Consider the following 144,179-nt stretch of genomic DNA (forward strand, 5'->3'; position numbering starts at 1 on the left):
TTATCCCCTTATTTAGAAACCCAAAGCTAGTCTTCTGGGCTCTTATGGCTTCTCTTTGCGTTAAGACAACTATGTGACATAAAATAAAAGTAAAAAAAATGTAGTAAAGTGCAAGATCTTTAAAAACGCATACAAATTTCACCATTTAGGTTGGTTTTGTGTTTGATGAGGGGTGAATTTGCAATTAATCTACATGAATGTAAAGTTCACTTACCATTTTCTACTGACATCATTTCTTACTCAGTCTTGTCTTTGGCCACTTATGGCTCATTTGGGAATGAGTGCCCAGCTGCGCGTCTCTTCTACACGTGCTATAAATGGTTACATGGCTTCTAGGCTGGGGCTGACTCATATCTGGCTGACCAGGAACAAGGGCTCAGGTGACTACATGGCTTCTGGAGAAGAGATGGCTTATGTCCAGCCAGGCTGGCTCACCGGCGTGAGAAAGCGTGAGCTGCCTGCACAAATCCAGGTGATGCCTGGATGAAATGAAAACCCACATCCACGAGCAACAGACAAGAGCCTGTGACCTGTCCCTGACAATTAGCAACACACAGCGGGTCCACATTACTCTTCTGGACTATGGGACTGTGATCCATATATGACTTCTTTATCCGATGGTGCAATAACTTCAGACTGGAAGTTAATCTACCCAGCCCAAAAAGAAATGACTAATATCTCAATAATGATATTCTCATGAATAGCAAGAGATTCAAGAAGTAATCTTGGCATCACCCAGGAGTGAAGCCCGTATCTGCTGGACTCTGCTCCACACATCTCAGTGAAAAGTATCACATTCGGAAACGTGGAAATCGCCTTCTGCTGATGTATCTTCTGCTACAATTTCATGCAAGAAGTGCATCAAACTTTTCAGGAAAACAAGAATAACCTGCTCAGAGGAACTAACCATGCCTCTTTCTCAGTTAGTTGTGTCATTGTTATTTAGAAGAGGTATATAATGGTTTCCAAGAACAAAGGGAACGCCTTTTTTTCTCCTTTAATACAGCTCCCAGGACAAATCAGTGTGTTGTAGGATGCATTTATGAAATGCAGGATCCTAGGATAAAAACCTGTCTATAACTGGCAGAAATCGTCTGGATTTCAATGGGCTGGTTGTTGGCCAAGGGATTATTTCTTTGTTATAGGTTAAATAAACCCCTTTGATACAGACTCATATTTGATTCAGAACACAAATTATATGGATCCTAAGATGCTATCTTAAGGAATTACTACTGAGAGGAGAATCATTAAAAAAAATGTATTTCTGCTCTTTCCCAAAATATGTAAAGAAATGAAAGACAACCAGAGAAATAATCCCTTAAAAAACGCCCAAAAGGTACAAATATTTCTAAGCATCTATTTCTTATAGTACTTGGATTAACCACACATTTAATCTACCTCTTTATGGACCTTCATATCCACACACAATGGTACCATGAGTGACAATTATCGTAAACTACTTCAGAGTAGCATAAATGGAAATCACACGGCAGGTTCATTGCCAGTACAAACATCAAATGACAGTTAGATAAGTTTCTTTGTCACTCACTGTGCTTCATGTTTCATGAGGATTACTCAGACACCAGCATCTACTGAATAAATAGGCATAGGCATACAGGCACAGAGAGCCTGTCTGCACTACACAAAAGCACTACCTATCAGTAAAACTGACAACTAAAAAATGCCCAGGCATTTGCTGAAAGACTTTTCCATGCCTATATGTAGCTCTTAAGACATCATCTTCAGATAACATTTCTTACCACACTTCTATAGTATCTACCCTAATGGTTCTAGAACAGTATCTTCTGTCAATGGAAGCTGGCTTTTTTTTTTTTCTTTTTTTTTTTTTTCTTTTTCTTTTTTCTTTTTCTTTTTCTGCAGGTGTATGTAAAACAGCACATTCTCACAGGACTTTAATGGCATTTTGCATACTCTTCTTTAATTCCAATGAAGTCAGTGCTAAAAATGCACACAACAGGTTATAATCGGATTCATGACCTTGAATGTTACTGGAAATCCCTTCCAAAAATAATGTCCAACACCAACTGTGTGCAGGTGTAGTGATGGCATGGAGAATTGGCTACTCAACCTGAAGCCTTATTGGGTATGCTTACCTTACTGTGCTGCCAATGTGGGGCTGGCCAGAAAACACTAAGAAATAACAAGATTTTTATTTTAATGCCAATTTTGATATTGATAATACTTTTATGCCTCAAAAGATTTTCAACATTGGCTGAATAAGCTCAGGCATATGAGTGCATGATCATCAGACTTCCATGTGTAGTAATGCAATGCAGGATTCAGGCAGTCTGAGGAACCAGTTCTCTAATGAAGTCTTTCAGACCTTTTTCTGATTGAAAACAGCAATTTGATTTCTAGGTGTACAACGCTGAGAAATGTTCACACATCCAAGAGTGAAATGGTTATGGACAGTGGGAAAAACCTTCTGTTGGGAAAACAGTGATGCCTGAGAGAAAAGGGTGAAGTTAAACTATCTGCTCTCACTATGAAACACGGGTGTCCTAGCAACTGGCATGCTCTGGGCATACAGTGACTGCTACAGCAGCTCTCAGCTTCTTGTTCAGCTCCTCACTTCCATAGCTTACAAATTCCTCCTGTATGGGAAGAGGGGTCTCCATTCTCACTCTGTTTACCCTACCAGAACAGCTACTGCTTTATAACCAAAGAGCACACAGTTATCCTGCAAGTTTGTTCCAGCAATTATACAAGTGTCTTTCAGAGCCAGATTCTCATGGAAGCATTGCAGACCTGAAATCCCCTCTATCCCTGGAGCTGAGCTGCCATGGCAGCAGTTATCCTGCTGCTTGAATAACGACCAGCCCAGCAGATGCAAGGCAGTGGGAGCTGTGAGCTGTCTCCTTCCCAAGGGGAAGAAAATTACTTCCAATACCTTCCAAGATAAATGTGTTGATAGGGGCAAGCAGACAAAGACAGCGTCCTCCAGGAAAGAAATAGGTCAGTTATTTTAACAGTGCATGAGTGCCATTATAGAACAGCAGCCTTAGCCACACACAGTTATACCTCCAGTCTGCAATCATGCCATCTTTGGAATTATATGCTCGCAGTGCACAGGGCTTTCAAACCTTACTCCTTACTCCCTGCCTGCCCTCAGTGGGGCAGCACTCCGCTGTTGCTGCCTGAGCTTTGCAGAGCACATCAGTGTGCTCTTACAGCTCCCAGTAGGGGTTTTTCCTTTTCATTCCATGGATTACACTGCAATGCCCATGTATGTGCAGAAGAAAAAAACAAACAAACAAAAAACAACAGAGTAATACACTAGAACATAGATCAGACTCTTGGTCTTTCTTTGTTTCTTGCTTTAAAATGTAAACCACTGAATCTGAGTATTCTGTATATTGTAAGTGGCCACGTACACTGCACAGACCCATCTCAATCCTGCACACCCTCTCGTAGGTCATACTGCCTTACTCTGCTCACCTGGTAAAGAATCACTTGCGTCACACAAAAGGCTGCCTTGAGCACTGTCATCAGAAACAGAAAGCATTTTGTGCTTCTCCTGGGGCAGGCTATACTGCAGAGTCAGCTTTGCTTCTTGGGACACTGGCTCCATTTGAGCTCAGAATTTGGGTCACAGATTTGCTTTTGCAGAACTGCTGCTCTTTTCAGCAGAGGACATTGTAAGTATGCACCAATCCTCCCCTTGCGTACACACATACACAGAAACAAATGTTAAGAGGTCCGTAGCACTACGGTTAATATAGGTGAGGATTCTGGAGCAACAAAGGATTTTAAATATAGTTCTTTGCTCCCAATGAGAGAAAAGCTTGCACCAAAGTGCGCTAAGAAGCAAGAGATGTTGCAAGTGTATGCTAAAGATCCAATGCTGCTTCTGAATGCAATTCTTTAACTAGGACTTAATATCTTAGAATAAGACATGAGGAACAGACATTGTAATTCCTAGTTTTCTTGCTTTTGCTCAATAGTATTTCACTTTTTTTTCATAATATCTCACAATATTAATATTTCAATAGTTTTTAATGTGTATTTCTTACTGTTTTCTCTACCATTGTGTTCTCTCAAGTCCTTACTCTTGGACTTACTCAAGCCAGCTACTGTTATATACAAACACATGTAATAGGAACACAGTAACAACAAGGGGATGAGTGAAAAGCAAACAGCAAGGAAAACAGGCAGGAAAGCATGATGACAGCATCAGAAAAACAGACGAGACAAAATGTGCTGAGCCTTCTGTTACACAGCTGCGAGCATTACAATGTCATTGTGAGCACAATACGAATACAGAACAATGCTGAAACAGGTCACAGATATATACTGAAATTTCATGAACTCTAACTGCAAAGGAAGCCTTGAAGAAGCAAACACTGATTATCTGAAATAATTTCTTAACACCTGTTCCAGTTCTCCCATTTTTTGATCATCCAGGAAACATGAACACTGCATAGCTTTCTCTCCCCCTATTGTTATTATGATTATATATTTTGTTCTAGCTTTGGACATTCTCCTCTCCTCTCAGGATTTCAGTAAAAGAATGTTGCATTTTCACTCCTTCCCAGGCTTCTTTGGACATTCACACTTTCAGCAATAATGAAGAATTTTCATGTAGGTTTCCTGCAGTTCCACTACATTTAAACTATTTTTTCATACCTAGTATAAGGATTTTATGAGCAAAATGAACTGCCTCAGCTCTGTACAGCAGCTGAGTATTTCTTCCAACAATGACTATCTGTAGCTGTGAAGGTCTTTACACTTCAAGTAATGGAAAAAGATAGCTTGTAAAGCATATATCCACCTCAGCAAGTAGGCTGCCATTTTATAACTATATTTTCTGTATGAAATACTACGCATAAGCAAATTAGCCTTTTACTTCTGGCATCGAAGGCAAACTCATCATGGTAACAGCATCTGAAAGCCATTGGTACTGTTGGTAGTATTGCTGCATTAGAAAAAAATGCTGTGTTCACATATCAGTTGTATCATCTCTTTGCATGCTGCACTGGTATCAGAGAAAACAGCAAATCCCCAGACAGAAATCCCCGGACAGGCCTTGCCTGTGAATAGAGTGAAAATCTGCATCAGTCACATATTGGCCAGCAAACACAGTCCCTTCAGCGCTAGCACTGGGGTTTCAGCAGTCTGAAGAGCTTTGCAAGATGTAATAAATCATCACTGACATCCTGCTGATGGCCGTTGTAGTCCTGTGATGCAGAGGATCAAACCACTGGTAACTCCCTGGCTCTGCTGAAATCACAACATGTTAGTCCACTTCAATGAAGAGACATGCAAGATCTTCCCTTCCTGCAACTCATGCACTCAGCAAATGCTTTCCACTCAGCAGCATCAGGAGATCAACAGATAAATCCCATACCATGATGTGTGGGAGGTGGTGCCTCCCCAAAGTCAGAATTAGCATTCCCCTTTAGAAGATTATAGCTTAAAGAAATGAGCACTCCGTATATTTGTGTGTTCTATGACAGAGAGAAAGAAGTCTGAGGACGTGTACCATAGGCATTAGAGAAAGAGTAGCTTTCACCCTCTCAGTGCATGTGCAGCATCTCCAGTGCTGAGTGGCGAGGTTGCTCTGCAGCCAGCGAAGAACACCTCGGCACAGCTCCATGTGTGAGCGCACTGCTTTGCAGCAATCAGTCTTTACTCCAAGTTCCTCTCTTTCTATCATTTTCTTTCTTTCTCTCTTTTAAAACTGAAGGGTAGGAGGCTTACAGTTTTTTCCATCATGGCTTTTTTTTTTTTTTTTTTTTTTGCTTTTTTTTTTTTTTTTCCATTTCATTTTGATATATATATACTGAATAAATAAACATCTATAACTTTGTTTCTCAAGAATCAGCACTTTCCACTAGATGGAGACAGGACACTGGATCACTTTGTCCTCCAGGAGGACGCTGACAATCAGGAACACGAAATAAAGCCCAAACATGAGAAAGCCCAGGAACTTGTTCATCCTCCACTTGCAGAAAGCGATGGAGAGGATGACAAAGAGCAGCATGATGAAGAGGAGGACGATCGCACAGAACAGACCATTGCTGCTGACAGTCACCGGAGAAAAGTTGTTAATCACAGCATACAGGAGCCATGGGAGAGGAAGGCTGTAAAAAGAAAAAAAATAATAATATGAAAAAAAATAGAGAAATTGGAAAAACAGCAGAGATCTAGAAAAGGGAAAGTTTCTGGAGGTACTTCAAAATTCAACCAGAAGCTTCATAAAATGAGGCATGAAATTTTCTAATGTGTGCATATATCTGATTTAACAACATGCTTGTGGCAGCACGGGATTCAGGCTCTCCACTCTCCTTCCACCATGACATTGGTGGATGGTATTTCCCCTAGCTGACAGAAATCATTGAACATGTGCCTGTGAGCAGGGAGACTCTTTTGTTTGCTTAGGACTTCGCACCATCTGCACAAGAATGTACTTCCAGTGCCTTTTCAAGAGCCCACCAGCAAAAGGGTGACTCACCTGATGTGTCCTTCCCGTAAAGAACCAGCACTCCACAAAGCATTACCCAAAAAATTCATCCCTTCAAAGTCATGAAGTCATTTACTATAAAACCTGCACAAAAATGTGAACTTCTACTGAACCTTAGCTTAATTTCTATTTCTGTGTTTACTGTCATTACATTTCTCATCTTTGATGCCACAGAATGAGGCAAACATCCCTCAGGAAGATGTCAAGCTGAAATAAATATTTAAGCCCCCGATCAGAGCTTAGAAGGCTTAGGATGCATGAAGAGAGCTGTCAGAAGCTCACAACATTCAAGCTTTGAATAAGCAGCTCAAGAGATAATAATTCTCTACAGCCTCAATGCTAACTAAACCAAACTGCAGCTACACTGTGCCATTTTATTTGTTCAGGGGCTAAGTCTACCAGACTGTGCTAGAGGACAACAACACTTCTGCTGCTAGGGAGACTAAAATATATATCACAGAAATAAAGTACTGCCAAAGAGAAAAGTTCTGCCATGCACCCTACACGCTCTAGATTGAAAGACTCCGTAATGCATAAGGTTTTCGAAAGTCTTGCAGGTCTGTTGCTAAAATATTCAAACCCTTCCTAAAAATTTCAAACCCCTCCTGCTTCTGGATTAAGAGAAAAAAAAGATGGCCCATTTTTTATGCAGCGTCCAAAGGTACTGCATTAGCTAAGAAATAGAGTAAAAAAGCTGTTTCCTTAAACTTTGGGATCTCATTTAGTACCAGCGCAGCTGCTGGTACATTTTTAGCAGCTCACACTTGTACTGTTCTTCTGACTGGACTCTAACTACAAAGAGGCATGCTCTTGTGCAAAAAACAGCTGAAGGTAGAAAAACAGAGCATGGACATGATTCTCAATGCCTCTACCTGTGCTGAAGATGGGAAGGAATAAAGACAGTTCTGTTTTTACATCTCATGCACAATTTTGAAATACCTAGGCACAAATTATAACATGGGATGGACCAGGACTAGCTTGATTTCAGTGGATCAAACAGGACCTTGAATCCCAACTGCATGCCTTACATCCCTTCCCTAGGGCTGCTGTGAAACAGTAAACAGAGCATTTCCACAGAATTCTACATTGCTTCACATTGTTAGACCTATACAAAAACACCTGTGCGTTAAAGAGAAATTTTGCAACTGCTTTTAACTTGGAATTTGTCAGATATATTAAAAAATCACAAAAATAAAATAACAATAAAAAATAAAGAACAACAGCTCATGAAAGCTACACAAGACACTGATGTCTACTTGTTTTTAACAATGCACTGAATACTGTAAAGGCAATGAATTATTTGTTGATCAGTGGTTATAAAGAAAGCCCTAGTAAAGTTCAATGCATAATAGCTCAAGAGAATGACCTGACAAAAGCATAAACATATTCAAAAATTTCTTCTTGGAACAAAGCCTTTGAATTACTTCAAGTGCAATTTACCTGCCCAGGAGGTTCTGCAATGAGTAAAAGAGTAAATCAGGCAACAAGTCTGTAGCAAGCCCATCATTCAAATGTCTATAGACTTCTGAACACATAAAATTGTAACATCCATTGCTTATTTTCATCACTTTCTTTTTCAAACTTTTTCAAATCAAAAGCAGAAAACTGTTCTTGGCAACGCCTTCACAAATCTAAGGCAACAATGCTAAGAACAAAAAAGTTTTTAAAACACAGCTTTCTTGCTATAGGACTTACCCCACTGTGATGTCAAATATGTTGCTTCCAACAGAACTGGATACAGCCATGTCCCCCAGACCTTTGCGTGCTACAATAACACTGGTAATAAGGTCAGGAATGGATGTGCCAGCAGCTAAAATAGTCAAGCCCATGATTTCTTCACTAATACCAATGGTTTCTCCAACCTAAAAAGGTTTGAGCAAAAACAGAAAAAAAAAACACACATGAGTTGCAGTCCTGTGGTGGAGACATGTTTTCTGCTATAAAGTTGCTTAATAAGGAATATTATCCTGGAGTTTCCTGATTGTCTTGGAGAATACAATCAGGATTGGAGAATTACTGTTTTCACAGAAAATCAGTAGGCATTGACAAGTAGCTGCTGATGTTACCAGAGTGATCAAATCCTGTGGTCAGGACAATCACAGCTCTCTCAACTATTTTCCATTTACTGAGTACTGTTTTACTTCATCCACTGTTGCAGCTCCTGAAACAGAGGATTTCTCAGCATGAGAGACACAATGGACTCTGATTCTGAATGGTTTCTCAGAGCGCAGAACACAATGCAGAACCTGTATTTTGCACAAGCATCACCCTCTTACCTGATGTGCCCACCAGACCATCAAGTAAGAAAAGAATGCAATCCAACTGATTGAACCAAAAAACGTGATAGGAAAAAATTTTCTTGACCTCTGCAAAAGAAACAAAGACAAACAGTGAACACCTATGTTGAAGGCTGTTTTGCTGAATTCTTATTTATTCTCTAACTGACCTCTTACTTTTTCTGATCACCTGTTCTATCTTTTCTGATCAGCATCATATCATCAAGATGAAAGTTAAGAGTGTTAAGAAACGATTTTCCTCACTGCTGTGTGTTTACCCGTGTCTCATTCTTGTACTGGCTTCTGCTATAAAGTAGTCTATGACAAGATTCATCTCTGAACAACAGCTTTCATAACAAATGGCAGGTTTTCTCTTGTCTATTTCTATCATGTGCTGTTACACTACAACTTGCCAGTGCTGAGCTGAATGGAGATTTAGAATCTGAATTTATTAGTAACTTCACGCCTATTGGGAAAGAATGTTTTCAAGCATACAAGTACGCGTACATTTCATTCACATATTAACAGCTTTCTGCAACATCACTTGCAGTCACTGTAACAGATGTTGTCATATGGTAGTTAGAAAAATACATATCCAAAATTTATTGGGATATTAACACTTCTTGGGAAAACAGCCCATTTTTTCAATTAGAACAGAAAATACATTAAGAATACATTTGCAGCGCTTAGCTTTGTGGAGAAGTTTGTTGTAAAACATTATAAAACGCTCCCCCTGAGGTCCCTCATTGAATTCCAAGATCTGTATCACACCAGAGAAACCTTATTTTCATTTTCTGTGTTTCCTTTGCTAATATCAAGCTTTGAATAAATAGTATAATTGCAGCCAACTAATAGGCTATATTCAGATTAATGATTTATTTTGGTTTTTGTTCTTTCCAGTCTTTTGCATCATTCATTTCCCACTGGCTTGCTAGATTTATGTAATGAAAAGTGATAACTACTATAAGAAGTAAACGTGACTGTAGTTAAAAATATCATTGTATAAATCAAATTACTGTTTAAAATGAAATCTACACCGTGAATAAATGCTACCAATCTTGAAAGAAACCAACTCTTTACGGACATTCACCAGCTGAAGAAAGATCTTTACTACAGAAGACCTCTGACGTGCTGTTAGCAGAGTGCTACAGATTTACCTCAATAACTAGGGACTGCCAGACAAGGCCAATTATACCAACCTGACCACCTGTATGAGCTGCTTTTAGACCTATGCAACCTCCTCCCATTTTGCTCTCATTCCACTTCCTGCTGTGCATATGGGCCTTTATGGAAGTGCACCTTGCCTGCAGCTCTCTGCACTGCGAGATGTTCCCCTGCAGCACCACCAGGCCCTGATGCGCCCTATGGGCTCTTCCTGGCTGTTCTGGGAACAGACAGGACTGAAAAATTTTCCGTCAACACAACTTCTGCAGGGAAAATGTGCTGTGAATCTCTGGCAGCTCAACTCTCTCCAACTGTGACAAAGCAAGGGATGCAATACACACCCAATGACAAAGGACAAGTAAGACATCTAGATCAGCTTTACAGCAGGTGCTCTTATGGGCTGTACTGTAGAGAACACTTCCTCACTCTCTGTAGTACTTCTCATAAAGCTAAGTGTCCTCCTTAAAAGTGGGCTGCAAACACTGATTGGCACATCCAAAACAATCCTGTAATTGAATATTCACAGCAACATTAATGATGAAAATTTAACAATGCTTCCCAGAAACATGCAGAAATGCATAAACAAGAAACTGAACTTCAGCTAGAGTAAGAAAATCATTCCAGCAAACTGTTCTAAATGAACTGTTTAAATACAGGGATAAATAACCACAACAGCACCTGAAAACTTATTTTTAATACATATTTCCCTATTGTCACAAGCACCTTTTCTAATCCAAATAGCTTTGGTTGACCTGCTTCTTAACTCTTTATGGAGCAAACAGAGTGACTTTTTTGAAACAGAATTCTGAACTTCTATTAATTTAGAAAATCTGGAAATGAACTAAATTCCAATGTTTAAACTGACTCAGAAATCATATGCCCTTTTGATTCTAAAAATCAAATTTTTAAATGCACTGGGAGACTAAGAACCTTGGTCTGAGATTTATATTTAAAGGAAAAAGAGGATGGCCGAAAAGCAGCAATCTGACACCAGAAAAAGAAGAATCAAGTCCAGAAGGGATAAATAAATCTAAACAGCATTTTCATTTTTTAAATTTAAAGGCTAGTAGATCTTTTTTCAGCACTGCTAGCAGTTAAGTCTTTCAACTTGCAACATTTTTTTATCTTCCATGTAAAAATGGGAATTTTTTTGCAGTACATGTGGTGAATGAGTAGGCAACCTTCTTGCAGCTGGTCACAAAATCTAAACAAGAGAACATCATAGCAGGGGAAATTCAGTGATCAATATACAGCACTCCAGAAATAAGCACACACACTGGCTTATGCAAATCCAATACAGCAATAGCTGTACTGGCCAGTAATAGCTACTGGCCTAATGAGAGTATGGGATTATATATACCAAGCTCTTGCAAAATAACTGGGCATTGCAAGAATCACATGTCTGCATAACATGGAAAACTGGTTGCCTAAAGATTATCAGCCACTAACTTTGCAGCCTGTGTATTCCCAGTCTCAATCTTCCCCCAGTAAAATTAACTGATGGGCAGATGTTCCAGATTATGAGCATTTTGATAGACTTAGCAGTTTCATTACCTACTTTAAAAAGATGGATGTTTGAACTCAAAAGGGACAAAATTTGAAACCTGTGCATCCTTTAAGTAATGAAAACAAGGATGGATGCCATAAATGCTACTACATGATTTGCATACAGAGGAAGTTTTTAAAAAGAAGAAATAAGAGTGCAACCTTCCTTTTTTTTTTTTTTTTTTTTTTTTTTTAATGATAGATTTTTCTTCCAGAGTAAAGTAACAACCAAGCTTGTTTTGTAACTACTGACAGTGTTCTTTTGAGATATATCTCTTTACAATATACAGGGCTGCTAATTCCAAGTATTTTCCTAAAAGAATTAGTCAGAGAAAACAGAGAGGAACACTTTTATCCACTTTTTTCTGGTAGCATTGTGATGGTTGCCTTACAAAGAGAGAGAATCCTGTTTATTACCAATTGGTTTTGTTGTGGTCATGGTAACAGAAAAAGGAGAAGAGCCATGGTTGATTCAGTTTATATGCTATTTTCTTTTAACAAAAGAGAAAGAACTTCATAGCTTTGCTGTAAATTGGTTGGTTTGGTACTTTTCCTGTCTATTAGTAACCTAAAGGACATTTTTCTTGTTATACTTCTGTATTGAATTCATGTTAGTCTCTGAAAAACAGGTTCTGAAAACAAGTGGAATGATGAAAGAATGATAAAAAGTGAAGATTTTTCATTTAAGAGTTTGATCCTAAAAGACAGTGAGTCCTTAGTAATTTGCAAAGTATCTGTCTTCATTTTAGACTACATTATTACTGATATCTTTACTTTAACCTGAATGAACTATGTGTTTACCTCACACATAAATTTATCCGTATTCAAGCTTTGATTTTCCTTCCATACTTGACAGTGCTTAAATCTGATTACTCAGAACCTGTTCCTGTAACTGGATCTGTATAGGAACATCTTGTCCTTGTCCCCTTGGTAACAGTACATCTCTGTGTGGCAACGAGAGTTCATGTAAACTCTTGGCTGGTGATGGGAATTTGCAGAGATGAACCATATGGGTCAAGTGACAGGAGAACTGGACTACTGATAGCCTGTAACAGAATCATAGAATCACAGAATGGCTTGGGGTGGAAGGGACCTCAAGGATCCCACAGGCATTCTAACCTCCAGATCTGGCACTAGATAAGGTTGCTCAGGGCTCCATCCAACCTGGCCTTGAACATCTCCAGGGACGGAGCACCCACTCACAGAATCACAGAATCACAGAATGGCCAGGGTTGGAAGGGACCTCGAGGATCATGAATCTCCAACCTCTCTGCCACATGGGGGGCAGACTGCTGGGCAGACTGTTCCAGCACCTCACCACTCACTCTGTAAAGAACTTTCCTCCTGGCAGTCCCCCTGAAAGTTGATTTCCCTCCCATTTATAATCCTCTTTTAAATACTGAAAGGCTGCAATAAGGTTTCCTCACATCCTTCTCCAGGCTGAACAAGCCAAACTCCCTCATCTTGTTTTCATAAAGGAGGTGCTTCCAGACCTCTGATCATCTTCATGGCTCTCCTCTGGACCCTCTCCAACATCTCCACATCTTTCTTGTATTGGGAGCCCCAGATCTGGACACAGATCTGTGGGTCCAGATGGGGCCTCACGAGGCCAGAGCAGAGAGGGACAATCACCTTCCTGCCCCTGCTGGACACCCCACTTCTGGTACAGCCCAGGATACCATTGGTTTTCTGAACTGCAAGAGCACACTGCTGGCTCATGAAGGGGTAGCTAGCTCAGTATGAATATAACAAATGAGATGCTGTTCAATATCCACCACTGGACCAGTGGGTCACCTTGGTCACGTCATCATCCTTTCAATGTTTTGATAGCTCTAACTGTACAGGCACTACACATACATTTAAGCAGGTCAGTTGAGGAGTTAGTTGAACTATTACATAATCCACTCTAGGTATATATATAAATCTGCACATCTGCATGACAGAGCATAACAGGGCAGTGAGGATTTTGCAGACTTCATAACAGGAGTTCTTGGAAAATGAAACAATTTTTCTACAGATTCTGGATCTTAAGGAGAAAAGTACAGCTTGATCTAATACTAGTAAATCAATCAACCCTTCTTCACCAAGTGGAGATAAAATATATTTTAACAAAGAAACTCTACGAGGAAAGAACTCATTTTTGAAAAGTGGACACCCACAGAGGATGTGCAAGGCTCCATATGGTCTCTCAAAGCAGTGTTTAGCAGACTAGTGCTCATTTTGTACAACCACATGCTAATTTGAGCATTCTGATGTAGAATTTGGATTTCTGACTAAAATAACCACACTTGCAAATTGAGCCCATGACAGTAGACCTACCTACAAAATCTATTTAAATATTGTTTTAGTGTTTTAACTTTGCCCCACAGGTTTCATGAAAACTTGTTTTCTGATGCACATGCTGAGCTGTGAAATTGCGTTTCCTTTTTCTTAGGAAGGGAGGAGAGGGGATGGCACACAGGCATCTGTGAGAATATTTTAGAGACAAACACTCTAATGAAGCATCCTTGTAAAGTTAGACAGCTGGGCACAGAGAGTTTATGCAACCATCTGGTTAATTCTTTGACAGTAATGTGCAAAGAATGCAGCTTTTTACTGAAGTAGCCTGCTACCTCTTTTGCTATTACAACATGTAATTACAATCCACATTTGTCTTGCTTCTGTATAAAAGCCTGCACTTTTCATTGAATTAATTTTTAAAATGTTGTTGCTCATTGGCATAGCTGGCATATAAACTGTACTTAATTTTTATGTTACAGGAGGTTATTTTAGTTGCGGAATGTCTGCTCTGCCGTGAGCAGTACGAGTGTGAATACTCACACATTACACACAAGTTGCACAAAAGTTCATAAGACATTTGCTTTCCAAAACTATTGTTGTAACAACTATCCTGATTTGTACTGTATAGAATAATAAATATGTCTACGTGTTCAAAGGGAAGAAACAAAATTCAAATAAAAGGTGGACATAAGGAAAGAAAGAAACAATCTAGAAATTCATGTAGTATGTTTTTCTGTTACCAAACAAAAGTACTTTGCCAGAGTTATTTGAAAACTTGAAGAAAATAAAGCTTGAAGGCTGGAAGGGAAAACGTCGCTTTGTATCCTTTGAGAAACCTTTATCTAAAAACAAATCAGACGTCCTCTTTTAGCTTTTTTTCTTGTACTGAATTGAAGTATTCGAGTGTGTGGGATGGGAAATATGATAAGGAAGAAAAAAGAATCCAGGGTGTTGATTTATAACCTTTTATGCTGTGTATCGTTCTCTTGCAGCGCTTTAAAATCTATTTTTGATCCAGAAAGGAAGGGAGATTAAATCACTACAAAAAGACTTTTCCATCTATTTTTTTTCCTTTTCTTCTACTTTCTATGAGTCTTGGTATTATATGGATAGGAGAATGTAAGAGTGGTAAGACTTGTCAACTCGTAATTTTAAGTCTATTTCTATTAGGAAGCAGTCTCACATGACTTTAAGTCAGGTTGGGGATAAAACTAATAAGTGTTTTAAACATGGAAAGACTTTGGATCTTGTTCTAGATCGAAAATTAAAAGATGAGTAGAACACAGAGGTCTAGCATACATTTAGGAGAAATGCATATTTTGATATGAGAACTACAGAACTAAAATCTTTCCAGTCTCACTCTTTAGGACACTGAAGATAGACAGAATTCCTCAGTACTGATGTAATCTTCAGCAGAGATCTAGAAATGCATACGTGAAGGCCCTGAAGAAATTTTCAGAGTTTTCATTCTTTTTCATAAAATATCAATGATAAGAATAGCAATTTTTATGGAGCTATTACCAACCAATTGCCCATAAGCACTGATACGTAGATCTGAAGATTAATGATGTTGCCTCCTCAAAGAAATGTATAATAAACCATCATTTTTATTAAAAACAAACAAACAAACAAACAAACAAACATGTCCTCACTTTCTTTCCTGAGTCCAGTTTCTTTCTGGAGACATTCACGCATTCAGCTTGAGAACCCCCAGCTATGCAGTACGCCCCAACTTGTAACAGCAGGTACTCACAGGATTTCTGACATCCGGCAGGGAAACCCACAAAGGGAAAACAATAGGCAGTACAAGAAGGTAGGTGAGCTGCTTGCGTGGGGTGTCAGGCCAGGCCAGGCTGAGTGGCTGGTCCTCATCCTCTTCATTCTGTACAAAAAAATGCAGGGCGCAGAATATGTAAATAGCTAAATGAGGCTAAGGACTGCTTAAAGAGAGTCTATAGGATTGCACAGTATTTCAGTAAGAACCCATGGGAGCTGAAAACATCAAATCAGCACTACTCTTAACAACATCAGGTAGGACATAGTAGTTTTGGCCAGACTATATGGTACCCTCCAGAATAGGCTGCCCAAGGATGTCAAATTGTGGCTCAGCTGAAAGTGAAGCTGGTCCCTTGGGATCCATGCAGTACTGTTGCACCTTCTCCCTGAAAGGGATTTTACTCTTCCTGTGCCTCTGAAACACCTCTGTGATCCCACAGGATTCCCCTGGGATGTGGGCTTGTCTAACCAAGGATTAAAACTGGTCTGCACAGTCCCAAGCCTGGCCACATAGATTGATATATACATTAATATATGTGTCGTGGTATACAATCACAGATATACAAATAAATGCAAAGATATATGCATTATAAGCATGCAAATTAACTATATATATGTGCATATATATATATATATATATGCATATATATTGCTTTTTAAGCTCCTATGAGCTCTTTCCCTAGTGTGCCTCTGCCAACAAAATAGAATCCTTTAGACTGCCACAGAAAGGAAGCAAAGAAAGAATGATTGAGCCTTTTGGGTTTATGAAGAAAAATTATCTTTCAGCTCTTATCAGAGGTAGACAAAATCTCCAGAATTGCACATGGATCTGTATTATTCCACAGAACAAGGCAGGAGGAAAAAAAATGGCCTAAACGGTTCTTTCAGACAGGCGCGCAGGTCCTGCTTAGACTGTGGAAACATTTTCTAAGAGTGTTCCATGACAACTAAAGAAGCCCGAAAAAGAGTAGCTTGAGGAATGAGCAAGAAGTTAAGAGATGTGCACACCTACAAGACTATAATCTTACTGGAGTCACAGAGCCATAATGGCTGGCTTCCATGGCTGGAGTGTCGTAAATTATTCAACAACTAACTGCTGAATACTCTTCAGCTCCTCAGTCGTTTTTTCATAGAGCAGTATGACTCTGTGAAAGACCTGACACCGACAGACTGAGGTAAGCTCCTGTTTTTCTCTTGACACATCAACGGACTGCAGCTACTTTGTAGATTATGTACTGATATCAACAGAAGACTGTTTTGTTAACACCTACATTTTGTGAAACTTGATTTATGTGATTGTAAGACAACAGTAAAGTGACTAGGTCATAATTGCTATTGTCATCAAAGGATTAGAAAAAAACATGCAGACAAAATGTATGATGGTCCACATGGCACTAAAATGGCTCCTGAGCAGCTTAAGAGGCTAGCCTTTGCCTCCAGCTGTTAGCTTTTTACCAAAGCCAGCAGATGACTTTTACCTCACAGCCATAACTTACTGAATTCCGACCTCTGGAGGACTGTGTTAGTGCAAGAGTTTATGGGTTTACTACTCCATAAATTAAGCCATTCTTTTTCCATCCTGGTACATGCTGCTGAGATGGGAAAATCAAACTGAGCTAGATGCTCAGCATTAAATTTGATGACTGAAGTAAAATTTTGGCTTAAAAGGACCAACAAAGTGTTGCCTAGGTAACCTTTTCTGAGTGGCATGTATATAATGCAGTGAGCCGACTCAGCAGGAATAAAGCTCCATAACCAATTGCTTTACAAAAGAGTACTGAATGACAAAATACTTTCTGAATCGTTGTATTTATAAATTAGCCATGATTAACAAGTATATTTAATCATAACAGTATCTTTACACTAGTTGGAGTTTGCACACAAGTCTGCACAATGTTCATGCAATGGTACTTCAGCACTTGTCCCACACAATGTTAATACAAATGACAGTCACAAAGCAGCACAAAGAATTATGTCTGGAGGTCTGTCAGATGTGTCCTAGGAAACCTTGCTCCATCTGTTTATGACCTTTCACTTCCAGGTTGTACTCTTCCATTTTCCCAACACAACTCAAAATCTAAGTCCAAATTCAAACTCAGAGTGGAGGAGGGCAAAAACATTTTCCCTGTTACTGTAACTGCAAGACACGTTACTGGTGTTAGAGACTGCATCTCCACTTCCTATTCCATAAAGCAGAGTCAACAATTCACAGAATCATAGAATCACAGAATTGATCAGGTTGGAAAAGATCTTAAAGATCATCAAGTCCAACCACAGCCTAACCATACTACCCTAACTCTAACAATCCTTCGCTAAATCACACAACCCTCCACTAAATTTGGTTTTCAAATGCTGACCTTCCAAAAATCAGTGGAATTATGTCAAACACAGATGAAAATATAGCTTGTATGGACTTCAAAACAATGCTGAGCCATCCACTGAAGCTGAAGAAATGTAAGAGAAATAATTTTCACAGCTACAAAGCTGTGCAAATGTGGATGTCTCTGGACTACGCAGCAGTGATACAGAATGACTTAGAATGGATTTATGGTAGAGATTGCTTGCACTATCTGTGGATTCAGTCTATCGATAATATATATGAATATACTGAATATGCATAGACACAGTTTGTAGGAACTAATACTGAAACCACATTTTTATCACTTTTAGATATATGAGAAAAACTCAACACTTAGAATATTATGTACAATTTCCTTCTTCGATGCTAAGAAGACAAACATAATGATAATATGATATACATGGTGGAATCCAGCTATCTACATAATGGATATGCTGTCATTTTGGATGCCTTCTAGCATTCCACTTTACCTCCAGATGCTCAGTCAGAAGCTTAGAATATTCTGCTAGTTTACAACGTACCTGACACTGCTTTGCAAGAATCTCTATTTCTCCAGGCCAGCTCAGGTGGTGTTAGCCATTTCTATGTAGGCAAACAAACCCTATCCTAAAACTCACTCCTTTGGTATTAATACTGCAGCTAAATAGGTTTAAAGATACTGCAGTGACTATATGGGAAAATTGCATTAGTTGACCTTATGAACTCCGAAATTATTCAACTGGGTAGACAAAGTTTCATTTTAACTGAAATGTAACTGCTGTCACAAAAAAAACACAGATCATATTATAGTGAACTAAAACCTGAAGCACAATGAACAATCACAGTTCTCCCACTTTTCCAAGTTCATTCTGGTATCTGTAAGGATGGTCTGGAATATGCAAACAAACATGCAGTTTTACCCTTACATTTAAATATATGAATTTATTTGCATTACAAATTACAAGAATTCTAAGTGTTCTAGGTAGTCATTAAACATATTAATTCTTGCAGAAACAACTGACAATAGTTTCAGTTTCTCTTCATCAGTATGATCACCTGAAACCCTTTCTCCAAGCTACACTTAATGGTTGATCTCTGGTAGATAGTATGTGCTGTGGAGGAAACAGAAGATAAAGTAATGCAACATTTCTGTTTTTTTGATGATATGTAACAGCAACTGGACTGGGAGGACAGAAATCGCCAAGAGCCCATCGTGGTCAGCACCTTGCTTCTGGCAATAGCCACACATGGGCACTCAAAGAAGAAGTACTGGATTGTGTGGTATATCATCATCTTCGTCACTTCGTCACGTACACAATTCTGTGCTTAATATTATATGCATACTCATGCCTAGATGGGATGGATATGGTACCCTAGTAAGGATTAATCAGTAATTACCAAATTAATTATCTAATGGGCAAACACTCCCCTTGCATATCCTACTATGGTTAGTGGAGCACATCTGTAAATAACAAAAAAATAAAGTTCTGATTCCCTGTTTTGAAGAAATGAAGCAAGAAGTGTGATTCTGTTAAATGTTATCTTTCAATACCTGTAACAAACATTCTTTTAACATTTCCTTCTAAATGAACACAGACATACTCATAATCTTATTCTTGCTGCTTCAGTTTTAATTCTAACTCATAATAAACAGTGAAAAAGGCACCAAATCTCCTGAGCTTCCATCTTTCACACTTTCTTCAACCAACAATATAATCTAAAACTTGTTTGTAATCCCACAGATGAAATCTTATAGGTTCACTCGGGACTGATCTAATGACTTCTGCCAATCCCCCCAAAAATCTTTCCAAAGATAGGAAGATACAATGTTTCACTTTAAATAAGCAACACAAACATATGGAGACCTTTCACCAATAGCTATTTTGTTTGTAAACAACAGCTTGTAACCAGCCTCCAACTGCTGAAGTCACAGTGTAAGGCACTGCTTCCTGCAAACATCAGAAAGTTGCTTTCTTGGATGCTCACACTCAAAATTAATCATCTTACTAAAAATAGTTGCTTATCTGGAACAACACTAAACTGCATTTTCATACATATTTTTAACTGGTTGTAGTAAAACATGGAAAACGAGTAAAACGAACCACCTCAAACTTATCTGAAATCCTAAATCTGCTGCTGTTTATCAGTTAGCCCATATCTTACAAAAGATAGAGCATTTGATTTACAGACACAATATTCTGGGGGTTAGTTTGTTAAACCAACTCAGCTGAAGAGCTTAGCCATGAATTCTCCTGGTTGTACATTTACTGCACATTTTGATATCTGATATCATTAAAACAAATAGCATCAGGAATGCAGCAGAAAGGAGACAAAGATTTCAACTTCCTTGGGCACGAATAGGTGCAGTACCACCCAAACAAATGCAATTTATGTATTTGCCTGATAGTGATGTATTGTTGAACTACACTTTTTCTTGAGAGTGAGGAGTTCTGTACAATCAAACTCCTTACAGTTAGCAAATCAATAAACAATTATGTAGTCTCAAAATGTCTCAGGTGCAGTACTGACTTTCAGTACTGAACCTGATTTTTTTTTTTTTTTTTTTTTTTTAGAATAGAAATTCTCATATGCATTTATTTCACCAGAAAGGCAGAGGATAAAGGTTACTGGAGCCCTACTGTGAATTCTGCAACAGCCTCATGTCTCTACTTCAAGCTTGCAGCATTTTATTTGGATTGTGCATTTATTTTCTATTACATCTTGTTTGGAAAAACATATGAAAGAAAGTAAGATTCTAAGGTGGTATGGTCGCATGCAATTTCTAATGAGTAGGTAAATCAAAAAACAATGGCTTTCATTTCACATTCTAGAGGAAAATTCAAGAAGAGAGTAAAATACGCTCTTAAAATATGCTCAGCTTTTAAAATATGTTTAGAATATATGGACTGACATCCTAGTGCAGTCAATTTTTATTAATCATTTCTGCACCGTGAACTGATGGAAAATAACCACACTTCAAGAGAAGCCTGTGGGAATGAACAAGGCACAAGTAGGTATTTGCTCCAGATTCTGTTATTGCAGCCTTTGCCCTCTCGGGCTCTGGTCCAGATAGCTTAAAGCATAATTCCCAGAGCTTATATGCAGTCTTCTATGCCCAGGTAACTACTGAAACTCTTTGGGAAAATGGAAAAGAAATAGACTATAACAGTCAAAAGCCAGCCCACCAGCTGAAGTAACAGTTATAATGCTATGGAGACACAGTTGAAGAATAAGCTTTTGTGTTGCTCCATTTTCCACTGCCCTAGTTTTCAGATAAGTCAAAATGGCATATAGCAGAAAAAAAAAAAAAAAAAAGTGGAATATGCAACTACGTAGGCTTAGGAAATTAAAGAACAATCCATTTTGATGGCAGTGTAATGCAATGTTACAAAGAGTTTTATTGGCAAACAAGATGCTGGCATTTATTTTAGTCTGAATGCAGAAAAGAATTTCTGCACTAGAAAAACATATTTTTAATGATGATAAAAATGCCAGGCATGCTGGAATATATCACTGTCTTCCAGCAAATGCTGCTCTCATCTTCTTTACCATCTCAGCTAAAAGGAAATGCTTAATATAGCCCAAGAACGATAGCCTATGACAGAGAAGGCAACGCCACTTGGATTCAAATCATCTTAATTTGATGAGGTGTCCATGTTAGGGGAGACTTGCCTCCTTCAGGGACTTTGTCCTGAAATACACCACACTGTGCTGCTGCTCTTTGATGGGGAAAGCAAAACATACCTTACCATCCAGTTTCTCAGGTAAGTGTCATGGTTGGCATGTAAACATTTTCCAGTGGAGTTACCATGGAAACGGGTAAAAGTGTGCATAAATGTATGTGTGTGTGCGTGTGTGTGTATGCACGTGGGTGGGAGGAAGAGGTGTTATCTCCAGTCAGGGAGCTATTTTTAGGAAAGCCACTGGCTAAAACAACTATGATTGAGCACACTTAATCAAATGCTTGTTAAGAAGGTGACAGTGGGTGGAGAGGAGGCAATTGGACTTCTCATTAGGATCACTTCTCTGAAGGACACCCCATAAAACATTTAACGAGACACTGCCAGTTGTCCTTTTAGTCTTCTTTCATTTCATCACACACACTCAGTACTGCTCTATGAAGTTTCATATAACAGAGTTTTCTCCTTTGTGGCAACTGATAAAGGTTAAAAGGAGGAGTGCAGCAAGTAGAAAAAAATCCCCAAGGAAGATGGAATATCCAGCAGGAGGAAAGGCAATTTCTGGCAGCAAATGAAGCAGGAATGTATTGCAGATTTTACGATGGAAGGAGGTATTGTTCCCTGATGGGCTGGGAAAGAGACCACAAACTTCTGTCCCTCCTGCCCCCTGGTGTGATCCTGGTTTTATCAAAGTATAGGAGATCGGCTGTTGCTTTCAATGGGAGTGATATTTCATGAGTATTGTTGTCTGGACAAATGATTAAATTCCTGCAGACATTTTCTGAAAAGCCATTCTAAATTCCTGAAAGAAGCTGCAAAATAGAGTTCTCCTTGTTGAGCAAAAGCTTATGCTAGCAAGACCAGAAATGAATTTCCTGGAATCAGTGGATTTGGGCTGTGTTCGTTTGCAGAGAGAAAAAGGATGATAACCATAACAGAACTTGACAGTAGGGGATAAATCATTAGAACCCTATATAAACCTTTTAGATCCCTCAGTACGAACATGTTTCAGGAATACTCAATGACATACTGTGTGGAAACACCCATAGCCTAAGCCCACAGTTTTCAGGACAGTACTTTTTCCCCAGACACATATTTGCAGACTGGTTCTTCTAGAAGGACAGCATATCTAATCTCTTTAGTTCTAAATGAACATCTCTGGAACATAGAGTTACTAATGTTTTCAGTGATTCAGAAGTCTATCTAAACAAACAAACACTTATGAACCATGTATTTGGGTATACACAAAAAGCAGACTGCAGAGAAGTAAATCTTATATTGCATTTCCAAATTCTGAAACCACAGAATTTCTTTTGCTTCAAAAAATTCATGCCATCAGAATTAATTGTACTACCAAACCAGAAGAAAATGACATTCTCAGGGTAAAATGGTGAATGTTTGTACAAAAAGATCAAAATTCAAGAGTATTTGTTAGTCAAGACTGAGCTGTAATAAGCTAGTTCTTGAGGAAGACAGAAAATAAACTATTGTCAGGGTCTAGCCGGCACACTATCCCATGCCTTCAGTATTATTTCCCTGATAAAAGGTGCTTTCAGCATTAATACCATTGTCTTTGAAGATATGCCACTTCCTAGGGTTACGCAGCGTCTGCATAAAGTTTGGAAAAGGTAGAAAAAAGTCCCAGCAGTGTAATGACCCATTTCCCCTCCTTTAATTCTAATCTTCATCAAATAACAAGGTCTTTTGAATGCTGCTTTGTGTGATTCCGTTGTTGTCTATAACTCTATAACTCTATAACCAGTACTAATCCTTTTAGACTCTATGAGGTCAATATACTAAATAGAAAGAAAGGGAAGAGTATCGAGTTTGTACTTCTCTTTTTTTTTTTTCCTACCTGCTTCCTGAATTGATGAACACCTATAAAAGCAGCCAGAGGATGAAATGTATGAGGAACATTCAGACTTCACATTTCACCAAGCTTTGGTTGAATGTTCTTCCTCTACAGGAAGCACACTTCCTTTAGATGTCAGTGGAAGTAGATGAGGATCTTGTTTTTCTTTGCTTTGTGTCTCCTGACCTTTACTTTTGTATTGTCTTTTTTTTTTCTTTTTCTTTTCTCTCTCCCTTTCTGTTCTTAAACTGCTTGCTTAAGATCCACTGCATTTTATTAACTTCAAGTATCTCAATGATTCATAAGTGGTTCATAAGTTTGTTTAGACAGACTTCTGAATCACTGAAAACATTAGTAACGCCACGTTCCAGAGTTGTTCATTTAGAAATAAAGAAATTAGATATACTGTTCATCAAGAAAAAGCAAGTGTTAGCTTCAGGGTGAAGCCACATTCCTGGTGTACCAGGAAACTGTGCACAAAAACCTAAGCAATGAATTGAGGAAAGCTCCCTGTACAGGAGGGATTAGCCAGGGAGCCTCTCAGTGAAGCAGGGACCTATGTATCACAGAGATCAATATTTGTTTGTTACACACATAGCATGAATGAGTAGACTATTTTTATTACAGCTTTTTCAGAATTCCATTGCATATACTCAAATTACAAAATAAGTTCCAACATATCAGTTAGAGAAGCAGACTGAGACAGAAGCAACTGTCAGGTTATCACTGGAAGAGGACAAAATTAGAAAGGCCACTTGGGAGGGATCCAGCATGAGCCATCTCAGAATGTTATTAGGAGACTGCTATTTTCTTCTGAAATAGCAGATACTTTAAATCCTTTCTTTCAGATTGATGGAGCTAAAAATGCAGAATCATTCCTCCATCAGTTACAAGCTTCACCACTTGCTCCATCTTGTCATTTTAACAGTGGTAAACAATGTATCCCACCTCTGATACAGCACAGTACATTTTCAGAGCAACCTAATACTTACTTGCTGAAATTAACAAAAAAATTCAAAAGCCTCCCTCATCAAAATTTTAAAATGTCTAAATGGAGATGGGAGGAAAAGGAAGAAAGCATTGCTGAGTAATGTACTCCTACAATAATTTTCCCTCCTTATCCTGAAGTTGTTTGAGATTGAAAACTTTATCTTGAAGGACGAGGCTGCCTGACCTTGCTGATTTCTGAACAAGCTCAGGAACCACTTCATTACAATGCCAAACGATAGCATAAGGACACTGCTGTGAAATATGATTGCTTAAGATTACTCTTCCTTCTTTGTTTTCACTGAGCGGTTTCAGTACAAAAAATGTGGCAGAGCAAGATCAATTTCCTTGGTAAGCTACTGAGCACTCTCAGAGTCTATCAGAGTTACCGTACATCGCACAAACTATTTTTCCAAACAGGTTACACCAGGCTATGCTATCCTTTACTGGCATTTGTGAACAGAACTTGGAAAACCACACTGCTTTAGATTTTATTATGTATTTTGCTGAAGTTAAATGACCTAGTTTACCCTAAAATGATGAGTATTAATGAGGAATATAAGTGGACTGCTGAGATTCTTTATGCCACAGATTTTACCCAACTCTTTTACTTATGAGTAATGTTCTATTAGGATAATACGGATCTTTTAAGAGGTATGTCAGTCTGTACAGCTTATATCAACAAAAATGTAATTTAATGTTCTACTAAGTTCTCCTATCTATGGCAGACTCATTATCATTACTCAATTACTCAGGAAATAAAAAACCATCCATCTCTATGGACAGATCCTGGTTCTCCATTTCTATTCTCAAAGACCAAAATTATCTTCAAACAGTACAGAATTAAAAAGCCTTCTCGCCTGATGCAGTGCACTAACCCATGTTGTTGGTCATAACCATCATGTCATTACTCCACCTCTAGCTTTGTAAAGAAAACACTTTTCCCAAAGACTCATTCTTTTTTTTCAGTCTTGCAGACAGAGGCACAAAGGTGGACACCATGGATGTGGATAACATAATCCAGATATATTTATGTTCCAGTTAAATTATACCATTTGTAAAGGATAACAGTGTTTAGAAAGTAGCCAACAGAAATAAACAAACACTGTTATTTGGACATCATTTTTCTTTTTTCTTTTTTTTTCCCTATGGCTTGCAGAACCTTTCTAGGAAAGAATTTTATCCACAGTGATATTCTAGCCATGAACAAGGCAGAACGAATTTGGACAAAATTTTTGTCAAACATAAAGCAAGTGAAAACAGCTAAAATATTGAATCCTAAGCCTTGCACGATCCAAAACAAAACAGAGGCCTTGCATTTTTTGCAAGATTTTTCTGTTTGTAAATGCAAGACAGTTCACTTCATTAGTATTATGGGGAAGATCATACTATGGCATAAACCTCTTTTCAGCACCTTTAAAGCAACTTTCTTATGTCAGTACATATAAACAAAATCATTATACCAAATTCTATGTCACAGACTATTTTTAACAAGACTTTCTTTCTCTGTGTAGGTTTGGCTGGTTCAGTCTAAAAGCAGTGTTCAAGTTTAGCAAAATCAATTCACCACTTTTTTCTACTTGTTTGCCTACTTGGGTTGTAGGTCAGACTAGTGACATTTTAAAAAATTAAGTCATTATGAAAGACCATGGGAAGGCCTATTTTGTCAGTCAGCTACACCTGAAAATTACAGCTGACTTCAGAGAGAAACCAGCTCATTCATATAGCCATTTCAGTCACAGTGTGAGTTACACAGAATTGCAAAGTTACTTATAAATTTACATGCTAAAAGAACTCAATTTAAATGTTTCATTTCTTCCTACCTAGATTTTAACCATATACAAGAAGAGTCACAGAAACACTACGATACCATATTAAAACTTAATTTTGTATGCCTCAAGATAACAGAAGGCAGAGTGGAAAAGTTGGCACACTTGCATTCAGCTCCTAGTTTTCACCTACTTTTTAACTATCCTATGAAGCACAGTGTGACAAGCTCCCTTCGTAAGAGAACAGGTTCTGTGCAATATCATGATAATCAGACAAGCGATTTCCACTCGCTATGATGTGAACATGCTATCTGATGAGCACAAACACATTTCCTAAAAGAATACATTTTAAACTACTATCTTATCTGACATGGAAGGGCACTGGGCACAAGAGATACGTGTGCAAACAGACTTCAGTTCTTACATATAGCAAACCACAATGTAATATATTGTGTTCGGTAATAAATGAAGGTTGTATTTATCGTAGACTTCCTATTTGCAACTTTTTGCTCCTCAGAGGCATCTTTTCAGTGAAAAGCAGAATCAAGCATGCAATATATTTACTGATATAAAAACAAAAATCAGAATTAAAAAAGCACCAACCTCCTCATCAACATTATGGGCAATTCCATTCTGCACTGGTCCTGAATCGCTTGGTGGTGTTACTGCAACTTCCACTTTTGCACCTTTCTCTGTGGTATTATCCATAAATAAGAGCAAGAAAACAACACAGTATTAAAAACCAAATCTATTAGTGAAACTGCAGTCACGTATTTAGTCTGTTGAAATCATCAAATACTGACGGTGGACAAACCTTAAAAAGAGAGAGACCAAAATCCTGGCTTTTGTTTGACCACATTTTGAATCAATTTCTTATAAGTAGCAAACTTGCATTTGAAGAAGCCATCGTAGTGGGAACTGTGTTTTAGAAAAATGTACATTCTTTGCAATACTGCACGCTCCTTATGCTAAACTGAGCATAACATTTCAGGTAAACTACAATATATAATGTTCTACACATTGAAGAATGCAAATGAGGGGCTGCATTCAAGAAGAAATAACTTCTGTAACACACTAACCTCTGCAGTTTCGAAAGTTACTTCCAAACTGTAATAAAGTTCCTTCTTCTTCAAAAATACAGGATAAGAATGAATGGATGACCTTTAAAACAGAATCCTATTGCCCTTGTGCAAAACTGTAAAAGGGACTAAAGGAATAAAACTGGGCCTTCAGTTTCTGACAGAACATTTATTCAAATTTTTTCTGACTTAGTCTATCTTGGAATTCTCCAAACAGCTATCACCGCTTTCGGTATGTGCCAGATGAAAATGTCAATGGCCAAAAATCCCTTGGACAATTTGAAGTAATGGGGAATAGCAATAAGAAATGTCTTATACAAGTTCATCGTGCATTATGGTACGCTCCTATGAACGTAAGTAAATACAGCTGTCAAGTTACATTACTGCTACCCAGAGATTCCTCTAAATTAAAAATCCGAGATCACAGCCAAAGCTGAGTGCCAAGACTGTCTTTAATTATTTCAGTATTTCTTAACCCCACACTCAGCATTATGGTTTATCAACTGTGTCCCATTCAGTTGCTTGACTGAGGAAGTAAATTTTGTCTAAACATAGCACGAGGTCAGGAAAAGTATCATTTGAGAAAATGATTCAGTTTTTATCAGACACATTTGCATATGGTTTTCTAATGCAGAGAATGTGCCATGGTAGACAAAGGATAATATGGATTTCCTTTTGGTATAGGAACTTTTGAAGTAAAAGACAAATTCTTGCCCTCAGTGAAAAGCCACTGTGAGCTAATTCCGTACAATTAATACAGATGGGCTTAAATGACTTTCAACAACTAGTAGATTCACAAATAAAATCTTAAATAGGAAGGTTGTTTCTCTTCGAGGCAGGGGGTGTACTACATAGAACACATATAATCCTAGAGCAGTGGTTCTTGTTCTACAGAGACTATACCCATCACTCTGTAACGTAGAAGCTACTTGTGTGAAATTTCTGACAGGTTTCACTTACTCTCTAGAAAACTTTTAGAGCTCCATAAAATGAGAACTGGTGAACACTGTTTCCTCTGGATAGGTAAAATATGCATGTATGGCTGGATTCAGTACATGGAACAACAGGGCAAAGCACCACTAAGAAACGAGCTGGTAATGCTATAAATCACCTGAGACTACCTCAGTTATCTGTTTGGATTGTGGGGATGGTGTTTATTTTGCAGAACTGATTAACAAAACTTTTCCTTTAACAACACTGCACTGGGGCTGAGCTAACTGTAATTGTGTTGCTGTCCTTTACTTGTGCAAGTGGTTCTGTAACGCAGACATGGAGAAACCACAGAGCTTAGTCATACTGGTCAATACTCTCTTTAGACCTATGGGTTGAACAAGCAGATTAAAGAGAACAACAACAGCAGCAATAACTCAATAAACTCACTGAATTTTGACAGGTAAGTTTTGCATCTTTATTTCTGCCAGTTCCTCACTTGTCCAAAATCAGTACTGCATTTATCTCTTCAGTCCTCCTAGGAGGCTTTCTACCTGCAAATCAGACCTTCTCATCTTGCACTTAACTCCTGTACTATCTTCGGATTTCATTCTCTTTTCTATAGGGAATCAGAATATGTTTAGCAAGACAGTAAAAACGAAGCAATAGAGGAATTAACCTCTAAGGATTTACAAGCAAAATGAAACAGTGAAAAACAGTCTCAAGAACACACAACAGATCTGCATGGCTGCACTCACCATGATTAGCAGCTCCATTCTGCCTTTCACTGTCTTCTACCTGGCACTTCTTTTTGGCGATCTTATGCAGAATTGAGGCCCTCTCCTTGAATTTTCCTAAAAGAAAGCATTATTATTATTCAGATGCAGATATTTTGAGAGGCAAAGTTTGTTTGCCATAGCTTAGGATCCAAAAATCACTGCTAACAATCCATTTCCATCCCTCCCCAAAAGCAAACGCTATTAAACACTATCTGATGTTCTTACTAATGCTTTTTTGTTTGTTTGTTGTTTTTTTTCTTCCCGTTTTGCGAACTCTGCAAGAAGTAGAACAAAAAATGGAATCCAACGTTTCTTCTGAAGCAGTCAGTAAAGTTCCACCTAAAAAACTACTGGTGTAGGATCTGAGGCTAAAGAGAAGATGAATACAGATGAATATGGATATTACGAACAAATACACACAGTTTCAGGTCTCAGCTAGTAGCACAGTAACACAGAATTTATGATGAACCCATACACCACATTACTGTGGGTGTGGTCAATCTTGTCACTTTGCACTCAGTATGCCCCCATAAATTCTACTGATACTTCAGATAGGAATGATGAAATCTTCAGAACAAATTATTTCCATGCCAGCTTCTCAAAGGAAAACTTCCATCTCACCATGTTGTCTACCATGAGGTTAACTATACAGCTGCCTTCAGGGCAACTCATCTCCTCCTAAGAGAAAGTCCCAAGTCCTATTGCTCTTCATTGATCAGTGTTTCCAAATGATACATTCATACTAGGCAATGTCAAAGTAGGCAAACTTAAGCAAAACAAATTCACTCCTTCCTCCACTTTAGTTGATCTGTCTATGTAAGAGCTCTTTGGATAGCTTATCATAGCACATGTGTTGTAGACAGATGCTGTATGCCCTTCTCTATTGCATCCTCATTGGTTTTGCTTTATAGGACTTCTTTTCTCTTTTTTAAAGTATAAGTTGTTGACTAAAGTATATAGCATTATTAGATAGAGGTCTTGCAGTTTTTAGCTATTCATCGCCAGTTTAAAATTCCACTGAAAATAGTTGAAACACTGAAAATCAATACTAAAAGTTGAAAACACTAAAATCAACAAAAAACAATGAAATAAAAAAGACAGCAGGCTTAAGGTCAAAATATATTTCAGTAGAATCACATAATTGATTAGCAATGCAAAATACTACTGGTCATGGATGAACACAGGTAGCTGGATAACAGAAACAGATCACTGTTTCCAGGTTAAAATAAAAGACATACAAGAAACAATCATTGGTTAAGAAAGAAATCCTCTCTTCCCTTCTCACAAATCAAAGATTATCAGAAACTACACCATCACAAGAAATAGGTTCAAATGCATGTATTAAAGCCTTTATATGTGCAGAAACTTATGCACAGTACATAGGGACTAGCAGTTACCATTCACTTGGAAGTGGAATTCTCACATCAACAACAAATCACTTGGAAAGAATTAAAACATCACCAAGTCCTAACAAGCAGTATTATCCTTCCAGCAGCCCCTATCTTTTCATTAGCATATCATGCTCAGTGTAGGTAAATAAACAGCGGGAGGAAACGATTAAAAGACATAAAATCAAGTACCGAAAGCTCCTGAACTGAAGCTTCATTGCTGTAAAAAAAGTACCACCAGTCTGTCTGAAGACAGAGCAAAGTAAAAGAACACAGGCCTATGACTCCCCTTTCCATTTGCCTTCCTTTTTTGTCTATAAGTTTCAAACAAACCAAATCAGACCTTGTTCAGCAAAGGGGAAGGACAGACCCACATGGACAAAGAACCACTCCAGGAAATTTCAGAAAGCCCCACAAATTTTGACTTAGGCACAGACCTTCCATGTCTTTTTTCTCTCAACTCCTGGCGTCATTAAAATAACCCACAGGAATTCAATGCTATCATTATTGTTCTAGGAGAAGCTAGAAGTGTGTATTTCCTATATGCTGTAGGTTTTTATACCCAAGCATAGTTTTCACAGCAATTGGTTTCACGAGTGTTTAGATTGATGAAAATATTTGACAGCACAGACCTGAAATAGGATATTTGTTCCAGAAAATACCTATTTAATCTAGATTTGCTGAACTCTGACAAATGCTGCAGTTCATTTTAGTTTAGAAAGAATAGCTCTGAAAGAACAAGAGATCAAGGCCAGATGATTAGCAAAGAAGGTAGCTTAAAACTAAATTGTTTATATTTGAATATATGCAAACAAATCAGTATTGTGTAGTACATACACCTTGATCTGCATGAGTAACTCCAGCTGGCATCAGAAGGAAGAGATTTTCTTGCTGATCATGAATATATTAAAAAAATGCAATCCTTGGACTACAATCTAAATTACAGACTACAGATTCCTTGCATGAGAAGCCTCTGATTTTACAGAAAAGTAATTTATCTTCAGAAATTCACTTGTCTAAAAATTTAAGACTTTACAATTTGTCTACTTCTCAGTCTCAGATCAAACACAATCTACTACATCTATGCACAACCAGCACCACAGCTAAGCTTTCATGTATCAGAAGACACCAAATCTGTGGCTGCTGAGCAGTCAGAACTGTGCATTCCAGTCCTGCTGGTGCCTGGTTGTGGAACACATCTGAGGGGTGGCAATTGATCAGTTGTGGAAATTCATCTCATGTGATTTCAGCTTGAACTGTAAATTGCTGCAGAAGTGCCACCTGAAAATAAATGTAGTTTTGTCAAGTCCTAGGCTGTTGGTTGAGGTTACTTGACAGCACAGGACTACTGCAAGGGTTTTTTCCCATCCGGTATGGTCTATCACTTCTTTAAGTTGGGCAATTGATTAATCGGCAATTAATATAAATTTCTGACCAAACAGAAGCAAATAAAATGGAGATCAGTTTCAGAAACATGGAGCCCAGAGGCCCTCTGGCTGTATCTTCTATTGCCACCTGTCACTTTTGCCTACAAAAATAGATGTGCCTGTGCTTCTCCACCAGAGGACGAAAAATCTGCTGCCTCTCTCCACTCAGGGCTTGGAGGTCCCGGGGTAAGGTTGTATGACATTAGAAAAAACTAGAAATCTGCAACTGGTTTTACATGTTTCTGTGGCTAACTTATTGCAGAAGATGTATAAAAACCTAATTCAAGGAAAAAAAAAAAAAGAAAATAAAGCGTGAAAGGGATGATGAAAATAAGTGTGATGTGGAGTGTGTAGGGATTATACTTCTGAATATTCAAATAGAGAACTGAAAATATAACGCACGTTGATCTAATTGCAGCTTCTAAGGTATTCTGTTCATTATTGCTTTATGAAAGATATGAAAATGATGGTGACAGTTGTGTTTAAGCTAAATTGTACCATAGGCTCTTGTCAGTGTTAATACTTCTTCAGACAAAGAGCTTCCTTCCTTCTTTTTGTTACTGGAAGATTTTTGCTACTGGATTTTAGCTACTGCTACAGCATGCTCTTTGATTGTTTATTCATGAGGAGGGCTTTCTGAGGTGACATTGAATATTAATAGCATTACTTCAGTGTAGGCACAGTAATAATAAGTACATATATTATACATAGCATACTTGCAAGGATATTTTCCCACAAGTAGCTATATTTAACTAACATAATAGGATTTATAAAAAACCGAAGACAACTTATGCAGAAATTGCTTTTGAAATGGCAGGTTTAATACTACGGAATAAAATATTAGAACTTTAACATATCCAACTCTGAGGCTAGAACAAGAAATGACATTCACAGCTTGACTGGAGATGAGACATACTGCAAAAGCTTTATTTCTGGTAGCCCTATCTTAATTGCTTCTGCTGACTACTCATTTCAGGCACTTTAGGGTCCTTCAGAAGTGTTCTTACACAACACAGAGACTGATGTTTGCCAGGTAAAATCTCCTGTCAAGAATTATCTCTTATATTGGAACCAACCCTGTGAATCAGACAGTGAATCTGTGCAATTAAGGGTGGTGCTACTGGGCTGCCCTACAAGTTGATGGTCATGCCTGCTCCAGAAGAAACCAGCATCTGTCAATGATAGAAGGAACCATCTTTCATAGATGGCCCCAGAATAATATGGACTTATTTGAGCAGCAGCAGTACACACAGAAAATGAGAAGCAGTCAAAATTTACCAATCGTGACCAAGAGTAAGTCTGTAATGAAGGCTTTCTATAAACCTTTTTAATATCAAGATCAACCTAAACTATAATCTAAACTTGAATATGACCGTGTTTATAAATACAGAGAAAATAAGCTCTTCACCTTTTATGTTCAGCATTAAAAATAAGTAGGGATAGTTAGTTAACCTTTCAATAGATCTCAACCTTATTTCTCTCCTCAGATAGGCCACTAACTACTTATCTGAGCATTCACAACATCTGCCAGGCATCCCAGTCAAAGAGTTGGACAACAGCCTCGATCTTATAGAACTCAGGACTCAGGCCTGGAAAATTTTGAATTACAGAAATGCTGATGAATTCGGACTGAAAATGTGGGAGAAACTAAGGAACTGCACTCCTGAATAAATATAGTAAACTGTAATGCTTTTTATTAGCCGAAGAACTCCCCCAGATTTCAGTGAGCCCTGATTTAGACCCTAATTACTTCCTTCCTGTATTGTTAGAATCAGAATTTTAAGTTGAATACCTTCTGCATTGCAATTAAGCATGCAATTAATTTTACACAAATACTCATGCCTAGTTTTTAGAATTCATTCATTACTTTTGAGTAATACAGTAAACTGAAGTCAGTACATAATTTTTCTCAAGCCGAGAGGTTTAGCCAAGTGATTTCAATATCCATAAACAATCTTCCTGAATGCACTGTAAAATATTACAAAATGAGCATTTATAATTCATACTATACTGCAATACGTAACTTATCAGTGTGGTTTTGCATGTACATTCTTTTTCAGCTGTATTTCCTTATCTGAAAGTAGCAAAACTGAAAAGTTGAAAATAAAAACCAGAAAAAAAGAACCAAAGCTTATTGCACTGTCAATGAGGTCATGCAAAAAGGAATCATTCAAAAATGGAGAAACTGAAAACAGAACAAAGAAAAATGAAATAAAAAGTAAACACTGAAAAGCCTTCGAAAGAAGCTGATACAAACAATTCTAAAGTATTTCTTACCTTCTTCAGTCATTGTGTCATAATATTTTAGGTTTCCATATGATCCAAGCTCTACAACATCACAGTAAAAGACACAAAGATAAGGAACCAGCAGACAGTCAAGAAATGTACATGTTTTTGCATGTGCTTCATATCAACAGTGATTAATGAGAAAAATTCTGCAGGACAGTGACACATAGATTACAGAAATGGAAGTGCCTTTCCACCCCCCTGAAATTTCACTTTTAGGTGAATGAAATGAAATTTCCATTTTAGAAGAGCAACTTGTGAGAGCGTGTTAGAAGAAGCGCAGAAATCTACAATTCAACCTAGTCAAGGTGATTACCAACTTGTCCCTATATCATTATTGTCCCTACGTATTATATTATTGTCCCTATACTATGTTATTGTCCCTATATATTACCAAGGTGTCCCTATATTTGGGAATACATAATAATCCTTGACAGGACTAGATCAGCAGGATCTTTGAAAACTAAACTATTTAACAGGTCTCAGGCCGTACACACAAATACTTACGTGTCCAAAACATACAAAAAACATAATGTCAGAAATTGTGTGTAATACCATCTCACACACACTGTTCTGACTTGATGGCTTGTTACAAAGGGGTTGCTTAACTTGACCACTCTTGTCATTCGTGAAGTCAGAAAAGATGTATTTACTCACTTTACTGGGGGTTATGAGACTTAAATTCATTAAACCATTAACTCGATCTTAATAGAATGAATTATTATACACTCTCAGGGCAGAGCAAAAGCAATGCAGAGAGCTCTAGATCTTTAGGGCTGTGTTTATTTTTCTGTGTGATACAGTCTTTTTTTTTTTTTTTTAATTACAGATTTTGCTTTACACCTCATTTCTGAGTGAAAATGTCATTTTTTTCTTTAAGTTTTGCATACATATAAATTCAACAGTTAGTATTGGTGTCAACTTTCTGCAAAAAGGACAGGAATAATAAGCACAAGGAAGAATTTTTAAGCAATCTGTTGAGGAATTTATGGATGATTTCGGTTGCTAATTTCATGAAAAATTTTACAATTTAGATTCTGAACATCCAACCTTTTGATAGAGTGTAATCATACAAAATGGATACTAAACAGCTCAATAGTGAAGTTTTCTTTGGAAACGCTCCCTCTTCATGTTTATGAAACTGCTTAAGAAATTAACTACAAAATGCTGGCCATTTATTTTGCTTTTAGCTGATGCACCTCACGATCTCTCAGTATTTTTCCACATAAGTGAATTCACTGGAGGTCTGGCCATTACTTCTTAACTGTAAAATAACGTGATGATGCATAAGGCTGATACTTTGAAAGACCCTAATTTTTAATCTATTCTTGGATACCTAAATTTTCCAAAAAAACATTTAACTCAGTGCAAAGACAAAAGCTGTGTAACTGGATAATACAGTGCTACATTTTAAAATGAACCGTGATTTATTATAAGGATTGCTTCATGGACATACTTTAATAAAACCAATTACAAATATTGGCACACTCCTGCTTGTACAATGCTGTCTGTTATCTGCACATAAGTATGACCACTGAATTTACTTTAAGTCTTTGTTAAGGGAAAAAAAATGTCATTAAATAAATAATTTAATATACTGTTTTATAATAGTATACAATACATACATTGCTTTGTAACACTGTTCTTATTCTTGAAACATATTCTTTGTAACTACAATTACATAAAGGAATCGATTCTCCAATCGTCTTGATTTTAGCCCTAAAGATTTGAGTTCTTTACCCTGGGAGAGGTCCCAATATCTTCAATATGGACTTTCCTGCACAGAGCATTTGGGACCACGTGTCCCAAATCGAGGCTCCATGTCCACTGACTGCAGGGACAGCACTTCTGTTTAAATTTATTTTCATTGATCTTTGCCCTGTCATGTCTGTGATCAGGCTTGCTAAGACCTTGGGTAAGGTGTCTGCTGGGGAAGAATGAGAGTGGAAGACAGATGCCAAAAGGAGCCTAAGAGTAATCAGAGAAATGGGAGTACATGCAGGAAACAACACTGCCAGAGAGAGAGTGCAGAAACTCATGGAGAAATGAAAAGTAAGAATGCAGATGACGAAGAACAAAGTTGAGAAGAAAGTTGTACCATGGTAACAAACTGAAGAACAAACAGAAAGATAATGCGAGGCCTCTGATTTCATGGCTGAAGCAGAAGAGGTTTCAGACAATGGTGACAATAACAGTGATTTGTGCTACACTTTCAGAAGGAATAAAAGCAGCAGCAGAAGGGCAGGGCACCTGACACACTTGCAATCTAGTTTAGATCAGTCTGATTCCCATCTGAATTGAGAAATACAAGGCAAATAAGAAAATAAAACAGAGACTCTGACATTACAAAACCAAAGAAAAGGAATAGAGAGGCATGAGTACATGATGCTGACAATAATTACATTCCAGGCAATACTCAACACAACAAGGATTAAACTAGGCTAATTCTTGCAGTTATGAAAATTATTTCCAGGAAAAATCTAATCTTGCTGGTGAGATTATGCTCTTTAGAGCTTTTTAGTCCTGTGTGCAGAAAAGAACATTGTATATGATCAACGGTCCACTGACTGCAATGCACACAGTAATGATGCTGCAAACTGTAGCTGCATATTTGCATGAATTATTTTCTGGATTTCAAGATTGCTTGAAATCCACAAAGTCAGTGCTGCTTAACAACACCAGACATCTGCCTTTACAAGTCAGCCTCTAACGTATCAGCTACTGCTATAAAGCAAGTTTTGCTGCTGTAATAAGATTCTGTTCAGTATGGCTGTAAGTAAGCTCAAACTCAATTGAAGTACTTAAAAAATACTGGAAGTGGGAAAGTTTTCTGCGTTTAAAGTAAACTTATTTTAAATGGTCCTGAAAATCTGAAATGCCAAGATAAAAAGTGCTTGAAAAGATATAAAATAAATCCAACATTACTACAATTGGAGAAGTCCAGCTTCATGAACATGCTATGTGGTTCCCATAGGGAAAGCACAGCAGAAAGACTGGCTGCCAGCCAGTACAAGCATTCTGTATAAAACGAAATGGTGCATGCTGCATAAAACGAAAAGGATGCAGGGATGCAGATTAACAACTGATTCTCAACATTGACAGAATCAATGAATTAATTCATTCCTTTCTGCATATTTTTACACTGGGAGAAAACAGGGGGCTTCTAGTAATCCTGTTTGACATTCCTGTGTCAACGCTTACTATGACAACACTTACCTTATTACCTATTGTTCCCTATTGCATATAGTACAACTACTACTAAGTGGTTCTACTGTAGTTGCCACACAGTACCAAAGTAAACAGAAGAATATTGTTACTCAGTGGTAGCACACTGATTGCAATTCCAAACAATATATCTAATTATTTTCAATGCTCATAAGTACCATCTGTGGTGAAATACTTATTTCTGCTACTGTAGTGCAGTGCTGCGGGCTGCCATGGAAGGAAAACCAGAGTTCCAGAACTCTTTGATCTCCTGCCACAAAAATTCTCAGATATTGCAGGTGTCCCTAGTTACATCTGAAATTAGCCCCGCCTAGAGATTCTAAGAATACTCAGAGAACACACAGCTACTCTAAAGATAGCAACCTATAGGTGTGTGCCTCTTCATGAAAAACATGAATTCAGATTCTCAGAACAAAGTAATGCATTGTGAGTTTCTTAACCAAGCATAAGACTTGCACTTCCCATAAAAATACACATTTGCATAAAGATTCATTTCACACATCTTCAAGGTAATTACAATGATTCAAAATTGACATTTCTTTTATTCTAAGCAGAAGTGCTAAGGGGAAAGCACTGATGATAATCCTCTCAATGTTTAGTGCAGTTTCACTGTTGTATCTCAAAACATAAAGGCATCAAGGCTTAATACTTAATCGACATCAGTGGCAACTTTGTCTGACAGGGAACTGTTAGGCTTCAGGAACAAACACATGAAAAGCACAGATCTTTTCAGTTGTTTCAAACACAAACTCATAAATTCAATAGGCTGAATACAAAAGATAGTGTGAGAAGTGAAATGAGAGAGTAAGGGCTCAAAGCTGATGACATCAAGAACGAGCTTGTGGCCAAGAACTGCAACTTAAAAACAGGCAAATGATTATCTAAAATATTGTAAACACAAAGCCTAACCAAGTATTGGAGGCAGAAGTACATTTTTGTACAAGAGTTGCACATCTGTCTCTGAAGATGAGCCAGCAAGTTCATGAGAGCCCACCTGAGGATGTAACAAGGACTTCACTTTGGTCATCCACCCTCACCCTCATTCTTCTGTGTTCTACTGTGTACAAGTGGGCATATGGAAAAGGGAAATTGTATATGAACTGAATATGCCACTAGTTGGACCAGGCCAGATTTTCATCCTATGTACTCAAAATATACTCATTAGGATAAATGGGTGATGTCTGCACCAAAAAAAAAAAAAAAAACCAACAACAAAAAAACATCAATATTTACTCATCTCTTTCACTGAGACAAATCTCATGTGGGATTGTCTTCTCTTTCTGAGTGGGACAGAATGAGCAAGAAAGAAAACCACAGAACCAGCGTCCCAGCAAGAGAGACTACAGAGGATTCACAACTAGTGACTACTGCTCCCTGCACTCTCAGCACTGCAGGCTCTGAATACTACAGACTGACGGGCTTCATGGACTATAAGCAGATGGTTTTTGTTTAATTTCATGTTTAGAAGCAATTTTAAGGTTGTATTTTTTGCCTGCTTTACTGTTTTTTATGAAGTCTTCAACATTTATCATGATGATTTTTTCCTTAGTTACATTCTGGATGGCTTTTTGTGAACAGCCATCTTAGAAATTTTCTTTTGGAAGGATAGTTAAGCCTTTCTTAAACCCTTTAAACCTCTCTAATAAGACTTCTGATTTGTGCTTACTGTTGCCACGTTTTACAGCATCTTCTTTTATTACATACTTTTTTTCAAAGAAAGCTGAGGAGTTAGGCCAGAGGTCTAAGAGAAATTCATGTTATTATATCAAGAAGGAGGTTGTCTTTTCCTGACCTTTTCTATTGCTTTTCCTAGCTGTCATGGACCTGAAAATTCAATCTAGGAAATTCAATTAGATAACCAGAGCCAGCTCTAAACATAAAAAGGCCACTTCTGAAGTTTTGCTAAATACATTGCAATGGCTATGCAATCTAAATTTAAATCAATATCTCATTTTTTTCATCAGTGATATTGGACTAGGAACAAAGGAGTCCTGATACCAGAAGCATGTAAAGTATCTAGCCGAGATTAATGTTACATGCTTATAAAGACAATTTAAGGTAAAATACAACAATCCACCAATTACATGCTATCACACATTGCGATTTTTGAAAAGGAAGATTTCCTTTAAAAAAAACTACTTTAACTGAATCTCAATTTTAATTTGACTCCAATCTTCTATGTACTACATAAACCTCTTAGCTTCCTTACTGGCTACTTTATCTTCTATATAGGATAGACTGGAACTGCTCTAGGTGTTAGCATGTATTGCCACTAGAGAAAGCAGATGTTATAAATGGTTAAAAAAAATTTCCTACTGCGTCCAGATAATCTAAACTATGCCATTTATAATTCAGTGCTATAGCCTACATTTTCATTTGTAGACTTTCAAGCTGGAAGTTCTTGCAAAAAGAGGGCATGCCGTTGAGATGGTGTAATGTTAAATATAAATGGATCTCTTCTGGATCTGAGTAATACAGTAAATAATAATAATTGCACACATTTTAGAATTATATCTAATAGTTGTTTTATTAACACTCCTAAGCAAATAAATATTTTAAATGAAGATGATAAGGCAAAATCTTATGTTGATACCTCCAGTTGATATTCGGTTTCTTGAGTAGTAGACATCATACTGCGTATTAACAAAATAATGTAACACTGTCTCTAGCCTCTATAAAGAAATGTGATCAACCTTCATCTTGTCTTCTGATTACAAGTTTCTATTCCTGTTTTTTCTCCTTACGTGTCCTTACCTTGTTTTTCACTGTAGGTGATTTTGTCCTGAAAATAATCTTGTTAGAGATGTCTGGTTTTATTACAATTAGTTTACTGCAATTGTATGTAATTGCAATGTGAGTAGAAACATAAATAAAAATGTATACAATCTTATCAGTAGAGCTCTGGGCAGCTCAGAAGCATGGCCAAAAGCAAAATCAGTCTGTTACTTTGCTCCATTTAAAATGAAGGCTGAAATCCCAGAGCTCTTAACACACCACACTATCCAGCAGATCTTATGGTGCCAGAAGGAAGTTTGTCAGAGGACCAAAGGAGTTTTAACTGACAAAAGTTAAAACGAGAAAATATTTTTGAAGAGGTGATCAGTGGCTTCTAATTAACATTTAAAAGTAACAGAAAGTTATTTCAATGACTATTGTGTGTCAGAACGTGCTTCTGATCCTTTTAGGTGAGGGTTTGTTTTTTTTTTTAATTTAAGAAAGGCATCAAGTGGCTTGTTCCTGATGGCTTCGTTTCCTTTCCAATCTTCTTTCATTCATGTGTTGCCTTTGTGGCATCTGCCAACAAACTCAATGAAGACAGGTGCCATACCTTCTGGAGAACATAGTAACGATCTAAGGACAACCAGTACACTGACAGAGCTGCCCCTGCCTGGGCCAAATATAACTGCCCAATATTTCCTTTGAAAGAATTTTTTAATATAATATTGATTCAAATGCACTTCTCAAATGCAGACATGAAGACTTGCTCATGAAGACTAATAATATTGGAAGTTTTGCCACTGATTCTAAAGGTGAGAGGGTTTTACCTCTTTTCTTTGAGACATGGCATTGTGGTGTGCTGGACACATTTGACTCCAGCTGCAGTGAATTGCTCTTCTGGTTTTCACGTTTTCAGATGAGGAGAATAATGCATGGGCAGTGTACACTCCTCTCACAGTCTCGTTAAAAAATCCAGATCTTTTTTTGTTGTTGTTGTTGAGGATGTAGTAATCTACCATAAGCTAACTGAAGTAAAGGAAAACTTCCACCTTCCCACTAAAGAGAAATTCCCTTTTAACTACTATTACACCCTGATCTATATAGGCTTATAAATGAATACAAATTCATGTTCTTTGTTGTTAATATTTTTAACAAGAAAATTTAGATTCAGGAAGAAACTTAAAATGAAGCTAATGCTATTAAGCATGGAATTGCATAGACAGGACAGCTGTACCCTGCCCGGGGATAATGCCTGCACTTAAATATTCATGCCTTCTTTTCACGCTCTGTAGGGACTCCCATGAAGAATATGCTTTCTGAAGAACAGAGCCTCACTGGAAAACACCATGGGATGTGAGACAAGAATTTCGCTTGCAGCAAGCAGCTTGAGTGGGTTCTAGTTAAAAGAATAAAACATGACATATAGAAATAAGTTGTTGAGAAATCTAGCATTTACCACAAAACAAGGGATATATTTCAAATCAAAAATAAATTATAAGAAGGCACCAGAAAACTTCCATTATTCAGACTTTGTTACCTACATGGAAGAATACGGATTTTAAATGTGACCTATGCTTCTTATGTCAGAAATTCAGGACGTTTAATACCTTTACCAGTGTGGGAATGGTAAATTAATAAAAGTAGGGAAAAGAGAGCTATCAGAAAGGAAAGACATTTTCATCTAAAGTAAAATCTTGTGATTTCCTAGGGGAAACAGCTACTTTCAACATTCTGACAAGGGATTAACAAGGCTATCTAATATACCATATATAGCACCTTTGTTTATTGACATAGACCTGCCCTTAGCTATCCATAATTCATGATTTCAGCTTTACCTATGTGGTTACTTGCACTGGCAGTATGGGGAGTTTTACCTACAGCTTTTGTTATCAGTTTGGTGATGGAAATATCTGTAAAAATACTAATCTCGTCTACATTTACCATGTAACCTCATCATGTACCTAAATTTCTATGGTCTCTGTCATAGCTGAAAAGTAAAGAAAAAGGAAAGAAGGCCTCACTAGGGAGAGATGTTTCTCATCACTAATGGCTGTGCCAAGAACCATACCACTGAAAGCCAAGCTAGCAATGTGCTAGCAACAAAGAAGACTAATATTATGCTGGGCTGCATTTGTTTGAGAACCACAGAAGGATGAGGGAAGGACCTTTCCCCTCCACTCAGCACTGGTGAGGCGCATCTGTGCATAGGGTCCCAAGCTGGGTTCCCCAATGCAGAAGGGTGACTAGAGTGAGTCCACTAATTGTCTGCAGAGATGATGAAGTACTTTGATGCTTATCCTGGAGGTGGCAAGGCTCAGAGATCTTATCCATAAACCTAAGTACCAGGTGGGAGGGAAAGAATGGAGCAGGAGAGTCTTCTTGGAAGAACCCACTGACAGAGAAAGAGTGAACTGGCACAAAATAAACATGAGAAAATTCCATTTGAACACAAGATTTGGTGGTGGTCAAACACTGCAATATGTAACCCAGAATGAATGTGGGGTATCCATCTGTGCAGACAGTCCTTTACAGGACTCAGTCCTGGGCAATCCTATCTAAGCAGAGTAGTGGTGAATTAAAGAACTTCCCTCCAATCAAAATGAAATCTAAAAAAAGATTTTTTGAAAGATATCTGCACAAAGGGCATTGGTATCTGCCTGTGTAAGATATTAAACTCTACTCCGAAGGTGAGCTTCATTGCCCTATACATTGTTTTCCTTTTTTCAAATCAGACTGAGGTTCCACAAGATGAGATAAACTCAACTCGAACTAAGTACTATCAATTTGTGTGTGAGCCTGGCTGAGAGCCCCCATCTTCTTTGGCAGAAATCCCTTGCAAACACTTCACTCTTCAGCAGAAGGGGAAGCCAGAAAGCTCATGTTTTTCTGCTCAGAAGGCTGTTTTTCTATGGCATGCTATAGGAAGCAAGAACTTTTCCAAGCTGGGTGAGAACAAGTGTGCAGGAAGGATACTGAGCTCCTTTTGAAGCCCACAGCTATGACTAAAGAACACTCAAGAACGATGAAGGATCTAAACTAGAGAATCATACATAGTAATTTTTGTTAATTTTGCCCATATTTGCACTTTTTTTTAATGTTATCTAAAATGCTGTTGAGGTTAGAAGCCACAAAAGAATAATTCTTTCATTTTTGCCATAGTGCTGAGAAATGCACTGCAATCCTGCAACATTTACATGCTAGACCTGAGGAGACTGGAAGTACTCAGGTAACTTCAAAAAGTTGAGAAGAGCCCACAAGCAGGTGGAAAATGTGCTGCCTGGCCTTTTTTCTTCTGAAGACATAACAAATAAACAGCTTTAGCTATTAAAGTGACATACCCAGTTGGGTACCAAGAACAATGGAAGAACTACAGCACAAGGTTTTTGCAAAAGGAGACAAATCTGGAATTCTACTGGGTGATAGTCAAGTGAAAAGCTACCCAACCTTTGACAACCTGTGACATTTTCCATCACGTCTCAGAAAAGAACACAGATAACAGCAGCAAATTAAGCAAAATAGCTTAAGGTGAAAGGAAAAGCTGAGAAATTATTAAGACCACTATTTAGGAACACAACAGGATATAGAGCGTAATTAGTAATAATTCACTACTGCATCAAAAATTCTGATAATTGTTTTCTTTATTTTCCTGAGAAGCATGAATTCAGGTTGCTGCTTTTCCTTTGTCAGAGCAGAAAGTGACAGTAGACTGTTTTTCTGCATTCACTGACAGAATTGACAGAAATGTCAGATTTATGTAACAGAAGGTTACTTCCCTCACCAGAAACTTGCATCATATTTATGTTTAAAAAAGCAAAGCATATAAGACAAACAAGAACTTTTCTGCAGAAGTACATCCTGTAGTTTTCCATTTTGGAATTATGTGTAAAGAAAGGAATAGGAGAGAATTGCCAAAGTTATGTATCTATGACTGGGGACTGAGCTATGGCAGAGATTTATATCACACTCATTTTCATACAGAGAATGTAATTTGCATATGAGTTATATCCTTGTCACACAATAGCAAGGGAGTCAGTATCTAGCTAAATCCTCCCTTGCCAAGGAAGACATTTTGTTGGTCTGTGGCAGCCTATCAGAGGACTGAAAAGTGGCATGGTAAGCTTGTCACTTGCTAACTCAGTGCAAGAAAAGCAACATAGCCTCAGGCTGCAGCTGCTTTCTGAATCCCCACTTCACCAGCTGTACCCTCCCTTTTTAACAGACCACCTATAGCAGCTTCCAAGGTCCTGAAGGTATAGGTCTTTAAAGCAACAGCAATAAGAACCAGTGGTTCCACAAATGCAGAGAGATCCCAGTCTTCCCTCTAACCTTTCTGTGTTGAGCAAGTTGTGTAAGATACAGACTGTAGGGAAATGTAGGGAGATAGTAGGCTTTCTATTCATAGTAGAATAACATTGTAGACACTTCACAGAAAAATCATAGAATCATAGAATGGTTTGGGTTGGAAGGGACCATAAAAACCCTCAGTCTCAACCCCACTGCTGTGGGCAGAGCTGCCACCCATCAGATCAGGCTACCCACAGCACCATCCAACCTGGTCTTGAATGTCTTCATGAATGAGACACACACAGCTTCTCTGGGCAGCCTTTGCCAGTGCCTCACTACTCTCTGAATAAAAGATTCCCTCCTAATATCAAACTTAAATCTCCCCTCTTTTAATTTAATCCACAAGAATCCCAAAGTTCTCTGTAGGGCTACTCTCAATGAGTTCTTCCCCAAAACTGCACACAAGTCCATGATTTTCCCAACACAAGTGCAGCACCTTGCACTTGGCCTTCTTGAACCTCATTCGCTTCATGTGGGCCCAAATCTCAAGTTTGTCAAGGCTCCTTTGGATGGCATCCTTTCCTTTTGTCATATCAAATGCACTGCTTAGCTTGGTATCATCTTTCTGACCATGCACTCTTCTATCTAAGTCATTGATAAATATGTTGAAGAGCACTGGTCCCAAGACTAATCCCTTGGGGCGCTGCTCTGCACCTTGACATAGAGCCACTGACCATAAAATACTTCCCAGGATTTTCCTCCATGCAAAACTAAAGCTGTCTCCCAATTAAAAAAAAAAAAAAAAAAAAAAAAAAAAAAAAGTTGTTAGTAAATCCTACCCGTACATAACCCAAGAAACCAATCATAACCCATCTCAATACCAAGACTCAGACAGAGGTACCTCCACAAATGATAAAGGAATGTTGTGGTTTATGTTTGAGGTGCTTGGATTTTGGATTGGGGTTTGATCACAACAGCTGATCTGATGATGCAGTCCTTATTCAAATGAGTAATGCTGTTAAGAACAGTCCAGGTTGCTACTGGGTGAATAAACGACTGCCAGAGCAGCACTTAAGCAGAAACAAATTTGGCACAGGATTTCCTGGGGATTATTGACTGGCTGGGAGTAGATGATAGCCTGATGCAAAGGCAATCATTAATCTTAATCTCCAGGAAATGATCTCTACCAAGGTCATTATACCTTTAACAAGACAAAAGCAAACAGAAATGAATATCATATGGATATTTATATTTGTAATGAACAATGAGGTTTAAAGCTGATATATAGCTAACGAATAACCTACACATGCACCTGTTAAAGAACCTGATCTTTATCTTCTTAGAAGCTTTAAACTGAGACCAAGGAGAAGCCTCTCTTGTCTTAGGTTGTTATATCTGCAGCATGTCTGCACATCTGCCTGAATGCAATGTTCCAAACATCCAGTGACTCCCACTGATCTCAGATCTTATTCATCTGTTAGAGCTGGGCTGAATAATTTGCAACTCTCTGCTCTCCAAGTTTTAATATTGTCTTCAACAAGACATGCACAGGTCATGGTAAAAGCACACTTGATGGAAACAGGGTGAAAAACAAGTCCACAAGTGTAGAATTTTATATCCTGATCACTGTTCATCTGTATCTTATAGAAAGTAAAAACTTCTTAAACTCATTTATCTATCTTTTAATATTCTCCAGCTTACAACCATTTTCCAGAGGCTCTCTGTTAAAGCAGAATTTGGTTGTGAATATACAAATGAATTACTCAGAAGTAAAGAGCATGAATTGGTTTTCTATATTACATCACATGATAATGTAAAAATAACACTGTGTAGGCCAAGCTGACCTTAAATAATCATGTCATCTGTTTATACATCCTATAACACGCTACCACTAAGAGGGCTTAGATGGTACTTCTGCTCTGTCAGCCTTAGCAAGCCCATAGAAGCCAAAATGACAAAGCATTTTCTCCTTGTAGTTATTAAAGAGAAAGTAACAATTTTATTAATGACTGAAAGGAAAGCTGGATATTCCAGCAGCATGGTGACAAGAAGTTTTAGCTCTGATGGCAACATTACACCTAGAGGTTGTGAAGGGTGAAACATGTTGGTGACAGACTTCACAAAAGCTTTTCTGGAGACTAAATATCTGGTTTGTTTGGCTGGATCTGCTGAAGTGCTGCCAGTGTCCACTTGGAAAGTGCTTCTATTAAAGGAAACAGCAGGACAGAAGGAATGCAATTACTGAGGAATCCATCCTAATGGAAAAGAGTGAAAGGAAGCAGGTGCAGATGAGAGAAAATAGTATGAGGAAAATAAGAGAAAAAAGAAAGGAAGCAAATGGTAGCAAAATGGAGAAAGAGAAAGCAAGGAAGAAGAAGGGAGTAATAATGAATGACAGAAGAAATGAGACAGGAAGGATGATAGGAGAATGCCCAAATGCTGTGATTGCTGGTGTGCTCACATATGTGCTTTGATTTAGAACTTTAATACTTTCTTCCTCTAAGAATGGCATTTCAAAACATTTTCATATACTTCTCTTTGCTTCAGATCCAAAACAGGTATTTCATCCACCAACTTAGTCAAGGCCTTATACAGTGGTCTCCCTCATTTCATTCATCATGCAGTCAGTACTGACATTTGGGACTGCCCAGACCCAGGAACAGAACCTTTCACTTGATCTTGTTGAATGTCATGAAGTTTGCATAGGCCCACCTACGAAGCCTGTCAAGGCCCCTCTGTATCACATCCCTTCCTTCTATTGTATCAACAGCACCAGCCAGCTTGGTGTCATCTGCAAGCTTGCTGAGTGTGTACTCAATCCCTCTGTCTATATCAGTAATGAAAATATTAGAGAGCACCAGGCCCACGATGGACCCTTGAAGACATTACTTGTCACCTGCACCTTGAATCATTGACAGCAACTCTTCAGACACAGCCAATTCCTTATCCACTGAATAGTCCATCCATCAAATTCAAAGTCTCTCCTATTCAGAGATAAGAATGCTGTGTGGAACCATATTAAAAGCTTTGGATGAGTCAAAGTAGATAACATCAGTTACTCTTTACTTGACCACAAGTACTGTCACTCTGTTGTAGAACACCAGCCAGTTGGTCAGGCATGATTTGCTCTTCATGAAGACCTATTGGCTGTCCATAATCATTCCCTGACTTCTATCACCTTGACACAGTTTCTTGGAGGATCTCCGCCATGATCTTAATGAGCATAGAGGTGAGCTGAAACCTGACTGCATGTCTTCCAAACCACCTGCAAAACTAAACATTTTGAAAGCCAGGCCTCCCCACAAAAGAAGTGGTGCCTTAGAAAGCATTAATGAACATAAGGTCTGGCAGAATACAACAGTTAATATATCTGGACATATAGGTAAAAAAAATAAAACCAAAGCTGCAAATGCAAAAGTGTTTACTGAATTGCACACTGGGCTTTCATTAACTCAAATTTAATTTTGTGTACTGGGTGAATATTTGAAAGTTTAGTTCCTTTGATGTCAATACCACATCCAATGTCTGCACCGCGTTTTCCATGTTTCCATACTTCTTGGACATTTTCTGATAATTGTACATAACAACACCATATTTACTGCAAATGTTTTTATTATTTTGTTTTATTTTGTAAATTCAAACTCATCATGTCAGTTTTAGTGAAAGATACAGGTTTCATATCAGTGCCTAGTACTCATATAAGGACCACCAACTTTACATTCTGACTTTTGAAGAACGTCAGCTCTAAGACAAATTTCAGAGTTTGGACACACGTTAAAAAAAAAAAAAAAAAGCTATTGTGAGCAAGCAAACCACGACTATATTTTTTTCTGTAAGTCAAATTTATCCTTTGCAGTCATTTCTATCAATCCATATTGATCTCAAAAGTTTTACTGACACAATGAGTAGTTGCACAGAGTTACCTGATATACTTAATTACAGTAATTGGTTTTCAAAAAACTCAGGACAGATTTCATGTTTTGAAAACCTTTTTTCCTGTGCTGTCCCAAACAGGGAAGACTGTACAGTGCGTGGTACAGTGCTGCTAGAGGGGAAAAGCACTGGAATAAAATCTGAATGCTAAACAACCTATGTTTAGGGGAACAACCTTAAACAGTGAAGAAATACATATTAGGTGAGAACTGATTTTAATTGTGGAACCTTTGTTAAGCCCAAATTGAACTCCAGTAAGCATTTCCAGTTTTCAGCCTAGGTCCTCAATCTGTCTCTGCTAAAAGGTTCTTCCCAGCCCACTTCTGTTCTATCTTTTGGAAATGATTTGATGATTTCTGTTCATCGTTTCTGTCACCACTTAGCGCTACTTAACATATCTGGCATATCTTCAACCCAGAAGCATTGCTTTCAGGGAAAAGAGGAGTGAGAGGGACTGTCAGAATTTTTTTTCTTTTGCATGTTCTGAGTGGATGTCTGTTCTCCTAGCAGAAGACAAAGCTCGACTAACAGATGGGTAAAGAAGAGATTTGAAAGGAAAGTTTGCAGCAGTAAGAAAACCAACTCACCTGCTACAGTGATGGAAATAAAGGAAGCTAAATGTTTATCTACAATAAATTACATAGTCCTTTTCCAGCATTTATGAGAACAGAGCATAGTCTGTTGATGGCTCCGCTCTAACACGCAACAGGCTTTGGCAGCAAACAGCACAAACCAAAGCAAAAACATTTTCTTGTGGCAATGGATCATAATCAGAGTGAAAATAATGGTGTAGAGAATGCACGAGCTAAAATTGCCCTTGTATTGACAATATGAACATCAACTTCATCTGTTGGAGAGGGAAATGGAAAAGTATATTTGCCTTGTCCTGACATGAAAAGCAGCTTAAAAAGCTGTATGTAATGTTAAAATGAGAAACATAAATGGAACCTAAATGAAAGAAAATGCTGTATGTACTTCATGATTGGCAGCATTCGGAATTTATAACTGTCAGTAACATGCCTATTTAGCACCTCATACAATTTTTGCAATTGCTATTTCTCAAGACAGTTGTTACTCCAGGAAGAAGTGTTATAGACACATATACACATACACATCTAATGTACGTCTGGCCTTGAATTTATTTGGAAGTCTACCGAAAGTGCAGATTCAAATCACCCCAAAACTGCAAAGCAATTATAGTTTTCCTGACACCTTCTGATACCAAAGCAATCATGGTTTCCCTGCTAGCTTCTCACAGATCAAAAATTACACCAAACTTGGACAAACCAAGCAAATTGATAACATGTGTGTTACATTGAGGGATGTTTGGCTCATTTTCTTTAATCTCACTGTTAATCTACCCAAAGTCAGACCAGTAGAGACTCATCCCTTTCTATAATTCCAGGACACATTACTCATTGGTTTGGCCTTTTTCTCTTTTTTATTATTTTTATTTAATTTTAACCTGATATAATAAGATCAAGACTGGGAAAAAAACAAAAGCAAACAAAAAACTCTACAGAAGTACAAGATGATTGAAGTTTTGTGACTTTCAAGTTGCTGCTGAAAACAGAGGTGTAAGAAAGCAGTAATCATGATAGGTATCAATCAAGAGATCAGTTTTAGTTACCACTGCAATGAACAAATTTCCTAAGTTGCAAGTTTTGGTGGAAGTAAGCATATCTTGCCATTCGAATACAAAACAGAAAATTTACACACATTCAGAAAATATGGGTGAAAAGAAAAAAAAAAAAAAGAAAAAAAAAAAAGTGGAAAATAGCTTAACAAGGAGAAAAAAAGAAAATTAATAGGCATACCTTCTGCCAGTGGGTCAAGTGTGTGAATCATGAGCTGGAAGATGCTGTTCCTCATCAGACTGTTGTGGAGAGATGCAGAGCTTCCTCCCCGCTGGAGCCGTGGCTTGGTCTAAGTTGAGAAATAAGGGACAGAAGTTATGTTTTGTTTGAAGTTATGTTTCATATAGAAGTTGGCCTGAAACACTACAAATTAATCTCACATCTTGCCATATAGTGAAACATTTTCCAACATTATGTGCAGCATATTATATTAGACCACACACTCTATTAAACATTGTTATATATATAGCCAATTTATCTGGAGGAGACAGTTCATCAAATAAATTGTTAATCTCACAAGGCTTAGGAAAAGAGAGGTGAAAAAAAATCCTTCCCTGTGAAAATTCTTCAAACATTAAGAAAATCATTGCCTTACAATGTCATCCGCAGGAATTAATAATTTACTTCTCTGCAGAACCTTGTGGTCAAGTCTCAAAAGTAAATTTTAATTTTAAATGCCTCTAGTGCATTGCAAATACACAGTCTTGATACCATTTTTTTGAGAGTAACATCCTGAAGTTCAGTCAAAAGTATGTCTCACTTTGGTTCAGTTCAGTAAATAATGATTACATAAACAGATTGTTAGAGTGGTAAGGCAGTGAATGCACCACACAGCCTATATTCAAGCATCTTTTGCATAATTTTAAGGAACTTATAAACATATAGGTTCTTTTCCCCAAGGTTCTTTTCCCCAAGCCATTGTCTTATACCAAAAATGATGCATTTAGCATACCATGTTGACTAAGACTGCTTTGTGGAGAGCAGTTTTCTCGTTCAGATAAAGACAATAATCAGAACCAATGGACTGCTGGATTAGAAAGTCCGGGAACCCAATTACAGGAAGAAAAAAACTCAAACTTGACTAAAATAAGGCATTGTTTGTTTTGAATTAAAAGCAGAATATGTGCATTAATCTTTGGTATCCTACAAATTCTAAATGCAAAATGATAGAAAATGAACACGGGAATTCAGTTTTATCACAGGAAATTAAATATTTAAATTTTACATTTGCATAGGAGGGGAGAAAGAAAGCCCAATGATACACACAAATGCTGATGTGTGCCAAAATAAAGAAATGTTTGCCTTACCACTCTCTTGAGAAATAAATGCTCATGCAACTACTAATTGCTGCCTACCGTCAGTGTTTGGTCATCCTTGTCGCCAGAAGTAGGTGACTGCATGAATGGGAGAAAGCACAGAAAGAAGTGTCAGATGGAGCATGCATAAAGTGGAAAGGCAGTACAACAGCACAGGTGTCTGATTATCTACACTCTGTTGTGGTAGGGTTTTTTGAATTAAAGCATCCTAACTGCCAGGTAAATCACAGTCAATTCACAGTGCAGTGCTGCAGGAGTCTTTCATTCTTGCCAGCTGCTTGTTTAGGAGCTGCCACAGTTTCAAGGCTGGCACACAGCAGCTGTGCTGCCAATGATGGTGCTCATTTCATACAAAATACACAGGGAGGCAAACTCCCAGTGTACCAACCACTATGAGAGAGTGAGGAATAAAAAACTAAATGTGGTAAGACACTTGAAGCTGACCAAGGAACTGTTCAATAAAACCTAGAGAAGGAATAGCATTACACTGGTGTTTTGCAGGAAGGGATTGCATGAGGAAGTGAAGACTTGATCTCTAACTCCCTGCAAATGGCCATTTATGCTAAGCTGGCAGCAACAGTTAAGGGGAGACAAGATAGCAAACAGTGCTCTACCATGAAGGCAAAGGAGACAGTGGCTGATTTTAAAGGCAGCGAATGCTGCTAGGTAAATGCTGTATCCCGGTGATGATTTGTGATTCCTACATCTCATCCCTCAGATAATAGTAGCAAAACACAGACATACTTGTATTAAAAACACGTAGATCTGATTTGCAGGCCTGAGTTTTGGTTGCACCTTTAATGAAATTAACACTTGCATTTAATGGGGACCCAGAACTTTTTTCACCAAGTTAACTTTCAGCAATGTACTGTGATAAAGCAATGAATTAAGGAACTCCAGTTGTTAAGTACTAACTAAAAAAGGACATAATGCCAAATCCAGCTGTCTCACAATCATCCCTATCTGATCATAGCTCCTTCCCCAGAAGCTGACATGTAAGTCATTTCCTCCATACCAAGATTCATGGTTGGTGCATCACAGAGAAAACAAATTATGTTGCAACAGTTCTGCGTTACACTTCCCTGTGCAGTGAAACTCTCTTTTTGACACATATAAATTTTAACTGGCAGAACATGCCTTCTGAGTTAGTGAATTAACCCTGAAGGTTGGTGGAAGACAAGCAATTATGTGCAAACACTGAAAACAGAACAGGTCTCTTCTGCTCCATAATGAGGGAAAGAATAACTGAACCCTTTGTGTCAAAAACATTTCACCAGCTGTCAATATTAACTTGTACACAATGAACCACAGAAAAGGGATCTCTGTTCTGATAAAGGAGCTATCTGTCACCTCTGAAATTAGACTGCCTTTCTCTGAGAAATAGTGAGAAAAAAAAGATATGTTTTATGCATCTACTGATGACAATCATCAGGGAAAAAACTTTTAATGGAGTGGAAAGAAAAGGAAAGAAGAAGTGCAAAATCTGCGCTCTAAAATGTCAACAAAAGAATTAAGGCACGATTTTTTGACATAATGCATATATGTATTTTGAAAAATACACATACTCCTTCAGAAATAAATTGATATGTGTTGCTTGGTTAAACTTTGAGGGACCTCTATGGGAGGAAAACATATTCTTGCAGTGAAATTCACAAAAGCAAAAATATTTGGACACAGGAAATTTTGGAGATGACAGTGGAGGTGCTGGCACAGCCCAGAGAAGCTGTGGGTGCCCCATACCCAGAGACACTAAAAGCCAGGTTGTATGGGGGTCCTGGGCAGCCTGAGATGGTGGGGTTCAGCCCTGCCCATGGCAGGGGGATGGTACTGGGTAGTCTTTAAGGTGCCTTCCAATCCAAGCCATTCTGTAATTCTACAGAGTTTGTTTCTTAATTGTAATAGTGAAAGATACAAGAATATTATGTATTATCATGCATTTCAGGTTATGCCTGAAAAGGGCTGAAGAGTGCCACTTTCTTTAAGGCCAACAGACATTGAGAATGGTCTCAAAAATCTTACAGATTTTTGATAGAATATAGATAGATAGATAGATAGATAGATAGATAGATAGATAGATAGAATAGACTAAGCTTGAGATGAAGGCACTCCTGAAGAAAAGCAGTGAATTTACAAGGAACACAGTCACTTACTTGAAATGGAACTGGCTGAAGCTGCATAAGTGTATAAAATCTAAATGCTAACTTGTAACACATAATTTAATTTGTATAAGACAATTATGTTATAAAGAGAAAGAATAACAAATTACTTTTTGCCTATCTGTTAAGGATATAAACTAAAAGTGAAAAATATATCTGAAACAATTTAATTCGCTCTCACAGTACATAGCGGGTTACAATACCGTGAAACAAATCTTTTAAATTGTTTTTTTTCCACATGATTAGTAATGTAATTGTATTTGAGCTTAACTTGCCAGTCAAGTTACACCCTGGAAGAAATGTTCAAGACTAAAATAAAAACAGCTTTAAGGCAGAAATTTCTCCACATTTTTAAAAATGAAATGTAAATAATGCTTGAAATTTCAGTAGCACTAAGTGCTTGCCTTGTTTGGATTATCTCCTGGATTAGTAAAAACAACTTAAAATAGTGTTAACTATTTCATTAAGCGGTGAAAAATTAATTTGTGGTGTGTTTACATGAATTTTTGATGACATTCTTTCTCTACTAGGAGGAAGCAAATGAAATTGTTTTCACATTGATAACAGTGAATTTTGCATTTACAAAATCAGTGCTATGTAATTTGGATATCAGACACTGCATGACTAATTATTTTAAAGCATCATTTTTCTTTTGCAGAAATATGTATCAGACATTTTATTCAACTTTTTCATTTAAGGTCACACTGAAAAAGCTGGTCCAAGGTTGAATTTCTTAACCTTTTATTTTCTTATTCCGAAAGTGAAAAATATATGTTTTTAATATATTGGATCATATCTCTTTAAAGACACATCTTCAGTGGAGGTAAGTTTGCTCTTAAATCTTGGCATCTACTGCACTTAGGATAAGGAAGCAATGGAAATTGAATGTCATCTGTCCATTATGTGTTTTCCTGATCAGATTAGTAGCAGAAAAATTCTGCAAAAAAATTTCTGCAAAATTGTCCATTTATTATAGCTATGTAAAATGAAAACAATTTATTTTAGCATGGCTTTTTTTGGAAAAGTATTTGAGGCACAACTCTGTGCCATGCTTGTATGAGAATTATAGAAAGATTAACCATGAGACAGTTTAGTATTTTCTCAGAGAATTTACCAAAACACTTGTGGGTTCTCCTATATGCCATAGCAGCACATAAGATTTTGCCCATCCTCCTATTTAAGACATCACTGATTCCTCATTCCACCTGTGCTAACAGGCTTAAAACATTTTATCTCAGAAAGAACACACACGCAAAGAAACCTGCTAAGAAAAAATGATCTTTGGTTTCTTTTCACATACCTCTTTTTCTCATTGATACAGGTCTATCAGAGATTAACCCGGCATCTTCTTTGCCAATGTCTTTATCTTCTGACCTCTAAACAGTTAAATACTATTGCTCAAAAGTGCTACAAATATATTCAATGCACTACAACATTCAACAGTATTAGATATGACAATGCTCAGTACAGACACCATATTTGATCACTGTTCAAATAACTGTTGAATAACTGTTGGAATGACAATACATCATCACACAACGGTGAAAAAAAAAAAGAAATTGGCTCAGATTTAATTAATAATAGGTTACATTTCTGCAGAAATATAGGATAACATCCTTCCCACAGCTAGAGAGAATGTAGCTCTAATTGAGATCCCATCTCAGCATTGAAGTCCATGTAATTCTTCACAGTCTTCTTAACAGCTGCAAGCATAAGGAAGACATTTTTGCTTTTCTTCTAACAAGGTCATTTCTTTTCCATGAGTTGTATGATGATCTCCAATTTACGAAAGAAAGAGCTCGTTACACTTAAACAAGGTACTTCTCCCTGAAAATTTTCAGGGCCAATGTTTTAAAAAATGGTAAAGAACATCTATATCTCTTGTAAGACAAATGCAACTCTAGAAATATTACCTAAGGGTTAAGAGGATGATTATATTACAGGATCTATCAGACGGTTCTGTCTGATCTTGGAAAGTGTTCAATGTTTGGCAATGGTCTGGGAATTCATGTTATTGAAAAACAGGTCCCTAATTCTGCAAGAGATGATGCTTTATTATGTGGCAATTGTCCTCCCACTTTCCTTTAAAATAAAGGGCTACTGAACACTCTTGCTAATAAAAAATGGCTAGTGACTTCTAACTATATTAGACTGCATGACCGGGTATTGCAAAATCTGAGAAATGACTACTTGCAGCTTTAGGGGTTCCTGCACTCCTTAAATAGTCGCCATTTCACAGGTCCAATAGTCTGAGACAGTTAGCAAACCCTGCTCCTACTATGGGAAAGCATGCATTTGACTTCAGCTCCACCAGCATCAGAAAACTGTCAAACAACAGCAGGTAAACATAAACAGATTTCAGTACCCAACTACGGTGTGGGTTGACATCTCTTTCCTGTTTGTTAAATATTTTCTCACAATAATAATTAAAAAAGCTATTTCTATTTATTTATCTATTAATTTTAATCAGCTTTTACGGGAATAGTGAAAGTCCATGACACTCAGTGGCTGCCAAACACAATATAGTTTCTCTTATTACTGTAGAATATGGGTTCAAATAGAGTTTGGTAAAATGACTCAACCATGTACTACAGTGAAGGACATCTGCTAATCTCTCTTACATCTGTTTTCAAAAGCAGTATCTGAACTCTGCGATTTTGTACGTATCAGTGAGGCACTGCTTGACAGTCCTAAAAAAAATCACAGGTAGTAGCTTTCTTTGTGTGAACAGGGCTCTCTAATCTTTGCAAGACACTTTTAAGGTTTATGGATGTCTCTAGTTTTATTTGCTAGGCTGAACTGCAAAGAAATTAAATGCATTTCAAAGGTAGACACTGAAGTCAATCTAGTTGACTTAACAGGGCCTGGATCCTTTTTAAATATCTGTATCTACAGAGTGCTATCAATGTACCTGAAACAGAGACGTTATACATTTATTGGTAAATATGTTAAGATAGGTTAATGCATTAAGTAGAATCCAGAGAAATAAACTCAGATAGATTAAACCTAATGAGCTTTTTGAAGGAAAACAAAATAACGAAGAAAGTTATAATTTTATCTAGTTGTCTTACTAAGTAAATCTTTGAGTTTTATTCAATTAGAATCTCTTAGTCCTCCTTCCTATGTAAATCCCAACACAATTTGATGTTATAACCTTTGTCTTGGAACAGAGTGCCCAGAGAGGTAGTGGATTCTCTGTCCTTGGAGAAATTCAAGGTCAGGTTGGGCAGGACTCTGAGCAACCTGACTGAGCTGTAGGTGTCCATCCCTGTTCATTGCAGGGGAGTTGGAATAGATGGCTATTAAGGGTCCCCTTCAACTCAAACGAGTCTATGATTCTATGGTTCTACTCAATAGGTAGGATTTATTTGGTTAGCAGGAAACTGAAAACTGCAACTACCAGTAGTCTAAGTAACCTTAAACCAAAATTCTTCTAGACATCCATAGAAATAAACAGACATCATGATTCGTGGAAGCTCTGTAAGGCATTGCAATGGTGCCAGTACAGCTTACTCACTAAAGGTGATACATCTCCTTACCCCACTCTTTTTCTCTCTTATGTAGAAAGGTTGTGAGTGACTAAAAGTGCATATTTCCATATTTAATTATGGTAAACTGACGACGGAGATTTTAGCTTACATAGTACTGCTTAGTAGATCATTACCTGAATGCAGCCTGTGACTCAAACTGTATAAATAACCTCAGATCTTATTTAAACAAAGTACACTGTAGAAAAAAAATTTTCACTATGCCTGACTTCCTCCTTTTACCATTTTATTTCCAAAACCAAAAGAATTGCATATTGTTGAGTAAGATAAGTATGATTCACAAGAATCATATCAAAAATTAAATTGAGGTTGTAAGCTTGCTGTTTTCCTTTTAATTAAAATGAAACATTTATTAACTTGTGCTTGAACTGTAACAGAAATTGAGCTGGAGCATCAAACTGAAATACCTGGACACTTTTACAACTGCTTTTATACGAACAAGTATTGTGAAAGGCATAGCTCTGAGCAAACCAGAATAGTTGTCTTTATTCAGTTGCCTTTTTTTATGCCATTCTTTCTGTTCATACAATTGCATAATGTGCCTGTATATAGTGAATTCTCATACATGTTCAGAAGAGTTGCTCCTTAGCTGATTCACCACAAATGATGGGTTAAGCAACCAGCTGTAAAATTACATATTAGTGCTAGGCCAGCTGATTTTAATCCAGATTTTTACGTGTAGTATTATGTGAAGAAACATATCCTCTTATATGTATATACGTATATGACTCTTATGGTCAGCCAGCAGGATCAATCACGTGTTATGTGCCAGAAAGTCAGAATCTGCCCTATGTCTCTTACCTTCTCTGAACTTACTTAAAAGCAGGTACCTCTGGCTTAGGATGGCAATGTAATAGCTCAAGATTAAAGTCTTGATGAGTTTTTAATCATCTTAGTGTCAGAAGTAATCATGCAGGTTTAAGTTGTCCTCTTATCCTCGTTTCAAGATTTGGCAATGAAGTCACCTTTTCCTATTTTTATTTTTTTTTTTAATTATATAAATTACTACGATAGTTCTGTAACTTCAGGGGAGACAAAATAATCTTCTGGAAAAAGAAACAAAAATAACATAAGGTACCCACAGCTGCCACTGGGCACTCATGCATGCAAAACATTTGTTCACAAGTGACAGTTTAAGTAAATGAACATGGCTTTATATAGCAAGCTTTAAAATACCTGAACTTAAAATTCTTAATATGCTAGGATTTCATTAATAATATTATATGGAAGCATTAGTGAATGTTCTGAGATTAAATTCACAAAACTCATAGAACGCTGGAATCCACAGAATAAACTGCAGGTTTTGGCCGAGGAGATGGGAGGGTTTTCAGCCAAACTCCAACCATGGTATAAAAGCTACCGACTGCTTTTCATTCCTTACAATTCAATCAAACTTGCATGGCTTAGCAAGAAGACAGCAGAAAAACATTTCCTAGGGCTCCTGATTACCCAAATATACAAAGGATATGCTACAGACTGTGGGTGTTTTAGAGTTTGCTCTAAAAATAGACACAATAATTCTCAGAGAGGAAAGTGTCTGACAGACTTCAGTGCATGTTGCTGCTATGATGATTTGCAGCAACCAAACAAATCTCACTGCTGTGAGTGGGCAATGCAGAGGGCTCACCACAAGGATGGCAGGGCTGCAACTTCACTGCCTCTCCTACTGACACCCTGGAGACCCTGCAGGAATGAGAACCCAGCCTGCAGAAGGAAAATGCTGAGTCAGTACATCCTCAGCTTCCCTGGTCGTGCCCCCTTCCCGCCAGCTTTGCTCACTTCTCTGTTTTATTTCACAGCCACCATGACCCCTCAGGGGACTCTTCGTCACTAGGATCTCAGCCGAATATATTATCAGCTGGCAGGAGTGCAAGCCATATCCAGCTTTCAGAGCAGTGACTGCAGGAGGAATGTACCCAAATGTGAGATGGGCAAATAAAAAGATGAGGGATACTGAGTAAGCCAGCTGAGCTGTTTGCTGTACTGCTAGGAAGGGACAGAGAGCAGAAGGCAAAGCGCTGGCACTTCAGAAGAAAAAAAGGAAAAGTTCGTGCTGTTTTCTGTGGGACTGCCTGTTCCATGAAACATTAATGACATTTTTCAAGTATCATACAGCACACATTTTAAAAAAGAGAGAGCATAGAGGAAGAAAAGCAGCTGGGAAGATCCTTAAGATATCAACTTTTCAAATGAAAGGGCTTCCAAAAGTAAAATTCTCATTCAGTAGGAGCACATCACCAGTTCTGATCTGCATGACCCTGGATATCAGTCTTACATGAGACTAACGGGCAAAATCCAACAGATGGTTTTGCTTCTGCTCCTCCATTTCCCCATCTGTAAATTAGAGACAGCAACAATGTTGGTAAGGACCTTGTTCTGATGAAAAGGTCTGACTGCTTTAGGGGCAGCTTGCTAGGAAGGATGCCCTCTCTTCATCGGTTTGCTGTGCTTTTTATCCCTGCCTTCAGGTTTTGCCTCTTCTGCCGAGCACAATATGTTCCATGTAATATGCCACAAAGCATCACTTTTCTGACAGCAGCATCTACAATAGATGTACGTAAAACATCAAAATGTACCTCTTCAAATGCTATATTACCTAACAAGCACCTTTTATTTTTGCACTATTTGGTTCGAAAGTTTGGAGATTACAGGCTGAAGGTTCTATACAACAATCGATGCAATCAAAGCACATAAAATATTTGTACTTTTTATGTCCAATAGGATGATTCTTCAACATTGTAAGAGGAAAGCAGATGAAATAAAGTTTATTTAATTCACTCACTAGTTGAAGTTTATTACACTTTCTCAGTTTTGAAACAGGAAACTAGGTGTTAAATTTGAGACATAATGAAAAACTGCAGACAGTAAAACTTTAATTTTGCATCTTTGACTCAGCAGTATTTCAGGCTCCCTGTCTTTAATTGATATTGAATGCATTCTGCCTCCAAATTTGTCCTTCAGAAAATCATTTTCATGTACTTTCACCACTGTCTACTAAGTGTTTTCTATCACATGAAACATGCTAATGCCATCCAAGGATTTCTCTTGTACTTGGGGAAGGTCTAAGAAACGGTAAGGAGAAAGATTTTGACAGGAAATAGAAATTTTACCCAATAGTTTGAAGGTAAGACATCACCACTGCACCATTGGCAAGTCTGACAAAACCGTGGACAGAAATGCAAATCTAAAATTCCTAATATGACCTACAGCTAAAAATTCACACAAGTTCATGTTTTCTTCACACTAAATGAAGAAAAATGGAAGACATCAACTTCTGTCTTATCTGGATTCCTTCTACCTTCTAACTACATTTTCTAAAGTGCTTCTGCTTTGCATTAAAATGAAATCAGGAATATCTGTGTAAACTTGGCTTCTGGAGACTATAGACATGCTATGGAAAATGAGCAGCACGCACAAGCCAACTTACTTACAACTTCTTTGGAAGTGAAACTGAGGCAGAAAATAACTGAATACACTGTTTCTAAATTCAGGGCTACAATGTTAAAAAAAAAAAAAAAACATTTTGTCTGGTAGCGTTTTGCACACCTCAGTTGGGAATTTGTGTGTAGAGTGATGCAGCAAAGGACAGAAAGCAAATCTCTTTGTGCTCATCTTCCCTCATCAATCTGCTACACCACACTGCTTGTTACACTATTGATTTGTCTCTGCAGCTATGAAGCAGATACCTGCAGGCAACCCACTGACACAAAACCAAGGAGCAGAGGGTCTGTTGGTCTCCTCTGTTAACTAAAACTTTTGGTTCTCCCAAACCAAAATTTCTAAAATTTAAGGTAGCCCTGCAGCTCTGAGCACAGCTCCTGTTGTGAATTTAGGAATACCATAAGTCTTTAGAGGAGTTAGGGAAGACTGAATCACGGCAAGGAACAGCAGGAGAGCATAGGTATAAGAAGGCTCCTGAGGAGGTTTGTGATGAAGTAGTGAGGGTGATACCCATGCAGTTAGCAGACCCATTCAGGCTGAGACTTGTCTTCCACTTTTCTTTCCCACTTTCAGAATCAAGACAAAAGCATTTCTTTACCTCTAAGCTGCTAGGTGAGCTTCATTGCAAATCATGCAATTTCTCAGAGACTTTTGTTTTGGACACTATCCAAACTTACAGTCTACAAGGTGTTCCAATTAGAGAAGCTCCAGACAACCTATCCATCTTTTATGTAATCCAATCCTATCACTCACAGTCTTAGAATCTGTTTTCTCTAGGCACTGCAGGAATCTGTGTGCTTTCTCCCAGCTGTAAGCCTCCTTTTAGTCAGCAGTTGCTCCACAAACACTCAGTCTCTGATTTTTTTCTCTCTTTTTTTTTTTTTTGACTTTCCAGAACCTGTCCTTTGTCATCTCCTGGATTTTTTGCTGCCTGTTGTCCTCCTGTCTCTTCAGGAAGTGCAACACTCAGCACCCATGGAAACCTGGACCACCATACACACCTTTCCTCCTGGGGCTGGAAAACCCTTTTATCTGAGAGAGACATTCCTATTGTTTCAGCTATCTGCCTCCAGAATAAGAACAACCATGTTTATCCGAATTTACCAATGAGAAGGTTGTTACACTCCACCAATTTCCACCCTGTCTAAGTCTGCACAGGCTGTTTTCAGAATAAGAAATGGAAGGATTAAAGAAACCTTTAACATAAAAAAAGCCCTTGCACTAAGTGCAGTCACCACAGAGAAGAAGAACTGGACTTGTGAAATTTTCTGGGAGTGAATTACATTAAAATAAAAATGAATGCTTTTGTTTCCTCCATAGAAGTATGCAAACTATTTACCAATTATTTTAATACCTCCTTCCAGATACTGTGACTAGGTTTCAGGTTGGCATGTATTTGGCTTTAATGACATCCCAATGTAAATCTCTGTTTCCAAGTAATGCTGTCCCAATATACAATAATCTTGTTTGTTCCAAGATTAAAGGATACATCTCTAATACAATCAAATTAACCATATAATGGAAACTGTAAGATAAGTAGTAAGAAATCATTATATTCTATGTAGCTGTAATTAGTCTGGAAGTAATCCATAAAATGATTTTTTATTTTAAAGGAAATTCCACTGCCATGGATTTACACATTTCTCTTTCTACATGACTGCAATCATTCTGCCAGCATGTAAAAACTCCAATAAGCAATGAACCCACGCCCAAGAGAACAAATTCACTTGAACTTTGGGAAATCACAGTTTTTGTCAAGCTGAACTGTCAGGAACATAGCTCCTTCATGTTGGAGGCTGTGAGGAATCAAATCAGGATTTGATGAAAAGCAACCACTTTTTTATACGGTGTTTCTGTATGTGATGTTTTATGCTAACTTTTGTGCAAGGAAGGAAGTCAGGAAGGCAGGAAGGCAGGAAGGAAGGAAGGGAGGAAGGGAGGAAGGGAGGAAAGAAGGGAGGAAGGGAGGAAGGGAGGGAAGAAGGGAGGAAGGAAGGAAGGGAGGAAGGAAGGGAGGAAGGGAGGCAGGAAGGCAGGCAGGAAGGGAGGCAGGAAGGGAGGAAGGGAGGGAGGGAGGGAGGAAGGGAGGCAGGAAGGCAGGCAGGAAGGGAAGAAGGGAGGGAGGGAGGGAGGGAGAAAGGGAGGGAGGGAGGGAGGGAGGGAGGGAGGAAGGAAGGAAGGAAGGAAGGAAGGAAGGAAGGAAGGAAGGAAGGAAGGAAGGAAGGAAGGAAGGAAGGAAGGAAGGAAGGAAGGAAGGAAGGAAGGAAGTTAAATCAAGATCTTAAAACAAATGAAAACATAACAAAGGGAACATTGGTATGGAAAATGTCAAACAAATCTGTCTCCAAGTCTGATTTCACACACCATGGGGTTAGATTAAAATAAAGGAAATAAGAGGAGGATACAGTTGAGACTGCAGTAGAAGAGGTGATATTTATTCCATAGCACTTTTAAGTGAGGTGTCAGTCAGAACTAGTTACACATAAAGCAAAATACAGTGAAAAATGTGCTCTACTAGATAGATGAACACTTTCTACCCTCAGGGGCCTAGCAACAGATCATGCTGCATTTGCATCTGGAAGAATGCTAAAGCACTAGCTATCGTATGCTACTAAATAAAAACTCTCTGGATGTTACTGACTGCTGATTAAACTGTTGTTTTATTTACATTCATCTTTACAAGGTGCTCCTATTTCACATCTTCTCCCAGACCTTCACAAGGTCTTTGTCAGTCACACGGGCCGGCTCTCTCCACCCTGCTGGTTGTTAAGAATTTGCTGGCTCATCCTGGAGCCTGAGCCAGCAGGTAACAGATGGAAAAACTTTGAGACCTTGACATAATTTAAAGTCACATACCCCATCTGTGCAGTACTGCAACAACCAGAGCTGAGCAAATAGAAGACTCTAGATCTAGCTGCTTTCTCTGATGAGCCAGATCAGACTAACGTGTGGGCCAGAAGTCAACCACATTATCAAGTTCAACTGCTAGAATATTTTTGGAAAAATTAACTTCTAGAGTTGGTATTTATGATAGCCAACTCTGACAGAAATAACACACACAAAAAATGAATACACAATGAAAATGGCTTTCATAGTGGTATGGTGGCCTATGGTGAGCTGTCTCTCTGATTTTCCCAGCAAAGTAATGCCCAGCCATTTCATCACCCACACACAATGCCAGGCAGGCACACTGGGGCTCAGCCACTCTCTGCACTCCTGGCCTCTGCCGCTGCCATCAAAGGCAAATAGAGACAGTGTTATAAACCAGTCCCTGAGTTCATTACTGGAAGGCAAAGAAGGAACTGTAACACGATGCTAACCCTTCATGTCTCACTTCAGGCTGAAAGCTTGTTCGGGTTGGTGACAAACATGAGCTGCTCCAATCTGCTGAATTAATAGTGCCATCTGTGAAACAAGGACTGTAGAATCAATCTGGGTGACAGCAGATTTCAGTGCATTAACAAAATTTACAGCCACGTCGTCAATGCCTAGCGTCCTCCTGGGCACAGCCACAGAAAAGCAACATACAGATTTGTGTGGATTTGTCAGAAGTATTGCAAAGCCTTTGGAAAAAATGCTCTCCAGGCTCTACATGTCTGTAGGAGAATCCCGTATATCAATTTTCAAAAGGAATAAGGTTACATAACATGACTGTCCAAGTCTTATTTACAATTATGTTAATATGTAAAAGGATCATCCTCTAGTTTAGACCACTGAGAATGACCTGAAATGTTGGATGAGAACAAGTCAAGAGTCAAAAGAAAACTAAAATAATACAAAAATGCTCCATAGGAAGCACAGAATGTACACATTTCTGCAAGCAGAGGGAAAACAAGTGTCCTATCCACGGAGGCAGATGTGCGTTTTTTATATATCCTGCTATTAAATAAGGACATGCTCTGCTGACAGCCAGAAAATTCTATCTTAAGAAGTTTTTACTTTCTGCTCAAGAATAAATGGACACAGCTGTACATTGAATTCTAATCATTATTTTTGGGGGGGAAGTCAACAAACTTTTACGTTATAGCTATTTGAAACATGGGATGGAAATCTTCCAGAAAAATGTTGACATGTTGGCTTAATCTTTCCAACCATGACTAAGCAGGGTGGGTGAATTAATCCTGGCATTTACAACTACTTTTTTTTTGTCTGAAAATGCTAGTGATGGTGAAATAATTGTGGAGCAAGCTAACTATGCCTTCCTCAACTATGAAAAAATAGCCAAGAAATGGACCATCATAGCTCTCCATTAAGAAAGTGCTGTGAAAAAGCTAATGAACAGAAATACATTGCACCCTCTGTATCTAAACACAGCACAATAAATCAATAGCACAAACAGCCATAAGTAGTAATGTCCCAAACAAAAAAAGCCCACTCACTTGCACTGCAAGAGGAAACCTGCCATTCTGCCAAAATTAGCTGGGTTATATACAGGGTTGTAAAAGATTCTGATGTGTCAATTTGGATTCCACTTACATACAATTTATTTAGACAGAAATATTTATTATTAACACTACCCTATGATTTTACTATAATAATACACTGCTTGCTACTGAATTGAAATAGAATATTTTAAAGCCTTTGCAACATCTTTTTATTATCAATTTTCATTTAATTCATCCTACTGGAAATTGCTGTACAGCTTTGTTTAATTATTCCAGGCATTTTATTTCCCATAATCTTAACATCCAAACAGAAAGGAGGAATTAGCCTTGTCTCTGCTTTATTTTATGCCATCTAGAAACTCAAAGCCCATAGTGATATGTGTGTGCCCACCTTCTATAGAAAAATATATTCACTTTTTCTTAAATCATATGTTATCTTCTTATACATGATCACAGAATCACAGAATCCCAAGAATTGGAATGGACCTTTAAGGGTCATCTACTTGAGCTTCCATGAAATGAACAGGGCATACACAGCTACATCAGGTTGCCCAGGGCCTGATCCAGCCTCAGCTTGAAAGTCTCCAGGTATGGGACATCAACCACATCTCTAGGCAAGCTGTTCCAGTGCTTCACAATATCATTATACAGCATATTCTTTTACATCATATCTAATGTGTTTTGTATTGCCTCTTGGAAGAAAATTCTCCCCTAATCATCTGTCTTCCTGCTAGTATCAGCAACAATTTTCAGGACTGTTTTTTTAAAAAAAGAAACCAAAACAACAAAGGCAGTCGGTACCAGACCAACTTTATAGCTGCTGCTTCTTACATTCCTCTCAGTGAAAGCTTTAAGAAGCAGGTGACTCACTTTTGTGAGGAATTCTGAACAACAACAGAGAACTTTTCCTACGCCTTTAAAAAATCTTTTCTAGCTAATTACAGTTTCAGGACCTTAAGCAGAAATGATCCTACTCCACCTATTTAATGACAGAGGTTTCAAAGTCCTCTGCAGAAAGGATTCAATGCAGCTTGCTTTCAGTCTTGTCTTCAACATTCTCAAAAAAAGGACTGTCTGATTTTCTATTCTTTTTTTTTTCTTCTCAGTATTTTCTGAATTAGAATTTCTCTTTTGGTTTGGTGTGGTTGTTTACTTTCTTTTGATAATGTCTACTAGCATATTCACTTTTTGTCTTGAGTTTTTCTCCAGAACTGCCTATAAGGGCTATAAGCATTGTAAAGGAGTTAAGGACTAAAAGTTACATACTTGCAATGTGAGAAACAATCCTTGCAATGGTGAGAAACATCTGACAGAATTTTTAATATTAAATGGAAAATTCAATGCAAATTTCACATATTCACAGAGATCAACTGAAGTATTAAAAAGAAAAAAACAACATGCCCCGATAGTAATTAATTCATTTACTGCAGATTAAACAGATTCATTTTTGATTAAATGTCATGGAGAGATGCAATTATGATTCTTGCCTGTTCAATCCAAATGTACACATTTGTTCTACTCAAGCGAGAAAAGTTTGCAGCAATATTCAGTAATATTCCCTTCACTGGACTACACAACTGAGGGCAAGAAACATCAGGAGGAGAAGTCTGTGGAAATATCCAAATGACAGCTATTTGTCAGTGTTAAAACAAATCAACAAACAAAAAACACAACAAAGCTTTTCAACTGGAGAGTTCTAGACCTAAGGAATCATCAAGTTGTGTATTTTTTTCGTAAGTAACTCTTCATTACATCTTTTCAAATAACTCCACTGATGGTTGGTTTCAGGGAACAGCTATAGTAGTTCTAATCAGAAATGCAGATAAAAGGCAAATCTCCCATCAGCATTAATTTTCAACAATGGATGAGGAGATATAAAGACACATAATGATCAGCTCAAGGAGCTCAGCTCCTCAGGTCAAGGAGACTTAGTCTAACATGGTAAAGGTCATCACCAAGGGGCAAAACAAACAGCCAGGATAGAAGACATTGTGTTACCCAAAGACATCTTCATCCAGAAATTCAGAGGAGAGAGGCAGACCAGTTTGATCTCTGGGAAAGCCATAGCAAACTACTAAGAGGTTGCCTAGTCGTGGATTCATGACCACTCTTGAGTGTTTTTATCATTTCCAATTTAGCTGAACAGCCCAACACCTGAGAACGAACTCCTGAGCTGTACCTGCTCTAAGTGCAAGGACTACTTTTTATCTTCAATGCTATCCATGATCAAGGATTTTAAATATAGAGATTTGATTAACATCTAGCACAAACAATCCACCTGCATTTTGATTAGCTACAGCATGAATGCAGTAGGACAAATATCCTTGGGAAGAGACTGAATGGAGTGGGACATGATAGTTTTATAGAGTATTTGGCTCCCCTTGCAAATTTCTTGCACTTTCCAGTTCTCTGTAGTGTTTTTGCAAGTCCAAGATGGTGATCATGCAGATCCTTAATGTTCAACAGCATAAAATCAGGCAATTCATTGAGGGTCTCGTGGAAGTAAGAGTTTTTGGGACTGAGCTCATGATTTCTAAAAGCAAATACATTGGGATTTTGTAAGCTCAAAAAGGCTTGTGAAACTAATAATCCTTAAAGCTTATTAAGCTATTAAGGTAACCAAATAAAGCATCTGCATTTTGATCTGTCTCCGGTTTAAATACTCAGCACGCAGCTTTCTTGGTGATACAAAGAAGAAAGAAGAAATCACTCTCCATAAGGCAATTTTCTGTATTTCAGTTTCAGTTAGGAAAGGGTATAAATCCCATGACCTTCTTCCACTTTTTCAAGATCTTTTACCAGTGCTATGCTTTCAGTGTCTTAAAAGTCTTCTACATCTTCTACGTTCAAATGATTTCTCATTACTTAAGAAAAATTATAAAATGCATAGGCTCTTACAACCTGCATATATTTTTACTTATTTGCAAAGCCATACATGCAGCAAAATCTATCAGGGCAGGGCTTACTTCTTAGGTTGTCACATTACTCCCAAGGTCAGTACAGTTTCATTTATTGCTTGTTATTATTGGATAATGGTTAATATTGGGTAGGTGATCTCCACAAGCACTTGTTTGTTTTTCAATTTTATCACTTTTACTTGGAATCTGCTGCTCTGTTAGTAACAAGTAAGTTTGTGATCTAAAAAATCTTGAAATAACTGTAACGAAATGTGAGTAAAAAATTAATAGATCACAGAGTCACAGAATGGTTGAGGTAGAAAGGAACCTCTGGGTCCATCTGCTCCAATCCCATTGCTTAAGCAGGACACCCAGAGCAGGCCACCCAGGCCCAGGTGCAAGCAGCTTTTGGAGATCTCCATGGAAGAGACTCCATAGTCTCACTGGGCAGCCTGTATCAGTGCTCTGTCACCTGCACAGCACAGAAGTGTTTCCTGGTGCTCAGACAGCATCTCCTGCGTTTGGTCACTGCGCACCACTGGAAATAGCACGGATCTATCCTCTCCGCACCCTCCTTTCAGGTATTTATTCCTGATCAGATCTCTCATGAGACTGCTCCAGGCTGAGCAGCCCCAGCTCTCCCAGACTTGCCTCAGAAGAGAGGTGCTCCAGTACCTTGAGAATCTTTCCAGACCTTCATTTGTAATGCAAGGCCCAAAACTGGACAGAGCATGCCAGGTGTAGCTGCACCAATGCTGAGTAGAGGGTAGGGATCACCTCTCTTAACCTTCTGCTCATACTTGGCCTAATGTATCCAAGAATACTGTTAGCCTTCTTAGGCAGCAAGGGCACACTGCTGATTTGCAGCCAACATAGTGTCCACCAGGATTCCCAGGTGCTTTTCTGCAAGGCTGCTTTCCAGCTGAGTGGCCTCCAGCACATACTGGTGCTGGATTGTTTCTCCCCAGGTGTAGGCCTTTGCACTTCCAATTCATTGATGAGGCAACAGCATTTGCCACTTCATCTAATGCCAGCTGGAGAAATACACTTAGTGTTTACCACATCCAAAAATGTACTACTCCAGAGCTGCAGAGATGTTACCTTCATGTCTTCCTGGTAAATGTGGTTTAACTAAAGCCAATCAATCACAACATAATGTATGATTTCTCCCTTAACTGCAAAGGTAGACATGGCGCTGCAACAGTAAAGTCAACCTGAAAAGAGGATATCTTCTGCCTGAGGCCAATACAAGGACACAGCTCATCTACACTAATGCTAATTTTATTATTTTTCAACTTTTTTTTTTTCTACATGCCTGGTGATATTTAATTACCACACATATCAAATGAATATATGTGTAAGGACATCTTGTATAATAAGACTGAAAAGTTTATTTGGAGGATGAATTGAGAGGACAGAAATATTGCCTTCACCGTGTTGACTATTTCTACTCTCTCAGTATAGTGCTCATCATGACAGTAACTGGATACTGTTAAAAATGACCAAGTGTGGCAAGTTTTTATTTCTAAGAATATATAAGTATTTGTTAGGGGTATATTTAGGAGCTTTCCACATTTTTTTCCCACTTTATTCAGACATACATCTTCCAAATTCAATCCCAATAACACAAAATTACTAATAAGATTTTTACAGTGTAAGCTAAAAAAATGTATCCTTATCCCAACACCAAGCCCTAGCTTTGTTCATTTAGATGGCTTGCTGAAGGAAAGATTATAACATGAAATGAAAGTAATTTCATTTACTCTAAGTTTCATACTAATAACTGTGCAATTACTTTACAAAGGGTTTTTCAAAAAGTAAAAGTAGACTGAAAACCACTAGGCCTATGTAAGGCTATGTAGGCTATGTAAGTGTTTAAAACAACAACTGACTTTAATGCCTATAATTCTCTCTGTCCATCAAAGAAAATCAGTTTACCATTGAAATATCTCTGGCTGAGAGGCAGCTACAATTCACTGCAAAACCACACAGTAATTTTAGACAGGGAGAGGCCAAGTAAAAACTTGGGAAAACTGGGTGATAGGGGCTATGTGGTCTGCATTAAATATTTACTTAACAATGTATTATTTTTCTTCATTTATTTTAGTAGTGTTGCTGCATACCTGCTGTATTGGACAGGTCAAGTATATCCTGTCATACTTATCTCACAGCACTCTTCATCCAGAATCTTTTTCTGAGTAATATCTAAAAGCAGCTCCTTCTTCAGATATTTTATTATTAGATGACTTTTTGTTTAAATCCCAGACAGACTAAGCCATATCTCAGTGACAGACCAACACTTCCTCACTGTGATTAGAGAAGTTTCTTTCTTTCCTTGCTCTGCACTGCCTCCTCACAGCTTTACCATCCCAATATATGTCCAAAGGCAGGGGTTACATCTCTCCTGGGGAATTTTTATTCTTACATCTTATCCTGGGGAATCTCTGAGAAATTATTTTCTCCTATTCCATGTGTTTGTATCACAAAACAATTATACAAGACAGCAGGTTAGACTATGTATTAAAAATTTGGTTAGGCTCTTGTACTGCAGACGACTATAAATCACTGAAGCGAGCACAAGAGCAGTGCACTGGGTAACTAGCACTGAAAAGGAATAGCAGCAAAAAGACTGTCCCTCCAGTCCTGGGAAGGATACAGAGAAACACTGATGAAATTTTACTTCCATCTCTTCAGAATTTGCAGTATCAGACAAGTCAGTCAATAAATTCTAAATCATTTTGCATAAATATTTTTGCTTCAAGCAGTACAAAATTAGCTGCAGACATAAGTTGTATTAAATGGAAAATTGTGAGGCTACCCAAATCACCCTTATGAAAAGTGTTTTACAGCTTAGAGCAGCTGTGCTATCACTGTGCAAACGGAAAAGATAAGCAGGATCTGATATTTGATCAGACTAATTTCTGACATCTCATTCTTCTCTATGAGCATCTGAAATACAGCTGTGACAACTTTCCCCGGGAGAAGAGAGGGAACAAGACCTTGATAGTGTTTCCACTACAAGAACAAGCATTTGATTCATCCCTGGACACTTCCTGCTTGCACCACAGTACCTTTCTGGGTATGCTGTCAATTTTCTCTTAAAAGCCTCAAAATCTTCCTTTAGTGGAAGACTATCTGTTACAGACTCACAGATCTAGATCTCTACCATGACGGAATACAGGTAGCCTAATCCTAGCTCAACTGTAAGAAAGGTCCCCTCAATAAATCTACATATTTGTTTCATGTTTTTCAGGTTTATTTAGATGTCTGAAAATTGGACACTCAGATGAATTCCACCTCAGAAATACAGCTCCAGATTTCCTATGTGATTGTCAGGAATACAGTTTGCCTCAGTACTCCGTATCCTACTAAAATTTTCTTTAGCAAGGGTTTACTTACTTGCCAATGTATATATTTTGTTCAAAACTGTTTCTGAGTGAAGGCTCAGTTCCAGATTTATAACACGGGGGGGTCAAAGCAAAGCCTTACGGAGACTGCAAGGTGCACAGCAAGAAGCAGTTCCTACCAGTTCATACATTTGCAAGCAGCAGTTCCTACCAGTTCATACATCTGCTCATACAAACAGTTCTACAGGACGAAATCTTTGACATTCTCAGTGTCCATTTTCTTTCAGCCAGTTAGGTGATCTGAGTGATGAGCTAAAGGGAGGAGCTAAAGATTACACAATACCAAAGAAGGAAGATAAATTCCTGAGTCCACTTTTCCTTTTTCCTGATAGAAAAGGGAACTATATGCTTTATAATAACGCTGAATTTTTGGTTTAAACACCAATATAGACCACACTTCTCCTCTCGACTTTGATCATCGAAGAGGTTGTCAGAGACTTCATTTATAAAGTTAAGGATAGGAAATAATCTTGCAAGCTCTGAAATCTCCCATCTTTAGATTTGGAAGTAGACACTTAATGTGGAATTTGCAGACTAACTAATTCTTTAAAAAAAATTATAAAAGATTAAAGGTACAATTATATTGTTATGTGTACTAACGCTTACATTTCTATATAATGATTTAATCAGAAGAAGCTGATCTAACTCCTTCTTTATTTTCCAGTAAGGCAAGTTAAATATTGTTTTGAAGATTCTAGTCCCTTCAAGGATAACAGCGACTTAAAGTAGGAGAATCTTGTCTTTATTGAGAGCTTTATTGTTTATCAAGACAGATAAGTTTTGGATGACCCTGGCAGCCCCAGCAGAGATTGAGAAAGAAAGAGTGCAGATGCTTGCAAGCAATTCTTATGAAATATCCAGCAAAAGCCAGTAAAATATTAAGGTTGAGGAAGTAATGCTAATGTGGCTTGAAGCTAAGAACAAATCCACTTTCTGCAGATTCTGCTTTTTTGTTTCTGCCTATGTTTGCTCTGCTATAGTTGCTGAAAACTGCAGGGTCTATTCTGAAATTGAAAATCTGAATTGTATCTTTCATCCCACTAAAATGTGTGTGCTTAAGAATCTTCATGAAGCAGGTCCTTAGCCCTGTGCATTCTGATTAGCCACACAAAATACAAAAGAGTAAGAGCAACATGCCAGGACTTAAATTTACATTTTCTATGATCTTCTCCCTTCCAAGAAAGTACATTTACAACAAGCCTCACAGTTTTAAAATCCTACAAATAAGCACTATTTCCTCCAACCAAAAAGTTTGGACTTTCGAGGTTAAGATATACTCCTGGTTTTCTCTTTGATGTATTGCATCTCTGTTCATTTCTCCATCTGCAAAAGTAAGATAATGATGCAGACTTTCTGTAAAGTTCTTTGACAGTCACACATGGGAAATTCAAAGAATGAACTAAATATATGGCTCAATCATGCAATACCTTCAGTATTCCCTTGTCAACTGATATTTCTATTTCCCTCTGTTTCTAGTTAAACCCCATGCATTTTGGGCAGTATTTTTGGTCAGTGATGAAAACAAACACTTGAAGAGCTACTTTTTCTAGCAGATGCTCAGAATGCTTTTTATTGTAGAAATGCACACATGAATTCAAACGTAGGATTCAAAGTACATCTTAGTCTGACCCTAATGCCCAAATAATAGAAATATCCATCTACCAATTGCAGCAGGTGCCCACACCTAGAGTTGATATTGCTCTGTAACCTTTTGAGAGTCCTGTGGAAAAGCACAAGCCTGCCTTTGGCTGCGTACTTGCGAGTGCTGTCTCAGTCATCTTGTAATGAAACAAAAATTAATTCCAAATTAAATCTTGCCAATAAAGTATAACAATGAGTTCTGAATTTTAATAGCTTAGGAGGACTGATTAGCATTTTATAAGTTTGTATATTTAGATTTAGCATAAGTCTCACATCAATTCCTTTAAAATTCTTGATCTTAGTTGCTTATGCTATTAATAGTTATCAGTGAAATTACACCAGAGTAAATATCCTGGCTTAGCTCATCTACCACAATTATTGGAACTGTGTAGCATCCTCTGATTTCCTCTGATTGCTCTTATTTAAGGTACCTTGCGTCACTGTAATAATAACACAACACAAAAGCAGTTTTGTGTGGACCCATCTTTTTTCAGAGGATGAGGTTTGCAGTAGGAATGTGAATGCTGCATTGACCTTGGCACAGAGGGCATAAATTAGCAGTAAATTTATGGCCCAACCATTAAAAGAGCAGGTTCTACTGATTTCAGTCAAAGATCAGCTCTGCTATTCCTTAAGTTAAATACTTCCCCTAGATCTGATATTGTTCAGATCTTTTTATGATTATTAAACATTTAAAATGCATGTACATTGCCAAAGATACTTTTTGCTCTACAGAAAATGGGTATACTGACAGATGTATATGTAGTGCATCTTCTGATTGTGGTGCTCAGATTGATTTATTCATACAAGGAGGCTCAAAAATACGGTTCCAGAAAAAAATGAAACCTGAATGTAGGCACTCCTCAATTTTTTTTTTATTCCTATCAAATCAAAAGGGAAGGATTCACTCAAAAAAGCCATTTTTTTGTCATTTTTGTGTAGCCTACTCACCCACTGTTTTTTTCTCCTTGCTTTCAGTCCCACTTGGTGGAATTTTAATTGATGCAATGGTTTCCATATTCAAATGAGAAATAATGGGGACTGAGGGTCATTGATTTTTTTTTTAATTGTTTTGTTTCTGTATATATTGTCTGCTTTCTCCTCAACTAGTAAAAAGCTGGGTGGTTTCCAGCCTTTTCACCTGTCTCCTACCATCTGGTGATTTGCTGAATGTAATAAAAAACACTGAGGCTTAAATACTACAGTTAGCAATAGCGGTCATTTAACTGAGGAGCTCTTTGTACAAACGAGGCACTGGAAATCAGCCCATGTCCTTCTCTGCATGTGTCATAGTATAGCTCTTACTGTGCAGATAAGGCAGCCAGCCTGACAACACTGACTGCAGTCTGTTCTCATTTGATGAAAACAGTGCAGATGTTCCCCACTGGACATGAAAAGGTCAAAGAAAGAATTTCAACTTTAAAAAGGCATACTCAAGTATTCATATTTTTTACTTTATTTATTTTGTGACATAAAGAAAAAGGGAATGAATGAGTTAACAGATGGATTAAGATTTTGTTTTGTTTCTTTTTTCCTTCTCATTTTTAAAGTTCCTGAAGTATTTCACAGGATCTAATTTACAACCTCATATAAAATGCCTGTGAATTAATATATAAGAAATATACATTACCAACAGCAGAAGACAATGAAAAAAATATGCCATTCTTTGCAAGTCATCTGCCTTTATTCACTTACTGGGACAGAAATCTGTAAATCAGAGCATATTGTCCCTTTTTCACTTCCTAAGCATTTTTACTTCCTTCCCTTCAGTACTGATCAAGATAAACATGATGGCTGTTCAAATCTGTGAACTCAATATTGTTTTGCTAATACGTGATTCAAATTTAAGAAGATAGCAGAATTCTTTACCATGATTTCTGGCGAGTTTCTGATCAGTGGATGAATTTCCTTGCTTTTACCATCTTATTCTTAAAACAAGGACATCCATCAATCCTCAGAGGTTGCCTTTCCTACAGTAACAGTGAATATCACCAAAACTACATTGTTCTGTACGTAATATAGCATGTGCATTTTGAATGCTTATCTGCAACTTTGACTGTATACAGGAGGGCATTTTATAAAGACATTCTATTACCTCCATGACATTGGAATTTGACAAAGCCTAGAGAATCAAATTTCAGTAAGCAACAGTTTTCCACAGCTTCTTCTGGCAGCAAAGAGCTTATCAGTAAGAAATGCTGGAAAAAGTGAAAGGTCATATTCTGTCACAGGAGGAGGACGAGTCATCTACATGTTTTCATTATGGAAAAGCTAAATGCCAGGATATAAAAAGTTTTTCCAATAGAGATTGGCACCTATTTGAAAAGGTACTGAAGAAAGCTCACCTGCAAGATGAACAGCTCTAGTCCTATGTCAGAAGGAAATACGGGTTCTGACTATCACACTGCAGGGAAGGACACACAGATAAAGAGGAGACAAGAGGAGATTGTAAGCCTGATTCCTCTGTATGTGAATCCTTGCAGCCCAGAAGGCCAACAGTATTTTGGGCTGCGTCAAAAAAAGGGTGTACAGCAGGTCCCACCTGGAGTTCTGTGTCAAGGCCTGGAGCACCCAGCACAAGAAAGATGTGGAACTGATGGAGCAGTCCAGAGAAGGGCCATTAAGGTGATCAAAGGGCTGGAACACCTCTGTTATGAAGAAAGGCTGAGGGGAGTGGCCTTGTCTCACCTGGAGAAGAGAAATGTCTGGAGAGACCTCATTGTGGAGTACTTGAAAAAAGCTCATAAACAGGAAGGGAACTGACTTTTTACGTGGTATAGTAGTGATATTACAAAGGGGAATGGTTTAAAACTAAAAAAGGGGAAATTTAGAATAGAGGTTAGGAGGAAATTCTTTACTCAGAAGGCGCTGAGGCACTGTCACAGGCTGCCCAGAGAGGCCGTGGTGCCCCATCCCTGAAGGTGTTCAAGGCCAGGTTGGATGGAACTGGGCAGCCTGAGCTGGTGGGCGTCACCCTTGCCCATGGCAGGGGGATGGGAGTGGGTGGTCTTTAGGGTGCCTTCCAATCTAAGCCATTATATGATTCTATACAGAAAAGAAACGGCAAGAGATGCATATTCAAAATGTATGGGTGGAATACACACAGAACAAACTGATACAAGCTGTTCTCAGAAACGATTAGACTAGAAATGGAAAAGGTTTCCATATGCGGAAATGCTGGAATTCTGAGAACTGAGCACTTCAGTCTGCCTTCTTCTTGGATCTTGAAAAGTGTGTATGAAAGATGACAGAATGTCATTATCTCCGATTATAAACAAGACACAATAGCCCAGCCCAGCACAACATTGTCATATTTTGCTCTGAGTATTTGCAGCATATCCAGATGAAAATCTCGAATAAGATTCTAATTTTAGTGGGATTCTTAGAAGAGATTCATCCATTCAGTGACTATATAAAAGGAAACAAATTCTCCTTTATTATAAAATGGAAAGTTCAAAACAGTCCCAAGAAAATACTTCATAATGAAGGTGAATTTGTTTTTATTTACTCAGTCATTTTATTTTAATAAGCAATATGTACTTTTTTTTTTTTTTTTCTGACTTGGCTTCCAGTCAGCATAATTCAGTAGTGATTCAGCACTTCAGCAGTTGCTGATAAACTTCTACAGAGTCATGGCAGGACAAGTTCTCAGCTCTGTTCCCCCCTTAGAATGTGGGAGTGTATTCATCACAGAAATTAAATATCTGGGCCGAATGGTTCCCCCGGAACTCTGAGCAGAAAGGATGCTCTGAAGTTTTTTATAGTCATCTACAAGTGTCAATGCTGAATCACAAAAAATGAAGAAATTTTTGTACTTCAGTGATATATGTATGTCACCCTGTGAAATCTGTTTATTTTCAGGATTGAATAGCAAGCAGATTCATACTGTTTTGTTCTTTCTGTACACTAAGTCCAAATTTCAAAACAAGCACTTCTGCCTGATATAGGCTTTGACCACTGTCAGAACTATTACAAGTGAACTAGAGTAGCACATGGAGTGATAATCACAGAGAATTAAAGTTATACTCCATTTTATAACTACACTAAAATCTTGTTCATTCTTCTAGTTCCTAGATTAGATATTTTATCCATAAACCACTGATGACAAAAGCAATTTCATAGGACTCATCAGGGAACTATTTTTAAATCACCAGTTACCTTTGGAACCCTCCCATCCTAGCAATTGCGAAAGGCTATCTTTATTGTGCTATGATTGCACTTAAAATTGAGGACAATATACATATTCCGAGATACAAAAGTATTAATTCCCTTGGAAATCACATGGCCAATAAAGTCCAAGATGTAAATGTAATACTATATTTAATTTATCAGAAACTATAATCGTTACAGTATTTAGCCATATTAATAAAATATTAAAGACTCGCATGAGAAATTAAAGGAGAAATCTGCTTTACTATAAAATGATAGTTTGATGGCATAGTACTGAATTATCGTATTCATATAATAAACTTACTCCATACTCTTCACAAAATAAGCTGATGTGGCAGCACTAAAAGTTACGTGACAGGAAACAAGAACAAACGTTGCTCTAAGGCTTGTTTTTAATGCCAAGTTATTCAATTTGTATTTCCTAACAGAATTTACTTTGTGTAATACCGAACTGGATGCAAAATGAATATGCTGATGTAGAATAATACCTTCAAATGCAAATTAAAACTAAAACATTTGATTAAAATAACAGGAGAGGACGCTGCCTTGAATATGCATTTGTACAAGGACATTTTTGTAATAGCCTCTGGAGTTGGATGTAGCACTCCTGTCCCACTCCTCTCCCACAGATTAACACGTGCAAGCACATGAGTGCAAACGCACGTGTACCACGTCCACACGTGCACACACAGCTGTCATAGAATCACAGAATCATAGAATCACAAGGTTGGAAAGGATCTACAAGATCATCTAGTCCAACCGTCCTCCCATCACCAATGCTACCACAAGCACTACACCATACCTTGTAGCTCCTCATCCAGACGCCTCTTGAACACTGCCAGGGACGGCGACTCCACCACCTCCCTGGGCAGCCATTCCAGTACCTGACTACCCCCTGAGAGAAGAAGTTCTTCCTCATGTCTAACCTAAACCTCCTCTGGTACAAATTGTGGTCATTTCCCCAGGTCCTGTTTGTTGCCTGGGAGAAGAGGCCAAATCCCTTCTCACCACAGCCTCCCTTCAGGAAGTTGTAGAGTGCAATGAGGTCTCCCCTGAGCCTCCTCTTCTCCAGACTGAACAATCCCAGCTCCCTCAGCCGCTCCTCATAAGACTTGTGCTCCAGACCCCTCACCAGTTTTGTTGCCCTTCTCTGGACACGCTCCAGGACCTCAATGTTTTTCTTGTAGTGAGGAGCCCAAAACTGAACACAGTACTCAAGGTGCGGCCTCACCAGTGCTGAGTAGAGGGGGATGATCACCTCCCTACTCCTGCTGGCCACACTATTTCTAATGCAGGCCAGGATGCTGTTGGCCCTCTTGGCCACCTGGGCACACTGTCGGCTCATGTTCAGCCAAGCATCAACCAACACCCCCAGGTCCCTTTCCTCTTCACAGTCATCCAGCCACTCAGCCTCAAGCTTATAACATGCATGGTGTTATTGTTCAGGAGCCAGCACTTGGCCTTGTGGAACCTCATCCCATTCACCTCAGTTCAGAGATCCAGCTCATCCAGATCCCTCAGAAGGGCTTCCCTACCCTCCTAAGAGGCACCACCTCCTAACTTGGTGTCATCTGCAAACTTCCTGAGGTTGCACTCAATCCCCCTCATCTAAGTCATCAATAATGATATTAAACAAGATGGGCCCCAGTACCAATCCCTGGGGGACAGTGAAGTGATGTTTAAACCTTTGAAAGTTAAAGCAGCTGCAGTTTTGTGAAGAATTGAGTATGTAATAATAAATCACAGAATATTCTCTTCACCATTGGCCAAATTATCTTTTCTCCTGTTTTCCCCATTCCTCTTCTGCAGAAGCTGTTCTCTTAGGTCTCGTCTCTCAGAGAAAAAAATTAGGGGTGAAGTTTTACCAGGAAAACCTTTAAGACTAAAACTTCATTTTTTTTTTTTTTTTTTTTTTCTCTCCTTTCTCTCTTCCTTTCAGAAGGGAGGAAGAGCTCAGCCCCTGCAGCTCAGTCATTATGTGATGCAAGGCTCCGCTCTGTAGTGCTGTCTGTCTCTTTTCTTCCAGTTTTTGTGTCTGTTTTTCAAATGAAGGGGGCTACTTGCTAGAGAAATATCTTTTTGTGGATGCTGGAATCCAGTCATTTGTTCATCATATTCCAATGGAGTCATTCCAATATATTATTAATTCTTTTTTATCCTTTGTCTGAAAATTACATTAAGCAAGAATAGGAGCTTAATCTCTCAGAATTTGCAGTCTTGGGAGAGAAGCATAGTGAATTTACTTTTTACATTATTTCTGCCTTGAAATCCTGATTTCACATTTTTTGAGTTTAGATACAACTACATTCCAGTATTGTACAATGGCAGCTTTCTGATCATGTTTGCCCTGCTGCTTTCCATGGACCCACCATGGAAGCAGGCAAACAGCCATTCTGCTGACTCAATCCCATCTGTAACGACCTCCTAATATGGTTATTCTGCAGAAACCACAAGAACGTTTCATCACTGGAACAAATTGTTCATTAGCGTTACTTCACAAAAGGGATATAACATGCACTAATGAAATCTCTTGCATACTGATGAATCTGAATGTAGGAAAGCATGAACTGAGTTAAAATATGATCATTTTGAAGATCTAACTGCACAGACTCGGCTTAATCACATAGGAAATCATCTCCTCTTCTACAGCACCAGGATTTTCCTGTAAAGCCCAAGGCTTCAAATAATCCTCAGCACGAATGCCTGAGTGCTAAAAAAGACATACAATGTGAGCAGAAAGTGAACAGATCCTTTTATGTGGATCTTCAAAAATTATTTCAGCTTGTTGGCAAAAACAAGAGAAAGCAAATCAGTGCATCAGGAGAGCTGCCAACAATGCACTCTGCAATGAATGGCAGCTCACTATGTCCACTGGGTGCTCGGTGGTCCCAAAGAGAGCTCCATCACAAGGGGATGCACCCTGTCAGGCAGTCCTGTCTTTCCCTGTGGAATGGTACTCTTCCTTTGACAAATGGCCCTGTGCAGCAGCTTGTTTTACTAGGAATACTCAGCAACTTAAAAATGAGGGAATAAATCATTTCAAAATGTACTCTGGTCACTTGACAATTGCAGCATAGTGTTAATTATTTATGGTAACATCTCAGAAAGCATTAACTGTATATAGGAGACATTATAAACAATAATGGCTTAGGAAGCCTGGCTACAGAAATCTTCTGTTAACTCTTTCCTGGGAAGAGGGGAGACTCATCCAGTGTTTTGGGTAGATTTGCAATGTGTGGATTATTGCAGGTCTGCTGTATTCTCACTTTGAAATCACATTATCAATTTTAATTCTTTTTAAACTAATTCCTCTGGTAAACAATTAATTTAGGGAAAAAAAAAAAAAAAAAAAAAATCATAAATTCATTTTCAAAAATCAAATAGCTTACCCAGTATGAGCAGCTGACTCATTTAGAATCAATTTTCTGTTATGACATAAAAAAGCTTCATTAAGAATGCAGTTAAAAAAGAAGTCAAACCCTAATCAGCTGTATTGTTGCAGCATGTTGTCTAGTATAATAGACTGTAATCTTATTAATAGAAGAATATTTTATGGAAAGCGTTTCAATAGCAGGACTAAATTCATTACTGGAAAAAAATCTACCAGACACAATAGAAGTAAATTGGAAGATCATATGAAGTATTCTCTGTGACTTATGGCAAAGTGTTTTACCTCAAATAAACTGTTTGATCTAACATCTAGAATATTCTGTAGATAAAAAATATGTACAGGCAAAATATCATTAGATAACTGAAAACTTTTCATTTGCAGAGTTCAGGAAAGACAGGTGGTACTTAAAAGACCCAGGAAGTAAAATAAAAATCATAAAAATACATACATGTTAAAAATAAATGCAATACAAGCCCAGCTTTTTCTTGCCTTACAATAAATTCTGCTTGAACTTGTCCATGAATTACTCATAAATACATTTATTGCTAATTCTTTTCATAATTTGAGAAATCTTCAGTTAAAAAAGTACTCCACTAGTGATACAAGAGCTTTTGGAGTTAAGTATGTCAGCCTGCTCTTTTCTTAGTACTGGAATATTAATCTTACCTATCCTGTGCTGAATTGCTAGCAGCTGTGTGGCAGAAAATACCATTGTGAACTATTTGAGGCATGATTCAACCAATTTATTGCATTTAATGAGGAATTTAAAAAAATAAATAAAAAATGGTTCATTTGGCTCCTCTTCTGCCTATTTATTAGCTACAGAAAGTCCCATCACAAAACTAACTTCTGTTTTTACATCTTCCCTGCAGTCACATAGTTGTTAGCAAGACAGCATTTGCACAGCAAGAAAGCTGTATTCTAACATACATTGAGCAAAAACATAGCAGAGACTACAGGTACTTGGGGAGAGCTCCAACAAAGGCCATAGAATGCATGTTAGATACCTGAACCTGGAGCAAATTCTAAACAAGGCCCATAGCTTCCCATTCAGTGCATCACTGCCTCTAAAAGGGGTCCTGCTCATTCCAGGATCTCAAGAGTTTGAGCCTACAGGCTGATGGTCCCAATGCTCTCCTGGCAGCCAAGTGAAACAACTTTGATCTGTCTGTCTGGACTGAAATTAAATCCCCAATTTGCCTGTTGAGGACACAGAATTGTAAAGGTGTTATAGAATGATTCAGGCTGAGAATAGGTCTAGGGAGGCCTCTAGACCAAGCCATGCTTGGTCACGGTCATGAGCCTATGGTACTCCGGCAATGTTGCTGGATCTTGAAAATTTCTGAGGTGCTTTATTTTGTGAGTTCTCCTGCGTTGTGTGTGTTGTCTAACTGATAAGACACTCCTTTAAGGACATGCTTCAGGTCCTATGTCACAGGGTGGCTAATTTTCTGCATTGTGTCTATGCATATGCACTAACAGCTCAGTCATGAACACTACCAAGACAGCAGCTACAAATTTGTGCAGAACCACAGTTCAATAACACTACTACTAGCTACTTCCAAGATTAACAAACACTTTTACTTTAACAAACACTGCCAAATTCTAGACTTAGGCACCTAAGCTCCACTCAGTGAAATGCAGCCATTTCTACCTAATTAACTCTCTTCACAACAGACTCTATTATTCAAACATTCATGCTTGTCTAGAGCTACATACTAAATATGACCAGAAAGATCAACTTATAAAGGAATCATGTTCTTGTTGATTTACAACTCAGAGTATCTGATGGCTAAAACCACTGTGGGATCCAAGTGAGATACTAATAATTTCAACTGTAATGGAGCAATGTAATAATTTAGAACTTCACTGTTTCTATTGAGAGGCTTGATAGCAATTCAATAGTTGATTGACTTTGTAAAAAAATCATCCTTGCAAAACACAGGCTTTCATCTAAAACAAAAGAACTCTTCCTCTTGGGGCAACAATTCCATTCCAAGTTATAATGATACAATGCCATCACTGCGAGCATTAAGACACCTGGAAACGTGGCTTCAAGTTGTGTAACCAAGCCCCACTCAGCTAAATGGGTGTAACACAGTTTACGTAACAGCACTGCTGAATGTTAAGTCTGTGTGAGAACACAGTCACTGCTTCAAGTGGAAGAAAAGATAATACTAAACCAAGTATTGATGTTTCCCTCTGATGGCTGAAAGAAGTGGTGTTTCTACAGGAAATTCTTTGAAAGGCATCATAGTCCTGAATTACTAAGACTAAGTGATCTGCTCAGAACTGAGCACTTCATGAAATGTGATTTTCTCTCCCTTCACAGTGCTGAACTGTTTTCTAAACAAGCAGGTACCTGATAGATATGTAGATAGATACTTGTGGTTAATATAACAACACAGCCCTAAATTTCCAGCTGGCATGCATACACTGCAAGCAATGATGAGGCTTTCTAAAATTTTAATGCAACAGAAGAAGCATTATCAATGGTGGCTAGCATCCTTATTTATCCACTATGCATCAAGTTTCTTAATTTTTTCAATGGAATAAGATAATATTACATCTGAGAACTCATTAAAATATTGGTGGCTGGGCTGAATCCCCAGCCTGTGAGCAAAGGCACTGTGGAAGAACTACCCTCCATTCAGTAAAATTTTAAAGATAAGTATCTTCGAATCAGGAATAGGTTTATTCCATTTTTTCCTTACTTCAAAGGATTCATAGAATACAACAACATCCAGCGCTATTCTTGAGTTCAGAGGTTCCAGTTCCCTTGTCTAGCCTTCCTTCTCAAAAAACACTCAGCCTTCGTGATGTGCTTTACAGAACAACTTCTATGAAAACTAACCTTCTAAATTCCCACACAATAACTGGCATTCTGAGAAATCTTTTAATAAGCAATGGAAGTCAAGCTTCATTTAATATCTTGTTTATGACAGAATATGACTCTGAGGAAGTTCATGCACTCCCACCCTGGCTGTTTATACACTCTTGATTTCAGGATTCAAATACATTCTCTTTGGAATTTTTTTAAATTTTTTTTTATCTTTTCTATTAACCTTGAAAAATAAAGTTGGACTTGCTCCTTTTACACTTTCCTTCACACTGAGCCTTAGCTATCATATACAAGTCTTAGTAGCTTACAATAAGAACAAGAAAAGATTAAAGTTTAGGAGGGACTGTGAGTGATAGGGTCATACATGGAAGGTTTTGCAGTATTGCTTTGAATTTCTCTGTTTTCTTATCACTTCTCAGCATGCACCATGAAACACCTCTCTCTGCCTTCAGGACAGAAGGATTACCTGCCACTTGAAGAATCATCAGATAGTCAGTGGAGTTTATAAGAGCCTTCTTCACAGATTCTTTGAATGCTTTCATGAAAGAAGAAGTAAACTCCTAAAACAGCAATATTTAGTTCTTGTCAAGAACGCATTTCTCCTAAATATTTTCAATCACATGTTACTTAGACATTGCTCACCGAAGAAGCTCATTGAAGAAGCATTCTTCTACAGCAGAAATGACTCCATCTAACAACCCAACGCTACCTATCAGTGTGAAGCAACCTGCCTTTGAGTGTACAATCCAGCAAAGCAGAAAGGATTGGTCTTAGAAACATCAAGCAGGCTTAGTTGCAAAGTGCCCTTTCTCCGCAGTCTGTAGTATAACAGTGTATGGTAGAAAAGCTCTCTGTGTTTCCCTGCTGTTGTTGAATAAGAACCCCACAACATCCTAACTAGTCCCACTATACTTTAAGCAGAGTGCCTAGTAATTGCTCTTCAGTGAGGACTTCCACACAGATCAATCTCCTGACAAGAAAAAATGAAATCTCAGCACATTTAAATTAGCAACTACTTTAAAACTTCCCCTTGATTACACAAAGCAAACAATACTTCTCTGCCCCAGCAGCTCCTGCAGATCCTTAACACAACTACAGCACATTGTACGTTGCTGCGACAGACATGAGCTAACTACAGCTTCCTCTGCCCCCTGTGCTATTTCCTAAAGGTGAGAGAGCATGCTGTGACTCCTAAGGAAGTTTTAGTGTTGCTGTATCTTAAGAAGATTTATCATAAATACTTCCATGTTTAGCACATGGGCATAAAACAGGAAGTAGAAAAAGCAACAAGTAGAAAAAGAAATAAGTAAACTGTAGTGTGTCCATTCTAGTCAAGCCCACAGTAGCCACTGCCTGTTTCTGCCTATTTCTATGCAACCCACTGAAAACTGTAATCAACTCTTCTGTTTGGCAATAGCAATTCACCTTGTTTAACTCTTTGGCAAACTATTCCTATTTTTTTTAAGGATTTAAAATATTTTTCTATCAGTTCATTGTAGATAGAAAACTGCAGTACTACATTGTCCGCCAACTCTTTTCTACTTCCTCTCCTTCCTCTTTTGATCATTTACAGTACATTTGGCAGTCACTCATTACAGTTTAGTTGTTCTAATCTCTTCTGCTCCTGATGTGGTGGTGTGCTTTCTGTTGGAGAATGGAGGAAGTAGCAACTGAAGTGCTTGTTAGTCTGAAAGTTGGATACTGAAGATATTCACCAGTTCCTTAGAATAGTGGGAATTCAGCCTGTTCTAAGGCTTCATAGAATCATAGAACGGCTTTGGTTGAAAAGGACCACAATGATCACATAGTTTCAACCCCCCTGCTATGCGCAGGGTCACCAACCACCAGACCAGGCTGCCCAGAGCCACATCCAGACTGGCCTTGAATGCCTCCAGGGATGGGGCATCCACAACCTCCTTGGGCAACCTGTTCCAGTGTGTCACCACCCTCTGTGTAAAAACTTCCTTGTAATATCTAATCTAAATCTTGCCTGTCTCAGTTTAAGACCATGCCCCCTTGTCCTATCACTGTCCACCCATGTAAACATGGTTCCCCCTCCTGTATATACGCTCCCTTCAAGTACTGGAAGGCCACTATAAGGTCTCCCTGGAGCCTTCTCTTTTCCAAGCTAAACAACGTTCATAGCAATATCTTCCTTACTTGCCATACAGGGTAGAAAATTACATTTTACCTTTCCAAACTATTTGCTAACTAAAGGCTTACAGACATAGGTCAATCTCATATTAGTAAATTATAATTCTTCTGAGGACTATTTGTACTGCCACATGCAATGAGTCTCAATGGAACAGTGAACAAACTAAAAAATGTGGGTTGCTGCACAGGGAATTAGTGGAGTCACCATTACTGGAGGTATATACATCTAGAGATGTAGATATGATATGAACAGAAAAAGTTTAGTGATGGAGTCAAGAGGCTGTGTTGGTTGTTGGACCTGACAATAATCAAGAAGATATTTTCCAAACTCAATGGCTCTATGACTCTAAAAGCTCTTCATGTTTATAAACTAAGTCATACATAGCCTAATAATTGAAAGGAAAGCATTTGATGCTGAGGCTGCTGATTACTTTGCATTAGCCAATTCCTGGTGAATTCATTCTGAAATTAGCAGAAATTGATTAAGAGCTCATTCTTTACAGGAGCTAAAGCTTTTCAAAGACCTCAGATCATTTCACAAAGAGGGGCTGCATTTGCCCACGTGCAGCAATTTGCCTCTGATCTAATTCTACAGTTTTTTCCTGCACATAATAGGGAAAAAAAGCATTTCCAGGGTGCAAAGCAGAATTTTTGATCTTAGACATCCACAGTAAATTTACCCATTTCTCTCCTTGGACTATAGAATCTGATGACAATACTCATAGTGTAGGGATCTTAATTCAGAAAAATCTCACATCATTCTAAGTGCAAGCATGCTGATGTGACTTTTCAAGAATTTATTGACTACCTCCCATACATTCCATAAATTAAAATGTTACTGTAATAGTAAGCAAATGCAAGGGGTGTTGTTCTTGTTGTTTTTATTTTTTTTTCCATTCTGAGAGGAAAAAAAATAAAAACCTATGAGCTACGCAAGATATGTTGAGGAAGAAAGAGTTGACAAAGGTGATAATAAATGTGTTTTCATTTCATAAGAAAAAAAATGTGCCAGAAAAAAAGCTTTTTTACTAGTAATTCCAGAAAAATAATAATAAAAAAAAAAAATAGAGGAGGCAACTGGATTTTAAGGCTGTTGAGAGTTCTTTGAAAATTCAAGTTATCCATGAGACGTCACTCCTGTGGTAAACATATCCATTTGTATACTCCTACTTCATACTTCAAAGATTGCTCTTTTAACACTTTTGACTGTGGTGACACTTTTAACACTTGTCTGTAGTGACAAGTTAGTGTCATCAGGTCATTATGGCAATGCAAAACAATTAAAAATATATATATCATTTTGATTTTCTTTATGTTGTGCCTGAACAGAAGCTCAGCAGAGATTGGTGTGTTTCTGTTTAAGAATCCAGAGCAGGAAGAACAATTGGTAGAAGTAATTCCTGGAATCTTAACACATCACTCTTCCATCTGTTTTCTTCTACAGCTGACCAAGTAACATGGTACATTCCTACAAGCAACACAACCTGTTTGCATTGGGTATAAATATCTCTCAAGTGGTTTAAAGTTTTTCTCATAAAATCTTCATTTGCTCATGTTTCATCAGAATAATTGATTTACTGTATGCTTATGTGTAAGTAAAAATGTTGTATAGTTTGCTTTTCACGATGTAATCAAGAAGCTTCGTAGAAATAAAGCCACAGTAAAAACAATATGCCAAATCTACACAAGCCTACTGCAAAAATCAAGTTCTTCATATTAAAACAGGTGACTGAGTAAAGCTGTCTGTTTCTGCTGGCAGATTAAAAGCTCTTATTGCGATGTACTTGTCCTGCTAACTAATACATACTAAAACTCCTCAAAAGACTTTCCATTTATGCCAGCAGCCTTTAAAAAATGAGTCTATAATTAAGAAAGAAAAATGTCAGAAATATTGTTGGGTTTTAAACACAATCATGTATCAAATAAAAGTAGCTTTTGTCCTTATTAACCTTGTTTCTTTATAATCCCAAGGACATTTAATATCAGGTTCGTGCACCGAAAGAAATCAGAGATTAAAGGATTTCTATAATGTATGCAACCTCTCCAGAACTGGGCATTAGTGCTGCTTAAGAACACATTGCTTACTGCTATCTTGGACAAAATATTTTCTGGCAGCTCTGCATTACTGACAGTCTCTCCAGCAAGAGGAAGACACAAGCTCTCTCGAGGAGTCTGATCTGTTTCATGAAAAAGTGATACATTTTAAGTATTTTCAACAAACTTCATCTACTTTGTGGCCCATTAAGGAAAGCACCCTATTCCACACTCACTCTAATTTTATGTGTACCAGAAGGAGATTTTGTTCCCCTCTGGTTTATACCATGCTGTTCATGGAAATCAGCAAATTAGTTCTTTATCTACTCTCCATATGGCCTTTTTATGTGTTTTCTCTTAAGTATTATAAATAGGCAGCTGGGACTCCAGAAGTCCAACATTAAAGCATCTCTACGTGTAATTCTCTTAAACCTAGTGCTGTAAAAAGTAAGCTTTTTCTTTGTGAACAGTTGTTTAAGCTGAAATGCATAAGAAATTTAATCTGCAAATTCCAAAACATTCTTCTGAGACAAAAACATTGATAACATGTAATATACAGAAAAAAGTACTCATTAGGATCATAGAATGGCTTGGTTGGAAGGGACCTTAGAGACCATCCAGTTCCAACCCCCTGCCAGGGCAGGGCTTCCCTCCACTAGCTCAGGCTGCCCAGCCTAGCTTTGAACACCTACAGGGATGGAACACCCACAGGTGCTCTGAGCAGCCTGTGCCAGTGCCTCACTGCCCTCTGAGTAAACAATTTCATCCTAACATTTAAGCCAAATCTTCTCTCTTTTAGTTTAAAGCCATTCATCCTTGTCCTGTCGCTATCTGCCCTTGTAAAGAGTTGGTTTCCCTCTGTCTATAAACTCCCCTTAAGTACTAAAAAGAAGAAAGAAGGAAAAGAAGAAAGGCAGAAGAGCAGTTAAAAACTGTACTCTGAGGTAACCAACATGAAATTTGCCATCTTGCCTGAGGAACTCTTTGTGTGACTCTGCTTAATTTTATTTTGTGCTTCCTTTTCATTTGATGAGTGAAAAAAATGTGGCAGTTTTTTAACAAGCCCTACTAAACAGGCACAGGACAGTTGGGTTCTCAGCCCACAGAAAATTCATAATATGATAGTCACCAATAGTGACTTAATATAATGAGTGTTATCAGTCTCAGGAAAGAGGCTTAATTCCTGAATTCATTAACAGGAAAAAAAAAAAAAAAAAAGAAAGAAAGAAAGAAAAAAAAAGCAGCAGCAAAAGCAGCAGCAAGTGCATAGATTGAAATACAACACATTCCTAAGCTTTTTTATTTTTTTTTTAATGCGAGGATGGTCAGACAGTGGAACAGTATGGAGTCCTGCCCTTTGGAGATATTCAAATCCTGCCAGGCATGATCCTGCTCATCCTGTGTTATATGACTCCGACTGAAGCAGACACTCAAGAGGAGCCATAGCTTGACTGTAGATGCACAGCCTCATTTGAGGTATTTTAATTAAACCTCTTTATTTAAATAAGATTCATTATGTTGTTCGGGCTCAGAGGGACAATATACATGAAGACCCTGAAGATACAAATGAAAACTAAAACCTGAAACTACAACAGTCTTGTCTGTCAAGCTCCCAGGATGTAGCTGACACACTTGACTTCCAGAATTTAAACTCTTAAAGTTCAAAACAATATTTTATAGCTTTATGCCTGCACTATATGTTTTTAGTATCGCTGGAAACCAAAATAATAACACGATTATAGTCTGCTTCTTAAAATTGGCAATTTATTCTTTTATGTGTGTTTGTATCTGAAAATTTTTTAACTTACTGAGGATCATCCCACTTACATCTGGGCCTTTGCATTGACTTATTCATTGTACATGATGTACCAGATAACTTAACTGGTCTCTGCTGGCATTTATTACCTTCTCGCCCAAAGTCTGAATAACTATTAATCTACACAGTCCGGTGAAGTAATCACATTTCCTTTTTTCAAGTGGATATAACTACAGAAAATGTAGTAAGAAATGCAATACCATATTCTGCCATAACTACAGTGCATGGCAAAACAACCGTACTTCCCTTTCTCCATCTTTAAAAATGAGAAGGTGGAAAAAATGGGAAATTTATCTGGAGAAAATGTTTAAGATCTTTATTTATCCTATCTGCTGTTGATGAAGATATATTAGCAGGTTTCTCATCTGTCCTTTGAGTAGGCACAACCAGGACACCAAGACAGACTTCCAAATTCTTCTTGTGCAAGGCTAGGAACCTGGATTTGCATTTCATTGTTCTTTTCAGCAGAGATTCCGAACAGGACCTTTAGCCCAACTAGTTAAGGATTAAGCAAGTGACTGTATGCTATGGCTTGTTGTAGTGTGGAAAATCTGCTGCTCCCAAAGAGATCAAGCCCTGCCACAAGTGCCATGACAAGACAGCTCTCACCAACAGAAGCAAGGCCAGACTGCTAAAGCATGTGTCAGCACACTGATTGGATATAGTGTTTTAATAATATCTAATTTCACTGTGGAATGGTCTGGGTAGTGCTATTCTAGTTAAAGTGAGAAGCTGTATATGCCTACCATGATATGTAAAAACTGCTCTATTTTTCTCCAACGTATCATCAGGGAACCAAATACCCTTCAGCATTTTACATTGGCTCTGGAAGAGCATATCCACTGCCATCACAAATGGGTTTAAACCATATTATTTCTTAACAGATCTAAACTTTCAGGGAACTTGCATCTAAAAAAAAAAAGATAAAATAGGTTTTTCATATTTCTAAGCAAAATGTCTTTTGAATCACATATTTTTACTCCATGTTCTGAAAGAAGGTCACCAGATGGCACTATTACACATTGTCTTTCTGATTTCAGTCTCTTAATACACACAAAAAAAAAGTTTTTAATCATGGGAGAACTGGAAGTGTTGTAACTGACATAGCATTATATTTATTTGGGGGCAAGCATGATAAGTAATATCTTTTGTAGTCTCCCTAACCCTATTAAATTCTTCTAGAGTAGCCATCCTCTAAAAACCTCTTTCATAGATTCAAATACATGTTAAAAATAAAGACAAGGGACTCTTTTGTGTTTATAGCTCTCTCTGCTCAAGAACTGGAATGTACCTGTAATTAAAAAATCACAGCAGGAGCGTACGCAGATTTGACTAATTAGTGATCCAGTGCTAAATCCACAAATTTGTGATAAAATAGTCACAATTAATTCCATAAACTGTTAGAAGAGTAATTTATAGCTGTAATTTAGACTTCCTAAACCTTTAAGCTTGCAGTGTTTTGGTTTCTTTTTTTTTTTTTTTTCTTTTTTTTTTTTTGTTTCTCTGTTCAAATATAATATCCCTGTGAACTATATTTTATACACCAGCACACTCAGAAATGGTGACTGGTGAGGAAAATAAAGCCATGAAATTTTAAGAATGTGGCAGGAATAGTTAATGGCCACAGAAAGTCCCCAGATGATTGGAACTGCCTCCAGCGAATCACAGACCTGCTCCTGAGTCACCACTGGCATTTACATGATATTGCAGCGCTATTATAAGCATACTTTATCACAAACATATCATCAGCACACACACTGTGCAGGAGATGCTAGCAACCTTTTTAAAGAAAAAGACTGGAAAACACCAGAAAGATGCCTGTTTCTGTGGATAAGAAAGCCTAAGTACTGTATCTAATCTCACTTTCTGATCTCAGTTAAACATTTTGGCCATAACTACAGTTTGGAGACTTCATGCTGCTCTGGATATAGAATGCCAATGTGGCACTAAGCAGAGCCATGAGAGCAACACTGTCAGCACACAGTGCAGTCATATTTTTTCCTGTATTTCTTAACATTGTTATGCATTTCACAAGCAACAAAATCACACACTGGACATACATCTCTGTCTGTACTAGTGCCATATTTTAGATGTACACTGAATAAACAGAATTTCTCTAAAAAAAGAAGTGATGGATATTTTCTGCATGTCTGTCTGCTCACTGAGCAATTCGCCTCAACACAGAGGTTTAAACTCACTCCATAGCTTTTCAAAGTTAAGTAAGTTTCTTGTATCAAGAGCACGGACCACTATCCTACAGCAGTATTTTTTGTTTTCAGGTCTAGAATAAAACATGTTCCCAGCAGAATTCCATCTGCTAGCTTGTTGATATGGGGCAGTACAAGTAATCAGCAAGATACAGGATGTCATCAAAAGCAATAAAGTTCTGCTTCTATTTTCACCATGCTCAGAACAAAGCAATATCTTAATGATGACCATTTTCTGCATGGAGAATGCTGTGACTAAAGTTGTTTTAGCACTCTCAACCTATCTTAACACTCATCAACAATGATGATACACAACTATTGCAAATAAAACCAGCCCCATACAGTTGGTCAGCTCTATGCAACATGCAGTCCTTGGCTAATGATTGCAGCTGACAGAACAGATTCCTTCTTGCTCTTGGTGTCAGATAGTGATTTTCTGTGTGGTCTTTCAGAGGCTGCCAGAAAGTTTCTTGGATCCCACCGTGGGAAACAGTGACACAACAGTTTCAACTACCGACAAGTGAACTACATCAGAACTAAAATGTTAAGATGTTAGGAAACAGTTTAGTTATGACTCCTAGTACACAGTCTGCTAGTTTGACTTATTCTGTGTTTGCTGCCAGGGATTTGCTAACCAAACTGCAGCCAGTGACAACCCTCAAAGAGGTGGAGAGCACTGAGGCTCAGGCAGTTCTTGTTCCTCTGCACACCAACACTCTCTCTACTCAGGGAGACTATTTGCATCTCGGATGAGTGCCCAGCAGTAAATTTCATGGCAAATGAATAGAGGTATGTATGGTACAAAATTTGTAGTCATACATAAAGATAACTATACGGAAAAGAATGAGATATACTGTCAAATCCTTTATGCAAAGGGAAGAATTTTGACTTCTAAAAATCCCTGTTCACTCATTACCTACTTCTTACCCTTACGCCTTACTCCTATACCCTTACACTGATATATGATGGCACTACAATCACCACTTTAACAAGTCCATGCATTAAAAAAAGGAGTGGGCAGCAGGGAGATGGAGGTGATTGTCCTCCTTTACTTAGCACTTGTGAGGCCCCATCTGGAGTACTGCATCCACACCTGGGGCCCCCTCCACAGGAAGGACGTGGGGTTCTTGGAGCAGGTCCAGAGGAGGGCCACTAAGATTGCCAGAGGACTGGAGCATCTCTCTTATGAGAAAAGATTGAGAGAATTGGGATTGTTTGGCTTTGAGAAGAGAAGCTTCAGGGAGACCTCATTGTGGCCTTCCAGTTCTTGAAGGGAGTGTATGAACAGGAGGGGGAACAGCTGTTTACATGGGCGGAAAGTGAGAGGAAAAGAGGGAATACTTTTAAACTGAGAGAGACGAGATTTAGGTTAGACATTAGGAGGAAGTTTTTCACACAGACGGTGGTGATGTACTGGAACAGGCTGCCAAAGGAGGCTGTGGATGCCCCATCCCTGGAGGCATTCAAGGCCAGGCTGGATATGGCTCTGGGCAGCCTGGTCTGGTGATTGGAGACCCTGCACATAGCAGGGGGGTTGAAATTAGATAATCATTATGGTCCCTTTCAATCCAGGACATTCTATGATCCTATGAAAAAGCTGGTGTTCAAGACACTACAACGTTAACACAGAGATAATGCACTGATATCATAACACTGATGATTTTAATGGTTATTACATCCAAGGACATTCAGGAGATTATTCCAGAAACAAAGACGACAGGCCTAAAATTCTACAAATCTGTTAGGTTAGTAAATCTGAGCCATAGTGAATAAAACAACCTCCTCATGCTCAACCAGCAAGTCTGAAATCGTAATGAATGCAGTGCTGTTTCCCTTTGTTAAAGGACTATTTGCATGTGTGTTTCTTTATGGGACTCTAATCCCTCACTATATTGTAACATTTGAAAACAACAATTAGCAATTAATTGTGAAAAACAAATTTCCAAAAGCAATGAAAAGCAGACGGAGCAAGAACAATGTAATCAAAATTTTCATAATTAGCACTCTTTTTCCCTTTGGAGGCAGGAGTTGCAGAATCCTGCTAACAAGGAGTTCCTTGTCACTTTAGGAGCTGTGTACAATTTAATTCATTCATTGTAAATGTTCAGTCATCCGTGTTAAAGACTAATGCAAAGCAACAAAAGTGAATTCAACCAATATTGCAATACTCCAAAAGCTAGCATTATATCACATATTACCGAGAAGACGATCCAGAAAAAACTGGTATGAATCATACATGTTAACAGTCTCTGTGGCTGCAGTGCCAGTGACTTTTCTATAAATAACAGTAAGACTCACTTAATAGCTTATGTGCCACGTGCACCATACAGGGACCACATGTGACACCTACATAGAAGCCATTGTCTAATGGAGCAAATGAAACAGTCACAGAATTAATTAACACCTGTTCAAGCATCTCTTTTGCTTAGTGGCAGAGAAAAACAGTATTTCTGCATAACTCCTATCTTAAAGGTGACCCTGTTCAAAATGATATCGTGCTGTCACCCTCATCAGAAACAGGTGCAAATAGAGGTGTTAAAAAAGGGGACAGTGTGTTATGTATTCAGGCTCTCGCTATAAAATCAGAGATGGCTTTTCAGACTTTACTGACTTACTGCTGTATGCAATGTTGCAGATTCATTTACTTAATCTCAGGTCAACAAAGGATTAATCCTAGTAATTAAGATCCAAGTCACACTTGTAAAATGCCCAGTTCTCTGCCCTGATGACAGAAGTAACCTGAGAAGTCTGTATTTGTAAGAATAAGCAGGATTAATCTGAGACCAATAGTTGGACCCCACCAGTGTCTACTCCCTTGAAATTCTTACTGGCAGTTTTGAATGCAGATCAGTAAATCTAAAAATTAGTCTGCATTTTTGTTTTTTTACGTACTATTTCTCCATAGTTGAGAGAACCATTCCCTTCCAGCGTCCAATTCACAAAAAATGAGCTCTATGCATTACAATGGCAGAACAGAAAGTTTCCATTCATTTCAAAAAGTAATTAACTGATTTGTTGCATACCCAGTCTTCTCACTGAACAAATAACTCCTAAAAATGATGTTTTTTAGAAACAGTGGTTTCTAAACCTAAGGTGTTTGAGAAGAGTCTGCAAGTAGGCATATCTGAGCTGCTGTGAAGACTTCAGATGCAGAGCCTTGCAAGCCTCAAATTTGTCAGACACTCTGCATTCAGATACTTATGTAAAGCTAAGCTTTCTCTAATAATATGGATTTATTAAGAAATCAAAGCACTTAAGCATTTGCAAGTATAGTTAGGAGATTTCATTTTATTTTTAGACTTACCAGTAGATAGGCTTTCTCATAAAAGCACTATTCAAAAATGTAGATATTTGAGGCTAAATATGAATAGCAATTAAGTCACGATTATCTAGAGATACTAAAGAAAAATTTATTTTGAACTGTATTTTATACCTTTAGCATCATCATAGCAACTTATAAATGTAAGGCAGAAAGACTACAAGAAGCCTATCCTTTGTACTGTATCCAGAATTATAAAGTTATTTTTCATGTCATTATTCTAGAAAGCAATTTAAATGTATAACTTCTTCTGACACCATAATGAAACAGTATACAGAAAGCATGCATATTCACTTTAAATTGATGCAGAATTGAAACATAAGGATTTTTCCAAATTTTTAGGAAACAATGGTTACTCAGAACAGTATTTTTGTACCTCAGAATGTATCTTCATCTTTCAGAATACCATTCCTGACTGCTAATAAACATATGCTTTAAAAATTGGCTTTTTCGGGTTGTGTTTCTGCCCCACTTCAAAACAGATGAAGGAGAAATGAGATGAAGAAAACAGCTCCAGATCTTAAGGTACTGCCATTTAACAATTAGACTATCATGGCCCAACAGCAATGTAATAATTGCTTTGAAATCTATCAATAATCCAATAATTCCCATGTGATGGGACACATCAGACTTGCGAACACTGAATGCCCTTTTTCAGTCTAAGTCCCAGGGCACAGAAAGCTGACACAGCTTGTTTTGCTTGCTCTGAGCCCAAAAGATATTATTTGTTAGGGGTGATTTAATATTGAAGAAACCAGCTCAGCAGCTTGAAATTATGCAGTGGCACATAGGGATCAGAGAAGCCGTAGGATCATAATTCCTCACATCCTGACTTTTGGGCTTAATTTTACATCCATAAAAATCAACAGCAAAACTCGCGATTGACTTCAAAAGTATTTTGTATTCAGCATGGCCCTTTCCTTTCCAGAAAGGAACAACCCTCCATATCTAGTAACCATAAAGATCTATATTTACATGTTTGTTTCAGAGCAATTTCACTTTTTGCCTTAATATTTATTTTAACATTTTTGAGGGGAGACTGCAATGTTAACAGTGAGGATTCTCAAGTAAGCAATCAATTATCTTTAAAATGTTGGAAAAAAAGGCTGCTACTAATTTTATCAACTCTTCAAAAATGGTGCACCATAAAAGAAGAGCCTTATATATTGTTACCTGGTTTGTTTGCTAGCTCGCACCCCTACCCTAAATCGTACATGTTCCACCTCACCTCAAGACCATTTTGTAGTCAATACACTGACCACTGTTTTTATTGTACCCCGTAATCCAATCTAGCATGCAGAATTCCTACAGCTCGCTGCAAAATGTTCTACAAGGCTTGAATGCTACAGGTTTCTAAGATTAAATGATAGATCCACATCTCCACCCTTAAAGCCAAGAGAAAAACATGAGTTTGCAATTCATGCCTCTCACCAAGTCCCTTGCTTTTACTCTGAGATAGGAGCCTGTGTTTGTTTATGCATATCTGCATGTGAGGTTAAAAATTTCTCATGGCCTTTACTGTGAAGAAAGAGGTTCCATGATTTTGGAGACTAAGTAATATAATTAGGAAAATATTTACTAATATATTTGCAGTGTATAAATTAATATATTGATGAATAATTACTGAATGAGCCTGTCTACTTTTCAGTTACTTTGCTTAAAAAGATTTATGCTTTCTGGCTATAGTTTACCGTACTGTTTCTTGCTTACATATTGAAATTTTACTTACAGGAATTAAGTTGGAACTGTTACAGGAATTAACAGGAGCTGTTGGCATTTCTTTTGGAGAAGAAATTTCTTTTGGTGACCTTTTCTCTACGTGAAATGTAAGGAAACAATAGTGTCCTGGGCCATTCCCATGCTAGAATCAAGTCCTGATTACCTCACTGGAAAGCGAGAATCCATCCCTCTCCACTGAAACTAGCCTCCTGTTTTTATCCCTATAGATGCACATGATAATATAAATTACTAACATTATATAAAGTATAATAAAATAAGTTAAATGTTCAGTATGCCACAAGGCACTAGCACAGGCTGTCCAGAGGAGCTATGGCTGCCCACCCCTGGAGGTGTCCAAAGCCAGCTTACATGGGGCCCTGGGCAGCCTGAGCTGGTGGGTGGCAGAGGATTGGAACTGGATGGAAATTTAAGGTCTCTTCCAACTCAAACCACTCTGTATTTCTATATCTTCAGCCTTAGGCAGGAATGACTTGCTGCTTGGAAGGAGTCCAAATTTAAGAAGAAAGACATATTTCTCTGGACAGCTAATCTGGGGAAGAAAAACGAGAAATGTCTTCCTCAGAAATTTTTAATATCTGAGTTAAGTATTATGGAAATGGGATATCAGGCAGAGAACTAGCGAAATGATGTAAGAAGGATGCAAAACACCATCCTATAAATCTGCATTGTTTATCACTGACCTTTAATATGGTCTACATGGCATTTCTCAGAGAAATCATTACGTGATTTGGAAATCAGAGGAAAGAAACTAACTGTGCCTGTTTGAAAGTTGCATATGTGTCAAAAGTTCATCCTGAAGGGGAGTACTTAATATCATGGTAATCAATACAGAGAGGAAATAACTTCTTTCTAATCCATACTTTTCAGAGTACTTTCATAATTATTTACATCACTGTGGTATTCAAACATCCAGCCAAGGAGAAGCCTTTCAACAGGACAAGTGTCTAACTTAAAATAAAAGTGTAACAGATGAATAAAACAAGTATTATGAATAAAGCAGCACCAAAGGAATACTGAACTAGTAATATAAAATCATACAAACATTAGGTTCTGTATAGCACGCTTTCAAATTGCGTGCTCAGGTGACTGGTTTAGAAATAGCAACAATGATATGGAATATTTCTAACTTTTTTTCTCTACCCATAGAAAAAGCAGATTCCAGAGTTTTGGTCTTTTAACCAAGCAATAGCTTGGTGATTGTGCTGGAATCAGCCTTGTAGAAAGAAACAAGATATGGTAATTTGATAGAAGCTTGCACCACAAATTAATTAAACAACAAAATTAATACTCTATTAATCCCAAAAGAGGCGCTTATCCTCTATCCTTACAAACCCCCCAGACTTCATCCTCCTCCCTCAGGAAAAAGCCTGTGTAAGTGGACAGGTCTCAAACCATGCCCTGCAGGTCACAAAGCACAGGCTGTGACAGCGGACACACCTCCCCATTAGTACTCCATATCTGCTGGAGCAGTTTTACTGCAATGTGAGAGGGTGAAAAGTTAACGCTGGCTGGTTACGCAATAAATGCCACTGGTAATACCACTGACTTTGGACTAGACTCCCAGCAGTAAGTAGTTAAGAGGTGATAAAGCAGGATTAATCACTGAGCAAAATTTATGATTCTCAGCAGAGGATGCAGTATGACTTCCCTGCAATTTTCATTTTTCCTTGAAAAAGAAATTATTTTGCAACAATCTGTCCTTCCTTTCTGTAGCACATTGTAGGGGAGTTAATGCCATTATGCATACACCTCTAAGCCTATTCTCACACACTTCCCCTAAAACAAGTCATGCAAGGTCATTGCTATTTATGGCTATTCATGTAAATGAATACAACTCCACTGGTGCTGAGAATAATGAAATAGTAATGAAATACTGAAAAAAAAAAAAAATACAAACAAACAAACAGTAACTACTCTTTAGGCTGACCTGATAAAATTGCCTCTACCAGTGAATTGCCCAAAATGACGCACTGCTCACAGAGGCAGAAGAGTAGTTAGTCAAGTAAAACCACTTTGGATGCAGCGTGAGCTCTGAACCTTCACTTGCTGTTGAAATGAATACATGATCATATATTAAAACTCTCACTGCCCTCCCAGGTTGTGGAGCTCAACTATACTTCCAGTCAGACAATGACTGGTTTTCCAAGATTGCATTTTTTCATTTCTTCTTTTTGGATAGGAAAACACATAAATCAGCAAAAAAAAAAGCCATCAGTGAAGGCAAACAATAACTGTTTCCTCAAAATAATGGAGGCTGTGTACAAAGTGACAAAATACGTGATAACGTACTGTGATTTCTCTTTTCTGTGAAAGGTAATCTTTTTTTGCCAAAAGTATCCCATAATGCTGCTCTAACTTAGGACTTTCAATTTGTCAGTGACTGTGACAATGGAAGAGTTTAATGCACAAGTTCCCACAAACAGAAGGTTAACCCAAAATGTCTGTTCTCCCAAAAATGAAAACAGAACACGAAACCCACAGTTTTGACTTAGGTCCCAATATACAAAAGATGCTGCCTTTAATTAGATGCAAATTTGACTGAAATTTGCTAAGATCTATTTCTAGGTCATATAGAATAATAAATTATTTCTTTAAATTGTCCCCTGGACAGGTATATGGAATAAATAGTCAGCAACTCAGTGACAGTTTTGATGATGGGAAAAAGACTGCCAGAACGCTAATTATATAGAAAGGGTAAGCATATATCAGTGTACATAAAATTATGTACATGATGAATCATACCCTTCTTCCCAGGCACTTTGAATGGCATTTATCTTTTTCCACCATCAGCTACAGAGGAGAGAAGCCGTGATTTCATGCAGAAGTTTAAGCACCCAGTGTGATGGAGGACTGATTATCATCTCAGCACTTTGATAAATTCCACAGCAGTTGAAACATTTTGTGTCTTTGCAAGGACAATACAGAGTCAAAGCATTCTGTGAGGAGAGTTCTCAGGAAAGTACGCTCGACTTTGTACTGATAAAGGGAAAATTTTGAAGAGAAGAATTTAATGAGAGGTTTTAGACTGATATCACAAACACATACACCCTTCCTCTTTTAGACCTACTCTTACTTTGTGACACAGAACAGCTGATCCATGCTTAATCACTTCATGACAACTACCTGATTTTCTCTGTCATATCATTTTAGGTTCTAAAAACCCACCAGTTCTAAGAATGAGTTAGAATCTCAAACTTGTGTCCTTTGCACTTTTATTTCTGCATGGCTTAATGAATCCAGATGTTAACTTAAGCTGTATGTAAATAAGAACTGCCTGAAATACAATGGAATGTGACTAATCTGGGCTAAGGCTAAGGAAATTCACTCTTTACTCTGCAGAATTACTAACACCACACTACTGAGTAACTTGTAGTTTAACTGTAGATGACCATGGAGAAATTAAGAAGTCTTATTCATTACGCTGTACAAAACACAATATTCATTCAGCTCATATGATCTTTTCAACTGTAAGCTTTCAAACTTTGCTTCTGTATTTCTCTGCCTTCTTGACTAAAATTAAATTTTTAACTTCTGAAAGCATCACCAGAAGTCTTTTTAAAATATTTCATATTTTGTGTTTTGAAAAAGTATACAATTGATTACTATTTACCAGAAAACACTCACTTGTTTTATGTGTGCTGCTTGTAATTAAAGGTTAAAAGTTTAGGAAATGTCCAGCTCCCCCATTGCCTTACATCATCTTCAATAAAATATTCAAGTATCCAGCCTGAAGTAACAAAGAACAGGAACCCAGACTGTTCAATTTTGGTTGAAGCTGTCAAAAGCTTTCTGTTTTTTTCACCTCTAATTTTTATAATCATAAAACCTGACTTTCAACAAGCACCAGACAAAGAGCACACATATCTGATCCTTGCACTTTTCTGCTTTCACATCATCTTTGTTTTACAGCTTTCTTCAATACAAACATATTTTGTATTATACAGTAACAAAGTTAGTTATAATCTAAAGCAAAATGCTTTAGTTCTTAGAAAAAAACTCAGAAAGAGAAGGGACTCAAAAAGGTGTCGTTCCCATATCTTTAAAGTTAAGAGTGCAATATTAACTCATGATAAAACAAACAAACAAACAAAAACATCAACAACAAAATCCCAGAAAATCACAAGAACAGAAGCACTTCATCGAACTTCATTTTTTGGCATCTGGTCCTGGCCATGTACTGCTGGCTAGTGGGGAGTATTACCACTGAGAAAGACTAAGGCCACTGTAAAGTCACCTGTGTTCAGAAACTTATTTGTTGCCAGCAGCCTCAGTCTTGCTAACAATCTCTGCTCTTGGGACACCTTCCACCACATACATTTTAGAAAAGACAGGTACCTACATCCTCTCTGAAAACATGGTGCTTAATACTGCTTTTTCATGGAATCAGAAGGTTGGAAAAGACCTTCAACTTCATCAAATCTAAATATCAACCTGACCTACCAAGTCCCATCACAAAACCATGCCACTCAGAGACACATCCAAATGTCTCTAGGGATGATCAGGGATGGAAACTTCACCATTTCGCTGCCCAGCTCGTTTCAATGTTTGTATCTGAGGAGGTTCAGACTGAATATTAGGAACAGATTCTTCACTGAGACTGTAGTTGGGTACTGGAATAGGCTTCCCAAAGGCAGTGATCACAGTACAGAGCCTGCTGAAGATGAAGAAGTGTTCGAGCAACACTCTCAGAAATATGGTTTCATTTTGAGGTGGTCCTGTATGGAGCCAGGAGCTGGACTCAATGATCCTATGCACTCCTTTCAACTCAGGATATTCAGTGATTTGATGATTTCAGATCTCCCTGAGCACAACTTGAGACCATTTCCTTGTGTCTTAGCAGCTGCTACCTGAGAAGGGAGACTGATGACCACCTCACTGCAACCTTTTCAAGTAGTTGTAAAAACCAATAAGATCTCCCTCCACTCAGCCTCCTCCAGATTAAACAGCCCCAGTTCTTTTGACTGCACCTCATAAATGCCTGATTTACTTGCCCTTCACCAGCTTTGTTGCTCTTCTCTGCACACACTCAAGCAATTCAACATCCTTCTTGTTGCGAGTGGCCAAAGACTGAAAAAACATCAGAGGTGTGGTCTCACATGTACAACAGGAAGACCATTTCTCTAGTCCTGCTGGCCATACCATTTCCATTGCAGGACAGCATACCATCAACCTTCTTGGCCACCTGGGCACACTGATTAAAATAGTGCCAGAAAAACAGGAAAATGAGCTGTGCCTTGTCAACCATGATACAGTGAATGGAGCACATTAAGTGAGTAGTGAATGCAAGAGATTTGAACATAACTGAATTCAATTTATGGGTTCTCAGAACCAAAGTTTGAATAACCTCTAAGAAACACTAGATTTGTAGCTTGAAATCTTAGCCTGATATGTAAATTTGGAGAATCAATTTGGGAAACGTAAGTAGAGGAACACAAGTTACATAACAAAGAAGTACCATAGTGCTCTATCTGGGTCTGGTATTTCTGAGCAAGCCTGGAAGCAAAACTCGTCCAGAAGATGACCTCTACTGAAAAAAAGAGGTTCCTTCAGACTTCAAGTATCCTCAAGAAGGCAGATATCCTCAGGATTACTGTTCTGATATGACGGTTAAAATTCTATATACAAACTCCTGAAGTTCTGGCATCCTCTTGAAGATCTGGACAAAAGCAACCAAGACTGAGATGGCAAAAGGAAAAGCACTTATAAACTTTTCTGAGTTTAAGATTGAAAATTCTTGTCTCTTTGTTCCTATTTTTAGGACAGCAGATTTAGGTTTAACGCTCTATGGTGAAAGCTTGCCAACACAGCTGCTTTTATGCAGCCTCTAAGAAGTACAATTTGACTTCTTTTTAATTGCACATGCTTTTTTTTAATTTATTTTAAACTATATTGATAATTTCTCCCCTTACTATTAAAAGTGGCAAGGTTTTGTTCTCTCCAGTATGATAAAAAAATTGTTGTTCAATCATAGTGGATCACCATAATTTAAAAGCATTTAACCTGCACTGCATTTCCACAGTCATTTTCTGCTCTTCACCAGGACACATACATAGAAAACCAAGAGATTCAAGTGGTGAAAATCACCACAGTCATTGTAAGTTATTGAGAAGTGTTAAGATAAACCGAAAATAGCACCAGTTTCACTGTACTAAAGGTTGCATATAAGGTATATCAAGTTCTGAGAATGCCAGTAATAACACTAAATTGCTTCAACTGCTGAATGCTCAAAGCAAGTTAACTAACAGCTACTACTAGCAAACTAACATTCAGTTACCACAGAACAAACTTCACAGTTTTTAAGATGTAGCACTCAACTACACTTCTGTCAGAATAAAACAGGTAAAAACTCTGACGATGTTCCATGTACATAAAACAATTCAACTTTCTTTCATGCATATGTGAGATGCAGATGCTCATAACCCTATATTCATGTACGTGCTTGCAGTAGATCAGTAGATCAACTGAGAAATACCTGTAGAATAAAACTCCCATCTGCCTATGAAACATCACTTTAAGACGTAGTTTGCTGGTGGTCAGGGAAGAAAGGGTATTCTACAGATAGATTAACAACTAACGGAGTCTGAGAATTCAAAAAGAAGTCCCGAAAAAAACAACAACTTCAACAAAACTGACCTCTTCAGGCGTTCACATCAACTACAATGAACTTGGATCTTTTGCAGACTCCAGATTTTCCTGCACACATGCAGGCATTAATACAGCCAACAAGTAGAGAATTGCCTAAAAATAGCTCTAGCAGCCTTTCCTCTAGAATGCAAACACTGCCGTTAAATACAACATGGCAACACTTGGGATCAGTGTGGATTTTGAAATACCACATGCAAGCTATTCAGGTTTCTTTAAACAACAAAAATAGCAATAAAAATAATGTCAAACTTGGTCTTGCTGGTAAAAATATCTCATTTTCCAAATGTAAATGTTAAAAAAAAAAAAACAAAAAAAACCTGTAATGGCTTTTATATACCATAGATTGCTTATTTAAGTGGTACACTCAGTGAAACAGATGTCATTGCACAATATCTCTGTTCCACCCACATTCTGTTCTCCTAGTTGCCAAACAGAACTGTTTTGAGTTATTTACTGAGTGATCAGATTGAAGTATTTCTGCAAGGATCTCCACGCTACATGAAAGAAAAAAAAACAAACAACAGTACTTAAAAAACCAAAATGGAACTGCACATGATGTTCTATTGTGACTTAATTTGGTCAACATGCCTTTGCTAGTAGAGACTACCAAGGCAGACCAAAACCTTTAACAAAGGGTCAAAAAAATCTTATCTTTACAACTTGATTTTTTTTCTTTCTTCCTGACCCTTACACTGTTTCAACTTTGTGTTTTTAGACAACTTCACTGAACCAAGGAAAATACAGAATTATCACTAAATCTTCTGTCTCAGTACCCAGAATTATTTTTTCTTGAGTAGAATATCTACATGCAACCCTAAATCCATGCCATAATATTACTTAGGTTGGAAGGGACTTTTGGAGGTGTCTGGCAGTGGGACTGTAACTTCAATTATTGGGCCAATTCACCCCACAGCACTCAGTGAAGCTTTTCAGCGATACACCACACGTGCCATTCTCCACTGTAGAACATAGCTATCTGATTTTTGTTCTGTTCTTTCATGGTGTCTTGTTTTTGAACCTTTCCTCCTTCCTTCTCCCAGCCTTGTCACAGTGATCTTCGGTTGATTACAGACTGCAGTTAGGCTTCCTCAGTGAGATGGGGAAGGAGACTAACCTTGCCAGCTGAACGCTGCACAAAAAGACCAAAACAACACTAAATCAAAAACAAAACAAAACAAATTAAAACATACCTACTCTGTTCTCATCAGTGTCAAACTGTCACCAGAAATCGAGTTATAAGATTTCTCTAAACCTGTGATCTTTTAAGAACCCAAACTGCATTTGGTTAAAAGTTAGTGAAGGAAAATAGAGAACAAAATAAAATCCATATATTCTGCATTCACATTCACAGTGAACTGATAAACAGGGCAAAAGAACTTTAGGGAAAGCTGCTAAGCTTGAATACTTGCAGAATTCGGGGGAGGAAAAAGAAACAAACAATGAACAAACAACAAACAAATGAAAATAAACCCACAAGCACTTCAATTCTCAAACATAACAAAGAGGCATCTAAAACATGCCTAGAGACATGCGTGCATTCTGCAGCAGAGTGAATACATATCTAGCCAGTGATGGCTAAGCAGAAAAACCTTATCTATGACCTTTTCTCATAGTAAGTACTGTCCTTGTTAAAAATGTGAAACTTTCTTCAACCTCTCAAGAAAAGTGGCACTAAAACTACTAATGTTAACATCAAAATACATTTTAGTATTCCAAAGGTTTCTCTTCTCATCAGATTTTCACTCATCAGTACTTGTTTGCTATTAAGCCACCTAACCCTTCAACTTTCCAGATTTATGTTGCCTTATTTAGAACTCTGGACTTTGCTGAGCTGCTTTCAGATTACAACATAAAGTCTTAGGGATAAATAAAGCAAGCACGTTTCTTAGCAGACCACTTGCCACTTTAGCAACAGCAGAATCAATAATGGATAAGGAGGAGTATAGTTCTCAAATTTTTCATTCCCATCTAATTTCTCTGCATCTGTAATATGAATACGCTTCGAGAAAAAGCAGTGGGTACATCAAACCATGAGAGTGCTTCAGGAGTGAATGAACTTGACTTTTTTTTGAACATCAGTGTGCTTAAAGCATTTATTCAGTGCCCAATGTGGATCTATTTTTCCATCCAGTTGAAAATAACTGAGCACTTACCATGTTATTCTAGCTATTCTACACAACCCTGCAGCAGAGAGTCCAATGCAATCGATTCGCATACTGACTAGAGTTTCAGGCCAAGTATGTATTCACGTGTCCTGCAAAGCTAGTTTCTGGACAGATGATAGTGCTCTAGTTGTTGATAGCTTTTTGATATCCATAGTCCCTTCCTATTATTGCTCACATCTAGCACTGACTGTGGAAGTATTTACAACACACTGTGAAAGAACACATTTATCTGGAACCAAACGAATGCAGTAGAAGAAGCACTTCATTCATTAGCGCAAATTGTTGGTGTTCACTCTTCATTTTCTTTTAAAAAACCCAAATTATGCATTTTGAGAAAGATAAAGACAAGCATGCTGATTTTCAAAAAAATTTGAACAAAGAGGAAAGTATGAAATTACAAGAAAGTGTACATGTTAAATTTGGTAAGAAAAAATAAATATTTATTTCTTTGTTTATTTAAGAGAGAAAGTCATGTCTTTATTTGGATCAACTTTTCTGTGGTTTCAGTTCCTAAAACTAAAAACACCTGTTTGTACTGCTCAGATATCAGTACTGTTCTTCAAAGTTCGGCATACAGAATCATCAGTATTCTGTCAGCCACAGGCAGGTAGCCTCTCTCATTACAGGAGCCCAGTCTCTCTGTCATTCTGTTATCTGCTTGTACACTGTTATGGGGTTGTGTCTCTTCTAAAGTACTAATATGCCACTGTGAAATGAAAGAAATGAGTGAGGTGTTCCCTGACACTGAATAATTACTGGATAATAAAACCTTATCTGATGAGTAATTCTATTGTCAAATAAAACTAGACAGTTTGATTTCATTATCAAGTATTCAGTTAAGATAGTGTCTACATACATAAGTACATACGGGTTCCACTTCAAGAGTCCTTTAAATGCAGTCTGCTTTAAGAAAAGATCTTTTTAAGAGATTATGACAATTTCTGAACATTCGCTGATCACAGACTTTTTTTTTTCTTTTTTTTTCTTTTTTTTTTTTTTTTCTATATGGCAAATTCTGAAGACAACCCTGCTTAGTTGAAATACTGTGAAAGGAAAACCACCCAACTAAACAGAGTACCTCTGGGTTTTGCCATTATGATCACTGCTTTTCCAGATAATTTTTTTTCATAGAATGTCACTAATTAGAATAGGATGTTGGCATACCATATGAACGCCAGTAAATGAAAAACATCTCCAGAAAACATCTATAAAAATGACATTATGTATTGCTTTGAGTGCAATTGCTTTTTTTGAAGAAGGAAGTGCATTAACAGCCTTTAAAAAGCCAAATCTTGTCATGAGATTCCCCACAGCTATTGTTACTGCTGAACCAAAAGGCTTAGGGAAAACAAAAACTATTATATCTCAGACCTCATCAATGTTGCAAAATGCTGAACAAAGGTTTATGTCATTCCGATGGCATTTTGTCCTGCTCTCTGTGCAATCTGGATCATTCTGGAGCTAAAAGCTATTGATTTACTAGAAAGCAGCTTCATGTTTTGTATTTTCAATCCTATTGGTCGGATTAAACAAAAAGACCTTTCAGCAAAACACAGAACTTTTTATATTACTAACTGGACTGTACTCAAGTCTGTTACAATAAAGAAGGAGTCGGCACTGATAGCAGCAGTATTACACTTATGCTCATTAAAAATCAACAAACCTTTCCTTCAGCGTCTCCTGTTGTAGCCTTCTCAACCTTGTTCCTGTTTAAAATTTTTTTCACCCATTCTTCCACTTGAACATTGAACTTCATGAAAGTCACATAGCAAAAGTATGCTGTCAGGAGCGTTAAGCTTTCCCACCACATGATTAAGTTATCCAGAAAAAAGATGATTAGCAAGATCAAGTCAACGATGTAAAAGGACACATCTCGAAAGAGTGGCCACCAAGTAAGATTCAAGATTTCTCTAGAAAATAAAGCACACATTCCAATCACGAACAGGATATTAAACACAGCAGATCCCACTATTGTCCCAATGCCGACATTGCTGTGGGATATAAACACTCCTATTAAAGAAGTGAAGAGTTCTGGGGCCGAGCCACCAGCTGCCATGAAGGTTGCCCCTGCCACATCATCGGATATGCTCAGCTTTTCAGTGATGACAGTCAAGGAAGGAACAAAGAACTCATCACAGACTATGGCTAAGGCTATGAACATGTAAATCATTCCAATAACATGCAGTATCACTGCACCCTTTCTTCGTTCTTCCAGAGAGAAAAGGTCCTCTGGGTACTCTCCCTTGGAATGCTCTTCTGTTGCATTGTCATGTTCAGCTTCATGTTTCATAGACGTAGGTGAATCTGGAGTGCCACCTTCATTCTGTTCCATGAAATCCAACAGAGTTCTTTGGTGACCATGCACCAGCTTTTGGCTATCTAGGCTGCTATCCAACACCTTGCTATGTGTTTCCATCTTGAAAAAGGCACTAATTGAAAGAGAGAAAGTACTAATGGCCACTACACTGACAAGAAGCCCTATTATCCTTATCAGTCTCAGTTTTTTCCTAACATTCTGGTGCCGTTTGCAACCAAACAGTGGTTCCTTCAAACACCACTCTTCCAAGACACTACCAACAGTTTTTTTGCAAAGAGCCATTGTGAGTCCTGTGTGAGATGCTGAGGGAGTCAGATGGATTGTTCCTTCATAATTTTCTTCTGCTTAAAAGGTAAAGGTGCTTTAAGGGTTCTTCCATCAAGTTCTTTTATTCTTCATAGGAAGTATTTTCTTCATTCGTACTAAAAGGGGCAAATAGGTATTATTAACATTTGTAAAAGAATACATGAATAAAAGCTTTTATAGACTTGGCTAAATTTAGAATTTAAAGCAGAATATTACTGACTGCAACACAGTACCCTGCCTCATACCCTCAGGCACAGCAACAGTGTGTCTGCTTCAGCATTAACCCTGCGGATAAAAGTCTATCAGTACTCAAATCACTTTATGCCACGGCTCAGCATTAGGACTCAGCTGATGACAAAAAATCCTTGCAGAAAGGAAGAACTGTTCCCAGATGCACAACAAATGAAGAAGCTACTATTTTAATTGCTACACCAAAGGTTATCATCTTCTGTAATTACTTTCTTCCACAATCACGTAGTGCCCAATTCCCAAATGCAGAGGCAGTAATGTATGAAAAAAGCAATCAAAGTGTAACAAGCATCTCATCAGGCTTCTATGCAGCTGAGGTAGTATTAATTGAAATGTTACACACATGTAGAGCAAGTCATTATAATGCGTAGGTAACACACAGAGCTGCTGGAGTAGGATCGAAATGAAGATCTGAGATACACACACCTTCTTTAACTCCTCTGCAAAATCAGCTCAAGTTTGCACAAAGAATTCAATTTGCTTCTGACCAGATCTAGGACATTAGTTTAAGCTAGATAGCACAAGAGTTTCATCCACCTTTGATTTTATCTCACACATTCAGCTATAAAAGTAGGAAGCCGAACACTTTTTGGCATTTATTTTTTAAAAGCACCCAACTTACAGATTGTGTTAAAGAAAACAATTTAAGTTCATGCCTTAAACTTAAAGGCGATGCTGAAACTTTGAGAATATGAGAAAGACTATTCATATCAGCGCAGAGTGGTGGAAGGACAATACTTTCAATACAGGAAAGAAAAAATTAAGTAATTATTATATAACAGGGACTGTGATTACCTAATTCAAAGACGACAACATAGAAATTAATTACATACATGTTATGCATAGCAAGCCACATTTTCTACAGCACGAAATATAAAATTGACTATCAATAACTTCTGATTACGATGTAAAACCAATGCGTTACACCACGTACTCAAGGCGCTTGCAGTAAAAGCTGAATTTTGAAGACTATATGAAATGCCGATTTTGTACTCTCAAAGAGAGAATTGCAACTACATAAAAGTTCCTAAGTCACGTGCAACATTTCCTCATTTTACAAACGGCACCCGCGCTAAGATGTCATAGAAACACGCTCCATCCCCAAAATACAGCACCACAGTGGAGATTTTCTATTTTCCACCTGAGAGTTGCACTCACCAGCCTGCCACACAAACACCACACAGGAAAGGCGGCAGAACGACAACACCGCTTCGTGCAACACACGTGCCACACGGGCCGATCCCCCGACCCAGCTCCCCCCTGTCCAGCCTGTCCCCGGCACCCCGCCAGCCGCTGCCCGCGCCCCGCGGAGATGCCGCACCGCCGCTCCGAACTCAGCCCAAGTTCGCCCCTCCCCGCACGGCTCCGCACCGCACAAACTTTTCTCCTCTCCTTCCGGCGAGCCGGCCCAGCCACGCTCCCCGTGCCGCAGCCGCCGAGGCACTGACCTGCCCGTCCGCGCGCGGCTGCCGGGGGCACGAGGCGCCCCGCAGCAGCCGGGTACCACCCACATGGGCGGGCGGCCCCGCCCGGGTAAGGCAGCCGCGCTCCGCCGCAGCCCAAGCCCCGCCCGCCCGAGCCCGGCGTCGCTCACTCGCGGAGCGCTACTCGGCTCCGACGCCCGCAGGGGCTCGGGCACCCGCGGCCGCCGCTACTGCCCCTTGCCGCGCTGACTGCGGCGGGCGGCGGCTGCGGGTCCGCACCGCACCGCCCCGCACAGGCGGGGCAGGAGGTGGCCCGCTCCCGCCCAGGGCCGCCGGGGGCGTTTTAGAGCCCCGTCGCCCCCCTGACGGGTACGGGAGTGCGGGTAGCGGTAAGGGAGCGGCGGCAGGGGCTGCGCGTTTCCTTACGCCTCGGGTTGCCGGTTAACGGAGTTAAGTAATATTTGCTGCCTCCATAGGCAGTGATGAGCTTCGATGAGAGGGGTAATTTTAAAAAGGAAATGTCTTCTCATCAGCGTGTCCTTTGTTCCAAATGTCTTCTGAAGGGAAATCAGGAAATGAAAGAAAAGAACATAGCGTTTTTGTTCTGACTTTAAGGAAGGAGACGTGCCCACCGATAGTTATTAATCATCAGTAATTTACTTAGAAACACAAGTGTCTTTAAACTGCTCTTCAGAACTGGCACAGAGACCGATGAACTGCGCTCCCTAGAAAACAGGGGAAGTTCAGATCCAGACCTTTCCCTTCCTTCATCTTTCAATATAGGTATATCCTCAGTAAACTCTGGTTTGTTAAGCAATAAATTCAAGATTCAAATACAGTGGAACTGCTGCAGTGCCTCAGCATCGCTACCTTCATGTGCTAAGTGCTGCAGATTCACTAGGGCATAGAGGTGCTGCTCTGCTGAAATACCACTTGTGGTCCTACTTGAAGTCTTTGTTACAGAAAGCCACGAAGCAATCTGCGGGTACAGTGAGGTAACCTAATGTGGGTAGGCCAGCCCCACAGGAAGCTGTTCACTGAATGAGCAGAGCTGGGAAATACTTCCATGTGGACGTATCTGACAAGTGCAGAGATCAGGTGAGAGCAAGCAGAAGCAGTCTGCTTGCATGGGGGTGGGCAGTACAGTCTTGAAATTGAGATCTAGGAAATGCTTGGTTGCAAGCTCACTAACTTTATTCTGTTTTCAGTGATGCCCTTTTCAAGTTCTGAAGAAGTCTACTGCAAGAAGCAAGCAGATAGTACTCTTGGCTACTTTGGGCTACAGAATAACTTTGATTTTTCCAGCCTCTACTGCCTTCGTTTCTGAGCTGTGATTTCACCAGTTGGTAAACAACATAACTCTATTTGTGGGGAATACAAAGATGTGTTTTGATTAAGTGGGGGGAGGGGAGAGCAATGACTGACATTTGAAGTATCCTCACAGCTATTCTTGGGATATTGTATGAAAGATATTGGTTGTCCAAAAAAGTCTGAAGCATGTCATCTGTTTTCATCTCCATACCTGCAGTTTTCAATGCCTGGGTCTTTTAGATTACTTCAGCAATGATGGGAAACTGAAAAATTCTAGAGAGCTGTGAGATGGTGAAAACTTGTTCACAGAAAGCGAATAGGTATCCAAGGGACAACATGGCCTTGCAAGAGATACAAAACAAAACAAGGTATTTCCAGAATTTCAAAAGTTTCAAACAATGGCAATGTCTTTTAAGTTGCCTTAGAAGACAGTTGTTGGCACAGGTGGTTTAGTTGCATTTCACGCTAGAAGGTTCTCATTTTAGAGGCTGACAGGTAGTGGAGGATGCCTATTGATTACCCACATCATTGCATCATCCTGCACCTGAAATATACAAGAACATGTGGAAACTGCTTTGACCATCCACTTAGGGACATGACATACACAATAATTCATTAAAATGCATTTATTTTATTAATAAAAACCTGCATTTTATGTATGTATGTATATTTTATGTATATATATGGTCGGTGTCTATATATGCGGAACACAGATGGAATGCATCAACTGTGCTCCTACTCAGCCATGCCAAGGCTAGAGGTAAGTGTGCTTATGTGAGTTCTTGTGGTTGGTGCATTGTGGCTTGCAGTTTGTGGGGAAAAAAAAAGGCCTTGAAAAAAGATGTCCAGATGTTCTTGCAGCTTTGTAGATGGAAAAGACAGGTTAAGATATGTGTGTAGTGCCCCAGTATCCATCAGCTTCTGAAATATTAGTGAAAGCAGCTGAGTCTTGTGAATGACCACAGTGAGAGAAGAACTGCTGTAATAACATTATTTATATTATAATGAAAAGACTTGAATTGCAGTATCCATACGTTTTTCTGTAGTTGTGGCAGTTGTGTTCCCAGTAGCAAACATTTATTGCAGTCCAAGGAAAATAAAAGCCATAACAAAAATGATGTAGTACCTAGATAGGTATCTCTTCATTAACCTGACCTGTTCTTGCCTACATTTTGCATAATAAAGATGACAGAAACAAAAAAGCGCTGTTCAATTAGTGTTAGGAACATAACTAACAATAAAATAGATTCTATATTATGCTCTCAAAATTAAATGTCAGGGCATATCCTGGCTAAATGCAGTATAATTGGGTTAGCTGAATGAACCTATCTTTGGGCTACATCTGGCTTCATGTTTCTCTTAAGTAAGAAGAGAAAAGACATCTACTAGCTAAATGCATTCTGCGCTTATGCATTTGTGCCCATGACTAGGTGTTCATTTTTATATAAGCAGGACACATTAACCGTTTTTAATTTACTATGTGGGATGCACTCTCTGAAACAGTAAAGCATTCTTCTTTATTCTTTTGCAGTATTTCTTTGCTGTTTTACATCCTAGACTTGTTATGAGCAAGCACAGATGTGTCTTTTGTCCACAGGAGAGGAAAGGAAGAGAGAGCCAAATGAAAAATCCTGAATGACAACATCTCCAAGTATCACAGCAGTACCTTCTAAAGCTGGAAGATAAAGCTGATGAGGTGGTTACCATGGCTACAGAAGCGGCATATTTGAATGAAAATTGATTTTAAGCTTTTAAATGCTAATTGCATCTGTGAAAAGGTGACATTTGAAATATCTTTTTCTTCTCCCCCTCCCCTCCCCTGCTTTGCATTGTACAACGAGTGAAAGAAGAGGGTGACAAGTGTGACAACACAGAGTTAAGTTAAAACACTGATGCAGTCTTCAACACTAAAGTATGTCGTACCATTTGCTTGTGCAGTAATAAAAGTAATAAGCGAACACATATATAGATCACAGTATCTGAGGAGCAAAAACTGTATCTATAACCCAAGTAATACATTTTTCATCATATTGTGAAAAATTAAACAGCCTTATTTAAATTAATCATCAGACCAATTTTTTTCTGGTAGCTCATAATAAAGAGGCTATTAAAACTTAGCATTCAGAAACTATTATAAATTCTCAGTGACGAGGAAATTTCGCAAATGCCTGAAATTAGAAGCATTTCTTATTTCATTTCATACATCAGGAAGTAAACTTGAACTTCTATACAGCGGTAGACTCAGGCCAGAGGGCAAAGGTGCTGTACGGACCAGTGTCACTGTGCAACTACTGCTAATTGCTGTCACACCACCATCTGGCCATGCTTAGGCTTTAGTTGTAGAAGACATAGAAGGTGTAATTTACCTAGCTGTAAGCATAGGTTTAATATGATCTCAAAGCTTTTTAACTTGCAGTAGGTTGTTACATCCCACTTGTTAGCGCTTGCTTTTTGAAACACTCCTGATAGGATTACTGTGTGAAACATGATCAGTTGTAATTCAAATTTATATTTTGTTACGAAAATATATATTTTTTGTAATTCTTTGAGGGGTTTCAGATTACTTTAGGTTTTTTTTTTTTTTCATTTTTGTTTTTTAATATGCAGTATGAGAAATCTAGTGGTTTTGTCTATGTTCTGCTTAGTTGCAATACGCACTGTAACAACTTACGGTAAGGAGGCTAAATTTTTGATTCAGTTACTGCTAATGAACACTATGAAAAAATGTAGAAATACATCAAAGGACAAAGGCTTTTTTTGTGCTGTATTTATAGAATACTAAATAAAGTTCTTTTCTTATAATGTCCAAAACAATGAGTAGGCAATCATGAATGAGTATATTAGTCTCCGTAAGGGGCAGCCTTCATAGAATCATAGTTGAAAGGGATGTGTAAGAGTCCCTTCAAGTCCATCTCCTAGGCCTGATACATCCATATCAGAGCAGAACCACCACAGCATGACATCTAGTGACATGACAGAAAATATACTGCATCCTTGTTGAAATCCACTTATCTAGATACATAATGCCCAGGTGATTGTTTTTACTTAAACAGTCATAGAAATTCCCAGTGAGCAGGGAATGAGGCTCTATGACTCTCTCCTTCAGATTCCTTTCTCTTTCAGACATGCTAATTTTCTCCTATGACATTCCATGTATGTTAGTGCCATTATTTAACCTCAGCAAGGAGGTGTGGAGTCAAAGGGAAAGCTTATTTCATTACAACCTGTGGTTTACCGGGCTCATTCATGAGAAAAAACCCCTGTGAGCTGGCAATTCAAGCAGCCTTAGGATTGCTTGCTGGTTTGGTGGATGAGCTCCAGTATTGCTGCCAACTTCTCAGTAATGTCATGGATCTTGCTGCTTCAGCATGAGATCTCCTGCTCCTTGTGTTTTGAAAGACACAGGAGTGCCTCAGCGCCTTCCCAGAAGGATGGGAAAGAAAACTGGGAAAAAAACAAAGCAGGACTCATGGGTTGAGATGAAAACTATTTAGTAAGACAAAAAATAATAGAAAAATAATAGTAATTGTAATAGATATATACAAAACAAATGATGTACATTGCAATTGCTCGTCACCCACTGACTTATGCTCAGCCACTGTCCAAGCAGCGTCTCTCTGCCAGGTGAACTCCCTCCAGTTTTACTGTTCAGAATGTTGAATGTGGCATGGAATATTCTTTCAGTCAGTGGAGTCAGCTTGCTGGTTCTGTCCTTTCTTTGCTCCTTGTGCCTCCTCAGTCCTAGAAGCTGAAAAACTGAAACGCCCTTGGCTCTGTGCTGCACTGCTCAGGCAACAGCTGAAGCATTGCTGTGTTATCAACATTGTTATTCTCCTAAAGCCAAAACATAGCATCATACCACACACTATGAAGAGAATCAACTCTGTTGCAGCTGAAACCAGGACAAGGTCAAGCTTGATATAAGCTATAACTGATTACTTACCCAATCTATTTTTGCCCAGATCATCATCAAGGCAGAGCTGGAGGCAAATGTCTCCCACTGGCCATACCATTCTCACAAATTAAACTACTCTGCTATGCCATCATGCTGTAATTACCCTTTTCTTTCTTTTCTTCTATTCACATGTTCAACATGCTCAGATTTCTTGCATTTGATGAGTTACAGACTATTTTTCTGCATCTTTGCAGTAATCTGATTTTTATGTAAACTCAGACCTTGTGGAATGTTTCAGGGAAATAAATCTAAGTTTAAAATTGTCCTTGAATAGTAAGATGTGAAATGGTGAGCATTTATGAGATAATCTACTGACTAACCCACTACACGTGTGCAAAAAAAAAAACAACAAAAAAACAAAAAAAAAACCACAAAAACCAAAAGCAAAACAACAACAACAACAAAAAAAAACACCACAAAAACAACAACAAAACAGAAATAAAAATAAAATAAAATGATAGAACAGCATCTTAAGACTGAAGTCAGTGCTAGCTCCCAGATCATAAAATCAATCATAGAATCGTAGAATGATCATGATCTGTATGAAAACAACCTCAAAGATCATCTGGTTTCTACCCCTGTGCCATGGCCAAGGTCACCAACCACTAGATACTTCTGAGGAGGAGGGGAAGGGAAAGGGAAAGGGAAAGGGAAAGGGAAAGGCAAAAGGAAAGGAAAAGGTAAAATGAAAAGGAAAAGGAAAGGAAAAGGCAAAATGAAAAGGAAAAGGAGAAGGAAAAGGAAAAGGAAAAGGAAAGGGAAAAAGGAAATATGTCAATTCCCTTACACACTATTTGGTCCTTCTATACACAGTACCAACTAACACTTCTTGGTTAATAGTCCAGCATGTGTGAACTCAAAACTGGATGTTCATATACAACAGGCAAAAACATGCTGAGGCCAGAAGAACAGAGACCACACCTGTCATTGTAGTTTCAAAATTTTTTATGGATGCAACAGAAACAAAAATATTTTAAAGAACAGATGATGTATTAGGCTCTGCATTTGGTAGTGGTCACAACTTTGATTCATGCTGTATTAAATTAAAGAGTCAGATCAAAAGAGTGGTTTAAAGCAGCACTACAAAATTAGTCCCATCAACTGAAAAAAAACAGACCTTTCAAACTAATAGGAGAATCTGGAATCAAAACATGAAAGGAAAGTTAGAACTGGAGTAAATGGAAACCCTGAGAAGCTTTCTGAAGACAAGCCAATATTTTTTTAAAGTGGAAGGCTCAACCCTAGACTGTCTAAATAATTCAACTATGAACAATTTTTCTGTATTCATTACAGCTCCTTTGTGGATACTCATCCCAAGACCTAGCCAAATTTCCTGAGTTTACAAACTTGTGTTCCTTAGAATAATTCTGATCTTTTGTTGCACTGCAGTAGTTTTTAAAATATCAGACAGATGAAACATTCCAACAGAGTAGTTTGAGGAAAGCAGCATAGAATTACTTCCACAATTGAAATTCAAGAGAAAATACAATAAAGGGATCTGGAATTAACCACATTTTTGTTTTAAAATTCATCTTGATTATGATACAGTTTAATGTGTAGGCTAAGATTGGAATAAACAAATGGTAGATAATTTGGAAGACGGCTTAAATATTCAAGAAGCTCAGATGCGTTGCCAGTTAGATATTCTAAAGGTCACTGTAACATGTTCATTACATTAAGGACAATTTAAGAAGACGGAACACAATTACTTGATCTGGGGCTAGTCCAGATATGTGATCCTTAATGATGAGACTCTCTGCTCTGTGTCAGACCTGAAAGATGTTGACTTTTTGCAGCTGCCTCCAGCTGGACCACCAGCATTATTTCCTGCAGAGTCTAAAAATCTTCCTCAGAGTTCTTAATGGCTATTGCCACTTTAGGATGTCAGAAAAGCTGGGAAGGTTCTGCCTATGCTGTTTCAAATGTATCAAAGCAAAAGGGTTTGGGACTGATCTTTGTTTTGCAAAGTATCTTACTCAAGTGACGCTTTGGTGAGAAGTGATAGAACTGGGGAGTAAGCTTGTGTTGGACAAATAGAGGCTTGAAAGTCACTTAGGTCAGTGTAGTTGTTTGTGCAGTAAATCAAGAATTTGGTTTTCAAGTACTTGCAGAAGGGAGACATCTCCACTAACGTGGTCTTATGGGCTAGCAAATAGGAACTAGAAGTGTTGCTATTCATCTTTATTTTTGGTTAACACATTTTAAAAATAAAAATTAAATAAGTGCAAATGTTATGTTTATCTTCATGTAAGTATGCTACTTCCATCTCTAAAGTTTATTACCTGAAACTTTATTATGGACAGAAGGTAATGAGTTCACATAGTAAGACTTCCTGGTTTCAGATAGGACTGAGCTGATTTTTGTAACAGTGTGATCTGATTTTGGCATTAGGAGAGAAAGCAATATTGATAACACACTGATGTTTTAGTTGTTGCTGAGCAGTGCTGTACAGAGATCTAAACTGGCCAAAGGGATATTTCATACTACTTGACATTGTGTGGAAAAACTATAACACTGAGGGGAGTTGGTGTAAAAGACTGATGAAAATGTCCCTCCACTTACGGGAAACCAAAACATAGCATTACACCAGGCGTTATGAAGAAAATCTGCTCTGTCCTAGCTGAAACCAGGACACAAATCAACACAATGTAATACCAAACAGCCTCTCTTCTCTCCAGCAAATGTATTAGCGGAGCACAGACGCCATGAGTCTCAAATGGGAGTAGAATCAGCAAATGAGCAAGTGAGCTTCTAGACTGTCCTGCACGTCTAGTATTAGGGCAGCCTTGGATGAAGCTGGGAGGAATCAAGGGACAAACGGACATGCTTTGCTTCAGCCCATGCCCTGGCGCAAAGGGGAAGCATGAAGCAGAGAGGAGCCCTGCTTCCAGGTATTACTTGTGAGCACGGAGGAGCTAACTGGTCTGTGGGTGCTACCAAAGACACTGTGGACCACAATATAGAGTGGGATGTGGTTCTTCCCATAGAGTTCAACCTGCTGCTGTGAAGTCCTGAGGAAAGCTGTATGTTTTCAAACATCAGCGACTGCAAATTGTTGAGAATCCCAAAGCTATGGATGAATGAGTTTTCTGAGCAATAGTTCAACATCTGCAGCAGGCCTGCTCAAGACTTCCTCAGTTTTTTTATAGCACCAGTTCCAGATATCTTACCTGATTTTTCCAAAGCATATTTTACTCCCCTACTGATTTATAACAGGCATTGTCAAATTCCTGTAGTTAGTCAACTTATTAAGCTTTATAACCATTTTCATTTGATCTATTAGCACCTTGTATTGTTGCTTAAATTTTCAGAAAGTAGTGGTTTTGTTTTCCTATAGCAGATGATGTCCTGATATATCTTGATATAAATGTAGCTGAATTTAGTTCTCTCACTTACAATACTTTCTTCACATCCCTTTTCCTTCTTCCTAGAGCAAAGGCATCAGATATTTTTGGTTAGCCAGTGTGACATCCTCCACCATACCCATCCATGACTTCAATCACTGTTCATTTCCATCCTGAGGAGATCACCTTGAATGCAATCACATAGCATGTGCAGAACAACCAGGGCATCAGGCCCACCCAGTATGGATTCATTAAAGGCAAATCCAGCTTGATCAGCCTGATTTCCGTTTATGACCAGGTGACCCACCTGGTGGGTAAGGAAACGGCTGTGTACCTAAAGTCTAGACTCTAAAGGCTTTGGCACTGTCTCCCAGAGCATTCTCCCAGAGAAGCTGGCAGCCCATGCCTTGGACAAGTGTAGTCTTCTCTGGGTAAAAACCTTGTTAGATTCCTGGGTGCAAAAATGGTGATGAATGGAGTTAAATCCAGCTGGAGACTGGTCATGAGCAGTGTTTTCCAGAGATCAGCAGTGAGGCCTGTCCTGTTTAATATCCCTATTGGTGATCGGGGTGAAGGGATTGAGAGCATTCAGTAAGTTTGCGGGCACATCAAACTGGGAAGAAGTGTTGGTCTGCCTGAGGCTAGGAAGGCCCTACAGAGGGATCTGGACAGGCTGGATTTCTGAGGTGAGGCCAAGTGTATGAGCTTTAACAAGACCAACTGCTGGGTGCTGCACTTTGCTTACAACAACCCCATGCATTGCCACAGGCCTGAGGCAGAGTGGCTGGAAAGCTGCATGGAGGAAAAGATACAAGGACCATGAGAAAATGGAGTTTTGTGGAGAAGAGGAGGCTCAGAGAAGATCATATCATTCCCAACAACTCACTGAAGGGAGATTATAGAAAAGGGGTCTGTGTTACCAGGTAACTAGTGATAGGACAAGAGATAATGGCCTTAAGTTATACCAAAGGAGATTCAGATTGAACATTAGATAAATTTCTGGTCGGAAGAGTGATTGAGCATTGGAGCAGGCTACCCAGGGAAGTGGTGAAGTCACTGTCTCTGGAGGTTTTCAAGAAGTGTGGAGATGTGGCCCTGAGTGACATCGTTTAGTGGACATGGTGGTGATTAGTCAATGACTGGACATGGTGAGTTTAGAGGTCTTTTCCAAACTTAATGATTTTTGATTCCATGATTCTGTGGTTCTCTGTCTCACACGAGATTGTATTGCTCTCTACGATTCCTTGAAGTGAGGCTGTAGCAAGATGGGGTTGGCCTATGTTCCTAGGTAACTTGATAAAATGAGCAGCAGTGGCCTCAAGTTGTGCAATGGGAGGTTCAGATGGATTTTAGAAAAAATACATCCTCTGAAAGAGTGGTTAGGCAGTGGAACAGGCTTCTTAGGAATGTGGTTGAGTCTCCCCAGGTGTTCAAGAAACACAGAGATGTGGCCCTGAGTGACATGGTTTAGCGGGCATGGTAGTGATGAGCTGGCAGTTGCACTAGATGATCTTAGAGGTCTTTTCCAACCTTAATAATTCCATGAATCTGTGATTCTAAATATGTAAGCATATTACATCTCTGGAAACTGCAAACAGCATTGATCTTTTTTGGTGTTTCTTTTTTTTTTTTCTCTTTTTTCTTTTCCCCTCTTGGATGCAGCTTTGCACATGTTTGCATAATTGCAACAACCAAGAGATTTCACCCCCTATTTTAACAATGCTTTTTCAAGTTGTTGTCATGAAAAACCTCTGTAGTGGCAAGCCATAATTTCATTATGCCATTTTATCATTTAACAATGCCAGCTATTATTAAAATCTGACAACAAATACCATTTTTAGTTGGCTGCTGTAATTATTTTATGTATTTTTCCACTAACCAGCTGAATTGATTTTGTTAAGATACGTTAATTACAAAATCTACCCTCCATGTCATTTTCCCAACTTATGTCTATTATGCAGCATCCCACTGTCAGGCATTATCAGTTTTGTAGTATCTGGCAAGAAAGACTGATGCAATATCATGTAGCACATTGTTTTCTAGCAAAGCAGTCTCTGAGGTGTTAGAAGATCAATTCCTAGTCAACTAAACTGAAGTTCTTTAACAGGCTAGATTCTTTCTGAGATTCAATTTAAGCATTTTTGTTGTCGGCTTTGCACATTTTTTCTGACACACAAGATGTATTTCTATCTATTTATTAGAAGCACAGAGACAGGAGGATAAGACCTTTTACTTTAGAAACACATACACTATATCAGCTGTATGTCAGCCCAGGAAAAAAAGAAAGACCTTATTTGCTAACTAAGAAAAAGCAGGATGCTTATTTTAATCTCCTGAACAAAAAACTGCATTACTCTGTGCAGAGTATGAGTGAAAAAATGAAAATAGTTAGGGATTAATTTCAGAGAATATGTTCAACACAATACATCTTCAATCCCATCATAAGGCTGATGGCTGTTTTGGTCCCTTTAAAAAGTGTTTTCCCTGCAAGATATACTGATCCAATGCTGTGTGCTCTCCAGGCCTTGTGATTAGGAAATTAAGCATGTTCTTTCCATGAGTAGCACAAGCAACAATAAGGTGAGCTTGAATTTTCCTATCATACATGATATTAAATGAATTTAAAGGAAAAAAATACAAAGAAATGACAATATTTGTCAAGAATCCCATGAGAGCTGTGACATGAATTGGATAATATGAAAGTTTAGGAACAAAATTACCTTAACAATTTACAATTCCATTTTCAGCCATTAAGATGAATTGAGAACCAATCATTCTACTAAGCAATCTAGGACCGAAGGTAATGTATTATTATGTGAAATTACGGTCAGGCAGAAAATGAGTATCTTAGCTATGTAGCCTGCAAATTATGTTTTACAAAACGATCATAGTTGGGCACCATGACCTAAAATGTTGTTTGCTACTCAGTAACTTGATTTTCTCTTATTACACTAACCATAGTAGATGAGTGATTCCAACCTGATGGAATAAGTGAATATTTCTGAGTAGTGGTAATTCTTTTTTGTGATGACATGGTGAACAAAGTAACTTTGCAGATTCTTGTGACCTTTTGTGAAAAGCAGATTTCTACATTATTCATCATAATAATATTTCAGAATAATTACAAGAGACACTACCAAGCCTTCAAATTGAAACTTACAGGCACTATAGCCATAAAAAATAATTTAGTCATGCTGTTGTGCAAAGAGGGAATACTAGGTAGTTTCTTAGGAAATTACAGCAAATTATTATAACGTGTTGGTAATGGCAATAACTGCTGTTTTCATCCTCATGTATTCATACAATAGTATACTCTGTTAAGATGACATTTGATAATCTTGGAGATAAAAAATTCTATATTTTATGTACTGATACAGTATTCTCACACATTCTCACTTGGTGTGATTGTTTGAAACTTTCGATGGACTTATCATTTTCACAAGTAAAAGTATGTGGTAGCCGATCTCATATTATTAAGAAAATGTAATTGTCCCTCTTGTTAAAAGCACTTTCTGTAGCTTCCTCTGAAGATTTTTAATAACTCAGTCAACTCTTTTACAGGCACACTTGTGTTTCAAGAGGGCTGACTTTTGCTTCAACATCCAAACAGAGCCAAAGACAAACTCTAAGTTTTGGGCCTCTCAATACTACAAAGATACTGAAGCCCTGGAGAATGTCTGGAGAAGAACAACAAACATGGGAAAGGGTCTGTAGCATAGGTCTTATGGGGAGCAGCTGAGGGTGCTGGAGTTGTTCAGCCTGGAGAAGAGAAGGCTCAGGGGAGACCCTATCGCCCTCTACAATGACCTGAAAGGAGGTTGCAGCAAGATAGAGGTCAGTCTCCCAGGAAGCAATGACAGGGTGAGAAGTAATGGACTTAAAATGAGCCTGGGGAGATTCAGCTTGAATATTAGGAAAAATTTATTCTCAGAAAGAGTGGTGAGATATTTGAATAGGCTGCCCAGCTTAATAGTGGAGTCACTGTACCTGGAGATTTTCAAGAAACCTGTACATGTGGCGGTGAGTGACATGGTTTAATGGTCGTGGTGGTGATGTTTATACAGTTGGACTAGTCGATGCAGAGGTCTTTTCCAACATTAATGATTCTATTAAAGAAGGTAAGGGTCTAACTTTGATTGCTGAATTCCAACTCTACTCTTAGGAAATAATATCACCTGAAAAACAACCTCTGTGTGAGTGGGGTGCAATGGCTAAGGATCACGTCAGGGCAGAGAAATGCTGAATTCGTCTTGCAGCATGGTCTGATATTGGCAGTGCTACAACTTAAGATAAAATACCTGTTTTTCTTCTCAGTCATTCTTGATCTGAACCTCAGTTGCTGTTACTTCAGATTTATAGTGAGCTGGCAGGATTGACCTTGTTAATTACTTTAGCTACAGCCATAGCATCACCTCATCTAGAGCAGGCTGAAATCCAGGACAGCAGCCAAGCAGTCTGTCTGTGCAAAAATAGCACTTTCAGAACTCTCTCCATATTGAGCTTTTTAGTGTACTTTACTGGTGATATTTTACATCATCCTCATCGACAGTCGTATTATTTTTGGATTTCATAGAATCTGGATAACGAGAATGCATTAATCAAATATCTTTATTCATTTTACTTCCACTGCTAGCCTCACATTACAGTTCTAGACTTTAAAAATATCGTGTTGAGCTAGAATATACTGCAGAAGAATAGCTATATTCAAAGCACAAGGAAGAGAAACCTGTAGCAGACTACCATTATCACAGCTAGGGTTTTTTGAGTGTTTTTTGTTTGTTTGTTTGTTTTTGCAATCCTTCTGTTGTCTTTATCACAAATTAAATTTGAGGCATATGATTTGGAACACATAGACATGTTTGTTCTGGAGTACCTATAGCTTAGATGTAGAACGAAGATAAATTAAAAACAACCCAGTTCAGCATAACCAGTTCACTCATAGAATGGCCTGGGTTAACACATTAGTCAGTACTAAGGGTTTAAAATGGAGAAAAAAGTAACAGTAAAGCTGAGTAATAAAATATAAGAAATTTTAAACACTTTACTAAATGTCTAGCTTGGGAACTCCCAGTTGTTTAAATTTACTTAAGTTTTACTGCTGTAATAAATTTAAAATGCATAGAGATGAATGAGTAAAAAAAGACCACAAGGTCTAATGTCTCTGTCTATGTATTCCATATGTAGGGTATAAATTTGGATCTGGTTACAGGAAATAACAAACTCGACTTTCAAAGCTTCATGTGGGGGCCAAAAAGTCAACAAGTGCTGTATGTATATTGGTGTATAGGGCCCAGGGCCACTGCAAGACACCATTTCCACCTAGTGGTGTTTGGAAAAGAATAGTTTGAGAGTTCATCAGAAGATTCTGCTCTCCGCATCAGATAAACTCTAATCCCATTTTAATCTCAGAGGGCTATATTAAACAAAAGCAGAAGGTCTGGATTTTAGAAGAGATTAGCCTTGACCTCATAGAGATCAGACTGACTAAGTAATTAGGTATACTTAAATTGCCACAAACCAGTTCTTCTAATGATGCATTCTGAGTGGCAAACACATGAAGAAAGTAAAAATTCTATGTGCTACAAAGCAAGAGACATCAGCCACTGCATGGCTAGGTTGTGTGGAAGTTCATACAGGAAGGTTCCCTCTCCATGTCAAATACTGGGTTAAAAACCTCCATATATTGCAAAGATTGGTATGAAATTTCTTTATGAATTTTTATTATTATTTTTTTTAAGGATGAAGCTTGGCACATTTTATTCTAATGTTATCTATTCAAGTGTTATCTGTCTTCCTGCAGTCAGTGTAAATCTGACACTATATCCTATGCTGTCAAATTCAACAGATATGGGAATCGTGCAATTCTTCCTTTCCAGTTCAGCTTTCCACTGCCAGATGATCTGTTACTGTGTAAATATGACCTTAGTCATGTAACTTCAGCCTAATGGTTGGAGTAGCTTTTTGCTTTTCTTTCCTATAAACACTATTCACACTGGGCACACAGTATCAACTTCAAGTTTATTAAATCCTCTGCTACTTGGGCTGTGATTTCCCCTTCGATACTGTCGTTCCTATTAGCCATTCCTTCTCTTTATCCATGTTCATGTCATCATCTTTATTACACATCCAGTTAGAATACTCATTTTATTTTTGTAAATACGTAGATTCATCTTAGTAATCATGTCAGCCTCCCACAGAGAATGTTTTTTTTTTTGCAGGTAGCACAGGTAAATCTAAAATTAATTTGCTTCAGAACTTCAAACTTATCTTGAATTTTGGCAATCCTAATTTTATTCCTAAAAGAGAAGGCATAGCTTAATTGGCTGGCAGATCCCTATTGTCCTTGCATGTTCTCTGCTACTCTCAAAGACTTTTCTATGTGTTTATTTGTTCAGTAAGGTCCCAAGCCCTTTGCTAGAGGATTAGGTGTAAAAAATTACTGGACTTTTTCCATGTTCAAGTCCTTCAGTGTTGCCGACTTCAATAAGCAGACCCTTTCACTTACTGTGCTAAAGTTGTCTGTGCACATAGTCATAAAATTTTATTAACCAGTGTTAACAGTGACTGCAGCTTTGAGAATTGTATTATTTCCTACAAAGCAAGAGACAGAGAACAAAGGGTGACAAAGCTGGCCTGAAACAAAGTTTACTGTGGTAGCTGTGAACAGAATATTGTTTCCCATTTTCTTCATTGCATAGTTGATGAAGAAAAATAATTGTTTTCTCATCCTCCTGCTTCTGAAAACAATCACCTAAGGCAGATACTGTTTAATCTTCTCGCTGACCTGTCCTCTCACATCCTTGTTTGACCTCTTGCTCAATAGACTGAGGCCACTGCCTTGAGATTTCATGTAGTGATCTTCTCCTGGATTGCTAGAAGCTGTACCAGCCTCAGTATGCTTGCTGTGAGTGGTGGGCTAAGAGTTATAGTTATAGCAGGAATCCAGATCTTCTGGTTCTTCTCTGAATCTTGTGGAAGCCCAGAAATCCACATGCTTCACTTATCATTCCAGGTGCCCTTTTCAGAATGATATTTCTTCCTCACACACAACTGTGTTTTTTCATGTTGAGCAGTGCCCTGGTTACTCTGTCCTCTGCCTGCCTTCGAAGTGGGTGGGATCTCTCTCTCTAGGCACAAGCCCCATGCTCTGAACTCATGAACTCTTGCTGTTGCGAGTGGCTCTGCTGACTAAATGCCTACCAGCAGTGCAATGGACAGAGAGACTTCACAGGTTGAGATTATCTGGATCAATGACTGTAGGGAAATGATGGGAAGGAAAAGCATCACACAGCTTTTTCCTGTCTTTCTTGAGTGTCTTAGAAATATGAAAAGCAAGCAGTGAATCTCCTACCTGTGATTTCCTACCAGATTCTTACTTGTTCTGGTAGACCTCCTCTGAAGTTATAATCTTATTGAGATATGTTATTATGATAATAGTTGTCATGTTAGTGAAATAAGTATCAAAAGGAAATGAAGATATTATGACAGAAACAAGACCCAGGGCCTGAGATCATTCTTCACTGCATTTTTTGAATTAGGATAATCTGATCTCATCAATGATATTTCTGTTGTTATTTTTGCATTGATGGCTCTTTCTTTCTAACACAGAAACATAAGAAGAAAGCTGTGTCTTCTGGAATATGAAATACAGACAGACTGCTCTACAACCCACATGTGCTACATCATCAGGTTCTGCTCAGGTGCTGAAGTCTGTCTGCAACAAGACATGGGCAGTGGAAATATCACCAGTGAATTCTTTAAGTTGCAGTGGAAATAAACAAAAAAATCTTCTTGCCAGCTCAATTTTGAAAATGGCAGAAGAGTTGCAGCAGGTTTAACAGGGTATTCTGCTATATGAGGCAGAAAATGGCAGTGGCTGGCATGGAGTTTTTGTGTAGGAAAAATGTGAGCAGTGCCTGGAAACTTTCTCTCTTGTCACTGAGGTACAGTTAAAGTATACATAAAGAGAAATATTTATATGGAAGAAGAATATCCTGGAACAGACTAGCATGCTTTACTGCAGGTAATCTGCTAATGAGCAGCACATAATTATTGCTGTTTGGGGGGTGAACAGGAATTTCCGTAGCTACTTTTCTTGGCTCAGAGATAACCCTGTTTCCACTGTAATCTCTGGGAATGGTGTCTTCCCTTTCTCCTCCCAGTGTTTAGCAAGAACCTCAGGAGAAGGTCTGAACTCTCTTTCAATCTATTCAGAGCTTCTTGATGCAAATGAAGAAAAATAGTCCCTACCACCAGCAATTAGGCTATCATTTTCAAAGTTCTCCTTTGCCTGTTTAGATCTTTTGCCTAAAAGCTGACTTAGCCAGGTTTGAAACAAGACATAGAGTTGGGAAATCCTTCTGGGAAAATTTTAAAAGTCACAGTAAAAATCACCAGGTATTATGTCTGTTTGTTTAAGGAAGATTGTCAATGCTCTCATGAATGGCACAGTCCCCACCTGAGCTACATTGAATAAAGACAAGAAAGTGAAGAAAGCACTTCACTCTCCATCAAGAAGAGGAGTTTGTATAACTCCTCATTGCTAATCACACAAGTGCATTCAAAGAGGCCTGTATAACTCATTCATCCTCTCTCATGCACAGCTCAGCACAGACACGACACAGTGTTTCTAGAAGTGCCCTAGAAGTTGCTGCAGGTTAGTTGTCTGGGTGGCCAGGCTGAATTTTGAGCTGCCACCGTCCCTCACCCAGCTCTAAATCTGTGCAGGCAGCAGTGATATGAAGTGCTTATGCTTTTGAAGGGACAACTCCATGATTTCATCGCTCTTTGCACTGCCTTTTGCTCCATGCATGTGGGATGGGCAGGAGGTAGGGCAGAGCAAATGCTGCTGCAGCACTGCCGGTGCTGTGGTGCCATACTGTTTTGTGAAATTGTTAGCACTCTCTAGCTTGTGGCCTATTTTCCCTTCATTTAGAGCAATACAACTGAAGATCATGAGTTCAGTAATACTGCAAGCAATGTTGCATATGAAGATGTTATTGCAGTTTATGTAGATGTACATTTACTGAGTGTTTTGCAGACCACTGGCATCAGAGTCATGGAGGTTTTATCTTCTGAGTACCTACTGCTGTAGCTCTACCGCTTTCTAAGTGAGGCCGATCCTTCTCCTAGCAGCAGTCACGCCTTGGATCTGCAGTGCAGACACCTCTCCTGTGAGAGGCATCAGTGCTATTAGCAATTCCATGCACTGCATGAATTAACATTACATTCTAGAAGAGCCTCTTAGAATAAAGAGAGAAAGCTTATAAAAAAGGAAATTGACTTTAATGATATATGCTATTTCCCTACTCAAAAATGGATGCTGATAGGATGAAAAAGCTCTTATTCTTAAAGCCGCAAACTGTTTTTCACCTGAAAAAAAATATTAAAAAAAAAAAAAAAAAAAAGAAAACCTTTTTCTAAAAGACTTTTCTAAAAACTATCCTGTTATCTTATATGTGCAAGTCCTTTTCTTCACCATCTTTTCTGTTTGTTAATGGCCTGGCATAGTGTATGTTTAATAATTTAAGATTGAGCTAAAACTGGGGCTGGTCTACTTTCTTAGAATATCCTCTGGGAAAAAGCAGAAGAGAATGAGAGAAGCAATGATTTGCTTCCCACAGCTGTCTATGTAACTGCTTGCTTTCTCATTAAAGTGGCATCTTGTACTTTCACAGTTGAAGTAATGGAGAAATGTGGGACACTTAAAAGCATGAGCGAGTCCTGGGAGGCAGTTAGCACGGCAGCTTGGAACTCATCTCCCTTTATGTCAACCAGTTCTTTGTGGGGAACTTTTCTGACGAAATCTCTCAAGGCTCAGCCTTTGACATACATCATCATCTGTTTCCTCAGTGTTTGATTAAAACTGCAACTAATTAGTCAGTTGATGATAGACCTGCCCATACTTTTTTTGCAAGAAGAAGAATAACGCTGAAACTGGGTTAGTCTAGCTCTCCTTTCTGTTCTGAGGGACCACAGGCTGCTGTATGTTTTGCCTGATTTCTGTAGCATATTGATACCAAATGAAAATAGCATAGGCATTGTCACAAGTTGTTGCTTCCAGCTGATCTTTTCTCAGGCTGTCATCATCTCATCTAGGGAAACAAGAAATGACTCAAATCATTTTTTGATTTCTCAGCACCAGCCTTTGCCTCCCTGCTCCTACAGGCTGGCTCAGCAGAATTGACTGAACAAACTTCTAGCAGTACAAACAAGAAGCAAAGTGAAGGATGCAGGATGAAGAAGGTACCGCTAGCCTGATGAGGACCCTGTCTGCGTGTAAGTAATGAAAATCATTTTCCTTTTTATAAGCATTCTCTTTTTATCCCAAGAAGCTCTGCTAGAATGTAATGTTAATTCATGCAGTGCATGGAAATAGTAATAGCTCTGATGCCTCTCACATGAGTGGCACATCTGCACTGCAGATCTAAGAGTACTGTTAGCAAGGCCTGGGCTAGTATTTCTGCTGCTCACATCTGAACACCAGGACAAGAGAAGAACAAGCTCTCATGTCCTAAACTGCCACAGCGAGCTGCAGGAGGACATTTTATCTGTAAATGAGACAGTTTGTAAAAGCAAACTTGTAACACTTTACAACCAACAACTGCTCTGAGGTCCTGAATCCCCCGTGAGCTCTATGTTCAGTGCAGAATGGCTTCTTGTCAGTGCCATCTGAAGAACAGCATCAGACCGGTGCAACTCTTGAAGCCTCTACTGGACACAGCACACACATATACAACATTTTCAAGACACCCAACCCTGCACTGTGCAAGAAATAGGTAGAACCCAGTACAAGGGGATGGTCTTAGATAATGTAACTGCTATGGAGCAGTTTTAAGATAACTTCCAAAATTCCAATATTAAATGAATGGTGAAAAAACGCAGAGTCTTCATGCACTTTTTCTCCTCAGGTCACTTTCAGAAAAGCTACTTGCACACACGTGCATTGAAACACAAGCTCTTTGAAGAAATATAAATGAGAAAATTATTTGCAGGTATAAGGGTGATGTTCGTAGCCTGTGTCTCTCCTAAGTTTTCCAGTTTTCCAGATCACTGGCAGGAAAACTGTTTTGCAGTGCTGAGCAACTGAACTCAGAGGGCTGCGTTCTCCCTCATGAGCAGGCAACATAATGCTTTAAATCTTGCAAATTACTTTTTTATGATCATTGTTAATAAATAATGCTGCAGAAACATTGTAGGTGGCATACACAGCATCTGGGCTTTTAAACTATTATGAATGCTACACAGACTCCATATCCTACATCTTATTCAGCACCTTAGGTTTGCCTGATGAAGCACCATTCTTTTTTGTTGCAGTCTTGTGCTGCACTTTCAAGCTTCAACCACTACAGCACAGAGGCAGAGAGGTTCATAGAGCCCAGCAGCTGTCTGGTACATAGAGGCAGCAGCTGAAGGAAAAGCTCACAGCAGCATTTCTCTAGAACACTCTCCCAGATTCTCTTAGTGCTCTAGGACTTAATCAGTGGTGCTTTTTGTTCCTTCCTATTTAAGGGCCTCACTGGATTACTCTTCCATGAACTTATGCAGTGTCCCCCTATACCCATTAAAAACACCTAATTGAAGTGTGCTCAATAGTGTGGAAAAAAACTGCTGAGTGAAGCATCAGTTTTTTGTCTCCTCTTTCACTGCTTCCTTTGATAGCAACAAAATAGGGTCCTACCTGCCTCTTCACATTAGCCACAATGATATGGACCCTGCTGCGGTGTACCCACTTGTTTCTTTTTCTGGCTGAAGCACAGGATATGCCCCACTCCTTCCACAGCCAAGCAGGGAGAAAACTACTTTTTATCCAGTGAAAGGATAAAGTGGAATATGCTGGACAAAGTTGTACTAAGTACCTCCTCCATTTTGTTTCAAAAGGACAAACTCCAGAAGCCAGAAGGCAGTTCCTTTTCTGTAAAGCTTCAGCTAAACAGCGCCAGATGGGTTTGCAGTTCCTGAGGCGTAGCAAGGACGTGCTCTGTCCTCTTAGCCAGTAGAGGCCCTATGCTGCCTGCAGACTGCAGCAGTTCAGTCTGTACTATTGATCTTGAAGTGTCAGTTACCATGCTGGGACAAACCATTTTATCCCAGGGATATAAATAACAGCCTGAGCATATGGGGAGGAGAGTGCTCTTGATCTAGAACCAGCTTCTTCTTTACAAGTTTAATCACTAACATCTGGTCCAGCTCACTTTGACCTGCAGAATATCCTGGCACTTAAATGTTTTTCCTTCTTATGTTATCCTTCAGTCTCATTCAGCTTTGATCTTGTACTCTCACTTAGGGTAAAGGCTAGACTTGTGCTGATGCCTGCTAGAAAACATGCACCTTGGTTAACTTAGCTGTAGCACTAAGTTGCTTTGGGAAAAGGCAGAACAAAGTCGGCTTTGAGCTCAACGTTGTCATTCAGAAGTGTTTCTTTTTATTTATCAACTGCAGTTCAGGAAGCAACTGGGCTAGCAACAAAACCTGCCACTAGCACTCAGCTGCCCCACGGGGAGAGGAGCAGAGAGAATAAACAGGGTATGTGCAAGTCTACATCTGAGACTGCAAAATTTCAGTCACAAACTGCATGGTGCACTCCCTAGAAACATCAGAAGTACTTCATGTCTCATGCAAAAATATGGTTCAAATTTAAATGCTGACTCAACACATTGGCTGTGTTTTCTGACTGTGTGCATCTATTTGCTGCCTACTTCTAGCTTTGGATGCAATGTAACTTTCAGAGAGTGAGGTGGTTTTGCTGTTGATGTGCTGCTTGGCTTGGATCATTTGTAATTGGGTGAATGTATTTTTACAAGCACTCAATACACACTCCAGTTCCTGTTGAATAATCCATTTTTTTTTGCATAGTACAACAGCTTACATTCCTAGGGAGATCTAAAAAAGTCCAGGAGGATGAAAATTTGGGAACAAGGTGAGAGAGAATGAAATAAAACTATATTTTATGCATCTTTAGATCTTAAGGCTTTGTTTAATGTTGCTGAGAAGATCACACTGTGTCAAATATGAGTTGAATAATCTTTGTAACAGCCTGAGCTAGATCTAGGTAATAAGCTTCTCAGCTTCTCAACTTTAGGGCATCTTTTGTTCATATCCCTGTTTTCAGGCCTAAAAGGCATAACAAGTTAGAATAAAACTGCGTTTGAATAATTATTATGTATCTGACATTACTCTTCATCTAATCCTTTAATGATAAAGGCAATGAGAGTATGTTCCCCTGTCAAACAGCATTTCAAATGCTGCACAATTTCTATACGTGCACAGACTGCCAGATGTGTCAGTCTCCTTTAGCTGGAGGATGGCAGTCTGTTTAGTCCTCAGCATGACCACAGGGTCTTTTCTTCCCATTGTTCTTTCCACTTGTTGGTTATGCATGCTCTGGGGTAGGTTATGGGGACAGAAGCAGTGCCAATCCATAAATCCTTTCTGTGCTGCTCATTTCCTATCTTCATTTGGTTGGAGAAGGCTGAGTTGTGTCCAGAGAGTGTCCATCACAGGGATCTCTCTGGGTACAGAGAGAATAGCTCCTGCAGACATCAGGGTCCTTCAGTTGTTAGGAAGATTAGTGGATTCAGGGTGTTACCAATCCTGGGGAACTTATGTTGGACTAGATGACCTCCAGAGGTTCCTTCCAACCCTTCTGTCATTCTGTCAACCATTACGATTTACAAAGCCCAGGTTTTCTCCTTTCCCTGGGAAGTCACACCTGTGACTCGGCAATAGCAGGATGTGGCAGATATCCAGTGTTTTACCACCACCCTGTGGGGACAACTGGGAAAGCTCTGAAGTAGGGAGCACTAGGGAATGCGTATTTGTACTCAGAAGATAATGGGGCTCATATATTTATAAGCTTGTTTCTCCAAAATTTGTGTGTGTGTGTGTGTGTGTATGTGTGTACAGCTTTGTGCAGCTGCTGATTGGGGCTTTTTGTTTTTGCTTTTCTCCCTATTTTTCTTTGTTTTTAATGTGCTTATTCACATAAAATATAACAGGCCTTTAAAGTTTCACACAAGTCAACCAGAGTTCAGAAAATTTCGGTTATTTGGCACTGAATTACAACCTGGAAGCCATGTGTACTTTTACTGCAAGTACAGTACTATATTTTATCAGTGGCTTCAGCCTTTCTGTGTGACTGCTTACTTGGCCCAGTAAGCAGTGAAAAACACTGATGAGCTCAGAGCACACAGCTCCCACAGCACTATGCCTGCACAAAGCCGTCCCTCTACTGAAGCACCTCTACTCAGATTGCAGGAGATGTACTGCCTTGCAACAGGCTGCACCAAAGACAGTCCACTGGTTTGTATGTAAAGCCTAGTAGCCTTGGTAGTAAAAACAATATATTAGCCAGATTTCTCCCAACTTCCTAAAGATACCCAACTAACCAGATGTTCTATCAGCATATGGAGACCATAAGAATGGCCTTGTCACATCAGATCAAAGGTCTATCTCAATTTCTGTTTGCAAGCGTAACCAATAGCATACGGCTCAAGAAGAATTTAAAAAGGAAGCATGTTGTGCTACTTTCCCAGCTTGCTCACTAATGTTTCACAGATTTGGGGCTTACGGACCTCTGAAGTTGTTGGGGCATATTGGCATTTCAGTTCTCTGTGCTTCAGTTTCTCTTCCTTATCATGAATAAACTTTTAATGTCCATTGCAATCTGAGGCAAGGAATTCATTAGATTGTATTCTGTTCACTTTGAAGCCATTATTTCCTACTTTCATTTGATGCTCTCTCTATTGCATTGTTGAAAGAGACATTTAATAAGCTCCTTTCCAGCCATAGATTAGTTTACAGATTTCTCTGATTAATTTTTTTTCTTCTTCCATCTCCTTTCATACTTTACAGAGCAAAGTGCTTTAGCAAAGTATTTTTCATGTGCTGAAATCATCATAGCTAGGATAAACTTTGCAATGCTCTTAGCTCTACCTTTTATTTTTTTTATTTTTTTTATTTTTTAATTGAATTGGGATCAATACAGGCCAGACCAGAAATTTCATTAAAATTGTGATAGAATGGACAAACAGTGTGAAACGAATGGAATTAATTACTTTATGGAGGGACTTGCTGGCCTTAGAAAAATAACGAGGCACATGGTAGGAATCCAATGATCCAGATATTAAATCAGAATTGAAAGGAAGTTAAAAATGTGAAAAGTGCAGAAATGGCTTTAAACCTCAATTTTACAAGTATAAGAGAAACATAGAATACAGATAGGCATAGGCTTTTTATGTTGGCTTCTATGTTGAAATAGGAAGATGAAACATAGAGGAGAGATTTCCTGGGATAAAATGGATATTAGAATCATAGAACCAGAGAACCACAGAATCATGGAATCAAAAATCATTAAGTTTGGAAAAGACCTCTAAACTCACCATGTCCAGTCATTGACTAATCACCACCATGTCCACTAAACGATGTCACTCAGGGCCACATCTCCACACTTCTTGAAAACCTCCAGAGACAGTGACTTCACCACTTCCCTGGGTAGCCTGCTCCAATGCTCAATCACTCTTCCGACAAGAAATTTATCTAATGTTCAATCTGAATCTCCTTTGGCACAACTTAAGGCCATTATCTCTTGTCCTATCACTAGTTACCTGGTAACACAGACCCCTTTTCTATAATCTCCCTTCAGTGAGTTGTTGGGAACGATATGAACTTCTCTGAACTTCCTCTTCTCAACAGAGCCCCATTTCCTCATCTGCTGCTCAAAAGAACTTCTGCTCCCGACCCTCCACCAGCTTTGTTTCTTTCCTTTGAACCTGCTCCAGCATCTCAATGTCTTTTTTGCAGTGAGTTCAAAAGGGAACACAGAACTCAAGGTGCAGCCTCACCAGTGCTGCTTGAAGAGGGGTGATCACTTCCTTACAATGGCTACACTATTTCTGGCACAAGCCAGACCCATCTTGGCCTTCTTGGCCACCTGGGCACTCTGCTGGCTCAAGTTCAGCTGGCTGTCAGCTAACACCCTCAGGTCCTTTCCTCCATGCGGCTTTCCAGCCACTCTGCCTCAGGCCTGTGGCAATGCATGGGGTTGTTGCGAACAAAGTGCAGCACCCAGCACTTGCTCTTGTTAAAGCTCATACACATGGCCTCACCTCAGAAATCTAGCCTGGATTTTGAATCCAATATGGATCCTCCAGATCCCTCTGTAGGGCCTTCCTAGCCTCAGGCAGACCAACACTTCTTCCCAGTTTGATGTGCCTGCAAACTTACTGAATGCTCTCAATCCCTTCACCCCGATCACCAATAGGGATATTAAACAGGACAGGCCTCACTGCTGATCTCTGGAAAACACTGCTCATGACCAGTCTCCAGCTGGATTTAACTCCATTCATCACCATTTTTGCACCCAGGAATCTAACAAGGTTTTTACCCAGAGAAGACTACACTTGTCCAAGGCATGGGCTGCCAGCTTCTCTGGGAGAATGCTCTGGGAGATAGTGTCCAAGACATAGCTGAAGTCTTCACAGAATACATAGGCAGCCTTTTCCTTACCCACCAGGTGGGTCACCTGGTCATAGAAGGAGATCAGGTTGCTTAGGGAGACCTGCCTTTCTTGAACTTGTGATGGTTGGGCCTGATGCCCTGATTGTTCTGCACGTGCTGATTGTGTTGAAGACAATCTGCTCCATGAAATTCCCCAGTATGGCCTGTAATTTCCCAGATATCTCTAGCCATTGCTTTACATGGGCATCACATTGGCGTGTCTTCAATTGCCTGGGTGCTTCTCAGTTGACCAGGACTGCTGATAAATGAAGGAAAGTGTCTTGGTGAGCACTTCTGCAGGCTTCCTCAGTACTCTTGGGTGGATCCCATCTTTGCATTTCACTGTAGCTCTGGGTGTAGCAGGCTCTCAGCTACAAAATTACTTGATATGCACAGACCCACGGACAGAAAATTATTACAGATGGTGAAGCATGGGGGTTACTTATTTGTTATACACAGTGGTTCAAATCTTATTTCTAGTTAAGGCAAATTTTTGTCTTTATGTTGAACACCACTGTTCTGAGATTTTCTGTGCCATGAAATGTTTCTGTGCCAAATGAAACCATTTCCCTGTAAGTAGTGGATATTTCCAAAGATGGTCTTTTTCCTCTTGGCAAGGACCAAGGCACCCAGCAAAATCATACCATGAAACTTGAAACTACTGGGGTAGTTTCATTTATATTTACTCATTTACTTCTTTTTACTTAATAAAAGATGAATCAGCTACTACTCTGTTCTAAAAATAAATAAAAGTCAGACTTCAGTGATGTAGGGAGAACAGTTATTTCCATGGACTGAAACCTAAGAGAAGTGTTTTGTACATTTTACTTTCTGCTTCAGAAACCTGCTTAATATTAAGTCAAGACATAAACATTGTACTACATAATTAAGCCTTTTGGGGGCAATTTGCCAGTCCTGGCCAGTTCCTAGCTGCAAGGAAAACATCTCATTCCTACAGTCATATATGTAAAGTTGGGAACTTTAAGGAAGGCTGTTATAATTACATGCAAACAGCAGAATATTCCCTCTTCTACTGTCCCTTGAGAAGCATTTGATACTAGAAAATATTAGCTTTCTCTTTTAAATCTTACAAAACAAATAGCTGCAAGTTTATTCAAAACATCTTACCAGGAGTTGCCACTGAGAAGGAAGATATTTGAGCTCATGGAGAGTTAATATTGGAATGTAGCTAAAGCAAGACAGCAGAGGATTGAGGGAGCAGACATGACTTGTTCAGCTACAAGATGCAAGGCAGTGTGGAAGAGATTTGAAATGTGAATAACATCAGAAAAATGTATATAAAATAGAAAAATCAGAACACGGCTTCAAAAAAGTCATGGTACTTTCTAGAAAAACCTAGTTCACTGAAGTAATGTAGGGAGATAAGACAGATATTAGAACTGCCTTAATTACACGTGCAAAGTCAAGGCTAGCTCACGTGTAATCCTACTTTCAACTACTAGAAATTCATAGTGATATTAATAATTTTTCAGTATTTTCATCTTGCAGTAGACTCAGTGTAACTGAGAGGTAAAAAGATGAAAAGAAGAATGTCTTTCTTTACCAAACAAATACGATAATAAAGAGAACAGAGGTATAAATGAAAAAGTGATATCACTTCCTGCATATCTTTGGCTCACAGCTTTTCCACTGAATTCCCTTGATGAAGCAGATTTATTTGAGGGAGACCATGCTACCAAATGCTACTGTGAGCCTAGTATAGCCCAAGAAGAGAAAGCTTATAGTGTGGAGGGTGCCAGAAGGTAGTACTTTTTATGGAGTTTGTATCATCTGTGATCAGCTGTTGGCCTGGCAACAGAAAAATCTTTGCAAGCTCTGTGAATACAGTAAAAAATTGGGAAATTCCGAAATTAGAAGTTAATCCCTTATGCCTGGGAACAGAATTCAAAACTCCAAAATGCATTTGTTTTCGTTGCATAAAACTGTGGAATTATCAATAAAGTAATAATGACATAGGGTTTATCCAACAATAATATACACATAGACAGTCAGGCTTGCAAGATGAGGTAACTCTGGCCCTCGTTAAATTATCTGTACAATGGCACTTAATACTGTTGATAAGTTAAATGTTTTGGGGGTAATATCTTTTGCACGTTTAACTCTGTTGAAATCAATGTTGAAAGCTGACTCTCAAAGAAGAAAATATCTTACACAAAACTGGACTGCTCTGCATAAAAATATCAGTACAGGCAAGGCATATACTTCACCAGTTTGAACTTACAGGTTAAGAGGCTGCTGGACCTCAAGCTCTGGATAAAAGGAATGTCAGACTAGACCAGGTATCAGAGCAATTGTGCTGTGTGACTCCACTGCCCCACGTCTTATCCTGTGTTTAGAGAAGACTCAGAACATTTGAGAAGAGAAGAGGAAGGAAGGAGAAGCAGCATTTATGTTGTCTGAGAATCTATAGCCAAACAAATGTACATCCGGACTGACTTAAAAGGTAATTTAGTTCAGAGCTTTTCACTCAGCACCTGGCAAAAGATAAACCAGGATAAGACATTAAAGAAAGTTTACCATGAGCATTCCAAAACTCTCCTCCCTTCCCATGCTGTCTTCTTCTAAGAACTTTTGTATAATAGATGTCTTCATTTCCATCTTCTGGGGGTTCCAGAAATATGATTCTACACGGCTAAGTCACAAATAACATACCTAGGGATTTGCGAATGGCAGTTGCTAGCTGAAGATTAAGACATGAATTCCACGATAAGCCAAGGACTTGGCCCTACAGATGTGCGAGCACTGTTTTTTTCACAGAGACGAGCATGTGTAGCAGTAAAGGACAGGTGAACTCGGGTGTCTGAATAACACAGACTGCACTGGGGCTATTCAGATTTGAAGTCCTCTCCCAGTGTAAGACATGTCTATTGACCTTGACCTTGACAGCATAGAAGCAGGATATTAGAAACAATCAGCCACATTTCTCGATGCACCCTGCTAGGAAGCACATCCACAGAAAAGCACAGTGAAGACAAGTAGAGACAGAGGATTCTCATGTCACTGTTGTGGGCTCCACCACAGTCAGCACCTGTGCAGGCTGTTCTGAACAAAAGAAGGCAGGATAAGAAGCTGAGCTGTTAATGCCAGCTAAGGTGCTCCAGTGGCATATTTGCCTCATGAGAACAGAGCAGGACAGAGGGATCTGCCTCTGACATGGCTGTCACTGAAATAGCTGGTGCCTCGGCTGCTGTTAACACTGCCACGCTATCTTCTCACACCCAGGCACACTGATTACAGACTGCTGCCTTGGGAAGGCTCATAAAGCAGGCCTGGGCCACACAGGGGTATGCAGACCAGGCTAGACAAAAGTGCAGGGGCTAACGGTTTTGCTGATTATGGCAGCTGCAATCAAGTTAAAGACCACACTTGTTATTCACTTAGGGCTGCGCTTCACTTGAATTAGTCGGTGTATGTCTCAAGTCAGAGTGTGGCTCTGCCCTTATCTCTTTTGGAGGAATGGTAAAAAAAACTCCTGTTACCTTACAAGCTCTTGTGAATATCTTCTTGTTTTGAGCCATCCGAGTGCTTTGGGGCCACCAGACTCTTCTGCCAGAACAACTTCAAATGACAATCTTCATATGTCTGCAGGGAAAGTGTCAGGGCTAACAAAAACACGCATAAAATGGGCTCTCACAGGGGATGCGTGATCCCTGAGCTAAAGAGTGGAGCAGGCAGAGAAGCTGCAGAGACAGCTGTTAAAATGTCTAATGAGCAATGGTTTCTTCAGGAAAGAGGAAGAAGGGCAGAAAAAATGCTGCTGGCAGCCAAATAATCCCTTGAGGCAATTACAGCCATGAACCTGAAACTATGGGATGGAAGTTACAAAAGGAGGTGTAACATACTGCACCCATTGTGTCTGACACAGCCAGTTCCTGCCTGTCTCACTGTTTATGCAACTGGGACTGAGAAACAGATATTCCTTACTGTTGATATGGGGACTAATATGATATAAAATTTGTAATTATAAAAAAGAACAAAAATACACACTTCCTTCTAAGTTTTCCCTGGTTTTTGCTATCAATTTGACTTTAATATTAGCTGAAAACCCATGTTCTATAAACAAAACTTGTTCTTTTTTTTTTTTTTTAATTTAAATTAGTGATTTTATTGTGCATCAGCTATCATTCCATGAGTGTTTATGTTTTAGGAACAAAGAGAGAAGGAAGCTTCCTTTGTCTGTACATAAACACAGAGGTCTCTAAAAATACTGAAAGACAGAGTCTGACTCTCTCCCAACACTTCTGAGATGTGTGGCAAGCAGAGATCTAAGGGGCAATTTTGGGTTTAAGCAAAAATGCAAAATCATTTATAGGCATACACACAGAAATACGTGCAGACACATATCTCTGTCCAAATATGCATAGTCAATGTTAACAAGATTAACGTATGTATATTTCAATTTTATTTCAATTATTTTTTCCTTTTTCTTTTATGCACTTTTAAATGATTATTAGGTTCGATTAAGGCACAGAATCTTGTCAGCTTCCTGTTATGTTAAAAAACAAATTCTTGAAAGATGTTTTTCCCAGCAAAATTTAGGAATGATATACTTATGACTAATTTTATCCATTCTTTTCTGCCAATTACTTAGAGCATTTGCTGATCCATCCATGTTGTTCTTTATTGTCAGCTGTAGTTATTTCTTAAATAAAAGATGAAAGTGAAGAGATGTTCCTTTTTGAAGACACCTGATAGAGGATAAACATGAATCCATAAGGAAGCAAAGATGAAAGCTGGCTGGTAACATTTTGTGTAATGGTACTGAAAAAGTAGTAACACATGTATGGCTCCATCTGTTTCAGACTTGTTTTAGAAAATCTCCACAGCAAATCTTACCTTGTAAATGGCTTTTTTGGTGATCTGCATGCTACTGCTGCCTACAATATAGTTTTACGATATGAATTGTTCTTGAAAAGTAGTAATACGCAAGTTACAACTCTACAAATGGTGTTAATATTTAGACAGATCTTCAAGAAAGCAATGACAGCCTACTCAAGAAGTTCAAAGCATGCCTTTATGAGCATGTTGATCCCTTATGTTATCTTCCTGCAAAGCCCATTAATGCAAGAGAAACTAGGAAACTAGGTCCAGGCTTTATTGTAGTCCCGGTCATTCTAAGAGTCGTTTTCTTCACTTTCAGGGATACAAAAAGACATATATTTTGTGCATTGAAGATTCTGTGTTGTGGTCAATAACATAGGCCACAGAGGTCAATGGCATTCAGACAAGCCTGTCTGAAAGCTCCCATAAATTTTCAGAGGTGAGGGAAGAGACTGGATGGGTTCTGCCTGAGCAGGAAGAGAAATAAAATGCCACTCTTGTAAAGGAGAACAGAATATGAAGTCTCATAAAAACTTAAAGAGGCTATACAGTTTCCTCAATGGGGGAAAGATTTTGCCCACCCATGTTCTATTTTACTGCAGGGACAGTAAAAAGGTGCTTTAAATAAATGCTTAGTCCACATCTACCACAGCAAAAGCTAAGGCTTTCTTTCAATCTCTTCTTCTGTTTCCATTCCTCTTTTGTCACCGTCTATTTTGATGCAGCACCTTCAGAAGAGGCCCTTTGTCACTGATGTGGTGATGAAAACTCCCTCCTTTTCCGATGTTTCTCTCTTTCTGTTTCCAAGCCAAAACTGGGTTCAAGTCCAAATAAATATGCATATTCTGTCTATTCTTAGGAATATATGTACAATTTTATGAGCTATGTAATTCAGTTTAAATAATTCTGTATACTTCATAAAAACTATTCCCGCCATAAAACTCTCTGGACACTCACTCAAGGTTATAGTATCTTTAACAATACAGTAAAACAGGCTATGAAATACCTTAAGCATCAGAGTGGGGTGTAAAAGGAGTAAAATCTATCTTTTTTTCCTATATATAAAATCTTACAGCATATGTAAAATCAATTTATGTATGTATATTTAATAACATAAATACTGAAACAGTGCAATGAAAGGAGAAGTGTTTTTTATGACAGGAAAGTGATTTTTTTGACTATGTTTGGAGTGTGCCTAGTGCAGTTTTCATCCATATATCCCAAGGTACTAGCTGCCAGAACAGTTCTTTAGCCATTTTTCACAGTGCAACTGAGTTTGAGAGAAAAAGCAAGAGATGTTCTGCTGAAAGCTGATTCAAGCCATGCACAGAACAGGAAATCGAACTCAGAATTTCGCAATCCCGAACGATTTAATCCTACCAGACACTACACTGTATTCTGATAGTTATGGACTTCCTCTGCCATCTATGATCTCCATAAAGAACACATAAGTCAGTACCTAATCTTAGGCCAGCACTGCAAATCTGTGCAAAAGCCTCTTTCTAATCAGTAACAGAGAAAGAAACAATCAGCAAATCTTGGGACCTCCTCGGGATCTTTTCTAGGATCCATAATTTGTATAACAGAAGATTCGCTGCATTGATCTAAACTGACCTATACATTGATCTGTATTTTTTTAGGAGTCTGCCAAGTGCAAAGTTTCCATCATCAGCAATAGCCAAATCATGTTGTTGCAAAGAAATTTTCAAGACACTCTGTATTCACTAAACATACTGACTTTATTCTTTCTTTTCTTTACTTCTCAAAACAGAGGAACCAGCACTTACTGCTTCCTGATCAGCCGCAGAAAGACTTAAAATGCTTGTAACAAAGCAAAGGCTGAGCTGCAGAAATATTAGAAATACTAGAAGAGTGAAGGAATAATGAGTGAGAAAGGGCAAATCCCAGAATGCCAGATGGAATACTTACAGTACAAAAATCCATAGTTTTGAAGACCTTGTTGGGAAACAAAGACAAGGAGTTTTCAATTAAAAGGGAAGTGGATCTGCACATGGCAATCTTCTGCTGTATGTCAAGACAGTTCTTAAAGGTTTTTGTTGAGTAAAACAAGGACCACTTGGAGATGGCTGATGTTTTGTTTTCTCGTGGCACTGTGGCACAGAGACATTAGACTACTTGAACATTACTGGCTTCAATCTTCAACTGTAATCCTACTTTTGAAGCACAGATGAACAGAAGCTATGCCAAAAACAAAGGAGTTTGCTGCCTTAGCAAATGTTCTTTTTTCCAGGGAGAAAAGTAGGAATGCAGACCAACAGGAGGCTTTCTGCCCATGTTGTGCTATACTGGTTGATGTATCCATATCTAGCTAGAACTAGATAGCATTCAGGATCACTTTCTGTTGACAAACCACTGTATGTCTAGAAGCAGATGTCCCAGCATATCTTGGCCTACCACTTAATCTCCACAAGCTTTTGCAATATAATTTACAGATGTGAAATTAGGATCAATATTTAAGAAATAACAAAGAACTACATTTTAGAAGAGGGAGCTGTACTGCTCAGTGCCCTCTCCCAAGTTATTTTTCTTTGACTTAAAGAATCACAACAATGTGAGAGAGATATTTTGTTAAAAAGAGTGTACATTTGTCAGACAGTAAATTGCAAAAGCCAGAACAGCTTTGCTTCCAGTTTCTTTGGGTAGGTAATAGAATATTTTTGGTTTTGTGAAAGAAAAGATGGAAGGAATCTTTTCTTTGAGAATAAAAGTATAGAGAACAAGGCATGGCAGTATATCTGTAAGGATGGATTGATAAAAACCAAGAATGATCCATTCATCTTGCTCTTCAAAGTGCTAAAAAATCTGCATATATTTCAATGAAAGGAAGGACACTTAATTCTCTGTCTTCAGGACATACTGCTTTCTTTTTGTTCCCTTTAATTTCTAAATAATAGTTACCTAGTTTCCCTTGGTGGGATTAACCAACCAAACATACATCTTTACATAGCAGATATCTCTATTTGAAACACTCAGCTGCCACTAACTGAGTTGAAACACAGATAGATAGAAAAAGACCTCTGCCAGACAATGTGCCTCATCTGTCTTGAATTATCTACTCTGATAGGAAATAGATGCCTCAGTGGCACCTGTTTCTCTCAAGACTATGAAGTGAGTGTGGGATGACAAACTAGAGAGCAGACATCCAAGACTGGACAAACTGAATTTGAGATCTTGTGCAAGGCCTTTGACATGGTCCCACACTATCCTCATCTCTAAATTGGAGAGACATGAAGAGTGCGCTAGATGGTCATAAACTGAGGGCTGATGTCAGTGGCTCTACATTCAGGTGGAGGCTAATCATGAGCAGCATCCCTCAAGGGTCTGTCTTGGGACCAGTGCTCTTCAACATCTTTATCAACAACTTAGGCTGTGGGATTGATTGTACCCTCAGCAAGTCCGCTTACAACAATAAGCTGAGTGGTGCAGTCAATTCAACAATAGGAAGGGATACCATCCAGAGAGAAAAGTGGGCCCATGAGAATCTAATTTTTTTCCACAGGGCAAAGTGTACAAGATGTTGCATTTGCGTCAGGGTAATCCTAGATATAAATACAGAATGGGAGAAGAATTCATTGAGAGAGAGCAGCCCTGCAGAGAAGGATTTAGGGGTCCTGATGGATGAAAAGCTGGACATGAGTCAGCAGTGTGCCCTTGCAGCCTGGAAGGCCAGTAGTATTCTGGGCTACATCAGAAGAGGAGCAGCCAGCAGGGAGAGGGAGGTGATTTTTCCTCTCTGCTCTGCCCTTATGAGGCCCCATCTGGAGTTCTGTGTCCAGGCCAGGGGCCTCCTGCACAAGAAGGATGTGGAGCTATTGGAGCAGATCCAGGGGAAGGCCACAGAGATTATCAGAGGGCTAAGAGCACCTCTCCTGTGATGAAAGGTTAAGGGACCTGGGGTTCTTTAGCTTGAGGAAGAGAAGGCTCCAGGGAGACCTCCTTGAGATCTTCCAGTACTTAAAAGGAGCTTACAATCAGGAGGGGAAAAAAATTTTACACTGTCTGATAGTGATGTAGCAAGTGGGAGGTTTAGGTTAAATGTTGGGAAGAAATTCTTCCCTCAGAGAGTGCTAAGGCACTGAGGTTGCCCAGAAAAGTTGTTGATGCCCCATCTTTGGAAGCACTCAACATCAGGTTTGATGAGTTCCTAAGCAGTCTGATCTACTGGTAGGCACCCCTGCCAACCACTGAATCTCAACAATCTTAGAGGACCCTTTCGACCCTAGCCATTCTATGATTCTATAATTCTATGGAATGAAATTTATTCTATTCAGACTTGGTGCCTCATAACAGTGCCGTGATATTGTTAAGCCATTTTAAGGTGGTTTTGCTAAGAGTGTGTCCACACAGTTTGTACTGTTCAAGGCTTCTTGAGTGTGAAGTTCTTCCAGGATCCTATCACCTGTTTATGAGATTTCTCAAATGATCTCAAGGATTATTCCTCTGTAAATGGAGTTGGAGATTACGTTAGGAGAAGCTGCAGTGTTGGTGAGTTGTTTGTTGTGAATTTAAAATGAGAATCCCATTAACAATCTCCAATGAACTATCTAGTTTGTCCATAAGCAACATTTTGTCACACATCATCAGCACTGAATCGTTTCTTACCCTACTAATAATACTCCTGACATTCAAGAATTCAACATAAAAAGGTCTTTATGTTTCAAGATTCATCTTTCAAATGTTGCTGCATAACAAATTGAAAAATGCTGTCAGCACAATTACATCAGGACTTGAATCTTGGTGATTTGTACATCATTTTATGAAGTAACTTCTAACCAGTTGAAAAATGTAGCAGAAATAAACAT

At 38.5% G+C, this 144,179-nt stretch overlaps 1 protein-coding gene and 1 long non-coding RNA gene across 4 annotated transcripts; one reads left to right on the forward strand and one right to left on the reverse strand.

Annotated features, from left to right (window-relative positions):
• Positions 1–4,306: 4,306 nt before the first annotated feature.
• Positions 4,307–109,487, reverse strand: SLC24A2 (solute carrier family 24 member 2). Of its 3 annotated transcripts, none has more exons than XM_042877487.1 (11): positions 109,432–109,487; positions 106,775–107,850; positions 51,193–51,231; positions 50,018–50,126; positions 34,032–34,082; positions 28,919–29,014; positions 26,755–26,843; positions 15,503–15,631; positions 8,761–8,850; positions 8,180–8,346; positions 4,307–6,104 (listed from the first exon to the last, which is right to left on the reverse strand). In XM_042877487.1, the coding sequence occupies exons 2-11, from the start codon at positions 107,708–107,710 to the stop codon at positions 5,855–5,857; spliced, it is 1,956 nt and encodes a 651-aa protein (XP_042733421.1). In that variant the 5' UTR covers positions 107,711–107,850; positions 109,432–109,487; the 3' UTR covers positions 4,307–5,854. The 3 variants fall into 3 exon arrangements, with proteins under 3 accessions (XP_042733421.1, XP_042733420.1, XP_042733422.1); XM_042877486.1 differs by having other exon boundaries at positions 109,355–109,438; XM_042877488.1 differs by lacking the exon at positions 34,032–34,082 and having other exon boundaries at positions 109,355–109,438.
• Positions 109,488–109,909: 422 nt separating this feature from the next.
• Positions 109,910–112,806, forward strand: LOC122183521. Its single transcript, XR_006180276.1, has 4 exons — positions 109,910–110,505; positions 110,616–110,753; positions 110,936–111,086; positions 112,316–112,806. It is a non-coding gene; the product is annotated as an uncharacterized LOC122183521 (long non-coding RNA).
• The last annotated feature ends 31,373 nt before the right edge of the window (positions 112,807–144,179 follow it).

The sequence above is a fragment of the Lagopus leucura genome, unplaced genomic scaffold (genome assembly GCF_019238085.1).
Source record: "Lagopus leucura isolate 7727_CA_CO unplaced genomic scaffold, USGS_WTPT01 Super-Scaffold_100018, whole genome shotgun sequence".
Classification (NCBI taxonomy): domain Eukaryota; kingdom Metazoa; phylum Chordata; class Aves; order Galliformes; family Phasianidae; genus Lagopus; species Lagopus leucura.

Bases quoted from the DNA above. Each gene is read 5' to 3' on its own strand.
- SLC24A2 (XM_042877487.1), bottom strand. From the start codon at position 107,710: ATGGCTCTTTGCAAAAAAACTGTTGGTAGTGTCTTGGAAGAGTGGTGT. The intron at 15,632-26,754 runs GTTGGTGCTTTT...TTTTTTGTACAG, and splicing joins CCCATAATGTTGATGAGGAG to AATGAAGAGGATGAGGACCA. The intron at 8,347-8,760 runs GTAAGAGGGTGA...AAACCTTTTTAG, and splicing joins TGGTCTGGTGGGCACATCAG to GTTGGAGAAACCATTGGTAT.